Source organism: Perna viridis, chromosome 9, assembly GCF_037379345.1.
Source record: "Perna viridis isolate PV_CMFRI_1.1 ecotype Kerala chromosome 9, ASM3737934v1, whole genome shotgun sequence".
Lineage (NCBI taxonomy): Eukaryota > Metazoa > Mollusca > Bivalvia > Mytilida > Mytilidae > Perna > Perna viridis.
In genome coordinates, this window is record NC_142453.1 from 6912232 (window position 1) to 7056410 (window position 144179).

At 32.7% G+C, this 144179-nt stretch overlaps 6 protein-coding genes and 1 long non-coding RNA gene across 13 annotated transcripts in view; 4 read left to right on the forward strand and 3 right to left on the reverse strand.

Annotated features, from left to right (window-relative positions):
• Positions 1-7118: 7118 nt before the first annotated feature.
• LOC148606492 (transient receptor potential cation channel subfamily M member 8-like) lies at positions 7119-44202 on the reverse strand. 2 transcript variants are annotated; one of them, XM_088547304.1, is made up of 27 exons: positions 44107-44202; positions 40560-40963; positions 38739-38848; positions 37907-37995; positions 37342-37508; positions 36286-36468; positions 34947-35153; positions 34546-34602; positions 30525-30708; positions 29436-29595; positions 28320-28482; positions 27366-27432; positions 26219-26338; positions 24806-24936; positions 23121-23362; positions 22436-22579; positions 20974-21115; positions 18180-18257; positions 17587-17727; positions 17147-17278; positions 16321-16566; positions 15377-15551; positions 14636-14789; positions 13235-13410; positions 9258-9390; positions 8465-8630; positions 7119-7732 (listed from the first exon to the last, which is right to left on the reverse strand). In XM_088547304.1, exons 2-27 carry the CDS (start codon positions 40845-40847, stop codon positions 7265-7267), a joined length of 4323 nt encoding a protein of 1440 aa, XP_088403430.1. In that variant the 5' UTR covers positions 40848-40963; positions 44107-44202; the 3' UTR covers positions 7119-7264. The 2 variants fall into 2 exon arrangements, with proteins under 2 accessions (XP_088403430.1, XP_088403432.1); XM_088547306.1 differs by lacking the exon at positions 34546-34602.
• A 1-nt stretch (position 44203) lies between these two features.
• Positions 44204-72672, forward strand: LOC148606493 (uncharacterized). 3 transcript variants are annotated; one of them, XM_088547307.1, is made up of 19 exons: positions 44204-44282; positions 45477-46426; positions 47236-47341; positions 49444-49565; positions 50007-50202; positions 50335-50471; positions 51169-51304; positions 53422-53580; positions 54516-54650; positions 55159-55268; positions 56578-56789; positions 58111-58251; positions 60957-61175; positions 62413-62561; positions 63203-63343; positions 65553-65732; positions 66703-66870; positions 67489-67565; positions 69815-72672. In XM_088547307.1, the coding sequence occupies exons 2-19, from the start codon at positions 45481-45483 to the stop codon at positions 70057-70059; spliced, it is 3579 nt and encodes a 1192-aa protein (XP_088403433.1). In that variant the 5' UTR covers positions 44204-44282; positions 45477-45480; the 3' UTR covers positions 70060-72672. The 3 variants fall into 3 exon arrangements, with proteins under 3 accessions (XP_088403433.1, XP_088403434.1, XP_088403435.1); XM_088547308.1 differs by lacking the exon at positions 63203-63343; XM_088547309.1 differs by lacking the exons at positions 67489-67565; positions 69815-72672 and having other exon boundaries at positions 65553-65619; positions 66703-66857.
• Positions 72673-77936: 5264 nt separating this feature from the next.
• LOC148606494 (uncharacterized) lies at positions 77937-81703 on the reverse strand. The gene is made up of 3 exons (XM_088547129.1): positions 81526-81703; positions 78690-78720; positions 77937-78229 (listed from the first exon to the last, which is right to left on the reverse strand). Exons 1-3 carry the CDS (start codon positions 81586-81588, stop codon positions 78021-78023), a joined length of 303 nt encoding a protein of 100 aa, XP_088403255.1. The 5' UTR covers positions 81589-81703; the 3' UTR covers positions 77937-78020.
• Positions 81704-92401: 10698 nt separating this feature from the next.
• Positions 92402-106642, forward strand: LOC148606495 (degenerin-like protein asic-2). The gene is made up of 12 exons (XM_088545815.1): positions 92402-92744; positions 93824-94022; positions 94572-94605; positions 95337-95493; positions 96570-96661; positions 97161-97324; positions 98862-98927; positions 101335-101446; positions 102430-102493; positions 103879-103989; positions 104563-104638; positions 106484-106642. The coding sequence occupies exons 1-12, from the start codon at positions 92545-92547 to the stop codon at positions 106640-106642; spliced, it is 1434 nt and encodes a 477-aa protein (XP_088401941.1). The 5' UTR covers positions 92402-92544.
• A 267-nt stretch (positions 106643-106909) lies between these two features.
• LOC148606496 (uncharacterized) lies at positions 106910-109406 on the reverse strand. The gene is made up of 2 exons (XR_015915288.1): positions 109064-109406; positions 106910-108470 (listed from the first exon to the last, which is right to left on the reverse strand). It is a non-coding gene; the product is annotated as an uncharacterized LOC148606496 (long non-coding RNA).
• A 608-nt stretch (positions 109407-110014) lies between these two features.
• LOC148606497 (uncharacterized) lies at positions 110015-126745 on the forward strand. Its single transcript, XM_088545832.1, has 11 exons — positions 110015-110144; positions 111194-111334; positions 112283-112362; positions 112888-112959; positions 114962-115235; positions 116010-116086; positions 117764-117841; positions 118623-118770; positions 123675-123781; positions 124752-124860; positions 126414-126745. Exons 1-11 carry the CDS (start codon positions 110102-110104, stop codon positions 126686-126688), a joined length of 1404 nt encoding a protein of 467 aa, XP_088401958.1. The 5' UTR covers positions 110015-110101; the 3' UTR covers positions 126689-126745.
• Positions 126746-129447: 2702 nt separating this feature from the next.
• Positions 129448-144179, forward strand: part of LOC148606498 (uncharacterized) — a 15377-nt gene continuing 645 nt past the window's right edge. Inside the window, exons 1-5 of one of the 4 annotated variants that reach the window (XM_088546477.1) lie at positions 130361-132155; positions 133630-133757; positions 135897-135970; positions 141435-141923; positions 144134-144179. The exon at positions 144134-144179 is cut by the window's right edge and continues 645 nt beyond it. In XM_088546477.1, coding sequence (XP_088402603.1) covers positions 135955-135970; positions 141435-141923; positions 144134-144179 — 551 coding nt within the window. In that variant the 5' untranslated portion in view covers positions 130361-132155; positions 133630-133757; positions 135897-135954. The other 3 variants (XR_015915414.1, XM_088546476.1, XR_015915413.1) reach the window with 3 other exon arrangements.

Consider the following 144179-nt stretch of genomic DNA (forward strand, 5'->3'; position numbering starts at 1 on the left):
ATGCCAATTATGTAACTTTTACGTGATGTTAAAACAGTTTTCAATAAAGAGAAAGACCAAAACATTTGATTAGTTTCATCGTTTAAACAATATACCCACCTAATTTCAACAGTCGGACATTTTGTTTACCATAATACGTCCCGTCAAAATTTTGACGGGCGTATGAAAATCAAACGAATATACTATCCCTTGTTGTTAACTTCCATGGTAACTCCAAACAGTCCTTGAAATTGCAATGATGTCACAAACAGTTGAAAATTTTCTGGTGCTGAGTCTCAATCTCTACGAGACAACCATTTACTTCAGGAAGGGGGACGGGGGCTGGCAAAGTTATCTTATTTCAGTCACTTCAGGACAGAATACTTATTTTCAAGTGATTGCATGACATATTATTTATTTCCTTTTAATAACAATAAAAACAGGTTTGTAAAGAATGGGGGGGGGGGGGTCAGAATTAAAAAAATCATTAGCTGTTAGGCAGTTATTTATAACTAAATGGAGGCCAGAATATTTATTTTCAAAAACTTGCCAGCTCTTTCCCCTTCAGAATCAAATGGTAATCCCTTATATCATGTATATACTTGGTGGAGAACCAGTGACAGCCATTTTTGAAGACTTTGGTATGAACATGCAACATTCTGCACTTGGAATAAATTAGAGATGAAATCATAAAACACAAAACAAGTGATATTATTTTTGAATAAGTTTTAATTATCTATATCGCAATTAACAATATGTTAAGAAAATGAAGCACTGGGACGACATTTATGTTCCTTCTGGAATGTAACATTAACATAATGTAATAAACACTTTACATCAATGTAAGTGATATTAACACATCACACTGGAATGGAACATTAACATTAGAACATCACATTGGAATGGGACATTAACATTAGAACATCACATGGGAATGTTATATATGTATTAACATTATCATGTTTAACACTTAAAAATGGAATGTAATGTTAACATAAACATTTCACATTTAAAAGTAATATTAATTATGTAACACTTCACAGTGGAATATAATTCTAACATTAAACATTCACCTTGGAATGTAATTTTAACATTAACACTTCACATTAACATTAGCAATTCACACTGGAATGTAATATATATATATATATATATATATGCCGAGTGGTCTAGGGCGCTGGACTTAGTGCAGGCGGTGTTGCCATAGATGTCACAGCGGTACGAGTTCGAGTCCCGCGGAGGGAACAACCAAAAATTTGCGAAGGGCTTCGCAAATTTGACAGTTCTAACATTGTTGGGAATTTTTCAGACCCTTCTATATATATATATATACTTTACAATGGTATGTTTATAACGACTACATACGGTTTCTAAATTTTTTGTCTCATCAATGTGGTCTAAAATGCATACAAAATTGTTAAAAAATATTACAAATGTTGTAAAGGAGCTTGTGGTCAATTTCATAAAAAATTGTCAGTGTTAAACAAGTCACAAATAATGATGTCATAATAGAAAATTGCACTGTGACTTCATGATTAATGTTTCAATTTTCTACATTTTTTTGGTGAAATTGACTACTGGTATTTAAAATTTTGGTAGAAGATTAATTTTATGATGTGACAACCATATCTGATAATCTTTAAAATTTCGATTGGAGGCTCCCACAAAATCAAAGGAAAATTTAGAATCTCCCAGGTAGAATTTGAGATTTGTGGGATGCTTTTGGTTAAAATTATTTCATTTTTTCAGTGAAAATGACAAAATACGAATTTTTACACCAAAAATTTGCTTTTATGTAAAAACTGCCTTCATGAGACTGTCAATGGGGGAGTATTGCCAACATGAGCTGTTCTAAAGGTTAAAATGTATGGAAAACTGACTTGAAACTATGTATAAAAAATATGAATAAAAAATCATGTATTATTAAAATCATACAACATGTGATATAAACGATAAACAGAGCTGGACAAAGAATGTAAAGAATAAGTTATAAATAATATGTAATGTACAAAAAGAGCATTGGTTTCAAAAGGACAGACATACATTTAGTCACTAAAGTTATAGTTAAAAAAGTTAAAATACATGTATTAGTCACATAAATCAGATCTAGTATCATGTTTACAATAAGTGTAAGTCTTCGTAAGAATCAATCGGAACGCCTCAGCCTTTCTAGTTACACAAAAGAGAAAATCTTGGGGCGCTAGGCAAAAGAATCCGACTGGAAGTTGACCAGTCCAATTCTAAAATTATAGAATTACTGGTTGAAATTTTTATCATTACTTTTTTTCCAAGCTCCTCGCTCCACTCCAAAATTCTTGACAGTTATTGTTCTTTTTTTCTAGTGATATCTAAACAAAATTTTTAGCGCTACCTGGTAGACAGAATTACCTTGAGTCGCTTTTGACTACAATGCCGGCAAATTTTTCAAGAAGAAATTCTCGTTTGTGCATACGAGGTTATTTTCTTAGTGAAGTGGAAATGGCCGAGTAGTTCAGAGTGTGTAAGAACCAGACCAAACAGGAAAAATCAGAAACATGCATATTATAAACACACTGGTTTCACAATAGAATCAATAACTCTTTTTTGAATAGACCATTATTTGGTCTCTTCATCACTGGATTTGTTCAAAAATTTGTCAATAAAATGTTAGAAAAATTAGGTTTTTTAACAGAGTAATCTACACTTAATATGTTCATTTTCCTTAAATTTCAATGAAATTAATAACTCAATTAATCAAAATAGTATGGAAAATCCTGTCTCTTTTTCCTGTATATCTGATGGTGCATAAAGTCAAACTACACATTCAAAATGTTTTTTTTTCTTTCATACCATGTAAAATTACTTTATTTTCATGTTCCATCCACTGTCTAATTTTTACAGAGACTGACACTTCAATAACAAGAGTCTAATGACAATTTCACATTAATGGTATTTAAAAATTTGGAGGCATCAATAAGGAATTTTTTTGTTGAAAAATTGAGTTAACTTGCAAATGTCAGCAAAGACAATATAAAAATGGTAATTTAATCAAATCAAATCAAGTTTGATGATAACTATTTTTTTTTCAAATAAAATACACCTACATTTATATCCATTCTAATGTAACTGTTCAATACATAAGTTAAAGTTCGAAATTAAAATATATTAAAAAAGTATTCAAATTTGCATAATTTAAAACAAGTACTAAATTTAAAACAAAGATAGCCTAGGCAGTAAAATCTGTTTTTTTTTTAAATTAATATTTTTCTACATTTCATTCAGGAAATAACACATGGCATGCAATTTCAGTTTTCAATAGTTTTTTTTCAAAAGCCACTTTGTTATCAGTATTTGGCCACTCAGGAAACAGAATTGTGATCAGGTGACTTGTGTTTCCATAGAAGAGCATCTTTAAGGTCAAAGGGTAAAAAGCAAAACTATACTGACTGCATCGGAAAAATGAGGTACAGTGTATTAACCGCAGAATATACCCTGATACAATATTACCCAGAAATATTCATCCTCACAGCCAAAGTAGAAATAAAATTAGAATTGTATAGCATCAGAAATAATTTGGTTCATGCATTTTTTTATTTTTGTAAATTGAAATTTATTCTTTTGATCATATTCAACTGTGTTCATGCATAATCTCATACGAAACTATTGTCAATATAATACCATGGTACCTAACAGATCTGAGAAAAATAGTTACACTCAACTGCAATGTAAAGGTAAGTACCCTATGTATATATAAACCTGTGATGATGATTCTTATTAATATCTTTCAACATGCCATTTAAAGGTAAATACCCTATATTTATATGATGATGATTCTAATGGATTCGTAATATCTTTCGACACACCATTTTGATTATTAAAAATAAATGCATCCTACAAACATGGTCAAACTTTATAGAATGTTAAAAGAAATAAAGAGCTGCCCTCAAGCACATATGTTCATCCCCCCTAATTTTGCATACTGTGAAAAGAAAATCTTAAAATATCACAAAACATAAAGATATTCCCTCTGCTATGATAATCATAGTTCATAACACTGCTGAAATCCTTAAAAAATATTTTATGCATGTTATTGGGGAGAGATAGACAGACAGACAGCAGTGTACTATAGAAGGTTCATTTATCAATAAATGACTAATATCACAAAAAGTATCACTCAAAACAAATAAGGATTTTAAACAAGTTGTTTAGACATGATAAATAAATATAAAAAAAAAAAATAAAAAGGAAGAAATACAAAATATCATTTCAATGTACATTAATTAGTTATTTATAAACAAAATGAATTCTGGGACTGGCTTTTCAAAATCACAAAATGTATATGGTTAAGGGAAATCTAAAAACTTTGCAATGATAAATAAAAACACTGAAATGTCATGTGATGTGATAAAAGAATAAGTTACTTCTTCCTTAAGAGCACTTAGAATGCATCAGTGTAACAATTATTGAGGAAAAAGATGAAATGAATAAACCCATGGAAATCTTTGCAAATTGTTCATTGATGATTCAATGGAATGTCATAATAAAATAAAAAGATTTAAAAAAAAAAACAATCTTCGTTCAGTTGAAGTACAAGATCACAGACTAATATCACAAATTTATGGAAATGATAAATTACTTTGGCACTACAAGACATAGGTTACAATCATTTATACACAAGTTGAATTATTCAGTACTGAAATGGTGTAAAGTTTTAACTTATACAACTTCTGATCCACCTTTTAGCATTTACCATTACAACATACCATTCCTCATTTATGTACATTCCAAAACTTCTCTTTTTTTCAGTTCAGCATACATTATTTACCCATGGACTTTTACACTGTTTCAATGAATAGAAAACATAGATCTAAATTTCAAATCATATTTCAATCATCCGTACCATATTTACCATTAAAATATACTACAAGTATTTCCCATAATACATGTACACATTTCACTATTTACAATAAATTATACACAATTTACAATTTAAACGGACAATAAATCATTCACCTTACACCATAGAAAGAAAAGTTTATACCAAATCAGTACTGTAATATACCACTCCTTATAAAAATCAGTCAAAGTTCTTAAGTGTTCATAGACAAATAAAACATTTTGTGGTTAAATTATTTTCTAAAAAGTGTATTTATACCAAACCTCAAGTATAACATCAAACATTTACAACAGATACACTATAAACTATTAAAAATCAAACGGACCAAATAAGTCATTCATCAAATTTCTGCTGTATTCTTACATGGACTCGTATAAAATTCAAGAACACACATTTTTAGCATGGACAGAATACACACATGAGAAATATTTACAGTGAAACCTGTTTAAACCAAACCCTGAATAATCTGAAAATCTCTCTAAACACTTTTCCATGTCCTGTCATATCTTTTAAAAGTATTTTGCTCCTTAGTTAATCAAACATCTGTCTAAGCCAGGCCAATTTTAAAATTTTAAAATTTTGAAGGTTTGGTTTAGCCAGATTTTACTATATTCATCAACAGTCAAAATAAATCTTTGTATAAAATGGATAAAAAATTGCTGTAGATTTCTACCATTATCAACTGCATATAATCATACTATTAGTATACTGTATATACTCGCATATAAGTCGATCCACATACAAGTCAAAACCCCCTTCTTAGCCCAAAAATTCTGGAATCTAGCCTTGACCCCCTTATAAGTCGGACTGAATTTTTACAGGTACAACAATAAAGAGGCAAATATATGTCATATTTGTAATGTATGTTATCAAAACATAATCCTAAAAAATAGGGCTTTAATGGACATAGTAAGTTTAAGGGGGGTGGATCCAGGGGTGGATTTCTGGTTTGCAGGGTAGCGAAATATTTTATTTTATTTTTGTTTGTTTGTTTGTTTGTTTGTTTGTTTTTTTTTGTTTTTTTTTGGGGGGGGGTTAGAACTTGTGAAAATTCAAGATTTCATGATGTAAATAAATGACTGCCCAATTTTAGGAAGGATCCCCTCTGTGCTCTTCTGCATTCACCACTGCTTAATGAATTTTTAAGTTATTATGTATCTCTAAAAAGGGTAGGTTCCATAACAATTAAATACATGTTGAAAATTTTAAGTTACAAATGGACAGACAGCAGCATGTGTTTCTATATCCCTTTACAACTTTTGAAAGTACAATACCTGAACAAATCTGTGTAATTATGTTTGTGATAAGTCAAAGATCAGTCATTAGACTGTCAAACATCAATACAACTGATGACCATTAGCTCTTAACATCACATTTATCTAATTCATGCAATATTTTGTTTCTTTCATTATATATGCAATAAATTATATTTGAGACATGATTCTATTGTATAAACTAATTTGTTAATTATAAATTTGAAATTTTTAATCAAAAGAACAGAATTTTTGAACAATCATTGGTCATGGATTCATCACCAATCAATCAGTAATTGGTAATTGATATGTCCTATAAATGCAGAGATAAGCTCAGGGATAGGAAGAAAATGCACCTGATATGACAAATACTTACCATGTATTTCTACATTTTTGTTACTTCTAATAAATGATAATATACAATTTCAGACAGTTTTCTAATATTACAAAATCTACTTACACTATCATTAAAAAAATTTCATTTCTTTCTGTATTACAAGAAACGTTGTCAAATTGATTATAAATAAATTTACGTATAAAAAAAATTTATAATTATAACTTAATTTAATATAAAATAACAAAATAGATAAAATAAATAGTTCATTACAAAGTTTATCACATGTAAATTCATTAACCTGAGAAGACATGCACATGTAAAAAACATGCACAATTAAAAACAATTACTTAAAGGTAGCAAATATTTTGTTACAAAAAAAAGAAAGCAGATTGAGAAATTTTATGCTTGAATCCATTGGGTGGAAATTGAAATAAGTTTTTGCGAAAACTGACCGAAAACTGACCGAAAAGATTAAAATGTTAGTAATGATACCTACCAGTATGGAGGTGGTTACAGTCAAACCTGTTAACAAAGCACTTAATGAACTGGAAACCAGTCTAAACCAGATTCCTTCTGATGTCCATACATTTAAATTTCAATACATTTTCCACCTGTATTAAGCAAATACCTTGTTTAATCAACCAAATCCTTCAGTACCAAAAGTGTTTTAATTCAGGCAGATTCTACTGTAATTTTCATGGACAAATATAAAGATAAAAGTACACCAACCACATCATTCCCTCTAAACAGTAAATAATATGCTCAACTTGTTTTTTTTTTTTATAATAACTTTTGGCTTAAATTCAATGATTATTTAAGTTACGAGTCACTATCATGAACATTTGTTGATCGCTTCTTTCTTAATTTTTGTCGTATTCTGGAGCTTCTATGGTGATATTCTTCTTCAGAAATGGAGTCTTGATGCAGAGCCTTACTCCTTCGATGTTTTTTACGATCGAAATTGTTCAAATCTGAATTTTCTGAGTCATTTCTGATATTATACATCAATGAGGGTTGTTGTCTATTGTCATCCTCGTCACTGTCAGAATCATCATTCCACATTGGCAATGTAGGTTTACGTCTTGACGATAACGGGGTACCAGTTGGGGGTAAACCAGCCAATGTCTCAACATGAGGGTCGCTGGTCCAGGTCGGTACCTTCTTTTCCATTTCTGGTTTCTTTGTGTCTTTGTCAATATTGATTTCTTTTTCAACATTTTCTCTATCTTTCTTCTTTTTCTTCTTTTTTCTGTGTTTCTTTTCTTTCTTTTCTTCTTTATCAGAAGCCTGTAAAAAAAGAAGAAAATTTTACAAATTCAAAACAGTCAGAAACAGCCAAAACAGGTTTTCCAAAGCTAAAAGTGCTACATATGATAATCATATGGTAACTTACAAATGATAGTCACATGATTTAACTGATTCTCATATTTAAATATTGGAATGCAAACACATGATTATCATGTGATAATCAAAGGATAATAATAATCATATGCAGCATATGATACATGTGATTGTCATATACGGCACTTCTGACTGTGTACTCCGAGTTTTATCCAAATTAATACTCAGAACCCCGTACAGACAATTCTGAGAAATCCATTTTAGACATTTCAGATCAACTAATACTATTGGTTGAATTTTTATGAAACATCTAAAACTTCAAATTTTCTTCAAGTATACTTAAAATTACCAAGAATTTCGAAAATGCTGTGCATGGCAAAACATTTGACTATTTACAACTGCAAAATTGTCAAAAAAAAAAAACAATTATATCCACATTGGATTGAAAAGAAAAGGCCTTATATAACTTTTAAAAAAAAAGTATCTGAATATTTGTGATATACTGGAATCCTTTTTTAAAAATTTATCTAGATTCGACTATCAATCAAAAAAATTAAAGTTGAAACAACTGAATAATGTAAAATGACAGACAAACTGATGAGAATGAAATAATCTTCAGTCCACTTCACCATTCACCCATAGGGACTCACACTAATTAAAAAATTAAAGAAATCAAACCTCATCTTTCGTTCCAGCTGAAGGATCTGCTGGTTTTAATGTTGCTTGGAAACCTGTTGTAGAATATACAGTGTCTTCTCGAACCTTCCCAGCAACCACTGCTTCTTCCTGACCCTGTTCTTCCTCTAACATGTCTTCCTTAATCATCTTGTACAACTCATCAACCCTGTAAAGAATTAAACATTGTAGAACTGAAAAAAAATCATTTAAGTAAATGCTAAATATTTGTCCGGTTGAACTTCACTTACTAGTTATTTACAACTTGAATAAGACAAAAACTTAAGTTTGTTGAATACAAACAGCCTACATGAACATACTAATTTCAAATTATGAAGAGTTAATTAAACATGCTAAATTTAATACAAAAATAACCTAAAATTGATCAATTATGGGTTACGTTAAAAATGAAATATCCATCCTTTTAAAATTCATATCATATTTGGACTGCCTACAATAGTGGGTGTGACAATTATGGGTTACGTAAAAGATGAAATATCCATCCTTTTAAAATTCATATCATATTTGGACTGCCTACAATAGTGGGTGTGACAATTATGGGTTACGTTAAAAATGAAATATCCATCCTTTTAAAATTCATATTATATTTGGACTGCCTACAGTAGTGGGTGTGACACAGATAATTGTATCTGAGACACAGTCGAGGGCAATAGTCCATGATTCACCGTTGTGTAGGGGATAAGAAAGAAAGGAATGCACTAAAATAACAAATGCTAACTCACAAAAAGAAATTCTAGATTTTTGTATGAAGTATAATTTTCCCAAATATCTATACCTCTTTTGCATAGCCAGTATATTTATATCAGTAGCACTTCTCTCGTCAGCTTTCTTTTTTCTAAGATAATTAGATAACTGTTCCTTCTCAAACAGCTGTAGATATTCCAGATGTCTGGAACCATACTGGCGACCTGTAACAAATACAATCTTAACTATACAAAAATCTTCCAATCTGAGCAACAGATGATTATTAATGTAGGGTTGGACCCTACATAATCAATTCCCTCCCCCTAGTCCAAATAATTATACTGTCTTGGGAGACTAATTTTTATTCAATTTGGTTGCCTCCCTAAGGCAAAGAGTAAAAAAAAAAGCTTCAGCAAACATAATGATTATCTGGACTAAACAACAGTTTTCTTGCATTATATCTAGATCCTACACAAACTGTACCCCAATCAATTTTTTTTGCCTTGCTTCACTAGACCTCCAATACTATTTTCACCCTCCTCTTAACCTGTAATCCTGGACCTGCCCCTGAGACAGATGGTACAATTACACCCATTAATTGGTCTCATTCATACTGCAAGCTTATTCAAATTAATGTTTACACAATAAATTAAAGAAATAAAATACAGAACTTGCATTAATACTTCATGTAATATAGGTCGATCTATTACAGAAAGTTCTACGGATTGTCATCAAGTATCGCTTACTTAAGTAATTGCTGGCAAAAATTAATAAAATCTAACTGCAATGCAAAATATTCAAACAGCAAAAATATATGTATTCAAAGTATACGTTCCAAATTTTATGGAGGTCAAAATCCCATAGCTCTGTCACAAACTATCAGAAAACAAAGAAAAACTGAGATTAAAATTTCTGTCAAAAGAAAATAATACATAATCTGCCTTTAGAATCCTCTTACAATTTTTACATTCCTCCATGCACATCTATATGTCATGCCCAACCGTCCTAATATGGTGTAGGTATATACATTGCCTATAGGAGCAAACACCAAGAAATTCAACATATTTTAACCCTCACTATTAACTTAACGAGCACCTATGGCTATATTATTTTAAGATTCAGTGGGTCCAATTCAAAATATGTATAGTCTGGAATGATAACAATTCTCCAGAGAATATTTTACACATAACCTGAGACATAAATACAATAGACAGCTTTACAGAAATTCTAAAATATGATTACCTTCCCTATCTTGGAAAAGCTATACTTCCATAAGAACAATACAGTCATGGCTATATTTTTTTCAAGGTGGGTTAGGTTCTTGAACAGCAAGTAGAACAGCAAAGAGAGACACGTAAGTACACTTGTTAGTACATGTAACCATTCCCTACGTTTTCCATGAATATTTCATGAAGCAAGAATAAATTAAAGTAATGCATTGAAATTGACTGTATGTCTTCAATTGTAAAAATTAATTCTTATCTATTTTTGTTTATTGATCCAGGTGAGTGATTTTCTTGTTGAGGAACATCCATTTTATGGCTGTTTCTGCACACCACCTAATATATTCTGGTTAGGCTTATAGCTATCACTGGGGACAATATCAAGAATGTTATTTTCACATACACACATATCTGCCGTTGAACTAACTTTGTGCTCGCTATAAAATTTTATCAAAATCCCTTGAGGGATTAAGGTTGAGTTGCACTTACCAGGTTTTAAAAAGTCAAATCTTTAATTCTAATTATCTCCCTTCGGTGTCTGCCAACAGTATTTATATTCCTTCAAGCACATTTATAAATTATACTCCCTCAAGCACATCTATATATGTTACCCAAACTTTCCATAAAATTTTATAAAAATCACTTGAGCAGTTTAGGAGGAGTTGCGTTAAGGAATGTGGACAGATGGATGGATGGACGGACAGATGGGGTGATTCCTATAAACCGAAAACTTTTTGTTTGCAGGTGGTACAGAAATAGATTAAAGTAAATGAATACCATAGTTAATTGATTTCCTCCTTGAAAAGAATTAAAAATTACAATAGAAACTAGAAAGCTGCAAAAACTTCAGGAAATACTATTAAGTACCATCGTTACATTGACTTTACTCAGAGCCATATTTTCTATTCACACTAGCATCAACACAACAAATAATCAAATAAAATCAAGCCACTATGCTCACACATCCATGTGCCACAACTGATAATCCTTGACCATGAAATAGCAAAAGCAATGATGAAATTACCAAAGTCACAACTAAAACTATGGGCAGAAAAGGCATCAATATACAAACTGACAGACAGGATATATAATTCATAAAAACCCCTTCAAACCTTTGTTTCATGAAAGCATAAATTTTCAGTGATAATCTCTTTGTTCTTCTGTCTAATGATCTCAAATTTAAAAGGTTCAAACATAATTTAAGATCAGTGAAACAACCAACTTTGGGGTTGGGGGTAGTTTTACAAGATATTGAACACAAACCTTAGTACAATGGACAGACAGACAAAATAAAGAATTACTACATTTAAGTTTTTAATGCTTTGATTGTTACGAAACTCAATCATCAGCATAAAGTCATGTTTAATCATCTAAATAACTAATAAAGCATTATTTACTATTTCAAATTTAGGCATTAAGTGTAGGTGTTTGTAAGAATCAGGCAAAATGGGAAAAATCAGAATCATGCATGGCAAAACCCCACTGATCTGATGATGTGATATCACTCAAGGATACTTTCTCTATTTGAAAAGACCATTTTTTGATTTCTGCATCAATAGCTTTGTGTAAAAAATAGAAACTTAGAAAAATGAGGTTTTTGACAGAGTTAATGTTCATCATGTTCATTTTCAGTGCATTTCACTGAAATTGTAACTCAATGTCCAGCATGATACCGAAAATCTTGTCTGTTTTCCTTGATTCTGGTGGTACAAATAGTCAAATTAAGTACCGTCATCAAAATGATAGTTTTTTTTTAATATCATGTTTTACCTAATGCCTGTTACTTACACGGACTGACACTTAATAAGGAATGGGTTTTGCCTCAAAATATATACAAAAAGACAGAAGTTTTAGAATAGCAAACCATTCTATAACTTCCAAGAGCAAATAACTACCCTATATATATCTGAGTTAAAATTGAGTACATGAAGATATAGAATATTACCCTCAGCTTACCGTCTGAAAATAAAGGATTTCCAATATAAACCGTTGAATGAAATATATATTAATAATAATAACCAGTGTGAGAGTATTGCATGGAAATATCAAGTCCCATACCAGGACAAAATTTTTGGCAACATCATAGATGGAGGATGGCAAGATTTTCTGCCATGAATAGATGCAAATTGTTAATGGGCCAAAATAATTCAAAGGAATCATGGAGAAAAAGGTTTATAACTCATAAAAGTTGAATATAGCAAAATATCAACTCTCTTCATTTACTTTCATCACCATAACAAACTCATCAAGGGTCCTTTGTCATGATGTAGAAATTGATATTTTGTAATATTAAACTTTCACTCAATATGAAACGAATTAAGGGGTTGACAGGTTTATCCTATGGAGGAGTTAGACATTTTTTTTTAACAGCATACATAAACTAATACTAAAACCAAGTACTAAAGACTATATTACTTCATATGTTAAAGCATCTATTGTGTTCCTACAGCAATCCATCAAAACAGTATGTTGATTTCAGACAGAATTTGATAGAATATACTTGTTTTTGAGAGGTGTTAGATTATCCAGTTTAAAAATACATTAAAACAGCTATACTGTGAAAGTACTATTGTTCGTGGGGTACCAATTTTCGTGGTTTTTGTGGGTAGATCAAACCACAAAATTTGGGTCCCAACAAATAATTGATTCCCATTAGTGTGTATACTGATAACTTTAAAACAACAAGTTAAAGAATCCAAGAACTTGAGTTCTTCCACAAAAATTGGTAACCACGTAAAAAAGTACTTCCACAGTAAACAAACTTAACTAAGTGCCAAGTTAAAACAGATTTCATTGTATATTCTAAAATTGGCTGTAATTATATATATATTTAAAAAAAACAAACCTTCAGATTTTTTACAGCAAGTGTTCCTGAAAATCCATTTTATGATAAGATAGATGTGTATAAATATACTAAATGGTGGGACCAAGGCTCCTTTGGTATCAAACTCCATGACAAGTAAATACATCTGGAATTTCCAAATTAAATTGGAATTGACTTGAACCTCCTGGAACACATTACTGAAATAATACAAAACAGTGAGTCATATAGTAACATATTAAATAAACTTAACATATACTGCTGTACTAGGTATACCATACTTGTTCCAATAAGAGGCTGTCCACATGAAAATCAGGCAGATCCTATGATATGGTTGGCACAGGGTAAATTTTATCCAACTGACTTTTTTATTCCTACGTAATGTATATATCATATGCATGTCAAAAAGGATAAAGTTCGTTTTAAGTTGACAATGGATGGCTCAGAAAATGATTCTAAAGCTTCCTTATAAATCAACCAAATTTTGCTAAAATCGGTGAAAAAAATAGAGTTATCTTTCTCCTTCCTTCAATGCATTTCAATGCTTTCTTTGTAATTTATATTCTTGTTGTTGAAGTAAATAAAAAAAAAAAAAAAATTTCAACATCGAGAAAGGATGCATTTGTGATAAGAAATGGGTAATTTTTTTTGGAAAATGAAATTTGCCATAAGCCACCCACTGCCTGGTTTTTGCATGGACTCTCTCTTAAATGAAAAATTGGAACATATCATTAAGTAGATATCTTAGAGCAACAAATTACCTGAACAGCAAATGTTTTGTTTATATAAAGCCACATACCACATTTAAAATCAATCCATCCAATGGAAGCAGACAGTTTTGTAACTAAAACTTTCTCTACCTTTCCATAAAGTGAAAAAACAGTTTATATTTGACAGCAACTAAACTGTTTACATTATACGTCCCATCATTGTAAAAGCCACATACTACATTTGAAATCAAGCAATCCAAGATACACTGTATTGCTTCAAGAAACTTGTGTATCATTTTTCAGTAATATTATCATGTAATTTTATTTTGTTTAATGTCAATTTTTTAATTTATACTGTAAATATGTATACAGTGCAGGACCATATTGTAAACTAGTTACTGTAAAAGTACTTTAATTCATGGATACCAATTTTCGTGGATTAGAGAAGAAACACAAGTTTGTGAGTTCATGAATTCATGGTTTTGAGGCTTTCAGTGTAAAAAAAACAATGGAAGTCTCCGTTATGTTTGGAATCAAATTTCGTGATTTGGTCTAACCTGTGAGGAAAACCACAAAAATTGGTACCCCACAAACAATAGTACTTTCACAGTATGTAACTAAATGTCATCCTGTTTAAATATACCAAAAATATGGATTCAAAGTAAGACACTGCACAAGCTCCAAAATTATACAAATTAAAAAAGTTTTTATTTACCTAAAAATAGCAATGAGCAGATTAAGTAACAGTACATTTCCAATTAAAAGGTATGCAGCCAGAAAGATTGGAACCAGCCAATGGAAAGTTCTACAGTAAGTCTGACCTGGCATAGAGGGGTCAGTACCATTCATATCCAAACAATTGCTGTCATCTGCAAATAAATAAGTTTGAAAAACTTGATGTTATAATTGAAAAGACAATCTAGATCTTCTTCATGCAAAGTTGAAAGTGACGCATATAAATATTTAATGTATAGTAATAAATACTCCCATGTTACTTGAAATAGAAAGCTAGAAAAAAACCAATTGTGCAATATGTCCTCATATTTGCACAGAATCAATATAATCATTTTCAGAAAAGAACTGAAGTGTTTCAAAATGAACTCCAAAATTGCAGATGCTACCAGAACTTTAAAATAATGCATTTTATTTGTTATTGAAACTTCTAGATGATAATTCATGCATGCCAACTAACAGTAATTCTATAATTAAAGGCTGAGTGGGAAAAAAATTGGCTACTATAGGGTTACTGCATGAATATGAAGAAATTACTCATGAAAATTTTTTTGAATGTTCATGTTTTAACCCCATTTAATATTTGTACTTCTTTAAATTGAGAAATCATAAACCTCTTTGTCATCAAAGAGGGTGTATATACAAAGTTTCCTAAAATATATCTTGGAACCATTTCCACATATTATTTATTTGTTATATGCATCTTCCCATCATGTATCATTACCATCAATTTCTTCTAAAAAGAGCTCCCCATAAAACTGCCAATAAGGATAGTATATAACGTCCTTCAATATTGTCCATGATGCCCGTCTCTCAACATACAATAGTCCCTGGCTCACAACTCCATAGGCCAGTAAAAATATCATCAGCACCAAGATAAACATTACCAACTCTAACATCTTAAACGGAATGTAAAACATTTAGGCATTAAGTATAATTGTTTGTAAGAATCAGGCAAATGAAAAATCAGAATCATGCATGGCAAAACCCCACTGATCTGATGATGTGATATCACTCAAGGATACTTTCTCTTTTTGAAAAGACCGTTTTTTTATTTCTGCATCAATGGCTTTGTGCAAAAAATTTTCAATAGAAACTTAGAATAATGAGGTTTTTGACAGAGTTAATGTTCATTTTCAGTGAATTTCACTGAAATTGTAACTCCTGATAAAAATCATGCAAATTGTGTAAAATGTAATATAACTCAAAAAAGACTACACATTTTTATTTTTGTTATTAAGTTGCATTATAGGTCTATATGATGAAATGTATAATTATTCATTCCAACCTGTCTGCTCTTAGGAGATAATTATGTAATTCATATGTAAAATCCAATAGTTTCTATTGAATTTTAGTATGATTTACTGAGTTTTCTCCCATAGTTCTGAATTCTACAGTTAATTCTATGTATTTTTTATCTCATTATCTCTTTCTATAAAACACCACATGTAACTTTCTGTAAACCACGACATTTTAAACAAAACAGCAAAAATAAAAATATGTACGCTTTCAAACCATGAATCACATTTTGCATGATTTTTATTTCTAATTCCCCCTCCACATAGCAGTTGGAACAATATATAAATTGGGGATTTTATAAACTCACTATGTTATTTCAGTGCAATATGACATTTATACAATGTGTTTAATACGTTAACTAAAACCTACCATTCTTTTTATCATGACCATTTTAGGACCCAGACGGCTGTTGACTGTGTACACTTCCAGCAGTCGGATATAAAACACCACACAGTTAATACAAAAGATGGCTTTGGCTTCTTTATAGTAAGTCCCCTCAAAATGAATGAAGAATGCAATCACAGCCAGTATACAGTTAAACTGGTCTAAAAACTTAAGTAAGCCAAACCAGTCTCTTAAAGTTCCTTTGAGTGTAGGTGATGGGAATGCAAGACACTGAAATAAAAAAAAAAAAAATTAAAAAACTACTGTGAAAGTTCTTATGTCATGTACATGATGTACACAGATTTAAACTCTTGTGATAAATTTGTGCCAAGTTCACTGATATGTTTGACATAAAACCTTTTGGAATATTTAGTGTCCACATGAAAGTTTATTATAAATTATAAGCTTTCCAACCATCCTCCAAAACTTCGTGAGGCTCTTTAATCACAAGTGGGATAAGCAGTATCCATTTACACTAGCAAGAGCAAACTTGGCTTAATACCTTGTCTAATCATTGTCTGCATGATACTTTGGTGAGCCTGTATCTTAATTAAATACAAACAGGTGACTTCAGTAAATCACAAATCATCAAAATAATGTTTACAGAAGACAAAATAATATAATTCACTCTTAAAAAGCTAATAAGAACTTACCATGTGGACATTGTCAACAATGGCCGTCGGAATGCACACCATACACAACTTACCGTGTGGACATTGTCAACAATGACTATCAGAATCCACACCATACACAACTTACCGTGGGACATTGTCAACAATGACTATCAGAATCCACACCATACACAACTTACCGTGTGGACATTGTCAACAATGACTGTCAGGATCCATATGATACAAACAACCTCAATAGGTGTAACATAATCCTTCCGGAATTCAACCAGAACAAAATAGGTAAACAGGATCAAAAATGCTAAATACATCATCTGAAAGTATAAAAAAAGTGTTCACTTCAACTGGCCATTTATGCCAATATTTAATCTCTAGCTATTGCTTGGAGTAAAACAGTGCAACATAAATTGCCAGACTTCTGTAAATACTGATAATTATTAAATAGAGTTTTTTTGCGATTTACTTCTAATATTAAAATAAATTGAATAATTAACTGAAGCTAGACTTAAAAAGAGTCTAAGAGGGACAGGTACCGTGATCACTATTCACATCCAGCTTCAAAGCAGGGATAAAAAAAAAAGCACTGGATTTAAAGAACTTAGCATATCAGATTAAAACTTACAGAATGATATGTGAACTTTGCTATAGGTGATGTTAGGAAGGTGAGGAATTTATTACATGGCGATATTCTCTGGTCTCCAAGTTTGTCAACTTCAAGGAATGGTGTAACTGCCATAAAGGGGAAGAGACTCACAAAAAACACCTGTAATGAAAAAAAATTATATTCTCATGAATAAATAAAAATTTGAAGTACAACAGTTTTGAAATCATTCTTAAAATTCTGGTGCTAGGCACGCTGTAAATATGTTAGTATTATATAGCAGTTGCATTTTTTCATGGATTCTGTCAAGTGAACATATTTGTGGGTATCAATTTTCACAGATTAAAAAAAAATCAGTGTTGGGGATACTATTTTTCAAGCTTTTATTTTTCACCACAAAAATTAATACATTAACAGTATTGAGAAGAATCAATACTGGGGGTATGAAGGAGTGTGGATCAGTGACAAAAATAATGCCAGAAACACCAAAACAATTACTAGTAAAAGGGGATAACAAGTCACACAAAATAAAAGAAGTAAAAGAAGTACTAGTGCCTTGAAATGTAATTTCCAACAGTTGAGGAGTCATTGACCAATATAATTGGAATACATACCCTTTGCCATGGTGATGCTATACCCCTCTTCCATATCGTACTAATAGAATTCTGACAGACAACTGATGCCAAGAAAATCTGAAAACAGAAAGTGTGTTTATGAGAGCAGTAATTTTAGAACTCTATTTTCTATAAATTCTTGCAAATTTAGCCAACTCTTGACCCATATCTAGCTACTCCAACAAAGATTTATGTAGAGAAGATTTAATTATGTATCAATTTTTGCTGAACAAATATAAAATGATTGTCTGGTACATGAATGTCTGTTGTCATGGTGCCTGGCATTTGTCTTTTAAAATTTATAACCTACACTTCCTTCATTCAAAGTTGCAAGTGAACTCATGAATGCATGTAGGTTCATGACAATTTAAAATTTTGTGAGAAAGAGTTATTACCTTTGCTTATGTATGTAATCATTATGTATACCTCTCATGAACTTTGACCGGGACAGACACTAAATTCTAACCAATACTTGGATATCATACAAACATAATGGTTACATTAATTACTCAGAATGAAGTGTATTAGACTTTAAAATCGTATAAAAAATATATATACTCAAAAGAATTATTTTAGATGCAAACCAAGTGCCAGTTTCAAGGATAATTTTATTATTTTGGTGTTCAGGAGGACATTTAGGCATTAACTCAGGGATTGGAGATAAGCTGAAAAATAAATCAAACTTCATCCCCTGATATTTCAACTGGAGTGTCCTATGCATATACCAGTCGATTTGAGTGGTCCCTTATATCCAAATGTATGGTATGGTCCAAGCTACAGCCAAAAATATCAATGCAAAAATGTATGGAATCTTATTGAATCAATAATTAAAGGGCTGTGGCCAACTCTTAATGCTAATTTGTTTGATTTTTTCCCTTTACTCTCAATGCGCATTTTCCATTGGAATAGTGAAAAAAAAAAAAATCACAATATATGAAAAATAATTCAATTATAAATTTAATTAATTTTCCTTTAACATGAAGAAACAGAAGGAAATAAAATTGTGATCTTACTCTTTATACTGATAACTTATAGCTCTTGATGATTTATTTCTTTCTATTGGATTACCTACCATATGTAAATACTGAAAACCTCAGATGTGAGTTTTTTGTTCTCAGCAGAACAATCATGATTAGTTTCAGGAGGTAGACCTAGGGTAAGGGACACAACTCATACAAATCATGTATGTTTTGCATTCAGCATTTTACATCAATCTCATGTAAGCATCAAAGTAACTTGGTCTGATTTCATTCAGTTTCAAATGAAAGCTTGAAAGACTTTAGTAAAATTGAATATGATACAAACATATCACTGACTTCATGAGTTATGTCCCTTCCCCTAGGTTTACCTCCTTAAATCCTGCTGTAGCATCATCAAGATAAGTTGTTTCCCTTTAAGACATTGCAATAAAAAATTTGGAAGCTTTGAACTTAAATACATGAATTGTAGGTTTCATGTATTGATGAAGTTTAGAGAAAAAACATCATACACTATAACTTGTAGACTTTTCAATTTAATTGAAATTGTAATTCACGCAAAAAGAAAATTAACAGATGCCCTAATGCACATGATACAAATGTTGACTTTGACTTCGGTGTAAAAGCTGTATTAAGTAGTTATTAAATAGTCAGGCAGATGATATGACTTCGGTGTAAAAGCCATATTAAGTAGTTATTGAATAGTCAGGCAGATGATAAGTGGTGTACCATGATTAATTGTCAAAAGATGGGCATTTACGTACTTTCCATCTATGAATTGGGCAAAATGTGTATAAGGTGTGGCACATGAAGGGAAAAAACAGAGATTTTATTGCATTTTCCAAGTGTTTATACCCGATAACCTCCAGAAATAACCATCGAAGTGTTTATACCCGATAACCTCCAGAAATAACCATCGAAGTATTTGTACCCGATAACCACCAGAAATTACCATCAAAGTGTTTATACCTGATAACCTCCAGAAATAACCATCGAAGTGTTTGTACCCGATAACCTCCAGAAATAACCATCGAAGTGTTTGTACCTGATAATCTCCAGAAATAACCATCGAAGTGTTTGTACCTGGTAACCTCCAGAAATAACCATCGATGTGTTTATACCTGATAACCTCCAGAAATAACCATCAAAGTGTTTGTACCCGATAACCTCCAGAAATAACCATCCAAGTGTTTGTACCTGATAACCACCAGAAATAACCATCAAAGTATTTGTAAAATTTTCCTTTTTAAGATATTGATAGATCAAATTCAGTTGAAATGCACTATGGAAAAATGGCGGGAAAATTTTCCAGTAATTTTTCTTTATATAAACAGTCAAAAAATATATAAATTCAAATTGCTTTTCAGTTGTTTTCTGAATGAAATATACTTGAGACGAAAAAGACCAAATTGAGAATTATGATGTGCCACTCACTGCCTGATTCTTACACAGAATGGTACTTAAAAACAATTAACTACCTACAGGACATTTGAAGTTTAGTTCCCATGGTGGCATGGAAACAAAAACCAGAGTACCAAGTAATCACTGGGGGAAAAAAAACAAAATCACAAGGGTTTTAAAAGTTGGGATATTCTATGAAAAAAATCAGGAAAAAATCAAATACATGAGAAATTAGAAAAGCAGGAGTTGCCTGACACACTGCTAATAAATAAGGACTACTACATCTGACAAGATTTTACTCATATGACCAAAAAAAAAACTTCATCAGAAGTGTTGAGCACACTACATAAAAACATGTCTCAATGATTAAAGCCTGAATGAAAAAAATGGAATTTTATCATGTCTGATATACAAACCTGATTGTCTGCTGATGCTGCCATTTGCATACTGGTCATATCACTCCACATTGGAGATCGTCTCTCTGCTATCATCATAGCCTTGTTAGGATCATGGTTGTGACACTCATCGATCACTTCTGTGGCCAGGTTATCAAACTCACTGTAATATCAAGAAATAACAGATAAAACCATACCAGGCTAAGTCTATGACAGATGTTTTTATATTTGAACCCAATAAAGACTTTCTTGCTGACAACATTGCCATGTTGTTACATGGTTGTGGTTTTGACCAATGAGAATATGCATGAATTCCTAGAACATCCATTCCACACTTGTGTGAAAAACAATCACTTCTAAATTATGCATGTATTTCCAACAAAACAATTTTGAGCCATTCATGTTACAGACTCCCTACATATATAGGACATTGCTAATGCTTTATCTCTATCATTCATTCTGTCATTTTACATTATAAAGGCATTTTAAGTACTTAGGTGTAAACTTTTAAGTAGCAGTCTTTGTAAGGATCAAGCAAATTCTGTAATAGGTGATATACCCCCAAAAAAGGCTACAAAATTTTATTTTCATTATTAAGTTGTATTATAGGTCTATATGATGAAATGTATAAATATGCATTCCAATATGTCTGCTCTTAGGAGATAATCAGATTGAAGATCAAACAGTTCCTATTGAATGTTAGTGCCACATATGATAAACCATGTGTTACTTTCTGTTTACTTTTAACATTTTAAACAAAATATCAAAAATATTATGTAGGCTTCCTAACCATGAATTACATTTTACATAATTCTTATCTGGACTGCTACTTAACAGATTCTCACATAAGTATATAAATGTACAGTGAATCCTGTCTAATCCAATACAAACTTTAAAATTGGTTTGGTTTAGACAGGTGTAAGGTGTATAAATGCTCACATCAGATTTAAATTGATATAAAGAGACTTTATGCAGTGTTTGGTTTAGACAGGTACTCAGATTATTCAGGGTTTGGTTTAGACAGGTATTTAGATTATTCAGGGTTTGGTCTAGACAAGTATTTAAATTATTCAGGGTTTGGTTTAGACAGGTACTCAGATAATTCAGGGTCTGTTTTTAGACAGGTTCTGAGATTTAGCATTTGGTTTAGACAGGTATTTAGATTATTCAGGGTTTGGTTTAGACAGGTATTTATATTACTCAAGGTCTGGTTGAGACAGGTATTCAGGTTATTCAGGGTCTGGTTTAGACAGGTATTCAGATTATTCAGGGTTGGTTTTGACAGGTATTCAGATTATTCAGGGTCTGATTTAGACAAGTATTTAGGTTATTCAGTGTCTGGTTTAGACAGGTATTCAGATTATTTGGGGTTTGGTTTTGACAGGTATTCAGATTATTCAGGGTCTGATTTAGACAGCTATTCAGATTATTCAGGATTGAGTTTGGACAGGTTTCACTGTATTGAAAAGGTGACAGTACTTACGCTTTATTGTTTAGAACTTTATCTTTGATTGCCTGCTCATTACGATGTATATACTGAGCAAGAGAGTAGTTCAGCCTAGAAGCTGCTACTGAGCTTGTAACTGGTTCTCCTCCCATCTTTACAGCAAAGTTTGCCATGTTCTGCCTGAAATAGAATGATATTTGGAACAATGACACATGGCTTATTTGTACATATATTAATTGGTGTATACTAATTATTGTCATGGATCTTATAAACAAATGGAATTCATGAGTTCCTTAAAGCATTAATTTCTACACTTCCACACCTTAGCAACAAGACAGAAAAGAACTGGAAATATTTACATGAATAATTAAAGTGGCTAGGTTCATTCTTAGCAAACAATTAGAATAATCCTAGCATTTATATATCTACACTTGACTATTACATATATATCCAATACCTTAGTAACAAGCTTACCATAGCAACCCTGTTTGTGCTACTTGATATCAAAACATATGTTTGACCCTGTTTTTTTAAAAATGATCCAAAAAATCCTGAACTTTCTGTATGATTTTAACATAGGTACTGTGGGAGGGTTTCATCTGTAGATCATAAATTGAGGCTAAATTTGTAAAAGAAAATGACTCTGCTGCAGCAACAAGATTAACTTAGCAATAAGAGTACCATAGCAACAAGAATATATGTCCCATAGCAACACTATTACCTTAGCAACAGGACGGACCAGATCAATAGATGTTTGTAAGGGTATTTGAACTGGCCAGGTTCTACGGGAACTTCGTCAATATCCATGTCCTGTTCATCAAGGTCATCCACCATATCAAACTCATATTTGTCCATCAGACTGACTACAATTTTTATCAATGTTTCTCGGTTTATCTTATCGATACCCAACTTTGCCATAACCTTCTTCAGAGGCATGTTGTTGATATCTTTTTCACTAACCGACTTAAAAAAGAGAGAAAGAAAAATTTTGAAATAATTCTTTTCAACATATCTTTAGCATGTAAGCACGCATACAATGGACTGAAACTGTCAAAGTTTTATACCCTTTTGTTTTATGATACAAATTTAAAAACACAAAAAACTATCATGAAACTTTTAAATATATGAATTGATCCACACAATGATTTGACGGATCGATGACCATTGACTGATTGGTCGCTAACAGATCGATGACCGATGACCGGTGACCGATCTGATCGCAGTTAGTTTTGTTATATAAAATGACGTAAGATCTGTTTTAATAAAAGAAATGTAAAATAAAAGTATAAATTGAAGTTTGAATCTATTACATTATATAAATATGTGTAAAATTGACAACGGAAACAACAAAAACCGTAAAAATACATTGACCACTGTGTGGTCACGTGATGCAATCACCAGTTGGGTGGATCGGTTTGACGGATCGATGACTGACCGGAAACTGATTGGCGATCGATGCATACATTGTTGTTGCACAGATCGGTTCAGGAACTGTATATGTATATAAAATTGTTTAATTATTTCATTTTATTCTTTTTACCAAATCATGAACAATTAAACAATTAACTTTAATTTTTACTCAGCCCTGAAAACTATCAGATAACTCAATTGGCATTAATTTCCTTTAATTTTCACTTTCCAAGTTATTAGTGGAGTATGAGTTGCTCATTTGTTTTTGTTACTTTGTATATATTATATTGGTTTTTTTATGTTCATTGTTGTGTATGTCTGTTTTCTATGTCTGGTCTTTGTCCCTGGATTACATTCTTTTGATATACGTTAGAATCTTGGTTCCCTTAATTACTCTTTCCATAACAGCCACTTCAACTTGCACATCATGTTAAAAGCCCCTTTTTGTACAATTTACAGTCGTTCACTTTATCTGCTGATTTATAAAACCTTAACTTCACTTTTTGTCAATTATTTAATTGACTTTGGTTCTTTTTCTCTTTTTTTTTTGTTCTTTTTGGTTTTTTTTTGTTTTTTGTTTTTATTTGTTTTAAGTGTCCTAATTCTCCTATGCTCGAAAGATAGGCAATGTACTTTTTCACCATTTTATTTTTCATTTTACCGGACGACAAGTGTGCATTATGAAAATCAACATTCACAAAATCTCCATATTTTTCCAAGAATATATATAAAAAAATTAGAAAGAAAAGGAGTAAAATACAAGAAAATATTGAACGATATTTTTTCATAGATTAAACATGAGAAAAGTTGTTACTACACGTAATACAATTAAGAGACTAATCTGTGAATGGTTTTCTTGTTTTTTTCTTGCTTGCAAAACTAGTGAAAGTAACTTGCTTGCAAATATGAGATGCTTTACAGTTTCTGACATTAAATCTACATGTACATGAGAGGATAGTGAAAGGTTTTAGCATGGATTTTACAGTAAATATATACCATGTTATATAAATCCATCAGTCTCTTTTCTGTCATGTATTCTCTCATGACAACACCCTGGTTCAGTATTATCTGTACAAACTTTACATTGTCATTCATTATTGCTGTCTTTAATGCCTCATCAAAACAGTCTAGAAATAAAAGAAACTCAGGAGTTATTGAAGCCAAGAAAAAATTTATCACCCATATTTCAAGGAATTTTACAGTTTTGTTACATATGGAACAAACATAAAGTTTCTTTGTGGTGCTATGCATATCCCACTTGTAAAGGAAGTTACACTCCTTGAAACATTCACGTTTCCCTTTTTAGCATTCATGCATCGTTTATCGTGTGTTTACACATTGTTTTGCTTTCGTTTAAACGCACGATGAACACATGATAGAAGCGTTTGTTTAAACACACGATATGAGTGTTTGTTTAAATGCACGATAGAAGCCTTCGTTTATTTTTGTACTTTGATTATTTTCTCGATTCAACTGTTATTTTTATATTATTTGCTATTTTTAATTTATATATTTTCATGAATTAAATTTTCTATTGTTCCTTTGTTAATATAATTTTTTTTTCATCTTTTGTCTATCGTTCGTTTAAACACATGCTAGGAGCGTTCGTTTATCAGCATTTAAATGCACCATAAGAGTGTTTGTTTATCATGTGTTTGGTGAGCGTTTAGCATGCATTTATGTATCATACATGCAAGAAACCTAAATATCTCAAGAAGTGTAATATCAGAGAGCAACCAAAATTACCAATAACATATGCCCCATCTATAAGAAGCAGCACCAAATTTGAGGGCCACGACTTTTGTGATGAAAGTTTCATATAGTGAAAAATGGCAACGTCCCAGGAAACAGAAAGTTGATATTGGCGAGCAACCAAAATTTCTTACAAGACATGCTCAATCTGTATCAAGCCACACATTAATTTAAAATAAATCTGTCCATTGGAAGTTGACATAATTGTGGTGAAAATTTGGACGAATAAAAAAAGTGATTCCAATATACTTGCAGAGTGGGGTATTAAAGTTATATTTTTATTGTCTGTTATGTGTCCCATTAAAAAGTCTTTATTGTATATTTAGTTCAGCCATTATTTGCCTTATAATGACATTTCAGGTATTTGGATGCTAGGCACATGAGGCAATGAGGATAAAATTGGACAGATCTTCTGCAATTCCTTAAATGATTGAATAATTTTATTTTTCTCAGCTCCTCCCTGAAGATTTCCTACTGCAATTTATCAGCTCTGTCCAAGGCAAAATGATTCACCTATACTCCATAAATCATCCTCTGTGAAGATTTCCTCCTGAGCAGTATCAGCCCAATCCAAGGCATAGGGACTTACCTCTACTCAATTAAACAACCTGCTTCATGATATCAGCCTCAGAAATATCAACCCTGTTAAAGACTTACTTCTACTCCATAATGCATCCTCTCTAAAGATTTCCTCCTGAGCTATATCAGCCCTATCCCACTTTAAAGCTAGCTTTAGCCTTTCCAGTCTTTGTTGTTCTGTCGCTTCACCAGTCTTTGCTGAAAAATAAACCAATTTCTTGTAAATATATACAAAAAAAAAAACAAAGTTTATGAAATAAAAAAACATAAAGCTGTGTAAATACAGAAATTATTGCCATGTTTCTTTTCTGTCACTGCAACTACCTATCAATTGCATTAAATTAGCTATTTCTTAATATTGCAAAAATTGACACCATATTATGTTCTCAATGATTAAATTGCAATACTAAATATATATGTATGCAATAATTCCTAAACCTAAGATATCTAACACTGAAATGACATGTTAAGTGGGAAACTTTAGTAAAGCTGACACTACCAATTTACTCAGTTTTACTGAGTCATTTGATACACCAGACCAGTAGTCAGACTTGTCTGACCTGAATTCCATTATACATGTACATTAAATAAAATCGTTCATGTAGATCAAATTTTACAAAAATTTGAAACCTTTGAAATAATGAGCCCACATTCTTTGCATTACCTATGGAAGTACTTTTCAATGCTGGATTTGGCTTCCTATTTCGATAGTTTTGGTTTGGAGTACTACTTGTACATATATACACTGTATATTTGGATCTTGAATTTTGAAGTATTTGGGTTCTAATGCTGCAGACGAGGATGAAAGGTAACTTCTTGTGTTTCTAGAAAAGCAGAGGACGCTTACCCTACAGGTGCACCTGGTCCTTGCTCCCAGGTTTCAATGGAGTCCGGGTTGCTCATTTGCTTTTGTTACTTTGTTTGTATGATTTTAGTTACTTTATGTTCTTTGTTGTGTATGTCTGTTTTCCATGTCTGGTCTTTGTCCCTGGATTACATTCTTTTGATTACCACTATAACCTTGGTTCTCGATTACTCTTGAAACATGTGCACAGCATACTTGAATTTACAATATTTACATGTACATCATTGGCACTATCGTATTTAATTATAGTTTTTTTATGTTTTTGCTTTCAGCTGAATAACATTGCTTGTCTATTCTGACACAGTTTCCTCAAATCTTAGAATTTTTGTTAAAATTCAATGATATTCTAATTTTATTTACCTTTTAATAGAATCTTAAGGATTTCATTGTCCAGTTCTTCATGCTTGTTGATGTGGAAAATACTTATCTAAAAAGTAACAAGAAATTATGAAACTAAAACTGAAAAACTCCAATACAAAAAACACAAGTACATAGTAAATTGGTAAAAAGAAAATCTTTCACTAAAATAAAGATAACACAAGACTGTAATAATTTAAATTTCATCATGCACAAGATATATACTGCATAAGTATTGTATTTATAGCAAACAAAACAGATAACGGGGAACAATTTTAAAATAGACAAGAAGATTTGAACTTTTTTCCAACATAGATTCAAATACTTATGAAAAAATAAAAAAAAAAATTTTCAAGTGAAGTGACCAGTTAATTATTTAGGGCTGCACCAGTAAAACATAAAAGGATGTGTGGAAGGGACTTTTAATTTTAGCATATGGGTGGGTTTTTAGGCCTCTTGATAAAATATATTAAGTTAAATACAAAACATCAATAGAACTTCTATAGGTGGCTCCCCTGGTGAAAATGTGCCTTTCCCTGGTACCCTTTATCTTTTAATGGAACAGCCCTTAAGGCAGTTCAACAGGTAAAGGTCATTCAATCAAATAACAAAAATCTCTATCCCCTGAAGTTTATCAATTTACTTGCTATAATAAAAATCATAGATTCAATCAAAAACACAGGCAATGTGAAATAAATAATGTCTGTGGTTGGTGTTCGTAATTCTATCAAACTAAATGTACAAGTTCACATTCTAAATGAAATGTACAATTTTCATTTAAAATGAAGATGCTTTAATATGAATTTAATGTCAGTCTCTACAGCTCCTAAAAAAGATAATTCATTGTATGAGAAATGTATTTATATTTAGACAGTACATTTCTTAAGCAAAGAACAATAGTAGGCTAATAGTAGCTCAGAAAAACAAGTAATTTATGGCATAAAGACTGATACTCACTAAGTGTTTCTTCTCCATACATTTCTTGACACTTTCAAACACCAGGTCAGTTCCTTCGTGTGCTTTCTTAATAGCTTTAGGGTTATCTCTCTCTGCAGGCTTCAACTCAAAGTAGGCCTTTTTTATGGCCTTTCTTATCTTGGACTTGAAGTTTCTGGATTCACTGAAAAATACGTGACAAGACTGGTAAATGAAATGAAATACTAATTGATGTAGGATTACGGTGCAATTTGTCTATACAGAACCCGAAACTAGAAAAAAACTGTGAGCAATACTTACTAACTTGCAACCCCACACTCTTCCATTTGATAACATGCTCCTTCAAACTGATTTCAATCAAAATCTAAAATAGGAGGTACACAATGGAAACATGAAATAAAGATTCTGCAAAAGTTTCATACAATTCCACTCAGTGGGATTAGAGGAGTAATGGATAAAAGATGGGTACCCCTTATGTAAAGGAAGGAAGGAAGGAAGGACGGAAGGACAGACACCCCTATCATTATATACCACCACTTTGCACTTTGTATGTTGCGGGTACAATAAATCTTAAACCTGTCCAAACCAATAACTTTTTTCATTTAATTTTTATGGATTTTGAACCTGTATAAACTGAAACCTGTCTAAACTGTCTTCCTTACACAAAATTAAGTTAAATAATGTGATTTTTAGCTTTGTTTATGACGGACAGAGTTACATGTAATTGTAATCAAATTACATATATCTTAATAATGCACTGTTGTGCTGTTACATCTCCACCTGAGCAGGAGACTTCCTATAATGTGCATCTATGTTAAAATGTCAAACAATCACAACTGAATTCCTATGTCACTTCTGAAAAACGTCACTCCCTACAGAAAGATTTGGAGCCATTTATGTTTTGATAGACGATGTACATGTGTAGTACGTCACTGACGTTCCTGTAAAATCACTATTAACATTTTCACTTTTTCCAAATTGAAAATCTAAGATAAGGCCAGGATATAACATGTTTAACACAACACCAACAGCAAATGAAACTCTTACATCAAATAAGTTCAATAGCATTCAATGCTATTGAATATAAGAGTTTCATTACTTTTTTTAAATTATGATTTTGTCCAACGTTTCACTTACACATCCCCCAGGTTATAGGCTGTGACTAGGATATCAGCAGCCCTTCCTGTTCCTTCACACAGTATAACAGGGATGTTCTGACCCAGGGAGGTCTTGGCATCTTCTATGGCATCACGTCCTCCTTCTAATACGATCAGTACAACAGGAATTCCTTCTCCACCTGCAAATAATGAAGAAAAAATTAGTATTAGACTTTTTGGAATTTCTATAAATGGTTCACTATTTTGAAAAAAAGCAACTACTACAACAAACACAATAATCTAAACACTGTATAACTACTTCAGAGAGATTTTGATGAAAAAAAAATGTAGAAACAATTTTTTTCTGAAATACATGTAAGTCAATTTTTTTTTCCTATTCCTTGGTTATTTAAGGAGACAGACCTAGCTTAAAGGACAAAACTCTAACAGATCATTAGAATGCTTGTGCAAACCATTTAACAAGAATCTCATAAAAGCATTTAAGTAACTTAGATTAATTTCATTCTATTTCAAACGAGTGATTGACAGGCTTTGATGAAATTGAATATGATAGAAACAGATCACTGATTGATGTCCCTTATCATAGGTCTACATCCATAACATCCTTAAGGCACAGCTATCACCTGTTGCTTCTTTTTTGTGCCCAGTTATAGATTGGTTGAAAAACACTGGGATGTCGACAGAATCATAGATAAGCAATTACGAATTGCTGATGACATGCATATGTAATAGATTATAAAAACTGTTGTCTTAACTACAGGATAGTCAATGAGCATGTCTGACAAACTTCCACAATGTACGGCCTTGTGTGGAATAAAATAATTTTCTGTACAAAATTATATATTGAGCATATATAAAGACAACCTTGCGGTTAAGACAAAAAAAGTCTACAAGAGAACTTGTATTTGTACATATATAGACCCCCAAATACTTGCTTCAAAGTGATGCTAAAAACACTTGAGTATTTCTTTTTTTGTTTAAATACAAACATTTTTTCCTATTCAAAATCAAATCTATTTTCTTAGTCCAAAATATGATTTTCATCCGGCGGTGTAAACTCCTGAAACATCATTGTTTAGACCACGGTAACATGGGAAATGTTCCATACCTTTCTCAACTGGATCAGACAATTTCTTCTCAAATCTGGCCCTGAATTCTGCTACCCCTTTGTAAACATTTCTGAGTCCATTATCAACAAAGATAAAGTGTGTGTGGTCAGGATTTAGCGGGACTGGCTTCAAATGTTCTATGATATTACTGGTCTTGTATTCTGCTATTTTGTCAAACTTTCCCTGAAAATACAAGAGCAACATAATCATGGGTATCTGAGCTACATATAGTCTATAACGGAGGGGGAAAAACCTCGTCCTTCTTTTTGATATCACCTCCTTTCTGTAGCAAAAAAAAACAGATAATATCTTAAGCTACATACACCTACAAATACCTGTATACACATGCATGAACATAGTTTTACTTACACTGAACTGATTTTAGAAACAAAGGAATACCATACAGTGTTCTAGGATTTTTCAAAAATTTAGGTTTCCATGGGAAAACTCTAAATGAAGATTTACTTTCCCACACTTTGAAGTTTGCTTTCCAAATTTTACAAATCCTATAAAAAACGAAAGCTTTCTACTTGAAAAAGGGAAAGTGTGGCATAATAATAAACTTTCTTCCACCAAAATTACACTTGACCTAGGTGACAGGAAAGTAGAATCCTAAAACACTACCTAACATAGTAATAATATCAACAGCAGTGCCCCAGGTCCCCCAACTCGCAACAAAAGTAAAATTTCATGGAACATTATTGTGGAATGAGTAATTGTATTAGATTATGATAATGTTTAGCCTATGACCTTGACCTTTAACCTACTGACCTCAAAATCAATAGGTGTCTTCCTTACCCAGTAAGCCTTCAACTGTCCATGTTAGGTGAAATAATTTATCTTATTGGGGATAAGTTTTGAGCCATTTTTTGGAAAAGTTTCATTAGGGAAAACAGCCTTATTTCGGATATAATTTATGACAAAAAATATCTCTCTCCCAAATCAATATAGCACTGTTTATCTTGAATGAATTAATATTCAGAAACACTATGGACTCCATGCTATAAATTCAGGGAAAGCCCTAATGAGCTGTGCTACATGTATGCCCAAACGTTTTGTGATACCTCAAATTATGGGCAGAACACTAAGTATCTTATAACATTTCAAACAGACAACTACATAATAAACACAAAGGCAGAATAATATTAGTTACATAGTGATTTAGTGGCCGTGTACAAAATTTACCCTGGTCAGTATATTTCATACCCGACGAGGCGCAGCTGAGCCAGGTATGAATCTACTGACCAGGGTAAATTCTGTACACAGCCACTCAATCACTACGTAACAAATTTACCCCATCGGTGATTTTGTTTTTGTTTTTGTTTTTTTTTGGGTTTTTTAAGAAAAAAAATAGTTTATACCCGATATTTAGATAGCAATAATTTTCTTTAATGCGGCCTTTTGATTACTTTTAATGGTTTCCGTTGAATTCACCATCATTTTCTTCTTTTGTATATCGTCTGCTGTAAGCGATGCAAAACATTTGGTTGCCATTTTGGTTGTCATAAACAAAAAAAAACTATTACTGACCGGGTATTGCTAAAATATATAGTGACCATGTATCGGAAATACACCGTCTTCACATGATCAAAATAGAGAGCGCCGATTAGTTAATTTCAAATGATAATTATCAGAGGTGGGGTAATGTTCAAATCACACCTTACCATTTACATTGGTAACTACCTAGGTGTCTTGAGGTATGGTGTGCTTATCTCAAGAGCGGGAAGCGGGTATTGATCCCCAATCAAAACACATCTAAGAATTCACTGCTTCTCTGCGAATCATGTAAGAGATAGAGCCATTACTGATTGGCTGAGAAACTTAAAAGTACGAGCATGAACTAGGTGCACCGGCAGGGTAAGCAGCCTCTGCTTGTCTAGTTCAAACATGCACAACCTCTCCAAAAAGAGGCTTTACATGATGCCACACTTCACTTAACATCAATCATATCTGCAATATCAAGGGGTGCACTCTTTAACAAAGCATTTCAAGGAGACATGCATAGTATTTGTACATGTTGTATGCTAATGCAGATATGACAAGCCATCCTAAAGATGTGAATTAAAGAGTATGTGGGAATACCAGGTTACATTTCCATTCTGCTTTGGTACCATACTTTTTTTTAATAATCACTCAATTATTCAGGAGCAGATTCTGATATTTTGAAAAGGTGGTCCCATAAAAAAGTGGGATTCCAGAGTCCAGACTATCATTTGCTTATTTTAACTAAGTCTTGCACAAAATTTACAAAAAATGTTAACAAATTGTGGGGGGAGGGGATTCTAATAAAAAAAATCACTGGATCTGCTACATATTAATAGAGTTAGGTTTAAAGTGAGACATATATATTTTAAGACAGGAAGGTAACAGATTTTGAAATGTTTGTAAAAGAATGCAATACAAGTAAAGTTCTAAATTATGGATATACAATTTGTAGGTATCAGAAAACTTTCTTCAATAATATTTTCTTAACCTTAAATGGAAAGAGGATTTTAGAATAAATCACTATTTGAAGAAAAATCTCACATGAAAAAATCTAAATTAAATTTGAGGGTGTGGAAATTATTCATTAAATACAATTATTTTAATTTCACCATATCAGGTCCATTTTTTTATTGACAGAAATTTTGGGATGCAAAAGTGCTAATAAGCCTAGCCAAGTCAAACAGCAACACCATCAGTTCAATTTTTCTTCTTCCACTTCGTAATCTGTCCCATTGCAAAGCAAATCCACTCTAAAGTTATCAAAAAATACACTGTACAGTGCATATAATAAAGTTTATGCTTATATATCTAGTTTCTACCCTTTTTAATTAACGGTACATGTACATGCTTGCACATGCAGTTACCTTTATCAATAGGAATTTTGCAGGTTCTTTATTGTGCTTTTCATGACACAGTGAAACAATAGAACAATAAATATATAATGAACATGCCAATCATAGATAAAGTTTTATAATTTTTGAATCTCTCATTGGGATCAATTACTGTGTTTTACCTGTGTTTCTGCATACCCTACCAACTCTATTTTTTTGTGCAAACCCTGAAGTGTTTTTGCCATTTCCTTACAAGCACTATTGACACAACAAAACACTTCCTTGTGTACTAACTATATATACATAAGAATTGATTGAAGAGCAAGTACTGTATATAGCAGCTAATTCTCATGATTTCCTCTTTGAATAGGGGTATTAAATTTTTGCTGTCTTTATTTTTGGTATCTATTGATATTGTCTATGGGAGATTACTGAGAAATATCTTAATTTAAAATGTGATATGTTTTTTTTTTTTCATGATTCCTCAAACCTAACAAATAGTGAAAATTAGAACCTCATGAAAATGTTCTGCTATATGGTACATACAGAACAAAAACACCAATGTTGAGTAATAAATTCAGTGGATTTATATATCATACATGTGTTTCAGGTTCTTTATTTTGCTTTCTTTTTCAAAATGTTTCATACAATAACATAATAAACCTTGTTACAATATTTAAGAAAAAGGACACATTAATTTTTATATTAAAAATCAAGGTAGCTGCAAATGCATGGATTGTAAAGAAATCTTATTATCTGATTTGAAAAAAATATTGTAATGTATTTTTTTTTCACTTCTTACAATACAACTATTGAAAATATTAGTATTAAAATTATCAGAACAGCTAGAATTCCAATCATTTTCTGTTTGATAAGTTTTTTGCTTGAAGGTATAAAGGGGTATAATTCATCTAAACCAGACAATCCACTGAATTAAGGAGGTAGACTTAGAGTAAGGGAAATAATTCTTACAACTCAATTGTAAGTTTGTATAAACTATTTTATATAGATATCATGTAAGCATCTAAGTAACTTAGACCGATTTCATTCAGTTTCAATTGAATGCTTGATAGGCAATTATAATGCAAACATATCACAGATTTCAAGAGTTACTTCCCCTCCCATAGGTCTACCTCCTTAAACAGACAATAAATATGATTATTGTAAGAAGAATATGTAGATAAAAAGACATAAAGGGAAATACCTGGCAAACCAATGCATTTCTACGTCCTAAGAAATGACTGTCATACTTGTGGAACCCCTACATTAAGTTATAATTTAGTTTTTATTTTAAAGGCTTTAGACATGCAATTAAATTCATGATGTCAATTGAAGAGGAAGTAATATTTTTATTGATTACATTTGCAACATGCATACATGTATGTGGTAGGCAAATATTTTGAAATACATTTTTAAAGTATGGAATTCCTAGGATTCCACAACTGGTTGCTGCAACAGGCAGATAATTCTACAAAAAAAAAAACAAACAAAATGCAAAAAATATGGTCAAATAATTTAATAACATACCCTCACTTTTAAAAATCAAAAATTTAATTTATTCCAATTATGATAAATTATCAAAAATACTTTTATCCTGAAATATACCTGAACATATTGAGTGTTGTTGTCTGTCAGGACATGCCTATTTTTAACATATCCCCAAGGTGCAATGCCAATACACCTTAAGACATGGGCAAATCTGTCTTTGTACCATTCAAAAGATTGGCCCTCTCTTACTGCTAATCCAACTTCCTTCATACAACCCATGTTAAACCCTGAAGTAATCAGCCAAGCATTTGTAGTCTTGGATGCCTGAAAGTAATGATAATACAACATGTTAAACCCTGATGTGATCAGCCAAGCGTTTGTAGTTTTGGATTCCTGAAATGAATGATATTAAACCCTGATGTGATCAGCCAAGCATTTGTAGTCTTGAATTCCTGAAAGGAATGATATTAAACCCTGATGTGATCAGCCAAGCATTTGTAGTCTTGGATTCCTCAAAGGAATGATATTAAACCCTGATGTGATCAGCCAAGCATCTGTAGTACTGGATTCCTGAAATGAATGATATTAAACCCTGATGTGATCAGCCAAGTGTTTGTAGTCTTGGATTCCTGAAAGGAATGATATTAAACCCTGATGTGATCCGCCAAGCGTTTGTAGTACTGGATTCCTGAAATGAATGATATTAAACCATGATGTGATCAGCCAAGCGTTTGTAGTCTTGGATTCCTGAAAGGAATGATATTAAACCCTGATGTGATCAGCCAAGCGTTTGTAGTACTGGATTCCTGAAAGGAATGATATTAAACTCTGACGTGATCAGCCAAGCGTTTGTAGTACTGGATTCCTGAAATGAATGATATTAAACCCTGACGTGATCAGCCAAACGTTTGTAGTACTGGATTCCTGAAAGGAATGATATTAAACCCTGATGTGATCAGCCAAGCGTTTGTAGTACTGGATTCCTGAAAGGAATGATATTAAACCCTGACGTGATCAGCCAAGCGTTTGTAGTACTGGATTCCTGAAAGGAATGATATTAAACCCTGACGTGTTCAGCCAAGCGTCTGTAGTACTGGATTCCTGAAATGAATGATATTAAACCCTGATGTGATCAGCCAAGTGTATTCAGTCAGTGAAACAATCAAACATTACTAAAACTTCTAAAACATTTGCTGATGTGAAGATGCTCATGATGCTAGAATAAATACATTGTCTGTTTACAATGAACAAGAATAATAATACAGTTTTCATTTTAATCTGGCTTCATTGTAATAATGAATCCTAATTTTTGCTATCTTTACAGAGGAAAAATGTGCAATCAATGAAATATGCTAATCATTATTTTTAAATCTGCGAAAACTGATACCATGAAATAGGTTGACTTCACAAAATCATCAAAAATTAGTAACTGCAAAATTTAATCTGTTTATAATACCTTGATAAGTCCAGACTGGAAAGTCTCTCTCATTTTCCCACTCAATTTGAAGTTTTTAGCACCTCCTACAACAGATATGATCAGGCTAGGAGTTTTAGGTTCCATAATTCTCCAGTGATCTTTCATTAGTTTTATAACTTTATCAACTACATCAGGACTTTCCTCATCTTTGAGTCGAAGATACTATAAGAAAGATAACAGATCTCAGTGTAATTCAAATAACACAGTTTCATTAAATAAGTCTATGCATGTTATCTTTGTTAAACTTGTTACAGCAGTATAGGTTCTCCTTTAGAAACATGTTTATATTTCTTTTTCACTTGAGATGTCCAAAAGGCTATGGGTGTCAAAAGAATAGGCCATCAGCAGCACTAAGCTTGTCGTAAAAGGCAACTAAATAGTGCTCAGAATCCTGGCCGGGGGCTACGGCACTCTGCCTACAGAGCAACTAGGTTGTGTGCCCCAGGTAGTGGAATGGGATATTCATGCTAGGGTCGTCAGGCCATAATACGGAAAACCTGACTGCAAACCATAGTGGTGCACCGCGTTGGGATAGATGCCACATTCTTTGCAGGTTATAGAACCCTACTGTGGTATTCAACAGGAGTAGGAACCATTTCATCATAATTTCATCTTCATCGCCTGGATATAGCTGAAATATTGCTGTCCCAACAATCAATCAATCACTCAAGATTGAAAAATTAAAAATTTACAACATGCAAGCATTAGCATAAGGAGTAGAGAAATAATTCAAATCAAGAATAGGCTTAAAGAGAATGGTTTCACCCTTGAATTATGTAGAAACCTTGGAAAATGTAAATGTAAACGGCAGGAAAACCATCACAGAAATTTAATCACTGCCCGGCAAGTAAAAAGTCACACAGATTTTTAAATTACCAGCTCAGAAAGGCAGAAAAGATGTTCCCCATGAACACATAAGAAAAAAACAAGTTGTTAAGTTTTGGATTTTTCTTTCAGGCAAAAAAACCTGTCAACAACAATTATGCCATTTCTTGGATTTTACTTCCATTTATTACTTCTAATCAAACGTGATACCTTTGCTGGTTTCATTCCACCAACTTGTTCTATTCCAGTAAATTTGATTTTACCAAAAGAAGTAGTATGCTTCTCTTTAAGTGCTTCATTCGCCTTCCATGGTAATTCAGGAAACTTCTCTTCAGGTTTTGCCTTTAAATTGTTTGGATCAATGTACATCTTCAAACCTAGAATAAGAGAAAAATAAATTTACCTAGACAAATAAAACACTTGTGTTAGTGAATGTAATTGTACCAGTCTTTGTAAACAGTTGGCGGGTATAAAACATGGGTGAAGAAGCAATAGTGTGAGCAAGGTCACAAAGAGACTACTTCTTCTTCAAATGGACTTAATGTAAAACCTTAATAAAGATTATCTCCCTTTCATCAAATTTCAATTTCAAAGAAGAAAAAAATCTGCCAAAAACAACAAAATAAAGAAAAACACCACTTTTCAATGCTATATTTTTAATTTTCACAGGTCTCCGCCTACCTGACTCGGGAATATCTTAACTGATTTAGGACTTTAACAAAGACGCTTTTAGAAATCATTAACAAAGAAAGTTCAAGTTTGAATAATAACTTACCGTCAGGAATAAGACGACCATAGTTACGCTTCCAAGCTGGTGTCAGGTCATAAGGAACGTGATTTTTCAGTATTTCTCCACAATGACATCTGAAATTATCGATTTTGTTTAATTTTTTTATCATTATGAAATTACTTATAAATATTTTTTTGTTTGTTTGAGAGTTTGTGGTCAACTATCATTTTTTGTAATGTTGTGGGCTAACCAGTGGCTTAGCTGTAATTATTGTTTCGCAACTTTATTTACTAGGTTACTAGTGGCAGCTGGAAGCTGCATTACTATTCAAAGACTATAACCAAATTATGTTCTTTTGCAATACAACAGGTGTCACTAGCAGAGCAGGACATGCTTACCCCTTCCAAAACACCTTATGTCACTTCAAGTTTTTACCTTGTCCTTTAGGGTTTTTTTTTAAGTTAATCTTGTTTTTTAATATGTACAGATGTAATCTATTCTATATGGTTTGATATGTACAGATGTAATCTACATGACCTATTCTATATGGTTTGATATGTACAGATGTAATCTACATGACCTATTCTATATGGTTTGATATGTACAGATGTTGCTCATTTGCTTTTGTTACTTTGTATGTATGATTTTAGTAACTTTATGTTCTTTGTTGTATATGTCTGTTTTCCATATCTGGTCTTTGTACCTGGACTACATTATTTTGATTACCGCTATAACCTTGGTTCCCTAGATTACTCTTTCATGATCATGCCATATTCAATGTACTTGGATTTTGATGAATCTGAATTATCCAATATGAAAGAGCCATAGATGTTTATGGTAGGTAGGGTATCACAAGAAACAAACATTTATAACTTACTTAATCGCTTCCATTTTTTCTATTGTGGACTGATTTGGTGCAGGAATAAATTTCTGGCACTCCAGCTGTTTGAAGTTTTGTATAATATAGGTGATATGCTCCTCCTTTTGCTAAAAAATAGATGATACATAATTAAAAATCAAATGAAAACATTCATTTACAAATTTAAATACAAAATAAATGTAGACAGTTTGTAAGATTTTTCTTGAAAGTTTTTGTTTACAGAAGCAGGCGTTTCTTTATTTTTTGCAATTGAGGTTCTTTAAGAAATACATAAACTTTCTATCATCTTTTATAAAAATATATGATATTGTAAGTACCATTCTGTGTAAGAATCAGGAAATGGGTGGCAAACCATTTTTTGCCTAAAATATATTCAACACATATATACAAAACAACCAAAAAGCTATTTAAGTTTATCCTGAAGCATCTGTGATGCAGACATTTTTTCACTGCTTATATAGGGAAAAAGTACAGGAAAATTTTACCGCGATTTTGCATAGTGAATAACTAAACTTGACAAATCAATATCTTAAGAGAGCAAACTTTACAGACAGTTATATTGTTATTTCTGGGGATTATGTGGTAAAAGCAGGAACTTCTACCAATGTCCTTTGTTTTCTTATCATTATTCCAAATATTTCTTTAACAAACAGTCAACTAAAAGCATAGAAATATGTAGGGATGAGTAGACTAATACTGAGAAAGTGATATTGTTTATTTTTGTGGTTTTTCATTGGGTTGGCCAAACCACGAAATTTGGTTTCCAAAAAAAAGGAGATTTCAATTGATTTGTATACTGAAAACATAAAAACCACAGATTCCAGAATCCTCGAACTTGTGTTTCTTCCTTAATCCATAAAATTGGTATACGCGAACTTGCACAGTATATATATGGTATAGACAAAAATATCTAATGTTCAAATCTACATTCACACATTCTAATTCAGATTTTATAAAGAACGATTTATATCTTATTTAGAAAGGAAAGTTCCATACACAGTCAAGATTTTCAACAACTTAAGTGTCAGTCTCTGTAACGATCAGGCAAATTGGGAAAAATCAGAAACCTGCATGTCAAAACTCCAATAAATCTGACAATAAAATATCACTCAAGGATGCTTTCTCTATTTAAAAAGACCATTATTTGATCTTTGCATGGCTGGCTTTGCATAGAAATTTTTCAACAAAATCTTTAACTGGAATAATTCAAGCCCTCATCGTCCTTGATTCTATCTGACTCACTATGTTAATGTAGCGATCAATAGTGAGTGGAATTTAACAACTGAATTATTTGGTTTACAAAATCTTAGAAAAATGAGGTTTTTGACAGAGTTATCTACCCTTGAAATGTTGATTTTTCAGTGCATTTCAATGAAATTGTAACTCAATGGTCCAGCATGATAAGGAAAATCTTATCTGTTTTCCTTGATTCTAATAGTGCATATAGTCAAATTACACTATCAAACATGGGTTTTTTCATAGCATTTTTCCATAACTGCCTGATTCTTATAGACTGACACTTAATGTATGACATCCTAAAAATATACTGCTGTGACACTTAGGATGATTAGTTTAGTCTACATGTAATATAAAATCCACACATTTTTTAACTATTAAAAGTACATGTATGTACATACATGTATATATGTACATCTTTTTTTTTTCAAATTTCCACAAAAATGAAAAAAAAAAATAGGAAATGAAAAAATGGTATATGATGTTCTATTTTCACTTTGATCTTTAAGTAAAATGTAAAATATAATTTCCTGAAATCCATGTCAAACCTACATAAAAGAATGCCTTAGCATTACAACTTACCTTCTGAAAAACTTTTTCTTCCTCAATTTCCATGATCTTACTCTGTGGCACTCTTCCCATCCCAGGGACTTTCTTCCTCATATCAGACCATCTGACATCATCAAGTGTTAGCCTCTCCTGGGTTCTAAACCTCTGTCTTGCTATTTCCTCAGATGACTTAAATCTTGATAGACCTGCTCCACCCTGGTCATAGGATGGTGATGTTATATCTTCATGAGTAAATAGTTCTCTATGTCCAAAGGTTCCTTTAGGGTAAATTTTGTTTTCTGTAATTCCTACTCCAGCCATTCTTACATGTATGTCTTTCTATTTAACAATAAAAATGCATAGCACCATGAATTCCATGTGGATGATGAAGAAATTTAACCTTGCAATATGCTGTCCTAAGTCTGATCCATTGTCTTCTGTAACAGAAAAACTCTGTGATTTAATGAATTGTTTGAAATATCAAATATATCCAATACAAAATTTATGTCTTTTTCCAAAAGATGCCCAGTTATGTGATGCATGATATACATGTACGTAAATTTGTTCAGGAACTTGCATTCCATGTATTCAGAAATGACCATCGAGTTCGATTAGCAACAAGAAAGTTGAAATAGGGTAAAATCTCTTGTACATAATTTTTTGTACAAGTCAAAATAAAGAAGTGCAATGTTGAAATCTTGATTAAAAAATTAAAAAAACAGAAATCCTCTAGAATTTGAGCAAAGAAAATTATCCCAGTTGCATGTACAAAATGTACAGTACTAGTATGGGGAAAGCTTCTCATTCCTTGGTATATGGGTGGAGGAGGGAATGGGGAATGGGGTAGTGTATGGGGGAATGGGGATTTTGAATGGGGAGGGTGGGGAAATTAGTCTTAAAATATTTATATACGAAAAATGTGTAAAAAAGGAAATTAAAATAACAGCTAAAATGTTGAAGAATTATACAGAATAATGAAAGGCCTCTGAGCTTCTGGTATTATTGTCTTAAGAAGGGACAGAAACTATTGTATAACCTGTGGGAGTGACAAGTCTGTCAAGTTATGGAATATACAGTTTGTTTGTTTGTTGGGGTTTAACGCCCAAGCAACAATATTTCAGCTATATTCAGGCGATGAACATGAAGTGGATGATAAAATGAACATGAAATGATGATGAAATGAAAAATGGGATGGGACACAAGGATAATGGGGTCAAGAAATTTTGATTGCCACTGGAAATAGGGAGAGGTGGGTAGGGTTGGGCAATTTAGCCTCCTGTAGCAGAGCCCTATGGTTCCAACTCCAGGAGAATACCATAGTAGGGTTCTTTAACCTGCGAGGAACATGGCATCTTTCCCAACATGGTGCACCATTATGGTTTGCGGTCAGGTTTTCCGTATTGTAGGCTGACAACCCCAGCATGTAATATGCCAGGACTATCCCATTCCACCACCTGGGGCACACAACCCAGTTGAAAATCATTGGTTAATAATTAATTTCTACTGCACAACTAATTTTTGCAAGGTAACAGGTCTAAATTTTGTAGAACTACCAGTGTAAACACTTGCAAGTTGCACGTTTGTTTATTCAAGATATCAGTTACCTCCCTTATAATTTCAATATTTTAAAAATTTTCTATATCTTCAACAGTAAAGGACATTTTCTGTATTCTCAGTTGTAATTGCAATAGTTATAGGAAATAATGTTTCTTTTACGTACTGAAGATTTTGATATTTAATTGGAGCAATTTTGAATATTTATAACATTTCATGCAACATTTCACCTCACAATATGTCACAAATGTAAAGAATCACTTGCCCTTATCACTTCCAATAGTTGAGTTGCTGCCTCACTGCAAGAGCAAAGACAAAGCTTGTTCAAAAATCAAAACCAATTTCCTAACTCTATATATTCAACGATCGGGTCATAGTTTTTCTTTCCTTGATTGTCTACCATGGAAATGAATTTTTATGAGCAACTCAACAGGTGTTTCTAGAGAAGCAGAGGACGCTTACCCTACCGGTGCACCTGGTCCATGCTCCCAGTTTTTAGTGGAGTCCGAGTTGCTCATTTACTTTTGTTACTTTGTATGTATGATTTTAGTTACTTTATGTTCTTTGTTGTGTATGTCTGTTTTCCATGTCTGGTCTTTGTCCCTGGATTACATTCTTTTGATTACCGGTATAACCTTGGTTCCCTTGATTGCTCTTTCATAGGGGATCTAGTCAATTCTAAATATATATATGTTAAAATTCTAAAAGCATTTGGTCATCTGAGAAAGGTCTTTCAATACAGTAAGGGTGTCATGCATATATTAAGCATGCAGTCAAATTTACTCAGTTTGCAAATTATGATACGACCTTCATTTTCAAAAATTTGCAGGTAAGCAATAAGTATACAAATTACCAACTTAACACAAACATACAAAATAAGTCCCTTTTTTGTTGAAAAAAAACATGCCACACGTTAAAGTGCCCTCTTCCCTGCACCCCCTCTATTTTCAAATCCTAGCTAGAACACCGATATATGAAATAAAGATGGCACATATTTCCAAAAATGTTATTTTTATATCATGATACAATATACATATATACATGTACATATTTAATTTACTTCCTTCTATTCTGTCTTTTTTACTGCTTGAGTTTATAAAAAAAACAAAATAATTATTATTGTTGTTAACAAACATCTTTTAAGTATTCAAACTGAATGATTTGTAATTAATGTTTCCCTTAATTATCATGATTGGGGAGACATAAAAACATCAATTAAATATTAATTACATTTTATTTTATTCTTTTTGTGAACATTTCACATGATTTGTTTGTCTTCAAAAATTCATTTTTTTATTAAGAATACAAAAATTTAATTTAAGATATATGACATATAATATCTTAAAAAGTAGGTGCCAAATTAAGCAAAGACTGGTGCTGATTTAACCAGGTCCCGATTTGACTACATGTATTTGTGTAAGTGCTGAAATGACCAGATGTCAATTTGACTTGTTTCCAAATAATCCCCAAGTATACGTAAGTCAAATGTAAATCTTATAGGCTTTAAGTTTAACCAGTAAAAAGACTGGGGAGGCACAGTAATTTTTACACATTATACAGACATTGTTAGGGGTGACCAGTCCTAGTAAATTAAAGTCCCTGAGTGGCCTGACTAGACTAATCTCTTTTGGGATTTGGTGTCCGGAGCTATTTTCTGATTTGGCTGCCCAAATCAGAAAATAGCTCCGGACACTGAATCCAAAAACTAAAAGGGATTACTGACTAGACCAATACTGGCAAAAGGCTGTACATGTAGCTCACAGAAGCAACAGCCCACACTGCCACAGATAGGCATGTCACTCCATTCAGACACATTATTGTGCACGGGCTTTATTATCAATACGAACAATGTACCCCCCAAAAAAACCATTTTTATTGGCATTGGCATTGGTAATGGTAGCTACGTAACTAGGATTGTCGAATTTGTTCAGTGGCAGTGATTTTACTCGGTCTCTGAAGACGGAACAACACATATCTGCAAAAATGTGTATAAAAAACAGATGAAGTATTGCCAAGTAAAGTTTACCTCGATTAGGATAGAATCAAGGGCAAAATTATCATGTCTACACAATCAGCAAGCAGGTTCGAAGACCGGAAGTTTACGTTGCTGCTAGGCGCCACTACATCAATATTGGAAGGGAGATAACTCTAATTAAAAGTAGAGCAATCTTATAATTTCTTCTAATGTTCTATTATCAGAAAGTGAGTAAAGCTAAACTGCGCAGATAGAAAATACAGAAAACATTATAATAACTGCAAAATGTAAAAAAGCTCTACAAAGCTGATGTTTGAACAATAAAGTATTAGTATTACTTTTATTTTAATTGCTGATATTTTTTTCTGTATCCTGGCAGTAGTCTGGGATAGAAATTATTAGACAGTAAGAACAACAGAAAAACAATTGATTTGCCACTTTACATAAATTTTCATACATAGTGATTCCCTTTATATATATGGGTGATTTGTGATTCGTACATAATTCCTTACATTCAAATTTACTCTGACGGTGACATACATATATGTTATGCATGATGCACATATTTAAAGCTTAATTTATGCAAGCCACAGCACAGACACAAGTTAAGATGGAATTACTTATGATTTTTTTTTCTGATAATTAATTTGACATTTATGGAATGTTTCTAATTTTTAGCCCATTTGGCTGAAGCCAGTGAAGGCTACCATTACTAAAAATAGAACAAAGGGTTTTTTGCATACATTTCCAGAACAATTAGGTTTAGCCAAATTCTAATAAAAATGTTTAGCATGATGAGATCTATCTGTGGTCCAATTTTTGTGTTAATCTGTCAAGCCATGTGGAAGTTATAGCCCTTTTTGATGTTTTTTTAGCAGTTTTATTGTTATTACTTAAAAAAAGTTTTCTCTTCATATACTGCCAGACAGAATGTAATGAAAAATGATATGATTGTTCCTTAGGTATGACTGTAAGAAATTTTATCTAAGAAAAATCATGGCCATTTTTACAAAAATAGAATGTTGCTTATCAAACCAGGTGGTGATTCAGGCTATTTAGAGCCCCCTAGTTTATAAAGTTATACGAAATAACACAGTTTTTAAAAAAGTGTAAACTGTATGACCAAAACCAGGTTACTGATGGTAGTATGACATATTTAACCTGTTAAAAATTTGAAACATTGATTTAATTTCTAAATGATTTCTTTCCAAAAATTGATAATTAGTCATCTTATAAGACATCATCTTGTTTTGAATTATTGGAATTGTGGAGTTCTGACAAATCAATGTTGAAGAAGATGTCACAGTACCAAGCCAAGTTATACAAAATGACTTGGTTTGATCAAAGAGAACAAACCATTCAGAAAGCTTGTTACAAATCAAGTTAAATATTTTAACTTATCTACATGTATGTGTTTTTAGAAACATGGAGGAAGATGCATGCCTTAGAAGTCTTGTTCAACAGCAAAAGGAAAGACCACAGTACTCCAGAGTGTTATCATGGGAAATAAGACCACTCAAACCAAAAAGAAAGAAAAAGAATAAATTGAAACAAGACATAGATAGAACTGATGAAATCTTGAAATCAAAAAAAGAATGCTCCGGTTCAGAAAAGTCAGATCATTTTTTTACGGATTCAGCCGATGATAATTCAGATAATAGTGGTTATATTTCTGTTGATGAATATGATATAGAGAATGATTCAACTTCCGAAACTTACCACTCACACTCTTCATTAGATCATTCATCTAAGGGAATAAGTGCATGTAACCTTGGTAACAACATAGGCGAAATCCTTCCAGAAACATCCATTAAAAATCCTTGCTTTTGTTACCCATCCAAAAGAAAACTCACAAAAAGACAAAAGCGTAGGAGACGAGACAATAACAAGGCAGATGACATGTACAGTGATGAAATTTCTGTCTTAAAAATATGGGATGAAAATAGGTTAGAAGCAGAAGATGCAGAACTGAGTGTAATGAAAAGGGATTTTGATGTGGATAAAGTTGTGCCATCACTGGTTGAGTTGTGTCTAAAGTGTTCCAAATCTGTAGTATCTGGCAATGATTTAGTTTCAAAATCTCTGAGGACTATTTATAGTAACATCCATGAAGACATGACTTCAACAAAAAAACAGTTGTCCTGGTTTTTCTGCATATTGTCTTGGTGTTTTGATCCAGAACCAAATTCTTGCTATATGTTTCGTAATGTGTGGATAGCAGATGTTTATAGCAAGGATTCATTACTACCAAAATATAACTTTTCTTCTCTTACTGCCTGCTTTGGACAATTTGACTTTATGTTTTTAGTTGATAGTTCAAAAAACTATTTTATGTATGAAGAGTTTTTGGAACACTCTCTCAAACTTCCAGGTAAATTAACTGTAGTAGGAAAGAAATACTTCATATAATTGTAAAAGATTTTTTTATCTAAATTTAAACAAGCAAGGACTGGTACAGTTCGACTATTTTCACTTTTTGTTTTATTGCACTGAAAGACTTTAAAAAAATCTATCAGCAGCTATATGCTTTCCTCACAGGCAAAACTAAATCAAAACTTGAAATAATAATTTGGAGTTAAGTATCAGTCTTTGTAAAATTATGTAAATTCTTCAATATGTGATACACCCTAAAAAAGGCTATATATTTTCAGTTTTGTTAATGAGTTGCTTTATAGGTCAATATGATTAAATGTATAATTTGTCTGCTTTTAGGAGAAAGTTCACAAATCCAACAGTTTCTGTTGTATTTTAGTGTCATTTACAGAGTTATCTCCCTTAATTTTTAATTTTTACATTACATTTTATATCATTCATATCTCTTAAGAACAAGGGATATATGAAAAGCCATATGTCACTGTTTCAGTTTACTTTAGCATTTTAAATAAAATATCAAAAATAAAAATATGTAGGCTTTCTAACCATGAATCACATTTTGCATGATTCTTAGATGGAGTGCTTCTTTCAAATTCTTGCAGCTGTTTGCTCTGCCTTATCTTTTTCTTGCCAGCTGTCTGTCCTTCTATTTAGGATTTTTACATGTTGATGGATGTAAGTTGCATTGCATTGTCATTATAAACATTTACCTATAACAAATGAACTTATTTTTGCATCTCAGGATGTAAATTGAAATTTGCTGCTTTTATTTTTGCAACTTACACTCAGTTTACTATTTCATTTCAGTGTATGCAGCCACAGTAGACCTGATGCTTCCTTGCTATATAAACAATAAATCTTGGCAGGTATCAACGGCAGCAAAAGACAGGCTTAAGCAGGCCTTGACAAAAAGGTAATTTTTTTGTCTCCTCAGTTTTTTCAACGGGTCATTGTTTTCCTTTCCTCGTTTGTCTACCAAGGACTTGACTTTTATGAGCAACTTGGCAGGTGTTTCTAGAAAAGCAGAGGACGCTTACCTTACCAGTGTACCTGGTCCATGCTCCCAGTTTTTAGTAAAGTCTGAGTTGCTCATTTGCTTTTGTTACTTTGTATGTATAATTTTAGTTACTTTATGTTCTTTGTTGTGTATGTCTGTTTTCCATGTCTGGTCTTTGTCCCTGGATTACATTCTTTTGATTACCGGTATAACCTTGGTTACCTTGATTACTCTCTCAGTTAAAATCTCATTTCACAAATTCATGATATTTGTTAAAAATAAATTAATTTATCAGTGGCACATTTTAAATGGCCCTATAATTTCTGCTCAAAGAAGAGCTATCAACAGTTTGTTTCAGATGTCATAATTGATACTAACTGACTCAACAAGTACTGAATTCAACTTGTCTGTCTGTCTGTTCACATGTTTTGTCACAAAAATCTTGACTACTACTGGATGGACTGGTTTTAAATATGGTATTTAAATGACTTTTTCTAGATGGGGCATAGGTTTTTAGTAGTAGTCCTTGTAAGAATCATGTAAATTCTGTAATATGTGATACACCCCAAATAATGCTACAAAAAAGGCTGAAAAGCCACATGTTCATTTCTATTTACTACAACATTTTAAATAAAATATCAAAAATAAAAATATACAAATGTATAGGCTTTCCAACCATGAATCACATTTTGCATGATTCTTATCTGGAGTGCTATTGAAATGACTTTTGTTGCTATCTGTAGAGCTTTGATATAAGCTTCCTGTTTGAGTGGGATTTGCCATTTTTCTCTACATTGATTGATTAAGAAAGTTTTCATCACAAAAATCTTGGTCCGCACTACATGGATCGATTTTAAATATGCAATCTGCAAGGTTCTTATTCAAATGCGATCTGCATTGTACATGCAGTTTTGGTTATTTTTTAGAGCTTTTATACATTTATTTGCAGTATGCAATGATTTTAATTCTAATACAATCACAAGTCATGTTGTTTAATTAATAGATGGTGCATATGTTGTATTGGAGTATACCTAGCATGACAACTTGTGTAACTTCATGTTAGGAAATAGGACTTAATAAATAATGATATTTTTTGTGCATGGTTATACTCCTTACAACATCCTCATACATTTAGTGGAGTAACATTTGGAGAAGTAAATTTGAACTAAATTGCTTTTTATTCCAGGAGTTCTAATTTAGTTTCTTTTTAGAGCAAATATCCTGGAATTTTCCCAATTTCAAATCAATGTCATTGAAAAAGGATAACATACAGGACCTAGGAAATAAAACTTTCAAAAGTCCTAGTTCAGAACTTTAGGACCCTAGACCTCAGACCCCCTTTATTTTGAACTACTTATGCCCATGCTGATGCCTTCTTTTGTTTTTGTTTGTACTGATGATGTGACATTGGGATTGAATACAATGTATTTGTTTCCCTTAGTTCTACTTCATAACACTGTGAAACCTGTCTGTACCAAACCTTGGATAATCTAAAAACCTGTCGAAACCAGACACTTTGAAAAGTCCCTTAATATCAATGTAAATGTATTTAAAACCATAGGTAAACTGAACACCTAAACCAATTCAGTTTCAAAATCCAAAAGAGGTTCAGTTAATACTGGTTTCACTGTAATATGCAAATAGTATACATGTTTTAATACTGGTGTAGTTGTAATTGGTTTTACATCAATAGACTGTGAGCTAGAGTCAAGGAGTAATTAAGGGAACCACAATTCTGGCAGAAATAAAAAAAATGCAAACCAAGGACAAAGACCAGACATGGAAAACAGACACTGACAATATAGAACATAAAGTAACAAATAATTTAGAGTATCAATTTTTTTTTTTTTAATTTAAATTTTAATTTTAATCCAAATTTTGAATTTGAATTAACCAAACAATGAAATACCACACAAATTGACCTGGCAATAAAGTTTTCATCAGTAATATGGTTCAATGCTTGTATGTCAGACCTTTTAGATCATATTATAACTGTATTACTGTCTATATCATTGCAGATTTCCCTGTGCCACAGATCACTTGTTTGATAGAGCACTTCCATATGTATACTGGGCTAGGGGCCAAGTGCAGCTAGCCACACATCATTTCATAGAACTCTCTAAGAGGACAGATCAGAGTGGTGAGTTAGATCAATTTTAACTTTTATCTACCTTTTTATATGCTTTCTATTAACGGACATACGATTTATGGAATACTGCTGCCCATATCTCTATGTTTCTGTCTGTCTGACTGTGCATATGTGATACGAGAATTCAAAAAGGCTGGATGGGGTTTGAATAAATTTTGTGAAATGTCTTTATGCAAGGAAGCTCTCAATTACTACACCACCTGGTTTGAAAGTTGGTAATAAGTATTTATCATGGTACCCATCAATTTGTTCATCATTACACATTGCTCTGCAATTACTTCATGTTCTTATCACAACTACTTATCACAGCCACACAATTCTTGTTTCCAGTTTTTGATTTTACTACCAATGTTTACAACATAAAAATCATATTTCAGTACATGGAAATCTAAAATAAAACTATGTAGGTTTTTTTCTTTGTCTCTCTTCTAGAATTAGAAAAACAGACAAAAGCCTTTTATTTGAATGAGGTAGCAAGGATGCACAGACATATAGGAGAAACAGAACTGGCAGCCAGGTTCTATAGAATGGCCAGTGATGTTTTACTAGGGGGAGGAAGAGTGGAGAAAGTAACCAGGGAGGTGCAAGGACAAATCCAGATGTTACTGGCCAACCTCAATGACACAGGGTAAGTCAAGGTCAAAGATCAAGGTCATGATTACTTTAATTAACCCTAATTTTCCATTATCCAAAAATATTCAATTACTTTACATATAAATGTATAAATAAATATATATATCAGATGTTTATTATTTTTTAGGGTATTGACTAAAGAAAAAGCCAACAAGTCTGTAGCCCATTGGAAGCACATTATAAACTCTTCAGATTTATTCAAAGAAGGATGTTATCGAGAGGCTGTAGAGGCGTTCCTTTGTTACCATGGCAGTAACATTTCTGGTGAATCTAGAACTTTTTTCTGTTTTCTTTCACTAATGTATTGCTATGATATTGATGTATAACACTGTTTAAAGAAAATGTGGCTACAGTGTTAGATTTAAGTACCAGTCCATATAAAATTCAGGCACTGCCTATGGTAAAGTGATTCATGGTGTAGAAAAACCTATGGATTAGACAATGCTTTTTTGGTCTATATATGCTACATTTTTATGTGACAGTAGTCCTTACTGTATTTAGATCTGTACTTTGAGAAAACTACACTTTAACCTCCCACTAAAACCAACCAAATCAAATCAAATCAAGAACAATAACTCTTGTAAAGTGCTAATTTCATGTACAATCTGTATGAATTTTATCTCAAAAGCACAAAACCTAAATGAAAAACTAAGACTTGTTATGTGATCTATAGCGGTTTCAGAACAAGAAATAAAACGGACTTTGGTGGGATTTTGACATGCATGAATCACTTCTTGTCTGATTTTTATAAACACTGATACTTAACTTCTTAGCAGAGGTGATTGTCCTGATTTGGCAAATTTAAATGTTTTTGAGATTGCCTCTTATTTGTAAATATACTCATATGCTTGTGATTAATTTGTCAATCAATGGATTGAAATAGCTAGCTAGAAATAACAACATGCGATTGATTAAGAGAAATTTTTATCAATAATTCAGACTGTTTATTTTTTCACAAAAGGGCCAAGTTGGTTACAGCAAGCAGCTGATTGGTTAGAAGACCTCACCAAGGGAGATAACTCACTACTTTACCATACAGCATGTGTTCATGCATTTATGGGTGATTATTCAAAAGCTAGACGAATTATGAAAGAAAGGTAATCTTTTAAAGTACCTGTATAGTAGTATGCTTTTCACAGTCTCAACAATTAAGGTTTGTTGGACTAAATGAAATGCAATGACTAGTACAGGAAAATTTGTCTAAACCAACCCTGAATAATCCTAAAACCTGTCTATGCCAGACCTTGAATAATCCTAAAACCTGTCTAAGCCAGACCCTAAATAGTCCTAAAACTTGTCGAAGAGTAATCAAGGGAACCAAGGTTGTAGTGGTAATCAAAAGAATGCAATCCAGGGACAAAGACCAGACATGGAAAACAGACATACACAACGAAGAACATAAAGTAACTAAAATCATACATACAAAGCAACAAAAGCAAATGAGCAACTCAGACTCCACTAAAAATTGGGAGCGTGGACCAGGTGCACCAGTATGGTCAGTGTCCTCTGCTTTTCTAGAAACACCTGCCGAGTTGCTCATGAAAAGTCAAGTCTTGTGTAGACAAAAGATGAAAGAGGAAAACTATGACACGTTGAACAAATCAGTTTTCATGGCGCAGATGGATACACCGTAATGATCCACAAGCTTATGATAAATACGACCATAAAACTTCTGTAATGATCCACAAGTTTATGATAAATACGACCATAAAACTTCTGTAATGATGACTTCAATCTTAAAGCAACATAACCCTTTTCCAGAAGCCTATTTGTTAGAATTCTAGCGCAATACAAACAGTCTGCATAGTTACGGCAAGCTCTGGCATACTCTGGTTTACCTCTAACCCATTACATTGCGACATTTTTTTTCTATCAGATTTGAATGATTGAATCTTTTGGGCTCAAATTTTGCCTGGTCAAAAATTTATGCATCAATTAACTGACATCTCAACAACACTTATAAATGATTAAGTGTAAGAATCAGATGTGGCAATCTCTAAACCAGATCCTGAATAATCCTAAAACCTCTCTAAACCAGACCCTGAATAATCCTAAAAACTGTCTAACCCAAATCCTGAATAATTCTGATGCATCTCTCATACAGTTTTGTTTAAGTCCCTTCATATCAGTTTACATGTATACTTGCCTAGTGACCTGTAGTTTTTGGGTCATACCAGCAAAAATGCTCCTTCACCCCCAGCAATGATGACCCATTGCCGCAAAATTGATCGTCACCAAAGAAATGCCTGACAATGACTGAATTGTTCTCCCTAGGCCATCATAGCATCTCAGGGCTGAGACACTATATGAAAGAACCAAGATGCTTAAAAAATAATACTTTTAAATTTTATCTGATTCCTACAGATTTCAGCATTTAATCATTTATAAGTGTTGTTGAGATGTCAGTTAATTGATGCACAAATTTTCAACCAGTTAAAATTTGAGCCCGAAAATTCAATCATTCAAATCTGATGGAAAAAAAATGTTGCAATGTAATGGATTACAGGTACACATGGCACAATGACATGTGGAATTCATGTTTATATTGTTTTTTACATGATACCTCAGTGGATAAATATATGACTTGTATCCATCAGGTAGTGAACTAGAAAAATGGAAAGAAAAATAGCATAACTAATTGATAAGAGTGAATAACCAAAATGTTATCACGGGTGCAAAAGAACGTCTAGATTTAACGAGTGTGTGGAACAAGTTAAATTTTAATGTGTTCTACGCAGGAATGATCATATTTTGGTTATTTATGATAACCAATGGATTATTCTATTTATTATTTATTCTTAAGATTTTCTCCCTTATTTGTTGCTATTTTTTCTACATAAAATTCAAATTTTATAAACGACTGGTATACATATTGCAATGTTTGGTGACGTTTTGGCAGGAGAAAGTCCCGAGAGTAACATGTCAAAATTTATTTCACAGTGTGAATGATCGAAATTTTTTACACTGGGAACATTTGGTAAATCACTGCTATTTATGTAATAACTATTGAAAACTTATACAGAGGATGAATATGGGAAATATGTCAAAGAGACAACTTCACCCGGATGAAATATGCCAGCTCAAGGCCACATGTGGGTCTTCAATGAACGACGAGGAAACCCTCACACCACTGGACAGGCTGCAGCTGGCCCTTGTATGGTTTACAATTTCAAGGAGCTGCAGATCTATTACCATATATGTTATTGCCTTCCAGAGGTCTTAAATTTCCACCTAAAACTACATTACCAGACCATTTGAGTTCTTTGAAGGCTTCAAAAGAGTGGGGATGTCTGACATGTGATCAAAGTGAAAAAAGTCACATGAGAGTCATTTGGAGAACCCAGCTGCTGCCTCCTCTTTTTAACAGTCCGAGGTATTAAATTTCTTAATAGTATTTTTTTCCTCATAGGCACAGGCTAACTTCATATTAAACTGGCATAACAGACTTATTGTCTTCATATATACAAATACATGGTGTTGAAATATATAATTGTGCTGTATTTTGTCTACATATACTTTTTAGCCTGTAATTTTTAAGCCACACCTGTGATTATTTGAGATTCCTATGAAGACAGGGATTTCCTGAAACTTGATATCAAAGTTTGGGATAATATAGAAATCACTCACCCTATCGATATGCCTTTCTGTCTATTCGTCTGTCCACGTTTCTTTTAAGTGAAACTCTTTCTTAACCACCAAAGGATTTTTAATGAAATTTAATAGAAAGTTTGGGCATCATATGTAGATGTGCATGACAGAATGTAATTACTGCTGCAGGACTTAAAAAAAAAGAGATAATTCAACATAATAATTTTACATGTTTAAAAACTTCATAAGCACAACTCCCAAACCTTTCCAAGGATTTCAATGAAATTTAATAGGGAGTCGGGGCATTTCAGAGGACTTCTAAGGGAGATAATTCAACCTAATGTTTTTTTTTACATTTTTAAACATTTAACTCCATTTAAAGTGGGGGTATTTTCTTTGTGAACTCTCTGACACTATTTTTAGTTTATAATAAAACAATTTTTTACTTATTTTGAAAAAAAAATTATCAGTTTATGCATTGAAGGATATAATCAGTATATATATTGGGATATTGTATATATCTTAAGTTCTAATATAAAAACTACAGGGAAGTATTTAGAAATCTCATTTCTTTTAAGTCAAAAATAAAATTTCTAACCTTTAATTAAACTAGAATTCTAGTACGTCATTTTGTACCTTTAATCGTTTTTTTATATTTTAGATACATTTTATATATATATTTTTATATTATATTTTATATTTTTATATTTTATATTTTAGTAAAAAGAAAGCATCAGTAGGAGATATTAGTAACCCAGATCTCAATCTACGCTTGAGTAATCATGGCTATATCACAGGGGATTTTCAGCTATACTTACCTCCTGTGAGAGGAGTGTATCTAAACCCATATACTGGGTAAGAAGTACTACATTCTTCAGATTTTTAGTGAAGTTCCTCATTTTCTTTGTTTCTATGTACTAGTTAATTTTTTTTTCCATTGTTGTATGTGTCTATTTTCTTTGCATTGTCATTATCACTGGGTTATGTTCTTTTTGAATACCTTTTCCAATATTACTTCTAGTTCTCTTGATTTTTTTCTCTTTGTTAAATGAGGGTATTTTCAGCATGGTTTTAGCCAATGCCATTACTTATCTATTGAGACTGTAGAAATGTTGCAATATTTACTAATGGAAAGATTATTTCTTTTGTGTATCACTTAAATTTTGCATGTTGACTTGCATTGGTAAGCATACCTTTCCTGTCTACTTTACAATTATGAGTTATTTATTATGCTTACTTAATTCAAGATTGAGTAAGACTTAGCCCAACAACATGTAACCTCAGATGTAAGTATTTTATTTCAATCACATGTTGTTTATTTATTTTTTTTGTGATAAACGTTGACTGACTTCTTTACTTGTAGATATCTGGCATTTCCAAGTGTCCCAGGCCATACAGAGAGCTGGAGCTATAATCAAACCTTCTTTGATTTTAGTGTTTCCTACAACCGTGGTAATCAGTATGGCTACTCAGGTATACTTGATATCATCAATGATTTGATTGGTTCTCATACTGTATGCTGAAATTAGTGGTACAAAGTTTCTCTCTCATCTTTTTTTAGTGTTCATCACTAATCCATTATTGCCATATCATTCCATTTACGTTCTCAAATCTCTTTATATGTAATGTATAAGGCTCCAATCAATTTTATACTGGGGCTGGGATTTTTTTGAAAAAAATTAAATTATTTCAAATTTGAGCAAAACCATTTTTTTACTCAGCCATGGACAAAAACAAATTATGATTTAATATTCCCTCGTTACTTATCCATGTAGTTTTTTAAATAAAAAGTTTCAACTCTGGCTGCTTTTGAAAAAATAATATTTTCCCACTTGCCAGAAAAAATTTCTCAAACTCAACATAAAATCCCATGCCCCCTGGAGACGAAAGTGGTCTGTGTATAATTAAGATCTGCCATAAAAGTAATGAGTGCCCTATTGTGATTATTCTGTAGGTCTGTGTGGGTTACAAAAAGTTGTTGACCTTTGACTTTTATTTATGACCTTAAGATCAAAATGGTGTTTTTAGGTATTTCCACAACTTTTTTCAAATATTTAAATATATATGCAAATGAATGGCATATTTAGACAGAATACTTTTTGAAAGAAAAGTCAATCATTTAACAAGTAATGGTAATAGTTTATGTATTGGTAATTCTTAATAATAAGGTGGAAAGCAAAGGATGGCTTATATGGGTGAGATCAGTTCTAGCCTCTCACAAAACTGTCCTTGAACTGTCATAGTAACAGTTCTATGACAGATGTAGAACAGTTCTCGGACAGTTTTAGAGCCAGCTCTTCTGACGGTTCTAGCAAAGATGGCTCTACTAGTGGAACTGTCTCATGGAGCTGGTTACTACTAGAACAGTTTTCGTAAAGCCAGCTCTGCTAGAACTGTCAGAAAAGCTGGCTCTATTAGCAGATATGTTATCATAGGGCCGGCTCTGCTAGAACTGTCAGAAGAGCTGGCTCTAGTAGCAGAACTGTTATTGTAGGGCCGACTCTGCTAGAACTGTCAGAAGAGCTGGCTCTAGTAGCAGAACTGTTCTCGTAGAGCTGGTTTTGTTAGGAGAACTATCAGCTGGCTCTAGAACTGTTCTGTGACACTTTTAGAACTGTCCTAGAGCTGGCTCTTCTGACAGTTCCCCTGAGAGGTTAGAACTGATCTCTCATCTGTATGTCCAATCCACAAACCAAACAATTGCACAAGGTATGGGCGTATTTATTGTCTTGTAAAATGTATATATATATATATATATATGTCATAAACATATTTTTTACAGCATTACTTCATGTTCTTACTCCAGTGGAGGTGTATAGTGACAATGAAGGGGTCAAAGTTCATATCATTCTGCCGGGTGTAAAATGGATGAAATTACGAATTAACAACTTTGTAAATACTGAAACACACTCTATGAAGCTGATTAGGAAAGATGTTCATGGGAAGCCTACTAAGCTGAACTTATTTCAGAAGATACAACAGTTTTTATACAAGGTTAGGCCAGAGAATTAAAAAAACTTGTCTATTTAAGGTTACCCTTTCTATAAATATATTCTCCTCCTATAAGTGTCTATATATATTAGGTTATGTAATAAATGAAATGGTTTTACCTACTTACCATACTTTTTATCCAGTGTTTCCTTAAACAGACGTATTTTTCTTGGCCTCATTTATGAAAGAAGAATGCCAATTAAAACATGTACTATCTTAAAAAAAAGGTAGCTGACGCAGTAAAATTTTGCTCTTTTTTACTTCTGAGTTTCTACATTTCTTTCAAGAAATGAACACATGGCACGCAATTTATAAAATTTTCAATGCAGTTTTTTAGCTCACCTGGCCGTAGGCCATGTGAGCTATTGCCATCACTTGCATCGTTTGAAAATTTTTTCAAACTTCTTCTTCTCTGAAACTTCTGAATAGATTTGCATGAAACTTATAATGACTGTTCCTTAGAGTATCCTGCACAAAATGGCTGTTTGGATTTATGATTGGTTAAAAAAATGGCTGCCATTACTAAAAATAGAATATAGGGGTCAGACAGCAAATTTTTGCATATATCTCCAAAACCGTTAGGTTTAGCCAAATTCTGACATGGGTGAAAGTATTCTGCATGACGAGATCTATCTGTGGTCAAATTTCAATAGAAGAGCGTCCTTAAGGTCAAAGGGTAAAAAGCGAAGCTATACCAACGGCGTCAAAAAATAATTCATACTACCAAATACCTAAGTTGGAATAAAAAATGAAGCAGCCAAACAGAATATCTTATGGGATTAAACACCATACAGGTGTTTTCAAAATTTATCAGTGTGTAAAATTTGACCATTCACTTACAAGGACTTTAATGGCCAGTTTGTGGGTGAATGAATAAATGAATGAAAAACTACTATTTTGAAATATATAAAGCAATTATAGTAATATTACTGAAAGTAAGAAATCTCCTATTTTCTTTAAAAAAAACATTATCAAAAGACAGTGTTTGTGCTGAATTTAAATATTTCTACAGCATGCTTTTTTATGTACATATGCTATATTTTTATGAAACAATAATCCTTTCTGTATTCAGATTTTACTTTCATCTCCCACCAAAATCAACTAAATCAACCCAAAGTAAGGACAATGATAACTCTTTGATAATTTGGTGCACGATCTATATAACCTTTATCTCGAAAGACTGGTTATGTAGTCTGTAACCGTTTCTGAATTGGAAATAAAATTTAATTTGGTTATTTTTGTTAAGCGTGATTCAACTCCTGTCTGACTTTTATAAAGACTGGTACTTAAAAATCTAATTTACAATTTTTATCTCCTATTTCAGGAAGTTAAGAAAGAAATCGAGGATTTAGAATTTATAGAGGGGAAAATAAGTAAACATTTTAGTGACGTTGAGCAGTACAGAAGAGAACTGATTAGTTGCCTTGATATGTGTTTTAGAAATAGATGGTACTTGAATTTGAAGGTATTGATATTACTGGTAGGGGTATCATTTAATGTCCCATTAGAACTTTTTTTTAGCTTTGACCTGTCGTAACGTATTGGACTTATTTTTGAAGATTTAGAAAACATACCCTACCTGAAGTGTTCCATGCAACTATAATTAAGATATTTATATATTTGTGGTGAGGGAGGTTGGGGGAGGGGTTCTGGCCTTAATTGTAAAGGAATTAGGGAGCAAAAGAGGCTGAAAACTAACATGCTCCTGCATACATTCCAGGCATTAACTTGAACCAAAATGTATGGATCCTTTTGAGTCAAAAATAAGTATGAGATCTGCTTACTTTTTTTTGGCAAATTGCAAATTTTAAAGTTCTTTGATCACTGTTCAGTAGCTTATGCTATTTAGGGCTGTATCAAGCTTGAATGTGCTGTCTATAATTTTCCATACTGTTTTGGGTTGGAACACTGCAGTCATATCTAGCCAGGCCCTGCAGAGCATTTTTGTCGTTCTGTAAAGACACTAATAATGCCTTGGCTTGCTGAGTCTTGCTTATTTCTGAGTCACCTCTGTATGAATATAAGAGCTTTCTAGTTATCTTAGAAAGTGTTGCGTAAGTTTTCTGAAATAATTTAAAAATTAGATGTTATAAATTTCAAGGCATATAAGTCTATTTCCAGGTATTTCTTAATCAATATTTTGACCTCTTGTCTATAGAGGAACCACATTTTGTCGATATGGTCAAAAACATACTGAATGCTACTCATAAGCCTCATAAATCTTGAGAAAGTGGTAGTTATATTTCAGAGTGTATCCCCCAACCATAAAAATTATAAAAAAACAAATACAAATACTATTATAAGAAGACAAAAGACACTGAGCTAAAATACCAACCAATGCAAATGTATTTTACACCGAAGTCTTTACCCTTTACCTCCTCAATGTAACCCTTTACCTTCTCAATGTTACCCTTTATCTCCTCAATGTTACCTGCTCATTAGGGAGAGTAAACCTCCTTGTTAGGTCACTTGCGTTAGAAGGAGAATTATCTGTCCTTCCTGTAAGTTAACTTTCTTTAGAGGGAGAAAATTGCTCAGTTACGATGTAGGTCACTTGCTAGATATAGAGAATTACCTCCCTTTTGGGACACATTCCTTAGAGAGAAAAAAAATTTAGGACACTTGCTTAATGGGTAGGTTTACCTCCATATTAGGACACATTCCTTATAGAGAAAAAAAAATCCTATAAGGACACTTGCTAATTATGGGGAGAGTTACTTCCCTGTTAGGACACTTTCCTTAGAAAGAAAAAAAGCATCCTATTAGGACACTTGCTAATCATGGGGTGAGTATATACTGGCGTATAAGTCGATCTGCATATGAGTCGGAACCCCCTTCTCAGCCCAAAAATTCTGGAATCTAGCCTTGACCCGCTTATAAGTTGGACTGAACTCGAACTGAATTTTTACAGGTACAACAGTCGGTGAAATTGTAAGGAAGGGTACAATTTTTGATGGACAGTGATCATGGGTTAGTTGGTTTTTTTTTTGTGCTGCGGAAGTATTTACATCCAGGGCGTACGATGTGTCCGATCAACATAATAAACATGTGTATGTTTTTTTTTTTTTTTCTTTTTTTTTTTTTTTTATCAAATTGCTCTGTACATATTTGAAATGATTTACATACTAAATATAACAAGCCATTGAAGTTGTCATCATTCAGTGTTTACCTGTGACCCAAGTGAGACTGCCGTTTTACCTTAATTTGTTTATACAACTAATGACCAGATTAGAATATGTAAAAACTAAGAACTGTGAAGAACAATTTGTGAACGGAAACTTGGACACTTATTGAGATCAAAGTATTAAATTAATTACCCATTAATGTGGTCAAAGGATTGATTGCTCATTAATGTTATAACACCTTTTTACCCGGTAATCATCTTTTATTGTTTTCTTTTCAATCAAGTCCATCAAGATGGGTCTCTTTGATAAATACACCATACCTATTATTGTTATATTGTTCCCTGATTAGGTCTCACTAACCACTTCTAACGTTTTGCATTACTTTACATGTTAAAAAAGAAATTTTCAAAGTTTCACTGTGAATTCCCTGGACAATTGACCTCTTAAAGTTGCATACCATTGCTTAACTTGGAAAATAAGACTTTCAAAATCATTAAATGTTAATCAGGTACGACGGTTGTAGAAATTCCTCACAAAATTTACATGAATAAATAATTCTGAAAATCCACATTTTTACCTTTTCTGCTAACTGACAGCATGGAGGCAAATTACTCACACATGTAAACAATATTCATTCACTTTTGTAGTAAATTACAAAGGTATTTGGGGGGGGGGGGCATTTGACCCGGAAGTGGTTAGTGAGACCTTAATAGGGACAATAATCTCCCTTTAGGACACTTTCTTTAGATAGAGAATACTATACATATAATAGAAAGAGATCTGTTCTTTACCTGTTTGGTTACTTGCTAAAAAGGAGGAAAACTGTCCTGTTAGAACACTTGTAATAAAGGGAGGATTAATTACCTGTTAGTTCACTTTCTTTGGAGAGAATTTTATCACCTATGTTTTCTGTCGCCTGGATATAGCTGAAATATTGCTGCTCGGGCGTTAAACCCCAACAATTAATCATAGGTTTTCTGAGATTGACATATTTGAAATGTCGAGAATTATTCTGCATAGAAACTAGTGTTTTCAATCTTTTCAGGCCCTTCAAACTACATTAGAATATGTAAAGAATGACTTGAAGAAATCTTTCCATAAAGACAAACCAAGGTACTTGCGATATTTGCATGAGAAGCGTTGTGCTAAGCCAGTTATAGTTCCTCAAGAGAATCCTGTAAACTTTGGAAAGAGTCTTGTACTTATTTTTCATTACTTCAGGGATGGAAACCAAGGAACTACTTTTTACAATACAATCAGAGTGGTGAGTATCTCCAAAGTGAGTAATTTGCATCATACATAGCTCCCTAAATAAGTCTCACTGTGGTGAGCAATGAATTTTCTTTTGTATTTTTTTGTGAATATTTTTTTTCAGGAGTTTAACAAAATAATTTCTTCAGAATTTTTCAAACAAGAGAAACAGAATTATTCTATTCAAAGAGTTTATTATTTCATTTCTCATTTCAAGGTATTTATTAAAACTAAAAATATAATATATGGCAAGCTTAAGTGAAAAAAAATCTATATTTTGTAATATAAGAAAAATATAGAAAAGATTTTGTGATATTAAAAATTCCTTTTCTGATATTGCAAATTCCAGATTTAGTAATATTATAAAATATCACACATTTTGTAATATCATTTTTTTGTAATAATTTTTTAATACTATGAAATGATTTTCTAATATTAAAAAAACTGAATCCGACAAATCTATTTATTTATATTGGAAAATCAATTTCTAATATTAAAAAATCGTTTTTCAATATTAGAAATTCAATTGAATTTTTAATATTAAAATATGTTTTTTTTTTATATTAAAAAAGTGTTTTCTGATATTAGAAATCTAATTTGTAATATTAGAAAATGAATTTGTAACATTAGAAAATCATTTTTTAATATTAGAAAACACTTAATTTGTAATATTAGAAAACACTTATTTTATAATATCAGAAAACACACTTTTTAATATTAGCAAACCATTTTGTAATATTAACAAATAATTACAAATCATTTTCTAATATTGCAAATTCCTGATTTAGTAATATAAAATATCACACATTTTGTAATATTACAGACTGAATTTGTAATATCAGAAAATGAATTTGTAATATTAGAAAATGAATTTGTAATATTAGAAAAGGAATTTGTAAAATTAGAAAAACATTTTTGATATTGCAAAATGATTTTCAAATATTTAAAAATCGTAATTGAATATCACAAATCCATTTTTGATATAAATCTAATTTGTAATATTAAAAAAATCTGTTTTTTATATTAGAAAATGCTCATTTTTGTCCACTTTGGCTTGCCATAATAATAATTATTAGCAGTTCTTTACAGTTAGTAAATTAAATTGAAAAATAACAATCATTTAAAAAATGGCGTTTTGTGTGCTGTTCATACACGTTGCCTCTTAAAAGCAGCATTAGAACCAAAGAGGAAGTTCAGGATCAAGATCCAAAGAGAAATTTATCAGTACGTCTGCACTTAATTTTCTGTAGATTATCAACTGTTCTGATGAAGAGACATTCAAGAATCCTGTAATAGAGATGTTCCCACCATATTTGGCAGGGTGTGGTAGAACAGTTACAATAGATTCTGAGTCAAGAAGGGTGCCTGGAGCTAAAATTGTTTGTTGTAAAGAAATAGGGTATGTTCAACTTATAACCCTGACCTAGGTTTATAAAAAAAAAAAAACTCAAATTGAGATTGTCTTCAATCCTTCGGGTTTTCATCAAATTTTTAATTTCATGTGATTTGATTGATGCAAATATAATTGTGATTGGTCAATGATCAGTTTCTGATCAGTCATCGATCCATTGAAGCAATCCATTTAACCAGTAATTATATCACTTGACCACTGAGGGGTAAATATATTTTACCAATTCCATTGTTTATTTCAGCATTTTGTACACATATTTACTGCATGCAATAGATTTGAACATCTATCAATTACTTTTATATCACATTTGTTTTATTTTTAACAAAAAATGTGGATTAAAAAACTTAAATTCAAGATAAATGGTTTTATATTGGTTCTTCAAATGGAAATTCTAAAAAGGAGAAGGGTCATTAAGGGCCATTTTTTGCCCAATCTTAGAAGTAAATGATTTTATGGTTTTCTCTTTGTTGCAACTTGTTTGTTACCATATTGGATTCTTCAAATGGAAATTCTAAAAATTTAAGAACTGTCGCTGGTCATAGGGTATCAATCTGTCTAGTATTTGTGCAGATCAGTTCAGGGACTGTAGTTCTACCTAATGTAAAACCTATTTTATTATTATATTTCAGAAAAGAAAAAGATTTTAAGAAGCTATTAAATGAGGATGGACATGAATTTGATATTATACCATCAGATTATATAAAACAAACCACGCCATTATTTCATGTGATGGGGGACACCACAATTTACATTCATGAATCTAGGGAGAGGTTTGTTTTACTTTTCATCCTGTAAAAGGTAAAGTTTCTGAAGTTCAGTTAAAGACGACCCATACAAAAATAAGCATTTGGAATGTATGTAAAAATAGCCCTACTGAAAAAATACAACTTGTTCCTTTAAGCCAGTTGTAAATCATTGCGTGAATTTGTGTAAAATTGAAAAACAAAACAACCCATCCTGTAAAAAATAAAAACCTTCAATTACGGTCTCAAGTCATGTAAAATAGAAACAATTATTGCTTCTATGGAAGGATTGATGACAATCTGATATTAAGGTGGTAGACCTAGGGTAAAGGATGCAACTCTTACAAATCATTGGAATGTTTGTATTCAGTATTTTACATCAATCTCGTGTAAGCATCAAAGTAACTTGGACTGATTTCATTCTTTTTCAAAGGAAAGCTTGAAAGGCGTTAGTGTAATTGAGTATGATACAAACACATCACTGATTTCAAGAGTTATATCCCTTACTCTAGGTGTACCTCCTTAATTGGTTATTGATGATCAATTGTAATTATAGATGCATCAATCTCATACCTTTTAGTCTTTGGAACAGTTAATATGAGAGATAGACACACCCCATAGAGACTATATGATGTGGGAGATTTTTACATTATAGGAATTTTTTTACCCTAAAAATCAGTAATTTGGTTTTTTTTTTCACAGAAAGTAAAATAATTTTAACTAGAAACCTCCCACAACATTCATTTGGAGATTCTAAATTTTTTCAGTTATTTTGTGGAACTCTCTTTAAATGTTGAAAAGTTAACTGATATGCAATCTGTGCAGGCACTTTAACAGGGAATACAAGTTACATGATAATTGGTTAAAAAAAATAATGTAAATAAATAAAGTATTTGCATTTTAACCAATTTTTAGCTAACCTGGCCAAAGGCCATCACTTGGTGTCCATCGTCATCGTCATCCAAACTAAGTTGTTGTCGTCCGTCGTAGTTTTTGTCATTAACAATTTTTTCAAAACTCTTCTCCTCTGACACTACTTGACCAATTGGAACCAAACTTGGTATGAATGTTTCTTTGGATATCCTGCATAGAACTGTTTTGTGGATCCATCTAAAAATATGGCAGCCATTACTAAAAATAGAACATAGGGGTCAGACAGTAGTTTATCACACATATCTCCAAACCGTTTAGGCAAACTAATTCAGTTGCTGAAATTATTCTTATTATCAGGCCTTCAAAAGTCTTCAGGGATCAAAGTTGTCAGGTGACACCTTGTAAGACTTATTGCCCTTGAAGGATGAAAAAAAGATGTTTCTTTTTTTTTTTTTAGTTTTCAGCCAATATCTTGAAAACTATGATAGTTTGAAAGAAACTTTTTATTGCTGAAATGATCCTTATGAGAAGTCCTACCAAAGTCTTCTTGAGTCCAAATCAGTGGATAAATTCTTGTTTCATTTATTGCCCTTGAAAGACAAAAAATAACCAGGTCCTGGCAGCCTTTTGTTTGCATGTGTCTCCAAAACCATTAGTTTTAGCCAAATTCTTTCATTTGCTGATATGATCCTTATTGTAAGATACAAAAGTATCTAAAGGGTCGAAGTTGTCAGATGACTTCTTGTAAGAGTTGTTGCCCTTAAAGACGAAAAATGACAGTTTCTATTAACAGGTTTCAGCCAATATCTTGAAAACTATGATAGATAGAAAGCAATTCTCAATTGCTTTAATGATTCTTATGATAAATCCTACCAAAGTTTTCTTGACTCAAATTTTTGGACGACTCTTTGTTAAATTTATTACCCTTGAAGGACAAAATTTAACCAAGTGAGCGATTCAGGCTCCTGGGAACCTCATGTTAGATGAGTAAATTATATATGAAAAAGTATTTTCTTAAGATGTGATGGATGTATTTCAGGTTAAAATTGTCCCTCCCCCTTTTCCACTTACATATACTACTGTTTCTTTGTGGTCTGCCTGACTCTTACATTTGTAATTTGACTTACAAAGCTCACTTAAACCTTACAAATTTGACTTACCAAGCACACTAAAACCTTACCAAATTTGATTACAAGCACAATAAAACCATACAAAATTTAATTACCAAGCACATTAAAACATTATATAATATTACTTATGGAGCACCCTTAAAATAGGGAGAGCAAAATCACAGTTGTATAAGATAGGTGGTAGACACCAGAGAAGGAGGTTCATTTTAAAATGATTGGACTTACTATTTCAGGATATGTATGAGGAAGAATGGAGCCACAACTGAGCTGCCTAATTTCAAAGGAGTCAAGAAGATTCAGGTTATTAATGCTACTGTTTGTATAGTGCAGGAATTTAGTGGGATCTGCCTTTATAATATGCACAATCAGAAATGTCTGAAATTTATTGTACACATACCTAATAGTATGGAAAGGTTAGTCAAACTAGATTTATTCCCTTTAAAGTGTAAAGTTTAAAGGGCATAGTCACTGTATGTTCAGGGCTCCAGAACATTAATTTCTGTTATCTGTGTCAAGTTGATAGTAATTTAAATTTTCAAATTTGATTTCTTTAATTGGAACATTAACCAACAAAGTTCAAGGATAAATACATGAAATAAGAATCTGTCTGTATGTACTGCTTCCATCAGTCTCACCAAAAACAATTTGGTGGTCTTCCAACTAATTTTTTTGGGGGCAGCCATTATATTAGTCTATATATTGGCGTTTCTAATTTGGCAGATGCTTAGTGGTGCACAAATTACTTAAATCCTGAGTAGATATTTTAGGGAATGTAACTCTGGCATTTTAAGACAGACAGCTAAAATACACCATAATTAGCACCCTGCAAAAGAGTAATCAAGGGAACCAAAGTTAAGCGGTAATTAAAAGAATGTAATCCAGGGACAAAGACCAGACATGGAAAACAGACACACACAACAAAGAACATAGAGTAACTAAAATCATACATGCAAAGTAACAAAAGCAAATGAGCAACTCGGACTCCACTAAAAACAGGGAGCGTGGACCAGGTGCACCGGTACGGTAAGCATGCTCTACTTTTCTAGAAACACCCGCCGAGTTGCTCATAAAAAGTAAAGTCTGGGGTAGACAAAGAGGAAAGGAAAACTATGACATGTGGAACAAATCAGCTTTCATGGTGCAGATGGAAACACAGTAGCAAACTAAAAAATAACCACTAAAATGATATTTAGAATTGGTTTATTTATTTATGTTCTGGATTATGTGAATTTTGGCGTAAGGAAAGATTGACATTAGTATGTCGCAGTATCAAATCAGGTTATGAAAAACAACTTCATGGTTTGCTTAATGTGAACCAACTAGATCTGAAAGTGGAATTGTCACATATTTATTCTTATGTAGTAAACATACGTTGTTTTACAGGGAAATGCTAGAAACTGATGAACATGTTATTAGATTAAATGGACATAAGGAGTTTAAAATTCTTCATACCAAGAGACAAATTAGAGAGAAAAGGGGGATAATTAATAAAATAGCACTGGTTCTGGAGACTTTATTTATTGTTATAGAGGTACCAGATGAACCATCAGAGTAAGTTTATGTACAAAAAGCTGATATGTCTCTTTTTTAGGTTGTGGTTTGGTGTATTAGTATATAATGAATATACATTGTACATGGATTTCAATGCCAACAAAGTTTGATGGGATATAATCATTATTCTATTTTTTACTTCATTCTCCCAACAGTCTATTACATAGACCGATAAACAGTTTACAATCAACATCAATAGCCTTAGACTATGTTCTTGGAATGAGTTTTAGATATACCTTAAGACTAAGTATGGGCCAATTTCTATGCAATGTATTTTACACTGCAAGGGGATGCTATTCTATGCCTGGGATTCTATCCACTGCCAAGGTATTTTTTGTATTTGGTCTCATGACCTTTCCGATCAACAAATCAGATTTCAGCTTTCATTATTTTGGAAGTGACATTTAAAGGGAAGCACCACAGTGTTCTGTAAAAGTTATCTGACAGAAAATTCAAATAGATTTTTTTTACAATACAGATAAAATGTAATAAGCAGGAAGAGAGGCTCAATATAGCTACTGGTTGTTTCTTGTTCAAAAACTGCCTGTGTTGTTTTCCTGAGATATTATTTAGAATTTCATTTTCATGAGATTAATTTTATTTTACTGTACATTTCAGTATAGATGAAGCTACCATCACAGCTGCAGTACATTTACCAGGGTATCCTACTGACTGTTGTTTTATCAGTGTGGATGGTAAGAAAAGCTACAGAAATCTAACTTACTTTTACAGATACTTTGTTTCATTAGAGAAAGGAACATATACGGTAAAATGTGACAAATGCACCTTCATATAAACTTAATAAAAATATTTAATACTTACAGAGGTCACCAAAAGGTCTTCAATAAGTGTAAACATACCTTCAAGTAAGCTCTAAAAGGCCCGGCATTTAAAGTAATAAAATCCGTGGTAATTGAATGATGACATTTCTTCAACTTGACTATTTATGAGCAACTCGGCGGGTGTTTCTAGAAAAGCAGAGGACGCTTACTCTACTGGTGCACCTGGTCCATGCTCCCAGTTTTTAGTGAAGTCAGAGTTGCTCATTTGCTTTTGTTACTTTGTATGTATGATTTTAGTTACTTTATGTTCTTTGTTGTGTATGTCTGTTTTCCATGTCTGGTCTTTGTCCCTGGATTACATTCTTTTGATTACCACTGTAACCTTAATTCTCTTGAATACTTTTCAAAATAAACTAAAAAGTCAAATAACAAAACAAAGACATATTGATGACCAACATCTCTTGTCTGTGGACATGCACAAGTCTGCAGTGGGTTTAAACTAGTTTTATAAGGCCTTAATCATCCTTGTTTAATTTCAGGTCAAAATTGAACTAAAAAAACAAATAAACACACCATAAAATTCACTCAGTAATATATCCAATTCTCCTTCATGGAATATTTCAACATACAACATATGGACAAAATGAGATATCCAATAAAAGAATGCTCAACTGAACCATGTCGGGAATAAACTGGAAAACTGTTTAGTTTAACTTGTTCTGAAGTCCTGGCTTATCATTTTTTGTGCATTTAGAACAAAACACAAGCCCAAATTGAATATCCCCTTTTATTCCTTGAGAGGGTTAATTTAGAAAGATTCCTTTGGTTTGGTTTCGATGTTTTATTGTTAAGCATAAGTTCATTGCGATTTTTTTTCTGGCAATAAAAAATTTAGTGTTTTAAAAATGTACTGGGTGCATGAACATTTTTGCTTAGGTTAAAATATCATTTAATTTACTGGAATGAAATTTTGGAGAAAATACCTCTGTGCAAAAATTTGTATGATTGGTTCAGACTTTGTAATAATCATGTAAAATCTGAAAAATGTGATGCACCCAAATAAAGGCTACATATTTTTATTTTTGTAATTAAGTTGTTTTATGGGTCTATTTGATGAAATTTGAAATTATTCACTCCAAACTGTCTGCTCTTAGAAATTAATCAACATTGAAAATCTAACAGATTCTATTGTATTTGAGTGTCATTTACAGAGTTATCTCCCTTAATTTTGAAATCTACAGAGCATCCTATATAATTTTTATCTCCTAAGAACAAGGGCTATATGAAAAACTGAATGTTAATTTCTGTTAACTCAAACAAAATATAAAAAATAAAATTATGTTGGCTTTTCAGCCATGAATCACATTTTGCATGATTCTTAGATGGGGTGCTACTTAACATGTCTGACTGCAAAATTTATCCTCATAGGAAATAATTGACCTTCGAAATTTTTCACATTGATAGCCAATTTACAGTATTATTTCAACTTACTAAAGTAACTTTTATTATTTTCACAAATTCACCCGAAGTAGATTTACAGTATAATATGCAGGAAGCAAAAACTTTCCTTTCAAGCATAGAACTACATATTATTTTTGATTGAGCAGAGTTATTTGTGTAGCATTATCATTTTTGAAATATGCATCATAATTAACATCTAAAGAAACCACAAAATTTTTACCATACAAATTGTACAATACATGTACTGGTATTTTAAGTAGTTGTCTTTGTAAGAATCATGCAAAATCTGAAAAAAATGTGATACACCTCAAAAAGGCTACATATTTTTATTTTTGTAATTAAGTTGTTTTATGGGTCTATATTATGAAATATGTAATTATTCATTCAAATCTGCCTGCTCTTAGGAGATAATCAACATTGAAAATTCAGTAGATTCTATTGTATTTGATTGCCATTTACAGGGTTATCTCCCTTAATTTAGAAATCTACAGTGCATTCTATATAATTTTTATCTCCTAAGAGCACAGGTTATATGAAAAACCACACGTTTATTTCTGTTTACTATGACATTTCAAACAAAATATCAAAAATAAAAATATGTAGGCTTTTTACCCATGTATCACATTTTTCATGATACTTGGCGGGAGTGCTACTTAAAAATTCTTGTTTTGTTAAAATTTCTCTCATTTATATCTTTGTAGCTGGGTTTGTAGTTTCATGGACACACAACAAGGAAACAGAACATCTATTTTATTTCTCCAGTGATGGAAAACTTCAATCCATTCTCCCTTTTCTGGGAGCAGGACCTTTCTCATTCTTTTCGGTGTTTCTAGAAGGTGATTCAAAGTTGGAGGAGAAATACACAGGACACTGTACAAGAGGCTGGTACCTTTATCTCAAGGATGGTCGTGGAGGAATACTTGGAGTTAAACTAATGGACTGTTGATTTTTTTAAAATCTCAAATTTATAGCAGTGGTCAAAAACAGTTTAAAATATACCTTTTATTTGATTGAAGCACTGTATACATGTACATGTACCTTATTTTTAACATTTCACATGGTAACTTTTATGCCCATTGTTTTTGAAGATGGGCGGTATGGCATACAGGGATCATCCTGTTAGTCTATCAGTCTGTTTATCCATCCACACTGTTGTTTTCTCATTGCAATTGTTTATTACAGCCACTTGATATTTTGACAACTACTTTTTATTTCTAAAAAGTACTTAGTAGGTTAATAGTCATGAAAGAAACACATTATCAACCCACTATTTGATTGAAGAAACTGCATTTTTTTAAAGCTCCAGATGAAAATTTATTTCAATCAGTATTGGAATGTTTCTCACCATTTTTTTTAATAATAAGATTTTTGGAAGGAACAAAAAAGTAAATTATGTCCTAGCCACCTTATTCTGAGGAACCCTAGCTGGTACACCTCCTTTTCAAAGTTTCTGGATCTGCCACTAGTTTTCATTAAGAATTCAACAAATATCTGATGCTCCCCCTCATATAGATGAAATGAGGCTGGTGTTTAATCCAAGTATCATATTGATGTATCAATGATGCAATATGAATCTGTTCAGTTTAAAAAAAAACCTGCAAGACAATAGTGTGTTATGTAGCCATATGTCAATCGGTAGTATTATGTAGTGTCACTAGGTACTAAAAAAAGATAGAGAGTGCCTCTCAGCACATTCACATTTTCACTTATCGGGTTTGTTCATGGGTTTGACCCCTGGCTGATTTACATCAAAATGTTTTTTTTTCTGAAAGCATGAAGTATGTACCATTGGATGGTAAACCATAATCAATCAATCAATCAATCCACTTTCCTAAGTACATGTCAACAATGAAGTAGCAATGGCACCTAATTTTTATGTCTGGATGGATGATAAACTCACGATAGAAGTGTTCGTTTATCGTGCTTTGGTGGTCGTTTAGTGTTTAGTGTGTGCTTAGGTATTGTGCGTGCGGGAACCTAAACGTCTCAAGGAGTTTATGTGGTATGATGGCAAATGAGAAAGCCATTCATCAAATGCCCAGCAGTGCACAATTTATCTTCTACAGGTCACCACAAAGCCTTTTATGATGGCATTTTCATAAAGCAAGCTGTCAAGGCCCCCAAAATAAAGTGAAACTATTCATAAAAGAGGAAAATCGACCTAATCTATACAAAAAAAGAAAGTGAAACAAAAAACCATGAACATTAAACATGTTTATGAGCTTACAACCCTCCTCCTAACCTTGGGCAGTGGTGGGAAAAAACCAACAATAAAAATCTTTCTAATTCGGATGGATACAGATATACAAACACCTTAACGAACCTGACAAAGGACAAAAAGTTGTAACTTTTGCAAATCATCAAATATTCAGCATTTTACATCAATATTATGTTAGTGTCAAAGTAACTTGGATTGATTTCATTCTGTTTCAAAACAAACCTGGACAGGCTTTAGTAAAATTGAATATGATTCAAACATATCACTGATTTCAAAAGTTATGTCCCTTATCCTATGTCTACCTCCTTAAGCCCACAAAATAATTTTGTGATGCTTATTTTAGCAATACTAATGTCGTACAAGTCTTTTAATTTGTTACTATTTATAGTGTGTTAGACAATTGTGAACTAACCTAATAATTGTTAAAGATGTGTATTTATTAAAGATGTTTATTACATCTTTTATATACAATTTATTTTTATATGATCTCAAAATAACTTGCATTGTTTGATGTTATAACATATGTCAAAATTTACTAACACTTTGAATGTTATTTCTGGAGGTTATTAGGTACAACATATCTGCATTTTTCCTTCATGTGCCACACCTTATGCACATTTTGCCTGATTCTTAGACAGAGAAGTACTTAAGTGCATAGATTTGTTATAGTTGATACCACAAGGTTCCATACCACGAAAGTTAACGCAGTCAATAACTCAAGTTTAAGTGAATTTTATCTCCAAATAAAGTAGTAGGGATTTATTATGGGGGTTGAAGATAAGCTCAAGGAAGCAACCATGCAATAAGTTCATGGGTTTGCACTAAAGTTATATTGTCATTTTCGGAAATAAACAAGAGCATTATTTGCAAAATTGACTCTAATAATATTACAAAGCTGCCAAGTGTCAATACGAATTGACAGATGCCAATCATTCTAAAAGGCATTTTATTTATTAATGATACTGCCAGTTGGACATTAGATGGATGAGGTTAATGTCAATTGACAGTAATTTTATAATAATGGAGGAGTGGGGAAAAAGATCTTGAATTCGTTCAAATCGGTACTTGTTTGGTGATAAATAAGTTTGTGAATGACTGCATTGTATCTATACAACCACATAAAGATGTTTGAACTATGCATTACTATGTAAAAAAAGATTTAGTGCATTTATATTGGTAAATGTTATCCTTCACAGAGCAATCTATTGCATAGGCATGTGCAGTATAATTTCTGCTCGGGACAATATTTACCATTATAAATGCAATAACTATAACAACGCAAGTTTAATTTCACAACCAAAAATGCTGTGATGTTTTGTTATTAAATATATCTGTTACCTTTTTCATTTGTTTTCATACTTTTAATATGAAGCCGAATGAACGGCAAAACTTTACATGACCATCCATAGCAATTCTACTTTGAAATGGAAGGAAGGGAAATTAAGAGTAGGCAAAACCTAAAAGTTATAGACGACATACTATTTATCATGAATCTTGGTCTTGTAGAAGCTTGTTTGGTTGGTGCGAGTTTTTCAGATCCCTATCGGACGGAAACAGGACGTCCGGCAACATACGACATAGGAGAAAACGTATAAATTTACGCATCCTACCAATATTGTCCACTGATATGAATTATTTTGCTCATATTTTTAGCACTGTTTTGCAAATATACATTTGGTAATAAGCAACATTGTATTGACAAATTTGACACAAATTCAAATGAGATTAAATTATTAAATTCTGGTTTAGAAAATGTCACCCATGCCATAGAATATCATAGAATATCAAATGTAAGGTTTTATTTCATAACCTGTTTGTGATATAATATGATTAAGGCACAGTTTACAACTGAGGATCACACTTACATGTACACATTTCCTTTCATTTGTCGGTTGCATTGAAAAAGGGGCGAGATAGGATGGGTAAACGATCCCGTTGATACTGTTCCCGACAAAAATGCGGTAGTCACTGCTTTCTCCACAAATCAGAGGGAGATTAGAGAAATGGTTATTGTTAACATAAGGAGCCTCGGAAATTACCTTTTCATGCAAATGTAAAAACGTTGGTCACATTAACGATAACACCAACGATACTTAAGTACCATTCTTTCTGGGAATCAGGCAATCATTTTTTTATTCGGTTATTTTGTCCCATATGCATTCGATACATCTAGAAAGCAACTTAAAAGCTATTTAGATATGTCCTGAAGCATCTGAGACTTTGATATTTTTGACGGTTTGTATACTGTAAAAGTGGGGAAATTTTCCCGCCATTTTTCCATAGTACTTATCGACTAAATTCGACTTATCAATATCTTAAAAAGAAACAAACTTCATTAACACTTTGATAGTTATTTCTAGGGGTTATGAGGTATATATACTGGTATGATACAGTAAAATCTCTGCGGTTTTTTTTCTTCATGTGCCACACTGTGCATATTATGCCTGATTCTTAGACAAAGAATAAATTATGTACTTCTAAGATTAAGGTATGGATTGACTTGACTGGCTATCTGTTCGGAAGATGATTAAATCAACAAATCAATTGCTTCGTATTAGATGTATTGTTTTCAATTGCTTTAACTTAGTTTATTATTAATTTGAACTGAGGTTTACAGTTTAAATTTTAAGGTTTTACTCTGAATTCTTAAACATTCCCAATACAGTTTGCTAAGATTTTAGCGACATGCAAAGTTGAACACATTAAGGAAAGTTACATGCCGATTACGTTTCATTGCGATTAATTATAAGACGTATACACGTACTGAATGTCCTTTTAGGTGTTTAAATTGATACCCCGATGTCTGAAGGTGGGACATGAAAAGGCCCACATAAATTGCCCTGTTCTTCATTAAAATAACTCGAGCATTTACATCTGAATCTCCACGCAAATATTGAAAATAATATTTTGTCGTACTATTGCGTTTTTCATGTAAAACAGCAAACGAAGAAAAAAAGGTAACACAGAAATGCCTTCCTATATCGTTGGTTGTCGGGGAAACTGACCAGAGAACAAAGATGTTTATATCTGTTTTTATAACTGCGGTCTCCTTGTGGGCCTTACTTGTCAAACATGTCATATTTTTATACAATTCTAATGTTAACCACAATCGTTCACAAGTACTCATCAAAGTAACAAACATATGACAATTAAAAACATTTTTTATTGACAACACAAAAAAGTTCATAAAATTAAATCGAGTTATTCAACTAAATGTAACACGTCATGACGACCCTGTTAGGACGTCAATTCTGACATTCTTAAAATGGTTTTGAGACATCACAATCGTATAGTCTAAGAATAATCAAGGGAACAAGGACCCTAGCGGAAAACAAAAGAATGTCATCCAGGGACATTATTATCACGCATAAAGAAAAAATATAGATTGAAAGTACGACGGAAAGAAACACCCGCCGAGTTGCTCATAAAAAGTCAAGTCCAGGGTAGACGAAACGGGAAACGACATTAAAGCCTAATGTTAATATAAACATTAACGGATGTAAATCAGTTGATATATAAAAGAATATCGATCAGCATACGAGACAGAATATCATATTTTTAGCAAGTGGACGTAGGAGTAATCAAGGGAACCAAGGTTATAGCGGTAATCAAAAGAATGTAATCCAGGGACAAAGACTAGACATGGAAAACAGACATATACAACAAAGAACATAAAGTAACTAAAATCATACATACAAAGTAACAAAAGTAAATGAGCAACTCGGACTCCACTAAAAACTGGGAGCATGGACCAGGTGCACCGGTAGGGTAAGCGTCCTCTGCTTTTCTAGAAACACCCGCCAAGTTGCTCATAAAAAGTCAAGTCCGGGGTAGACAAACGAGGAAAGGAAAACCATGACCCGTTGAATAAATCAGTTTTCATGGTGCTGATGGATACATCAGTGTACAGAGTGTACAGAGTACAGAGTGTACAAGAGTGTACAGAATGATAATAATATGGTTTGTTGCCAGTACCTAGTATAATTTGAGCTTTTTTTGTGAGAGAGAAAAAGATAAGTTAAAGGCACATATGTTTATCATGTGTCCTGTATAATTATTGAAAAATCCTGTTCAGATATGTGAAAGCGTTATTTTTAACATAACGATAAAGAGCCGTGCAGGCGTGTAGACGATTTTCTTTCTCGGTAATTGGACCCCTTTCCCTCCAACAACCTACTGTAGTTCTTTGTTCAAAACCAAACATACTAAATGCATTTATAAAAAAAAAAGTAATTACCAAAAGCTATTCACTTTTTTGCTGCATTTTCATGACACACATTTGTGTAGCTGAATGATTAATTGTAACAATAAAACCGAATAACTATATTTGTATATCAAGATAGCAATATATACATAGTCGATGTGAAATTTTGAAAATCAAAAACAAGCCTTTTATCCCTATATTCTAATATAAAAACAAATAGTAACCCGGAGCGTTCAGTTGGTTGAAGCACTGTGTGTTAACTACATAGTATTGTTGATAAGAATTACACAAATGTATACTACTTATGTAATTAGAAAAGATCATTAACTCTTAGGGGCATATATAAAATCAATGTCTATATCATTTAAAGGATAATAAACATGTCACCTATTGATAATTGCACTCACAATATTATCAGGTATGCCTAGTATTTTTCTGTATTTACATCAAGGTAACATATACTATTACCAAATCTATGAGAAAAAATATTGTCATTATTGCAAAAACAAAGCGAACCGACTCTTTCTCTGAAATAAACGACTCCATCTGTTATGATATCTTTATAAGTGGCATCTTGGCCCGTCGTACTTTCAATCTATATTTTTTCTTTATGCGTGATAATAATGTCCCTGGATGACATTCTTTTGTTTTCCGCTAGAGTCCTTGTTCCCTTGATTATTCTTAGACTGTATGATTGTGATGTCTCAAAACATTGACCATTTTAAGAATGTCAGAATTGACGTCCTAACAGGGTCGTCATGACGTGTTACATTTAGTTGAATAACTCGATTTAATTTTGTGAACTTTTTTGTGTTGTCAATAAAAAATATGTTTTAATTGTCGTATGTTTGTTACTTTGATAAGTTCGTGTGAACGATTGTGGTTAACATTAGAATTGTATAAAAAATATGACATGTTTGACAAGTAAGGCCCACAAGGAGACCGCAGTTATAAAAACAGATTTAAACATCTTTGTTCTCTGGTCAGTTTCCCCGACAACCAACGATATAGGAAGGCATTTCTTTGTTACCTTATTTTTTTTCGTCTGCTGTTTTACAAGAAAAACGCAATAGTACGACAAAATATTTTTTTTCAATATTTACGTGGAGATTCAAAGTAAATGTTTAATACGAGTTAATTTAATGAAAAGCAGGACAATTTATGTGGGCCTTTTCATGTCCCGCCTTCAGACATCGGGGTATCAATTTAAACACCTAAAAGGACATTCAGTACGTGTATACGTCTTATAAATAATCGTAATGAAAAGTAATTGGCATGTAACTTTCCTTAATGTGTTCAACTTTGCATGTCGCTAAAATCTTAGCAAACTGTATTGGGAATGTTTAAGAATTCAGAGTAAAACCTTAAAATTTAAACTGTAAACCTCAGTTCAAATTAATAATAAACTAAGTTAAAGCAATTGAAAACAATACATCTAATACGAAGCAATTGATTTGTTGATTTAATCATCTTCCGAACAGATAGCCAGTCAAGTCAATCCATACCTTAATCTTAGAAGTACATAATTTATTCTTTGTCTAAGAATCAGGCAAAATGTGCACAGTGTGGCACATGAAGAAAAAAAAAACGCAGAGATTTTACTGTATCATACCAGTATATATACCTCATAACCCCTAGAAATAACCATCAAAGTGTTAATGAAGTTTGTTTCTTTTTAAGATATTGTTAAATCGAATTTAGTCGATAAGTACTATGGAAAAATGGCGGGAAAATTTTCCCACACTTTTACATTATATAAACAATCAAAAATATCAAAGTCTCAGATGTTTCAGAACACACTTAAATAGCTTTTTAGTTGCTTTCTAGATGTATCGAATGCATATGGGACAAAATAACCGAATAAAAAAATGATGTGCCACCCATTGCCTAATTCTTAGAAAGAATGGTACTAAAGTATCGTTGGTGTTATCATTAATGTGACCAACGTTTTTACATTTGCATGCAAAGGTAATTTTCAAGGCTCCTTATGTTAACAATAACCATTTCTCTAATCTCCCTGATCCATCATGATGTAGATAAAAAAAATTGATTCCAATCATTAGTGATATGTTTTTGAATTTGATTAGAATTGATAACAATGAATAACTTAACGTTATGTCAAGAACGATTGGTGACAATTGACCTGAACATACCTCCGACACAATGTTCGTTGCATCTGAGCAAAAGCATATGACACAGATTACAATCACCATCAAAGTCGATTTTTTAGTGTTTTGGCTCTTTGTGAGCAAAGGATTTTTTGACTTGTTCTTAGACTGGTGAGTTTAAAACTCATGACCACTGTACTGGTAACAATAGATAATGTTAAGGCAAGGTAAAGGATATCAGCGAAGTAAATATTATTCGAAAACTTAAAACAGATAAGCCCACCACAGTTATATACAGTTGAAGTAAAATTCCACAAATAAGTAACTGTAGAACACATTGATGTAATGACTGAAAATAAAACTGTTCCAACTGAACATTACCCTGTCAAGTATATCTTACTCCATAGTGGGAACAGCATTGCAAGCAATTTCTGTACACATAACCTGCATGTAATGCAGACAGATATCAGATGGAACATTTTCGTAGATGCCTCCACAATGTATAAAGTGTAGATCATGTTATTGTATCTAGCTGGTACTGCTCCTACTATCCCAAAGTCTAGGTCAATTTGAGCTTCTTTCTGATCTATAAATGATCCTAATGTTATGAATATAGCAGTGCATGATTCGGAGAAAGCTTGAACTGACAGTAATATCATGACAGGTTTTTGGCTTCTTAAATTGTTGAAATAGATATAACATAAATAAGTTAATTGTTACAATAAGAATAATGTACGTCCGCAAATTCTTGAGCCCGTCTTAATTTAGGAATTTCTGGGTTCTGTATATATCTTTTTTTTCGTTATCACCTTTAATTTATTTTTTGTGTTACCTGAGTATATACATTTTATCGGCAATTCTTTCGCTCCACCTGTGTATAATGATGTTTGGGGGCCAGCTGCAGCCTGCCCTGTTGTATAAGGATTTCCTCGTCGTTCATTGAAGACCAATGGGTTGCCTTGGGCTACCTAATTCTACTTGGCTGGGATTTGTCTCTTTGACATATACACCATACCTATTCTCGTTATATTGTAAATTCTACAAACCTTTGTCAAAAGTTATTCTTCTACCTGTCATCTGAAAAAAAGCACAAACGTATCACAATAAGTTTATAATATTTCATAAAATATGTGCTCAAGTATAATCTAGTTTTGACACTTCCCTACCGGTGCACCTGGTCCATGCTCCCAGTTTTTACTGGAGTCCGAGTTGCTCATTTGCTTTTATTACTTTGTATTATGTTTTATGTTACTTTATGTTCTTTGTTGTGTATGTCTGTTTTACATGTCTGGTCTTTGTCCCTGAATTACATTGTTTTGATTACCACTATAACCTTGGTTCCCTTGATTACTCTTTCATTGTATGTATATATACATTTCTTTAACGAGTGTTTTCACTGGGGTAAAGCAGGTGACGGTTATCCAAAGATGGAGGACGGAAATTCCGGTAAGATTTTTTTCTTTAATAAAGTTGTCTATTAAGTTTTTCAACAAAATAAATATGACAAATAGTTAATCATTCATCAATGCTTGATATTTGAAGCGGGGAGTATATGGGTAAAATGTATGATTAATGAAAAATTACAACGTAAATACATCGGTGGGATGACCGTTACGAAGAATGTGGGATGACCGTAACATAATAAGTGAGACTGGCAAACGGGATGACCGTAACGGATTTATTTGGCACAAAATACAAAGTATTGACCATAATATTGTAAAGGATATTGATATGTGTTAAATACTTACTTAATTGATCTATTATTTTGGGTTTTTATTCATAACTGTAAATAGACTGGGAAAACAGGAGAACCTACACCTTTCTAATACTTGTTGAAGTTAATATTTGAGAGTTTTTGTGTTTAAATTTGTTATTTAAAAAAAATGTCTACCTTTTTTCTGTTTTGTCCCCTGCATGTTTATTTCAGTATCAAATTAAGTGAAGTATTAAAGGTGCATATTATATTTTTTTAATAATTTATGTTATGTAATAAAGAAGGTATATAACAATAATATATATGCTTAAACTGAAGCAAATATATCTAACGTAGTTGGCAGCTTAGTTAAGTAAATGGTCCACGCTTCATGCAAGCCTTAACTGCCCCCTTCTCGATCATTGTACATTGTAGTATTATTCTATTTTATGGCCAAGAAAAAAAAAACAAGTCTATTTAAGATTTCAAAGGATGAAAAAATGGTACAATGTATGTGGGTAAAATCCTTTCATTTCTGAAAATTATTTTATATTGACACTTACGGGAGGTTTTTTTTTACTTTAATAGTGCTCAACTAAGAAATGATAGTTTGGCTGCATTTTATCAAAAATACCATAATAATTGTGCTGGTTTAGGCAAAAAAATATTGGGACGGTAATGTAACCTTTGACAGGCATATTTTTTTTTCGCTGAACATGAGATGCCATCATAGTAAATGAATGTTTGCAATATATAATATCAGTCATTGGTAGAAAGTGAGCTATTTCAAATGTTTTATTGTATTTTGTAACATGACATTATTTTATACAACTAGACTAGCTTGAACCAATAGATTTGTACCAAATAAATTTACATTATGGATCTATTGACTCATCAAACACTCTACAACTTAATATTCTCATGTCATTTGATATGAACAAACGTTTACGTCTTGTGTCTATTTTCTTATCATAGCTGTTTTTCATTTCTCTTATATGATCATAATTAAGATCTCAAATAAAATTGCAGTATGAAATTAGAAATTGTATGCCACACATACACTCCGTGCCATATCCAAGCCAACAATATTGCCTACCACACGCGCACAGCCATGCATGTACAATATCACGATGTTTCTGCATTACACGGGGGTACTTCAAATTATTCAAAGATGGATCTACGAAACCAATAATTCTACGTGCTAATTTTTTTTATTTTATTTTGAACTAAACACCGCTTGTAGTAAAACCCACTAAGAAATAATAATGTATTAAATATATCAATTTTCACATAATTCAGTGAAATCTTTCGTAATTTATCGTTTATCATTATGGTAAAGTCGAAATATTTTTGTTTCTCATGTTTCGAACATCTCGTGCCGCATGTTAAGATTTTTCGTTTCGGTCATCCCGCCGTTATTTTTACCTTGTAATTTGCAATTGTCAGTATGAGGTTTATTACAAAATCCATGAATAGTTATTGTAGACTTAGTAATTTTATCACAACTTAATAATGGAAAAGGGCTATTTTCCTTTATGGTATCCAGTTTCCTAAGAATCTAACAGTGATTAGATTATATTGTTTGACTGGTCTTGTAACAAAGAATGATGTAAATGGTCAGGTCAGTTATATTCATTTATGTCCTAGTGCACTCATTCTTATTGTAACCTTGATTGGAAGCACATCAGAATTTCTGTATCATAACTAAGATGAGTAGTTGTTCCCAACCTGTTAAAAACCCTATCTTAAAACTATGTTTCCCTGATTCCGGATCAGCCCTTTTATCAATCATCGGTGAAATTTATTTGAAAAATAAATTGAATTATTCAAAAGGCCATACAGGATGTCCGAAAGAGTGAGTGTTGCTTGTTGACAATTAAACCTGAAAATAATGTTTGTTTTAACCGGTGAACTGTTCGAACCATACAATAACCGAATTTGTCGGAAGACATTCCAGCAGTTATTTTAATACGATATGATTTTTTGTTTTCAAACGACACAATGTTATCAGTATTTTCCAGAGGAGAATAACAAAAGAAACTGTACCGACTGCCAAAAAAAAAGCAAAATCATTACAGTAATTCCCTTTTAGGAAAATTGTTATGACAAGATGAGAGTGCACTAAAACTGAATACAAAGTATTGATTCAATTAATTTCTTAAAATTGTTAAATACAACTTCATACGAACCTTTGCTGTCTTTCTTGAATTTTTTCTGTTCCTTCTCTTATGGAACTTCTTTATGTCCGCCATAACACCTTGAATGTTATACGAAAAGATTTCTCCGAGAGATTTTATTGGATTCAAATTGCAGAAGGTCACATCCGGAAAACGAGTTGCTCCATGTATGAAGGAAATTTTAGTGTTGACTTTGCCGCTGTAACTGTAACAAAATGAAATTGTGTAACAAACTAACGTGAATTATTATAAAACAGAAGTAAAACATGATTATGACAAAAGCTGTCACTTCATACAGAAGACAACTTGATTTTTTGTCTTACATGTGTTGTTGATACCGCGATATACTTATTATTGAACAGAGAAAACATCTTGTCCCATATCCTTTGCATTCATTGTTGTTATCTTAAGGGAACGAAAATTCAATTATCGGATGTAAAATTTGAAGTTTACAAGACTTATGCCCTCAACTAAAATAAGAACAGCAGTCTTCATAATACTTTAACAATCAATTAATAACTGTACTCTTTATCATTTTACAGATCAACATAATGTATTAGAAAACTAGGTGTATAATGGAATTAAAGTCCAGGCGATCGGACTACATATACCAACGTTTTAACTTGGAAACAAGACATGAATTAGTTAATTATATTTGATGAGAACATACCAGTAATAGTTATGTAGCAAAACGTTCTGAACAATAACCATTATCATATGTACAAGTTTCTTAAAAATAAAATCGATAACAAGGTATATAACAATGTGTTTGTGAATGTAAATAAAATAAGTAAATTAAATGTGAGTGGTACAGCATCAATGACATTTTGAAATGGTCTTGTCATTTGCTTTAGGGAATTTAAGGAGGTAGACCAAGGATAACTCTTGAAATCAGTGATATGTTTGTATCATATTCAATTTTACCAAAGCCTATTGATTAAGGTCTCGTTTGAAACAGAATGAAATCAGTTCAAGTTACTTTGTACTTACATGAGATTGGGATCGGTGTAAATACTGAATACGAATACAAACGTTCCAACGATTTGTAGGAGGTATGCCCTTACCTAAGGTCTATTTTTTTTAACTAAATCAATGAAGGATCAATCAAAATGTACAAATAGTTCAGAAAATATTTAAACGTAAACATGTAGGGACTATTTGATATCAGAAAACACATGATATATTAGTATGCAAATGTGTTCATGAACAGCGAGGCTGACGATTGTTTTTACTATAAACAGTAATTCCAAGCTTCACGCAGCGCGAGACGATTGTTTGACATTCCGATAATGTCGTGCAAAATTATTCACATTTTCAGACCTCTGCAAGAGTTTTGCGTTTTCGCAGAGCTTCCAGATGCGTAAATAATACTTGAATGTCATACGCATATTTCCCATGGCCGCACCGGCCACTGGGGCAAGTGAGGCACTAAAATTTTACCACCTGTGATATTCAGTTTTCATTAGAATAATTTTATGACTATAGATAGGACTATACTTTATAAAAACTGTCTGAGTTTAAACGGATAAAAAAAGAACAATGCAATTTAGTTATTTCTCTATTGACTTTCCATCATCTGCTTACAAAATGTTAAGTTTTAAAAGGCGAATAAAAATTTATGTAGGCGTTGGAAATGCAAATCATTCATCTTCGGATTGTTACAAACTAAAGAAATATACATCTCTTGAATGGTTTAAACTTTCTACTTACACCATATACATATTATCCATTGTCCGTATCCCCATTCCCCACTGAGAATTTTCTATTCACAATCGAAAAATCCCAATTCCCCCCATGGAATCTCCATTGCAAATTTCTTTTCAAATATTTACATTACTAAATTAAAATTCATATTTATAAATTCTTTAACCTTTAAACTGATATATTAATTCTAATTTAAGATATTTTTCACGTCAATAAATATTTTTAGAACAATTTTGTCGACCCCCCCCCTCCCCCATTTCAAAATCCCCATTCCCCATACCATTTCCTAATTCCCCATCCCCGATTCCCTATTGATTGGGAAGTTTTCCCCATACAAGTACTGCTCTCCCTTTAAATCTTGGGTATTTTCCTACCCTTTTTTCTTAGCCGTTTGCATGCGTGATACCCCGGCGAACGCCCCCTACCCCAATAAGTTAATTATTTTTTACCTCTTGACTTTTGCCTTTAAAACTGTACTATAAGTTTGCACATTTGCATTTGTACACCATTCCCATGACTTTATTTTGATAGAGTGGGAGGAGTTTGTTAGTTTATGTGCAATGTGGACATCCCACTTAACTATTTTCTTACAATGGATACTGTCTAAGAAAAGGTTTCAGCTGCCATTTGCACGTGTAATTTTACCTCTGATACTGTGCTATAAGTCTGCATTGTGGACATCCCGCTCTCAAATTATCTTTACATTAAAACTGTGCTGGAATGCTGCTTGTCATGAGAAATCCTGCTCATATTATGCTCGTAGTTTGAACATCTGGTATAAGGACATTCCTCCACATGTTATCTTACTCTTGCTACTGTTCTAGACAATCTAACAAAGGTACATCCCACTCATCTATCATCTTACCATTTATACTGTGCTTACAGTTTGTTTATCTACCATGTTATCTGCCATGTGGATATCCTGTCTATGTATACTCTTACCACTGAAAAAATACTTGAAGTTTGCTTAACCAAATGGACATCCTGCCTATCTACTCTCATACCATTGATATTGTGATAGAAGTTTGTACTAACTGTCATGTAGACATTATACTACATGTGTATTTTTACCTTAAATACTGTACGCACTATCCGTATGCTTATCTGCATTTGTGCATCCCTCTCCATGCATAATCTTTCCTATAATATCTATGCTAGAAGTTGGTATATCTGTCATGTTGCCATTCCTCTATATAAATATTCTTACCTTTATTGTTACCCTTGTCATGTAAAATCTCACTTCATCTGTGTGTTTATCTTTGATACTGTAGTATAAATTTGTAGATCTGCCTTGTTGACATGCAGCAACAACAAAGTATTATACAGCACCATATTAGCTTTCCAATAATAACTTTCGCGGACGCTAATCTAATAAAGTCCATGTAAAGTGGTGTAGTTAGCAAACTCTTTCAAGTAGTTTTTTGTAATTTTATCGACACATTCTTCTTCATCGCTTGACATATTTTTAGATGATCGTTTTACCTGATACGAACACATCCTATAGCACGAGTTACCAGTATACTGTCTTTGGTTCTTGTATTATGTTATAAACTTATGCAAAATATATGATGATTGCGTAATGTCACATTTAATTGACATTCAGAGATAAAAATGTTAATTATTTCTAGCCTCTTGTCAATAGTACCCCGTTACAATGCATGATAACCTTTAGTGAAGTACAAAGACATGTTTCAGTTGATAATGATGTTCTAGTAATGAGTCTGTATATTGATCTATTTTCCCAAAAAGTAAAGGCATGTTTCGAAGTCAAGATGTTTGTTATACCATAATTTTGGATTAAAGTATACATTTTGTGTATATGCATTATGGGCGATATATCATTTAAGTAGCTGTCTTTGTAAGAACCATGAAAACTAGGTAATATGTGATACACATAAAAAAAAAAGGCAACATATTTTTATTTTTGTTATTGAGTAGTTTTATATGTCTATATGATGAAATGTATTATTATTTATTTCAATCTGCCTGCTCATAGGAGATAGATAATTCACATTGAAAATCCAGTAGTTTCTATCGTATTTTCGTATCATTTACAGAGTTATCTTAATTCTAAATTCTATAGTACATTCTATATCATTTATATCTCCAAAAAACAAGGATTATATGAAAAGCCACATGTTAATTTATGTTTACTATAATATGTAAGTTTTAAATTCACTCTGTTCAAACGAGTTGTGTATGTGCTAAGTGCTAATAATTATGATTATAACCCAAGTAACTCAGCACATGAAGTTATGTGCATACAGAAGACAAAGAAAATTAACCAACAATACTTTGGATACTGTCCGACGCAGTGACAATTTTTATACAGAAAACAACCCTAAATGAATATAATCCGCAATTGTCCAGTGGCACCATTATCTACTTAATACCAAAAAAATCGCATTACAAATCTGTACAGAAATTTCGAAAATTCCCCTTTGAAATAGTCATTATTATCACATTGAAACTGAAAAATACGCGGCTGAAATGAGAAGGTATGTTGGATACAACGATATACAAGACAACAGTACCAAACATGACTATTGTACACCGTTTATATGCCAAAAAATAACATTTTAGTTAAAGTTGAAGTATTTTTTTCAAGGGTAGGGGTGGCAATTTTCCATCTAACTTGACTTGGAAAATTTCAAATATTGATTACTTAGGCTCATTTGGAAGCTAAGACATTAAACCAATGTACCGTATCATACAAATGCTTGTTTAAACTAGGATATTCTGACAAAAAGGAAATAACTGGTGATATAGAAGACAATCTTAAATTCTGAAAGTTTCCATTTTTTCGGTTTTATAGTAATTGTCATCCAAAAGGAAATTCTAAGCGCCTGAGTTTATCAGATATGATTGGTACATAATTATCTAAATTATAAATGCCTAAAATATGTGATCTACAGTATCGGTTTAATGTGAATGAGAATTCTGTTTGATACTATGACCAGCTTTCTAGGAGTAGGGGTAATACTTTATATTTACCATATTTTGAAAATTCTTTCTTTAAAATTAGTTTTTCGTTATTTATCTATGTAGAAAATTAAATCATTTATCGTATGATACCAAATTTGAGACGTTTAAATAAGCAATAAGACTTTTAAGGAAAAATCGCAAATTTCTTGCAGTTTTTGATAAATTCTGAGTTCGAAAAAATCACCAAAAATTCAACAGAAGAACCCGAGAAGTGTTAATGGTGATAATATTAAACAGAAAATACCAAATAAGCCATTTTGTACTAAAGCAAAAATACTCTAGGTGTTTTGGCATTGAAAAATATGTCAATTTAAGCGATTTTTCGGTGGAATGTATTTTTTATTATTTTACGCCATAACTCTACTTGTTACCGCAGCATACTTGGTACCATTGTAAAGCTGAGGCATCGGGCAACATGATACCAAATAAACAAACAAACACTTTACATGTATTTATCCTCAGACACAGAGGTGTACAAGAGGTCAATCAGTTTTTTTATATAATCTTGTACATGTAAATAGCAACATAGGCAAGGTAAGGTGATATGATAGTATTTGGTAGTTAATGAATTAATTTGTGTATATCTATAACCTTGGTTCCCTTGATTACTCTTACTCTCCCAAGCTTAGTATACCACGTGACTTCATTCACAGACTTCTGCACGTGGGTTTTTTTAAAAAAAATAATGTGAATGGATTAAAATCGGTTCAAATGTGTAAGAACATTACTATATATTATTTAAAAATTAATATACATATTCTTTAATCAATCTACGTAGATGATTTTTTGATAATGTTTTTGATGAAATATGAAAGATTGCACTATACACGATCACCACAATATGTTAGTAGTCCATTCAGTTTGTTCACATTAGGATTACGAGTATAATATTGTGGAATAAATTTGTTTCTAGCTTCCACAATTTCGTATTGGTTACAAACAAATAGGTAATGGTATTCATTTCCCAGAATGTTATAAAATTTGCATATTCGCTGGGGTATTGGTATGCCGGTCCATCTCCCAGTCTCAACAGGAAGTTTTGTATTAGACATCTAAATTTTGCCATAAAAATGCGATCAGCCTTGTTCAGCTTAATTAGATACGGCTCTAACTTAAACTCAGTCTTAAAAGATCCATAAAAGCTTTCCCGTGAAGAACCTAGTTGTGAGAACAAATCCTGAATAATTTGATCAACCAATTTTTGTTTTACAATTGATTTTAACATATTTTTCTTAACACTCAACTGGTCATTCCATATAAAACTCAACCCAGTTCCATGACATATGGATTTAACAAAAGTAATCCATTTAAATGAAAAATTAGTATTCATTTGCAGCTTTAAAAAATAATTCCAAAACTAACCATTCTCAATTTAATATTAATTATTTCGTATCTTTAATATCTTTTTGCAAAATTGTAAGTGAATCTTCTCAACAATTTTTATGTTTTCAAAACCCCAAATCTGATCAAAGAATCGAATAATTTTAACTCTAAATCCACCGGAAAACATTAATTTTGCAAATTTCTATACAAGGCATACAAAGCCTTGGTAGCTTGATCAATCATCTTCTTTTTTGTTGCACAAAAATTTCCGTTATAATTAAATAACACACCTTTGTAAGAGTATGAATCTACAACATACATCTATGTTATTAACATACAATTTAAAAGTCGTTCGAGGATTGTGCTTCCTCTTGCTAAAAATTCTGGCTTTTTTAGTATTGACCTTTAACTTCCAAGCATTACAATATTCTTTAACTTTTTTTCTAATACATGTTTCATACCTTCTACTGATTCACACATAATAACTGTATCGTCAGCATACAAAATGAAAAATAGTTTAATTAATATTCCCAACTGATCTACACACATATTATATATACTTTCTAGACAATCAACATCATTATTTTGTTAAAAAGGATTCTAAATCGTTGAGAAAAAGAGAAAATAGGAAAAGTGATATTTTTCTCCTGTTTCACGCCAATATCACAGCCAAAAAAGTCCGAGCAATCTTCCCCTTTTCTCACACAGGATTTCATATTTTGATACATATTATAAATGACCTTAAATATCTTTCCCTGTATGATGGATCTATGCATCTTTTGCCATATACCTACTCTCCATACTTTGTCAAAACGCTCTTTAAGTCCACAAAAGTACAGTATAACTTTTAACAAGTGAAAAATAAATAGATAAAAGAGGGTGTAAAATGAAAATGTTATCAATGGTTGAAACCCTTTCCTAAATCCTGCTTGTCCATTGTTATAAGATCAAAAGTGTTCAATCTATTATGCAGTATCGCCGAAAAAAGTTTACTCAAACATGAATTCAATGTAACACCTCTATAACATGCCCGATCAAATGTAGACCCTCTGTTCTTAAAAATAGGGATAATAATACCTTTACCCCAACTCTCCGGTATCACCCCTGAATCCAAAACCAAATTGAATAAAGAAACATAAATGGGCATCATATCGTCAATGGAATATTTAATATATTTATTTAGCACTTCATCTGTTCCTTTTGACTTCCCATTCTTCAAACATTTTTAAATTACCATTTTTTGAATTTCAACTTCAGTAATCGGAGAGTTGAGAATCTCATCCATTTCTGGAGTTATATCATTTACATTAATATCCACATCAACAAACATCATCATGTACATTTTGATTTAATTTCATAAAATGTTCAGTCGACACTTTTAAATTAATATCGATAGGTTTATGTTTTCAGACACTTGTTAGGTATCTTTCAAAATTCTTTACTGTTTGATTTTGCAGTTTTCCTGATGTTTGTCTCAAATGTCAATTGAAAGTCATTATATGCCTTGCTTGTGACTTTTTTTATACAGTTTACTGCACTGAATCATACTCAGCCGATTTGGCTCACTCTTGTGTTCGTTATATCGCTTCCTAGCCATGGTTTCGAATTGGGCTTAAACCTATTTGTTCAGGGTTTATTTTTATTGAATAGTTGTTGTCTAGTTGAATGAAACACTCCACAAATCCTACCAATGATATTATTCATGTCATTTTGATCAATGTAATTGTTCATGTGTAAAATATAAATATCTTTTAAAATATCTGTCAAATCATTTTGTTTACCGTGTAAACATTGAGTGAACTCGACCTGTTTTTTGTCTCTCCAATTGATTTTTGGTACCGAGTGGGTTGTTATCTTCTTGATTCACCCTACGTGAATTAATGCGAAGAGAAATGTATATTGGGTTATGTACATCAGACAATATAACCTTGGTTCCCTTGATTACTCTTTGACCAATACTGCATAACGTATATCACAAACCTCCTCGGAAGTCACTAAAGATAGTGATATGTCATGATATAACATAATATTACAGTCCACTTCAATCTTTAACAGTACCTTTTGTAACAACATGAAACACATGCCGGTTTATTTTACAGTCCACTTCAATCTTTAACAGTACCTTTTGTAACAACATGAAACACATGCCGGTTTATTTTTAATAATGTTATGCTTTTAAGATTTTCTTCTCTAAGAGGTAACTGCCGATGTATATAACGCCATATGAATCGGTAGGAAATAATATAGACCGTGTCGATTTGAAAGTTGAAAAGTGACGTCATAATTTAATAAGTTGTAAATATTTTTTTCATCTCTTTTCAGAGCAAACTACATTACAATATGATATATCAAGTAGTTCTTTGTACTTTGGGTCAAATTGCAATATATAAATCGGTTGGTTGCCCCAACAAATTTAATAGACCTCAACTACGCTTCGGATCATCTATTGTTTTGGAGCAACCAACCGGTTCATATATTTCCATATGACTCTAGCATTATGAACTATTTAATATTTACAAAATAAAAACCCCTTACTTATTTGGCCATGCTGAATCTATCACATGACTTATCAACCCTCGATCTATATCATACCTCGGGAAGATACCCCTTGAGTAATATTTAAGTCTCGGCTGATGTTGCATATGTTAATGTTTACATTTAATATTCAGTTTTAAGTACGCGTCAATTTAAATATACAACGAAAGACTTTAAAACATTCCAATATTGTCAAAAAATATCATCAAATACACGTATAAGTCAGGAAGCGTTTCGTGTTTTGTTCAAGAATCCACAGTCGATTGTAACTTTATAACAAGGCGATAATTAGATTTTTAAGTTTCCATTGAACGGAAAGGAATGAGAAATAAAAGAGCATATGAATGTGTTTTGTGTTGTTGATATATATTTATCATAATTAGTTAATGAACAAGGATATTCACATTCAGGGTTCAAAAATAAGACCAAAACACAACAGACCCCCGCCCTAAAAACAAACAAAAATCAAAAACGACAACAACAACAAATGACACAAAAAAAAACAGATCACTGATTAAGGAATTTTCTCTGTAAGAATTAGACTGAGGGTGAAAAAAATCACAGTATCTTTTCTATAAAACTGATTCAAAATGTTATGTGAATAACAGAAATATCATTCATTTCTTTGTTAATTGTCATTAAATTACAGGAAATGCACTGAGATTTCGTCAAAAAAGGAGATAACTAACTTTCCATCAAGTTACAGTCGAACCTCGATGTGTCGAACTCGGATTAGTCGAAATTTCGGATAACTCGAACTAATTACAAACTCCCAGCAAAACTCCCCTTACTCAAATACAATTTTACCTCGGATGAATCGAAACCTCGGATAACTCGAGGTATTCAATCAGTCCCCTCAATAGGACTTCGAGGTTAATTAACCCTGATGTTTCGAAGTCGGAAAACTGATTGCATTATTACAAACCATGATTGAAGTGTGTTTTAACAACAATTAGCAAAGCTTTTAAAATTAATTTGTTGACACTCTTTATGGTATGATTTGTTTATTTAATTAATTTAAAATTGCGGTGTTCTTAAAAGAAACGAATTTTATTAATAACACATCGGAATTTACACTAACAGTGATATCGAATATTTTGATATTTTGAAAATTAAAAAAAAATACAGATGAATTGTAATGGCATCTGACTATTTACCGAAACATAAAACAGACGATAGTAAGGGCATTTCAATATTGTAGAGCACATGGTTTGACGATATTCCTGATTATGAATCAAACAAAGTAGCATGTTATGGACTATGACGTTTTTTGATATAGAAAAAATAAAAAGGAAATTTCACTAAAACACTCGGTGGTGTTCAGTATTTCATACATGATATACAACATACAAAACAAACAAATAATTTCCGACATGAAACGCATGACATTACGAAGTATCGTGTAAAGTGAAGTTCATGTACCAACATAACAAATGATGTAAATACAGAAACAATCATGGACGAAACAACTAGTATTTCCGGTTAACCCTCGACCTCGGATTACTCGAACCTCGAATAACTCGAACATTTTTGCATGGTCCCTTCGACTTCGACTTAACGAGGTTCGACTGTATTCTATGTTTACTTCTGTGAGATCCTTTCTTCATCCACTGACACTTCTTACATGTAGCTGAGCAAACTATCAGCTTTTAACGATTAAGTGAAATCATGTTATAAAGTATTAATAATTATTCTTTGTTATAAATTATCAAATATTATTCTTGAACTTAATACTATCTTTAATTGCACTACTTACTGTTATTGCATTAATATAATAGTATAGTATTAAAGGCATACCGTTTAAACAATCACAAAAACTATTATCTAGAAATACACTTTTTGTAAGGTAATCTCCGCCTAATTCCCCATAACCTATTCCTTATTGTTACATGCAAAACTCCCCATCCCGATCTGCCCCGTAAACCATTGCCATTTCACTACACCCATCCGTACTTCCCATTACGCCATGTCCAATTCCCAATGTCTCTATTCATCATTGATTTCAAGATAGACCCATAATTAATCAACCCAAATTTTGCATTTTCTAAAATTCATTTGTTATTTACATTTATTAAATACAGTAGTTTACATTGGTAAAAATATCTTTATTAACCATGCTAACTATATTAATATGGATTCCCTTTACCCCTTCCTCATATCTCATTCCCCGTTTTGCCACACTCCAATCAATTGTATATTTATCCCATACGAAAAATCCTTTAACATTTCTTCGGTTCAAATGCATCATATACCCTAATCAAAATGATAAATATCGAAGTTTCGAATACAATTCCCAGTACAGGTTGATTAAATAATTGATGTCACTACAAAATACAATCAAATAGATACGATTGAGACATTGAATAATTCATCAGGAATTTTCGATTAATTGTAGTGCATTTAAGTGTGTTGTTGAATGCTGAATAATTTATTCTATCATTAAATCAGTCCCATTATTATTTGACTAAAAGATGCACGTTAAATATGTCAAACAGCAAAAAGAACATTGTCAAAAGTACTAATGACTATTTGATAGACTTTGCTAGTTACACAACTTTGCACGGATTAAATCGGTTTTCTTCTTCTAAAGGTATATTTGGAAAGATTGTTTGGTTGTGTGTTCTATTAACATGTAGTGGAATGTCAACGTGGCAAATATACAAACTTATTGCACAATACCAAAGGTAAGAATGACTTCTTATTAATTATGTACTGAACAATATTACCTTAATTGCGATATATCTACAGTCAAGTAGTTCCTTAGTGTCATAATGTTATTCGGAAAATATGTGACAGTTGATTTTTATTTTCTGTAGAGGTCTTATCGCGAAAAAATAGCGACCAACAAATTATAAGAATTATAAAAAGAACTTCGACGAATTTGGGGTAAACGGTAATTTGAAACATATTATTATGATCCGATACGGAAATCTTACATGATTTGTAAAAACGTTAACAAAGCATTAGTGGATATTTTCTTCCTTTTTATTTTGGCATTATACATTTTATGTTGGTCTTGCGTCTTATTAATTATGTACTGAACAATATTACCTTAATTGCGATATATCTGCAGTCAAGTAGTTCCTTAGTGTCATAATGTTATTCGGAAAATATGTTTGACTAGTTAAGCGATCAAGACGCTATTTAACAGTAAAGAATAATACAAAAAATCAGGTATCATACTAACAGTAAAGAATAATACAAAAAATCAGGTATCATACTTAATACAACAAAATGTGACTGAACCGAACACAGATCAATCCGACCATACTAGTATTAAGTTTGAATTATATCAAATACATTGGAAACCTTGGTAAACCGAACAATATTTAAAGTCCGAAGGCTTTTGCACGTTTTGGGAAAGTCAAGTTTCAATGTACATGTCAATTCTCCCTCATCTGTACCGTTAGAACTGATTTGTTGAACGCGTCATGTTTTTTCCTTTTCTCTCTCGTCTATCCAGGAATTATTTTATGAGCTACTCGATGGTTGCTTCTAGAAAAGTAGAGGACATTTATCCTACAAAGTTCCTAGATCAAGATCCCAGTTTTCAGCGGATTCCGGGTTTACTTTATTTCTTTATTCGTGTTATTTAATTAGCTAATATTCTTGTTGTGCGTGTCTGTTTTCCCTGTGTTGTTTTTATCCCTGGATTGTATTCTTTTAATTTCCGCTAATATCGTGGTACCCATGCTTACTCTGTTTGACTAGTTAAGCGATTAAGACGCTATTTAACAGTAAAATATTTTGATGTTCTTTTCAGTGGCAAAGTAAATACAAAGTTGTCAATAAGACATGGAACGATCCAGTATCCCGACGTCACTTTCTGCAACTTGAACCCAATAAAATATAGCTCAATTAAAGGCGCCTTCTTCATTACTGGATCACAATTAAATTCTGACATTGAACATATTCAGACGCAACATCAGTTATTGAACAATCACAAAGCCCAAATGCTCATGGTACGTGTTATTTCAATACTAATCAGATTAAGAGTCAGGAGGCATCTACTAGAAATAACAGTGATATATATTTATAAATGTGGTACCTTTAATCAAATATTAGAAACAACTCCTATTCTCCTTTAAGTGATGGGATACGAAAAAAATATATTCTTTTACTGTAATTGTATAATTAATAATAAAAAAAACATTTAACACATGTTATCGAGCAAGTTAACTGAATTAACTACTAACATTTAAAGATACATGTACTATTTCATTGCCTTCAAATATGAACTGTCCTTTACACCATTCATCAGTTCTTCTGCATTATGTGTAGCTTTATATGAGCAATTCGGTGGCGGATGTTATATGAATTATAATTCTAAGAACAACTTCAAACCTGCTATTCTACCTTTCAGATTCATGTTATGCAAAGGACTCATACACTGAACGAAACACATTTATAGTTCCATCTAAATGACAATCAAGTGAACATATACTGCTTGTATTTTCGATTGAATTGAGTTTGAATATTATATTATATGCATTGGAAACTTTCGATTTCAGAAGAATGGATACGTTGATGCAACATATGATGAGGGCAAGTAATTTTTTTACATCTAATTGTTTTGATTATTTAAAATTTGTATTACATAATTATGTACTCACTTATTTACTTAGTGCCAAATATGCCGGCTGGCATTTAAGTCAACAACAAACTAAAAAAAAAAAATAAGACCTATCAATTTTTCCATTCAGTCACTGCATGTAGGATCTAACAACATGCACTTCATTCTACTTTCTGTCCAGATAATCTTTCTCATCAGCAAACCAGATTTCATCTTTCAAGATTTTGAAAGCATTATCCAAAGGGGATTTAAAAAAAAATTATATTAGATAAATATTTTACTAATAGAATGCACCGTGGACATCTGGAATGTTGGACAATTAACTAACTTGTATTATATCTTATAGTTATGTATGATATGTCAGATTGCTGTAAGTCAAAATTATTTTGTCAATTTTGTTCTAGTAAGAAGAAAGCGTAAAAAATATGACCGCAAATAAGCCAATTTAGTATACAAATATGTATATAGAAGTTGTATAAAGTGTATGGCGCAAAAATAAATAGTAAATTGAAATCCTTTAACACGAAAATCAATTACCAAACACACAAAAAAGTTAATTTATAACACTTTCAAAAGCACTGTCTAAACGACCAAGTGAACATAGAGCTGTTATAATTTATTTTTCTGTATGCTTTTTGTAATGATGTCTATTATGTCTTATATTTTTCTGCGATAATGAATGTTTCAATAAAACTTTACACAGATTTTGACGCTTTATTTAAATCGAAAATGGAATTCCGTCAGAGCATGTATTTAGCCGGTGGATACTTTTCGGACAAGGGTGTTGTTGACGCGTATGGATCGACTCTTAATAATATTTTGTTAGCGTGTTCTTATGACGGAAACCCTTGGAATAGAAGGTACGCACGTATATAAAAATTTAATTCTACTGCATGATAGAAAAAAAACAAGAATGATATTTCGCGCATAAATTGGTGTATTACACTATAATGTTATACAAATTATTTAAAGTATAAATGTTGCACGTACGATAACTTATATAAAAATATAAGTCCAGAGTATTTCTAAGAAAAACATGTTGAATGGCAAATTGAAGGATTAGATGATTTTTTCTAGCCCAAAGAAAACAGTCAGATATTGATTTTACAATAAAAGAATGGGATATTGGTTTGTGGGGTTTGAGATTGTGTATTAAAATGATATTCCCATACAAAATATACTCAAATACGTGATTTTCACTGGGTATTTCACTTGACTTTAATAAATTCAACAAATGCTCTATAAACACAGGAGGTTATTCTACTAAATAACTTATGTAACTTGGACATTACCTTTAACATGAAAATCGTTCAGAGAATTCCGAAGTTAGCTATATAATGTTAAGAATTTCTACAACTCGATGGGAAAAATAATGATAGGATGGGTCTTTTGTCATAGCCTGATTCTTATGAAGAATATCACTGAACCACTTCTTTAATTATGATGATCAAGAATACAATTCGTTTCTTCTACTACATGTATTAGTGAATCAAATCCTTTATCTTCGTTTCAAATACCACATTGATACATTATTCGCGAACGTTACGAATTTATCACAGTACTTAAATTATGGTCATTCGTGACATCATTATCTAACCAGGCGGATGTTGACAGTTCAAGTTCCTTCTGTTCATACTAGAAAACTCTATTTTTTGTCTGTGTTTAGAAAGTTAAGCTATTAGCAATGTCAAAAGAAGGCACTTTTGTTGGAAATGGAAGGACAAATTGATTAATCACAACAGTTTAAATCGGGATTTGGCTTTATTTTAAACTGAATATTGACCAACGACAAAAACAATTAAGTAATACATCAATATTTTACCTAAATAAAAAATCGGAAACAGTAATTGATCAATGAAAACACACATATTGTATTATGGCCCATCTAGTAGTTATGTTCGAAGAGAAAATTGATTTATGCAAGTTTTTTTTTCAGCTTGATTGACGAATTATATGATGAAGTATATGGCAAGTGTTACAGGTTTACTGCTCATGGATTAAAGAACACACATGCTGGCCCATTATACGGTAACGTAAATAGATTGGGTTAACTTTCTTTAAGTAATGGGGCTAATGTGGATGAAGCATGGACTTTGTTTAGCTGAAGCAATAGGAAAGGATACATATGGCTCGAAAAAATAAAAATAACGATCGAAATTAATATAAAAAAAACACACATCAACGTTTACCCTACTGGTGTACCTGGTCCATGCTCCCAGGAGGAGTCCGAGTTACTCATTTACTTTTGTTGCTTTGAACGTTGTATTTTGGTTATTTTATATTCTTTGTTGTGTGTGTCTGTCTTCCATGCCTGGTCTTTTCCATGGATTACATTCGTATGATCTCCACTAGAATATTGGTTCCCTTGATTATTCATTGACAAAACAAAACAAAGTTTTACTTTATTTCTAAATGAAAGGATAACGATGATATGTACAAAACCGCCCACCTTATTCAATGACGTAGAGTAGTGGTGCACCAAAAATAAGCAACCATAAATACACCTAACAACTATTTTTTTCTTTAGGGTTACAGTTAATCTTGAATATCAACCAGTCTGATTATCTCCCTTATGTAGCTGATGAGGCTGGCATTCGATTGGCCATTCAATTTCCGGGGTCTAAGGCATATCTGCAGAATTCAGGCATTTCATTGGCACCCGGATTTAAAACCGACATCTCATTGAGACAGGTACATTTTATGTATGTCAAAACTGCTTCGATATTACATACAAAGGCATATAACTCAATAAAACACATAACCAATGAAATAAAATCATATTGAAGTCATACAAGAACAAAAGAGTGCAGAGCAAACAAAGCAGTTTCATTGAAATTTTAGAGGTAGGAGGAGTGTCTTGATTTACTGTCATTCAATAAATAGCGTTATGTTAGCGTCAGTGGTTTTTCTTAAAAAGTTAAACATACATATCAGAGAACACATTTCAATGATATTTCACTCGAACAGTCTGTGTCCGTACTTCAGTAGCAGCCCTTCTGAAAAAAAAAACCGGACAGAAGGTGATTTATGCATCTCAAAAACCCACTAAATTCAGTTTTATTTCATGTTCAGAAACAGTTACTGATCACATATCCAGTCATAGGTTTTACTTGATTGTTGCACTTCCGAGATAAAAATTATATAGATTGTATATGAAATTGGCACCTCGTTCTTGATTGGGTTGCATTCTGTTGGTTTTAGTGGGAGATGAATGTATGATTTTCTCAAAAACTGCAGATCTGACTTCAGAAATGAGTATTGTTATGTGAGCGTTTGTCGTATGAAGAATGAAAAAGCATCGTTTGTTGGTGGGTTTTTCTTCAAAGTGAATCATCTCAATACTGGCAAAGTCTGAATTTTGTGTTAACTGGTACTTAAGAACAGGCGTCGAATTCACAAAACGTCGTAAGAGTAAAGTTCATCGTAAGTAATGACATCACAATCCAAAATAGCATTTATTATTTAACAAAGCAGCTCCAATAACAATAATGATTCACCAAAAAGTGTATTACTCTTATTTAACCCTTTTGGAGCTCTTTTGAAAAAGGTAAGTAATTTTTGGAAAATAAAGAGAGACAACAGATTGTTTAGTTATTTTTGTTATATTTGTTATATCTACCTTCATAATGCATTCTATATATATAATTTTCCAGATCAATATTTAAAAAGGACATCTGTGTCATTATATTTGTGCTTATCACAAATTTAAGTATATCCACAAAGGATCACTCCTGCTTGGTTCATATGATTACTCAAATAAAACTAGCAAAGGTCTATTGATAGAGTCATGAAGTACGATATTAACCTTAAGTGTAAATTTTTGAAGGAATCAGGCAAAATTAGTAGAATCAGAATTCTGTTTGTCAAAACATAATTTCACTGAAAGATGCTTCCTGTATTTGAAGAGATCATTATTTGCTCTCTGCATCACTGGATTTGCTCAGAATTTTTTGATAGAATGTGGGTAAAATGGAGTTTTTGACATAGTTACCTGCCCTTAAATGTTTATTTTTAATGCATTGCAATGAAATTATAACTCCATTTACCAAACTGATATAGAAAATCTTGCCTTTTTCCTTGATTCTGGTGTTTTTGTTGTTTGATTTGTTTTTGGTTTTTTTTCTGTTTTTGTTTTTGTTTTTTGGGTTTTTTTTTCATTCTTCATACCATGTTTCACCCGCTGCCTGATTTAGCGACTGACATTAATAGATGGCTTTATTTTTTACAGAAATCCCTCATTTTATTACCAAGGAGTTCAAACTGTGACTTTAAAGGGAAGTTTGTAAGCAAACAGGTTTGTTTGTTTTTGATTTTGTATAGGTTTATTATAAATTATGTAGGTATTTGATGAAATCGTCATTCACAGGAACTTAACATTACAGGCACAAAATCATTTCATGTTGCTAGAAATGAATTCACTAAAATATATCTATATGTGCAAATAACATATGAAAATCTACGGAAGTCAAAATGTTTTAATATGTAAAATGAAAATCATACTATAGAAAGATGAAAATCATATTATAGAAAGATGAAAACTTTTTTGAAGCGCCCCGTGCAGGTCCGGGTGTTAAAAGAATAGGCCTGCAGCAGCGCTAAGCTTGTCGTAAAAGGCGACTAAATAGTGCTCAGAAACCTAGCCGGGGGCTAGGCGCTCTGCCCACAGAGCAACTGGGATGTGTGCCCCAGGCGGTGGAATGGGGTACCCCTGGCGTGTTACATGCTGGGGTTGTCAGGCTATAATACGGAAAACCTGACCGCAAACCATAGTGGTGCACCGTGTTGGGAAAGATGCCACGTCCCTCGCACGTTAAAGAACCCTGCTGGGGTATTCGATAGGAGTAGGAACCTTTGCGCTCCGCCACAGGAGGCTAAATTGCCCGACCTTGCCCATCCCCCTTTTTCCAGTGGCAATCAAAATTTGTCGACCCTATTATCCTTGTGACCCATCCTTTTTTTTTCATTTCATGTTCATTTTATCATCCATTTCATGTTCATTGTTTGAATATAGCTGAAATATTGCTGCTCGGACGTTAAACCCCAACAAACAAACAAACAAACAAACTTTTTGAAGTACTTTGGAACTATAGAAATGTGAATACTATTGTGGGCATGGGTATATTTCAGGAGGTAGACGTAGGGTAAGAGACATAACTTTTGAAATCAGTGATATGGTTGAATCATATTTAATTTTACCAAAGCTTATCAAGCTTTCATTTGAAACAGAATGAAATCAGTTCATGTTACTTTAATGCTTGATGTAAAATACTGAATACATACGTTTCCATGATTTGTAAGAGGTGTGTCTCTTACCCTAAGTCTACCTCCTTCAGTTTATTTTCACACGAGATGAAGTAGTTCTATATCCTTAAATGTATATTTTGAACACGTTTATTTGTGATTGTTTTGTTATGTCGAACCAGAGAGTTCAAAATAGTAGTTTAAAGAGAGTCGTGCAGGATAGGATGCAAAATATCTCAGTCTAGACGTATACTTAAATCAACAGTTTGTTGTTTTTATTTTTTTTTATGATTTTTCGAAATTCTTGAAGTATTTAGTGTCTTTTTGTAAATTTAAACGATGTTTGTAAATCATTTTATATATTAGAACTTCGCAATTCGTTATAGACATCCTGAATCGAATTATCATTAATATGAATTCGTTATCGTGGTCCTCTGAAAGTCCTACGTTCTATGTTTTCAAAGATTATTTATGTAAGTAGCAGTCTGTCTACAAAGCAGGCAGGTGCTGATTCCTATACGCCAAAAACCCATTAAATTAACATTAATCGCAATGTGTTTGAAAAAGTGCACATAACCAGTTTTTGTTTTGTTTTTGTTATTGTTTTTGTTTTGATTTTTTTTTTTTGCACTTTTGAGATACAAATTATGCCAGTAATAACATTTTGCAAGAAGTTGGCTCTTAAATTCACAATAGTTCTCGTTCTTAATTTGGTTAATTTTAGTGGGTCATGAACGTTTGATTTTTTTCAAAATGCAGATCTGAATGCCTACAAATTGTTTTGTTCCATGAAAAAAGGTATATGTAGATCTTAAGTACAAGTCCATATACAATTCAGGCACTGTCCATATCAAAATGATTCATGGTGAAGAAAAACCCACCGAATAAACAATGCTTTTTCAATCTACATATGCCATATGTTTATATAACAGCTGTCTTCTCAATATTTAGATCTGTACTTTTTAGAAAATCATGCATTCATCTCCCATTAAAATCAACCAAATCAAACAAAATCATGAACGATAACTCTTGCAAAGTGCTAATTTTATGTACAATCTATATAAATTTTATCTCAAAAGTGCAACATCCAAATGAAAATCTATGAATGACTATGGGGTCTGTCTGTAACTAATTCTAAATAAGAAATAAAAGTGAATTAGGTGGGTTTTTGACATGCATGAATCACCCCATGTCTGATCATTATAAAGACTGATACTTAAATCCTCGTATGTTGGGTAAGTGTTTTACACTGCAATAACCTCTACCTATACTAAAATCGCTGTGCCTGAATTTTATATTGACTTGGAATATTTATAACATGTTAAAAAAAGATCACCAAGGACGCAGTACAACAAATAATGCTTACAGAAAACAATTTTCTACCGTATGTGTAATTCTATCAATGAATTAAACGGGACTGGCTGTATCAAGTTATAAATACGCATATGTTTAATCTGCAGGCTTGCCTAGAAGATTGTCTTGAAAAATCAATAGAGGACATCTGTAACTGCACAGTTCCACTAAAAAAGATGTCAAAGGAAAGCAAGAATTATCAATGCTATGCTAACCACGGTATGACAATGAATAAATAATACAAAATTAACTAAAAGTGATAACCCCACATATTTATTTATATTTGTACACTTGTATGCCATTTTATTATATATATCGGCAAAAACATACCGACGCGTGAAGAATGGAATTTTTCGAACCACCAGAAATGGTGATGGAGTCTGGAAAGAAAAGACAACATAGTGCATGTATATACATATAAATTTATCTGTCGTGAGGGATATAGTTGAACAGTTCAAAATTCATTTGGTAAGTCATTGTACTAGTGCTTAAATTCGATGTGCAGATTAATGTAGGACGTCGTTGCTTCAACCCATGTCCACATTTGTGTAATTCATATGAATAAGATGCAATCTATCGATTACCGTTGAAAGAAATTTCGAATCAAAGGAGAAATGGTGTTCGAATAGTTAAGTAGTACTCCAGCTGAGAATTATGCAGAAAACCTACACATTTCATCATATAGACCTATATAGCAACTTAATAACAAAAATAAAAATATGTAGCCTATTTTGGGGTTTATCACATATTACAGAATTTACATGATTCTTAACAGGAGTACTACTTGAGTACATATCCAAGGATGGGTATATACATCAAATACCCAATGATATAATATATATAAGACGTCTCAGAATGTGACGACCCTATTCGCTACACTGCTCCATCGGATCAAATTGATACAGGGAAGATAGGTAAACGTATAGAAAGGTCTGAAAAATTCCCAACGATGTTCGAACTGTCAAATTTGCGATGCAAATTTTTGGTCGTTTCCTCCGCGGGACTCGAACTCGTACCGCTGTGACATGCATCATTAATTTGATCCTCTTACCTACATAATAACATCTAAATGAGCTGTCTCGTACTACCATACATCGTTGGAAATTTTTCAGACCTTTCTATATATATATATATATATATATATATATAGTATTTTATTTTTCAATATTGTTGCGATTTTAGTCAAATCATTTCAATTTTAGAAATAGAATGTATATGGAAAGTTCGGAAATCCAACATTGACTGTGGATGTAAAACACCTTGCAGGTAAGTTTACATGGTGGAAGGCTGTCGTTTTAACTTCCTGTTTTATGGGAAAGGGGAACAGGAAACTTAATAACACCCTCCAAAAAAATGCTGTTCACTCACATAAGCAGCAATGAAAATCGATTTAACATATAACGTCAGTGGAAAGGTAAATAACAGGAGATAATGGACAACCCGATATAGTAACTGATACTTGTAAGATGTCACAAATGATTCAATATGAGCAAACATGATAATTGTATATTATATTTAGAGTCTTTAACAAAAAATAGACGTTATATGTAGCCATTTCGTAAGAGTTTCTATTACAAGTGATTTGATAGGATGTTGGATCCGGGTTAAATTACCTCACTAGATGGCGCTGGACGATATCTGCTAAATTTGAATGAGTGTTGGCATGGGTTTGAGGGAGCGGAGGTGAGCTCAAAACCCTGACTTGGAATGGGGATTGATCAGGTGATAGATAAAATAAAAACGACGGCATCTTTTCTAATATGAAAATGGTCATATTAAATTATTCGCAGGTACAAAAAATGCCTTAATCATTTTCGTTGGATCTTTTTTCCGATCTTTTCTGTCCACCACGATAATAGGAAAAATTAGTACATCGCGAAAACTAGTACGTTTATAATAAGATGGAAGTTGCTCTGCACTAGTCCACATTAAATCCAGACACTGGCAATGGTTAAGAAAAAAACCACCAAACAAACAATACATTTTCAGTCTACATATTTCATACTTTCACAGAAAGATAACATTTCTGCATTTGGATCTGCCCTTTTAAGAAAATCATACATTCATATCCCACTAAAATCAACCAAATGAAACCAAATCAAGAACGATAACTCTTACAAAGTGCCAATTTTATGTTCAATCTATACATTTTTTTTCTCAAAAGCTCAACCACCAACTGAAAAACTAAAACTGGCAATGTGATCAGTAAGTGTTCCTGAACAAGAGAATAAAATTGAATTCGGTGGGTTTTTGACATGAATGAATCTTCTGTCTCATTTTTATAATGACTGGTACTTCACTGTATTAACTTCCGTATTTACACCATATATCATCCCCATTCCTAATTGTCCCCTGCGCCATTCAAAAAATTCCTATGGCATTTTTCGCTACAATATATTACACTATAAACTTGAATATTTAATTTATATCTATATATTTTCATAAATATTTAAAAGATATTTTAAGGTATAAAATTGCCTATATTTTCATAAATTTCAATCCTAAAATTGATCTCCCCATTTATATAAAATCCCAACTGTGACCAACTAACTTTTATAATAAAAGTATGTTTAAAAATACACGAAATATTCTGAACAATTGTCACAAATGATTCAACATTTAAAACTTTGAAAATTGTATGTTTTTGCCAGAGAAACAATATATGAGAAGACTGTAACAATTTCCCAGTGGCCATCAAAGATGTACCATTCAGCTCTGAAAAACCTATTTGAAAGTAGGGGTATGAATTATGAACTTTATAGGTAGGTTCACTATTGAAATCTTTTTCCACTTCGAAATATTATTTGACTTTCGAAATAGATTCCAAATTAAAGTTTTAGCTGAAAATTCCAAATTGATACGTACATGTATGACAGGACTGACAAAACTTTCAGTGCACTTCACCACCCACATTTTCCCCTTTCTTGATGTTTTTTGCACTGAGCGTTTCTGAAAGACTGTTTGTTGTTTCCTTTGCTCGTTTCTATTTTATATCATCTTCTTTCGCACAGATTACCTTTAATTGACATTTTGGTATCCTTCCTCTCCATAGAAATAGTTGTCCAACTTGAATACCCAATTTTAATGATCATTATGTTTTGTTTTGTTTTGTTTTTTTTTTGTTTTGTGTGTGTGTGTGTGTGTGTAAATTCTGTTACGTAAAGCCTAATGTATATGTTTTATGGCACATGCGGTGATTTCGAGGTGTCTTTTTTTAAAGACAATTTTCTTACTTTCGTGAAAGCTTAAGGTTTTATTGAGCAAATAATTGCAAGAACCTCTTTTTATATATCAACCCAATTGTTATGTATTTTGTTTCGCATCTTTTTTCACAGGGACAGTTTACTGATGGTAAATATATACTTCTCTGATTTATCTGAGGAGCTGACAGAGGAAGAGCCTGCAATAACGGTGCGTACCGTATTTTTTCCCCCAAAATTATTGGCATGTAGAGTATTTAACTAAAGCAACTTTTACGATCGCTTTCTTTTTACCATACCTCCTAACCTTTGAAATGTGTATGTATATTAAGATTCTCCCCCATTGCCACTATCTCGTGTGGGGGATTTTTACTTAAAGGCAAATTGTTTACGTAAAAATTCATTTAATAATTTTTACGGCAAATGTGGTAATTTTAATAAAAAAAATCTCCAAGAAATCTCTTACTTTCATGTGCAGGTTCTATATATTTTTTTTTTCATTGATATTGTGGAAGTCTCCCATCAAAAGTGGGAAGTTTAACAGGTTTGTTTTACTAATATCACGTTCACATACAATTAAAAATCGAGCAAAAAATATTCAACATTGTGCTCTTTTGTTATAGACTATACGCGTCTTAGAATGTGATACATGCACTCGTGAAATTTAATAATTTAATAAGAAAGGATTGACATTACCGAGACAAACTTCCTTGTTACCTTTAAACTGTTACTGTTACATGTACATCAGTTTCTTTTCGAATGTTTCGGGATACAACGTGTGTTTTTACGTGAATTCCTCCTTAAAAGGGGTGTTATTAACTAAGCGTTTCCAGTTACTTTTTTTTCATATAAGGAATCTAAATAGCGGAAATGAAAAAGAAATTTACCGTTAAAAATACGAAAGATTTTCAAAATACCATGAGATTTGAAACTTTCAGCGCCCCGTGCAGGTAAGGGTGTTAAAAGAATAGGCCTGCAGCAGCGCTAAGCTTGTCGTATAAGGCGACTAAATAGTGCTCAGAAACCTAGCCGGGGGCTAGGCGCTCTGCCCACAGAGCAACTGGGATGTGTGCCCCAGGTGGTGGAATGGGGTACCCCTGGCGTGTTACTTGCTGAGGTTGTCAGGCTATAATACGGAAAACCTGACCGCAAACCATAGTGGTGCACCGTGTTGGGAAAGATGCCACGTTCCTCGCACGTTAAAGAACACTGCTGGGGTATTCGATAGGAGTAGGAACCTTTGCGCTCCGCCACAGGAGGCTAAATTACCCGACCTTACCCATCCCCCCTTTTTCCAGTGGCAATCAAAATTTGTCGACCCTATTATCCTTGTGACACATCCTTTTTTTTTCATTTCATGTTCATTTTATCATCCATTTCATGTTCATTGTTTGAATATAGCTGAAATATTGCTGCTCGGACGTTAAACCCCAACAAACAAACAAACAAGAAACTTTTAGCTAAGGGTTTATTTTATTTCATCACCATAAATGTCGTTGTTTTCATGTACGAAATTGGTTAAATTCACCGATTTATTTTGTGACAATCCGCCGCGCAGTCACAAATTTTGTATTTTTTTTTATATTTTTATTTTTTTTACCACAGTTTTTACAAAAGATCAAAAGGTTCACTTATCAAGAATTTTGTATTTCAAAATTAAGCTTCAATTCCTGTTAGAATCAGGTAGTGGGTGCAACATGGTATGAAAAAAAACATCATGTTGGTAGTGTAATTTAACTATTTGCACCACCAGAATCAAGGAAAACAGACAAAATATTCCATATCATGCTGGACCATTGAGTTACAATTTCATTGAAATGCACTGAAAATGAACATTTCAAAGGGAGATAACTCAGTCAAAAACTTCATTTTTCTTAGTTTCTATTGAAAATTTTCTGAGCAAAGTCAATGATGCAGAGATCAAAGAATGGTCTTTTTAAAATAGAAAAGGTACCCTTGAGTGAAATTACATTGTCAGATCGGTTTTGTTTTTTGACATGCATGATTCTGATTTTTCCCATTTTGTCTGATTCTTACAAATATTTACACTTAATAGATAGAAACCCTGCTGTCTAATATTGGTGGAACTTTAGGCTTATGGATCGGAATGTCAGTCATAAGTTTAGGGGAACTGATCGAACTTATAATACTAATATGTCATACTACAACCAAGACCAAACTAATGCTTAGTAAAGATGAAGAGAAACCCACGTGACGTATAGCTGTGTACTTGACAGTGGCTATGCGCTTGCGTGAGGAATCTGGAACTGATTGACATTGAAAAAGCCAGTGGAAACCGATGTGATATGTGACCTAATGGTTCTGATAATGGTTTTACCTGTCTGATACGATGAGGTCTTTGAGACACGTGTCGTGTTTTTCGAATAGAATATATATAATGTAAATTTTTGTAATTTAAAACTGTAAACAAATTAAAGTGTTTTTCCCCAATTTTCCGTTTTCTCGGTACTTTAAGATAAGATTTTCACTTCTGTTTTTTTTTTTTTTTTTTTTTTTTTTTTTTTCACAGTAATTCTTTGCCGTTTTGAGTTGAAAGATATCAAGTTATCATATGGCAATTCATTAGCTTGGGTTATCTGGAGATCATTGGTTGAATGGTAGACTAACAATTACCACAATAAAGCTAAATATCTCTGTCACTTCATGTTCAAGGGCATCAAAATAGTAATTTAAAAAAATATATATATAGGATATGTTGCATCATTATAAAATAAATAGTTCATAACTATGTTACCAAATCTATTTCATTAATCAGAGAGTATTTATTCGTATTGTCAGGAGAGCAAAGTCTAACAAATGGAAGTATTAAAATTGTATAAAAAACCTATGCATCACAGTCATTGACTTCATTTCAAATAGACCGAAAACATATAAAAGTCATTCTTTAATTAAAATAATTTTGCTATATCACGGCATATCTAAATACATGCATATTAACACAAACTGGATGTAAGGAGAGGTAAGTTATCGTTTGAAATGCTAACCAATAGAATTATAAAAATTGTTTTAATTAAGGAATGACTGTTATATTACCTGCTTGGTCTCACTGAAAAAAGTATGAAGAAATACCATATATCACGTGGTGTACACTAAATACATATACATATACGTAGCGGGTTATTTACTTGTGTATAAGTGTGCATCACAGGTAATGAGGTTATTACAAATAGACCAAATACATTTAAAAGTGATTTCTCATATTAATTTAATAATTCTGCCATATCACGGCATATCTGAATGCATGCGTATTAACGCAAACCTGCTATATACATTTATATTTATCAATGTACATGTAATGGCTTTGAAGGCAAAGATGGCATTCATCTATAAATAATACATTGATTAAGGGGTAATAAATGTGTATCAACCATAAGGTACAAAAAACGCTGGGCAAAACAAAACAAGGAACACCAAAATTATACCTAAGAGGTACTATGATATAAAATGTAAAAAAAAATTATAAACATAAGTATTTCAAAAATAAAAATGGTGTTGCTCTTAACTATACATAATATTGGCTTGGGATTTTTCTTTATTTATTAGGATATTTTTAAATTCGGCGTCAATTTATTGTGGCATTGAAATGAATTAACGTTCTTATATATTTTTGCCCACTGTTCATGAACGGTGAGCATTTAAATAGAACAACAACTTCCGGTGAATAGAATTACCAGTATACATATTAAACAGTTTGTTCGTTAGGTTGCCCTTATCATACACACGATAATGTCTATACATGTACGAATGGGAACCAAACTACATGTATAATTAAAGATCCCATGTCTTTGAGATAAAATACATAATTTGTTACACTGTAGATGGGAAGAATATATTGATTTCCCATAAATATTACGGTAACCGTTGTATGCCAATACTCGTTTTGAATTACAAAGTTCTTCCCCATTTTTTAAAAAGTTCATACAAGTACACTAATTATAACTACATTAGTTCTAAGCGACACAGTTTAACGATGCATGTGCATATCTTACATGTTGATGGCAGTGCTTCACTTCACTTTACTCCTAAAATGATTCAAGGAAAAAACACAAATTAATGATCAAGAATTAAAAAAAAAAATCTGCAGTATCAGTCTTTGTAAGAATCATGCAAATTATGTAAAATGTGCACCTAAAAAAAGGCTACATATTATTATTTATGTTTTGAAGTTGTTTCATAGATCTATATGATGAAATGTTTAATTATTCATTCCAGTCTCTCTGCTCTTAGGAGATAATCCACATGGAAAATTCAATTGTTTCTATGGTATTTTCGTGTCATTTACAAAGTTATATCCCCTAATTTTAAATTCTACAGTGCATATTTTATAATTATTATCTCTTATGAACAAGGGTTATGTGAACAGCTACATGTTACTTTCTGTTTACTATGACAAAATATCAAAAATTAAAATATGTAGGCTTTCAAACTATGAATCACATTTTGAATGATTCTTATGTGTAGTGCTACTTAATTTTAATATGAAAATGGGCCTTAATGTCTCGATCAGCGCCTACCAATGACTAAAACAAATCTTGTCAAGACATAACAAGTTTGGAATGCACAACAACAGACACATGTATACGGTTTTAATAAATGATAAATAAAATATATATACCTGCTTGTCGACTCTTTGACCTTTTAATTCACCTGGAGCGTTATTTCTTGAACTACCCGAATCTAGCAGACCCATGCGTTCGAGATATGACTCGAACTCATCATCGGAAATGTCTCTGATTTGGTACAGGAGTCTTTCGAATTCAACAAGATATCTCTTTCCTATAGCAGTAGATTCAGAGTTAGGTTGTGTTCCTTGTAAGGTATGATGATCATTCCTGGTCTGTTGTGTATTTAAATTAAGGCTTTCGGTCTGGTTCTCTGACGACCGGTTTGCATTACTATTGGTTTCCATTTATTTTGTTGGAATGCGGAAATTCAAACTTAATCTTATCGCTTAACTATTACGTCACGGACATACAACGCTTCGCGCTTTTAATCAAAGACGGCATTTATTCAGCCAGCCCAAATATGAATTTATATATGTTTAACGTCTAAGCGAGGGATATTTGTACCGTGATAAACTTCTTAAAAATAAGAATAAGCCATTGGAACATGAGTTTGAGCCAACAGAACAAACGTAATCACTTCAAAACTGTTAAACATGTAGTCGATATTATGAACTTATCTCTACAAATACAATCGAGTTTGCTTACAACATCATAATTTACTTCTTTCTTGTGTATCCGGATTTGAAAATCGTATGACCAACTCGGCGAGCAGAGAAGGCTTACCCTACCGATGCATCTGGTCCGTACTGCAAGTTTTCAATGGAATCCAAGTTGCTTATTTGGTTATATTTTAAAGTGTGAGTGTATACGTTTTAGGTAATGTGAGCTATATCTGTATTGCGTTTGTAATATTTGTGTAATGCGTAACCAGATCATAAATATTACATTCCTTACTCGTATGGTGCTTTCTTTGTATTACTTCGTTGAATTCCCCTGTAACAGGAATGTCTTTAAATAAGTAAGGGTGTTACAATGTGGTCCACTAATTGACAATGTTTTGCAAATTTTGCAGAAATTTATATAATTTAAGAAAGATAAGTGGAGTTCGTCTAGTTCATGATAAGTTCCTGTCACACTCAAGGCTGACAATGTCGGTCATACATGTACATGTACTGATTCTCACCACTTTCGGTAAGTTTAAAATCATATCTATAATAACATCAAACAAGCTGGATGTATTTGTAAAATGCTTGTATTTATACATTCGTATATGTACCAACCAAATATACTGCCACTGCTAAATGGTTGTACAGTGTATATATATCCTACTTTTTCTGAGGCGAATCCAGAGTCAAGGCTTTGGTAAAATTTTACGGATGGGTAATTTTATATTGATTTTGCGCCATTGGAAGACAAAGAACGAATGAAGTACAATCTGTGGTGTTTCATACATGTACGTGTATGTAGGTACCAGGTCATTCGATATACATAGTATAACAAGATTCAAGATTAAGGTATTAAGGTAAACTATTGAGGTCTAATGGTCAATTAACACGTTATCATTGAAAGTAATGAAAGATTTGAAAGTAAGGGTCGATGATCACATACAATATCATAAACAAGTTTGCCAGGTTTTCCTAAACTGTGCGAACAACAAATCACCAATTAGTAAGGTGTTGATGGAAGTTGTTCAGTACTCTTAGTGTTGCATATCTACACAGGCTGCTTGTTTCCATCTCGAGCCATGCACAAAATTCGAAATGTAAACGTTCGATTATGTCTACACATATGATATTGAAACACGTTTGATATGAAACGTAGTCTTCGTTAAGCACGGCGGGTTCTTTGCAAGAAGCAGAAACTATTTTTTTTTTCAAGGCACATGATTAACCCCTTCTAGCTTTCTAGTTCGTTTCGTTTCGTTACTTTATTTGATTGATTGGTGTTTAATGCCCCAGCAACGCAATCACGGTTATATTCAGGCGATGAACATAAAATGGATGATAAAATAAACATGAATTGATGATAAACTAAAAATAGGATGGGACAGACAGATAATAGAGCCGACGAATTTTGATTTTCACTGGAAATATGGAGAGGTGGATGGGGTCGGGCATTAGATTTTTTGTGTTGAACGATTTGTTATTCGTTCGTTGTCCATTTTAGTGTTCCCGGCATTTTTTTTATACGTGGATTACGTCTTGCTATGTCTTCTTTTTTTCATATACTTATTTTACTAGTTAGTGTAAGCGAAGTTCACTCGTTGGCATGTGAAGACCAATCTCCAAAAGCATGTCAGAGAATAGCTGCTGTTGATCCCAGTCAGTGTAAAACCAGTCGACATGTCTATAACCTGTGTAGGAGAACATGTGGAAGCTGCCGTAAGTTTATTTTAGCCAGTTTCACTATGAATGGTAATTACTTTTACTCATTAGAGTAAGCAGTTCATGTAAATAATCAGGCGAACTCTATGGTATGGGTGGCACAGCATAATTTTGTTTCCTCTTCTTTTTTTTTTTTGTTCTTGTTCCTAGTGAAATATCCTACGAAATGTATGTATGACAAAGATTGTCTTTTAATCGACAATGGATGGCTCGGAAAATAATTTCAAAGCAACCAAATTTTCCAAAATAGAATTCAAAGTGTTATTTAAATTTTTCAATGAATTTCAATGACAATATTCTTGACTAACGGAAATCAAAAGAATGTAATACAGGTACGAAGACAAAGCAGGGAAAACAGCCACATTCAACCAAGAACATAAAACAACCAAAATAATACGTACACAATATACAAAGCAACAACATTAAAGGAGATACTCGAACCCAACTAAAAACTGGGAGCCTGGACCAGTTGTGACCGGTAGCGTAAGCGTCTTCTGCTTTTCTATACACACATACCGAGTTGCTAATAGAAAGATAAGTCCAGGGTAGGCAAAAGGGGAAAGGAAAACTTGACATGTTGAATAAATCAATGCAGATGGATGTAATTTATTTTCTTTATTCGTTGCAATCAATAAGAAACCAACTTTCAAATTTCAGAAAGGGTGCGTTTGTGATATGAAATGCATGAATTTCTTTTTATAACAAAATTTGGTTCATGAACAACATTGTCTCGACCTTATTTAGTTAAGAATCTTAACCCAGTTTTTTAGTCTATTACTTCCTAAATAGTGGTCTGTCGTCTTCACCTCCACTACTCTCCACCCTTGTTTTAAACATGATTACTATAACTTAGAGGCCACACTAGGTATTTGATTATATGCCGAATGAAGTTCACGGTTAAAGGTAAATTAGGTCCTGTTATTAACCAGTAAGTGTTATTTTCAGCTCTGAAGTGTTTTTCTTGCGATGCAGTAAACCACCCATCAGAATGTCACCAAATTATAGAGTGTGCTGATGAGAATATGGTGAGTATACACACGCGGAAGCTAATATCTTTAAAAATGGGCTCAAGAAAAAACGGTGAATTCCCGGCTATGATTGATAATATTCCCGCAAAAAATAGCCAAATTTTTTTCCCGAAAGATTTTCGACATCAAACCACCAGAACACAACTGGATGCGCTAATAGTAAAGTACAATTCATTTTTTTTTAATGCGGTACATCTGTATGAAACTTCATGTGCGAAAAGCTTTTCAGTAGTCATGGCAAAAAAATCGTCGACTGAGCATAAATAAAATCCGGACCTAAATCTGTCACAGCTGTATTTTTGCTAATGCAAAGTCTCAACCAAATCGAAACTGTCAGTGCACATACATGAATATAAAAGTTATTATAGGTTAGTGTAGAACATCGTTAAGAGCTTTGCGTGTATTAAATGAGTTACATGCACGCCAATAAATCGTGAATTTATTACAAAAACCAGGGTTTCGTAATAAAACAGGACATGTTTATGAAATGCGATAATTTTTGACATGGTAATACTGTTTCAGAATTGTATTGCTACACAGACAATTACTCATTCGCTTGAGAAGAAGTTTCGCTTAGGCTGTGTAAGCAACGTGGTAAGTACTTGTTTACATGAACTGGAAATATATTGACATAGCAGCAATTAAAGAGGCTGATCCAGAGAATCACCTTATTGAGGGCACCAGGGGATTAAAAATAAATCCTTTATAAATATGTTTGATTACATTTACAACAAAAATACGCTAATTTCATAGATTTTGAAAAAAAATTATGAGTGTGGCAGGGCACCCGCCCCTTTGGACCCACCTTTGAATCGCCTTGCTGAATCCCCTGTAATTCATGTACTGTAGCGAATTTTTTTCTGGAAAAGCAGAGGACGCGTACCCTACCGATGCACCTGGTCTATGCTCCAAGTTTTTAGTGGAGTCCGGGTTGCTCATTTGCTTTTGTTACTTTGTATGTATGATTTTAGTTACTTTATGTTCTTTGTTGTGTATGTCTGTTTTCTATGTCTGGTCTTTGTCCCTGGATTACATTCTTTTGATTACTGCTTTAACCTTTGTTCCCTTGATTACTCTTTGAATACAGGCAGGGATTTGTAGCAGGAATCCAATTCTTTTATTTTAAAGTCAGAACGAAAAAAAAATCGATTTTTTTCCAGATGAAATCTCTTTGGCCCCTTATCACTTGAAAACCTTAAGAGATATCTGAAATCTGATTGATATATCCAGACAAGTATTTTTATTAGGAATCAAATAAAAAAGGATTTTAAAATCGGAAAAAAAATTTAAAAAGTTGAATTTGTTGGCGTTTGTCATAATTTGACCCCCTACTATAACTTGAAAATGGTCCAAAACACATGGAATCAGCTGAAACATTTGTTTACAATAATTCAATAAGGAGCACCACAAAAAAAAATCGAAAATCGAAATAAAACAAACATCCTATAAGGGTTTTCTTTAAAAACCTTTTTCAAAAATGGTAGGGGCCACAAAGTCCACATTAAATAGGAACCTTTCATTAGTCTGATCTAGTTTGATTTTTCACGTACATTGTAAAAAAAAAACTCGGGAAATTAAGAAATAACGGAATTTTTTTGCAATTTCCTAACACCACACAAGGGATTAAAACGTCACTTGCATAATCCCATTTTTTGTATAAAGCACTAATACAATTTACATGTACACTGTATACTTCTATGAATATCAATATGAATTCCTAATTTGGTAAATTTATTACACTATCGGAAAGCAAGGAAGGATTAATTAAAAAAATTACTAAAAACTAATTCTAAACAATTTGATCACATACTTGGATATTTGATTCTAAACAGAACTATGCTAATTCACTAAATTTGTATTATGGCGAGTTACCAAAACAAGGAAAACCGAATCTTATAGTCAGTGGTACATGTTGATCCACGGGGCGGGGTCGGATTCCTCTTTGTTTATTCCTGCACAATTTTGCCAAAAATGAGCAAATAGTCTGGACCCCCCTTTTTTCGGGAAACCATCTAGAAAAACTTTTTTTTAAAAAATTCTGGGCCCGTTTCCGCCCTTGATAATATTATTGAAGACAAAAAAAAAATAACAATATTAAAATCTAATTATTTTTATTCCTATTTAACGATTTTATTATATACAATGTCAATAACTTAATTCAAATTTTTAATGCACCGTTCATGAATATTATTGACAGCTAGCTTCCATGCAGGCTGGTATTGACGACTAGATTGACTTTAATCCGTTATCCTACTTAAAATTGGTAGTCATTAGCTTTTTTCTCGGTAAGCATGTGGCATAGCTATTAGTAGGAGAAAGAGTAACGACTGGTTGGCTTGATGTCATAATACTGTGTTCATGTTAGGGTACATGCCTTCCTGCATGTCGTTACTTCTGTATGCTAGCACAATAAAAAAAAACCAAAAAAAAAAACAAATCAACGAGACAAACTAGTAATAAGCAGGTACTGTTCGATTGGTCAAGCTTCTTTGTCCTGAAATGCATCTAATGCATGCAATCAATCCATAACACATTCTAAAATATAATGAGTCTATCTTCAAAATAAATTCTTATGATTTACATTTTAACACTATAGACATGCGGAGTCTTGTATGGTACACAAAAAGGGCGCCGAGATGTCGATTTGATAGGTGGATGCTGTAATTCCGATCTGTGTAATAAGTATGACGAGCCCGACAAAGTTTCGCCTCCTGCAGTGTCAACAGTGCACTCCCCGCTGCCTACAAGCCAAGGATACAGTCAAGCGTGTCAAGAAGTAGACCACGAGTTTTGCAAGCTTTTGGTACATGATAAAGGGTGTACAGATGGAGATGTCACTGCTCTTTGTCCCAAGACCTGTGGCAAATGTAGTATGTACAATAAAGTTATTTATTTCAACCAGAAAATCAAAAACTGAGATTCTTAAAAGTCGGTATAAATGCCAACGATTTGCACAAATTCAAAATATAGCTGTCAGTAGCACATCTACATGTATATCTAGGCTTTATTGGTTCTCTACCGAAAACGTTCACATTGTAAAGATGTGAAAAATGCCTGCATGATCATTACAAACGTCTTATTTACATATATCGATTTTATATTTTAAAAAATGTTGGTAAAATACCGAGGACAATATATAGAGACTTCAAAATCCATGTCGATGAACAGGTAAATGTAAGCCTAGTTCACGAATTTAATCATTTATGGCTCAGATTCATTGAATATACATTCAAACCTGCTTTAGTGACCACCTGTATTTAAGAATTGAATATGTTCGTTTTTGATGTTTCATCGGCATGTAAAACCGTTGACCGAAGCAGATTTTCAGTGCAGCGCGCGCTAGCAGGCACAGTAAATGTAATTGTTAAGCAATAACCCGTGATTAAAATATCCCTCTGTTGCTATATTAAACTGTATAAAAAGACCACCTGTTTCATGTAACCAAAATATTTATCTCCCTTTAAACCTCATTTAAGACATTTTAAACTGTAAATATAATACATCTATACAATTACCATCGTGACATTTCCGACCAATTCACGAAGAGATGCCAATCACCATCTGCTATAGATGTTGTTATTTCACCCGACCTGACCACAATTACTAACATTTATTGCTTGTTCTATATACCTTTAAAATTGTAGCTCTTATATGTCAAGAATGCCCTTTAACTGAGACGCCAAATCAATGCAGAGGTCGAATTATATGCAATGCAGAAAAAGTAAGTAAGTGGGCTTGTAAGTCGCGTTATATGACCGTGAAATCAGGAGACTGACTGTTCCAAACATATATGAAAGAAGTACTTGCTAATACATATTGAAAAGGACTATATTTTTGTATAGAAAACATCCTGAGTGTATACGTGATGGCGAATATGATGTTTAACTAAATATATTTAAAAACTATCATTAAGAAGCTTCTACGAAGTTCTAATCTTGCTTACAATGTTCTGTTTTACAATGTTCTGTTAGTGGCAGCGCAACAGGAAAGAAGTAACAAAGACTATAAAACTGCCTTTGTTCAATCGTTCCCGGGTCATTTATATATGTATTCTAAGTAGTCTCGTTCCCAATTCATCATTTTTATACGGAACTTCTACTTTTGGAAGAATTCAACATCAAACACAGTTTTGCAGTTTATTATCTACTTTTGGATATACATGTACATATATCAATATTAATTAATTATATACATAATTATCAAAATTTTGCCTCCTTATGTGTTACGCGTATTACCAAACTTATGAAAGTGTAGAAATAGTTAAACGTCATATATCATCTGTATGCATACAGCTTTCGTTGATAAGAATGTCACTATAAGCAACCACTTCCTATGCTAGGGACCAATTCTCGTGAATTCACAAGGTCACGTGACGAGATTTACAACCCCTATTTTAAATTGTTCCATGTTTATGGTAGAATGAATAATCGTTCTGGAAACGCTTTGCCGCTTGACAACCTCGCTGTAGATATTCTATCCATAAAAATCAGGTTTTTCAATAATGTACCTTTTCAATGAAAATCAAGGGAACCATGTTTCAACTGGTTATTAAAAATATTAACAGAGATCATGGATAACGACGTCTAAACAAAGCAACAAAGAGCGTGAACTAGGAAAAAAATAACATGCACATAGAAACAGAAGTAAATAAACAACCCGGACTAAATATGGGAGCATGGACCAGGTGCACCGGCAGAGTAAGCGTTCTCTGCTTTTCTTGAAACATCTGCTGAGCTGCTCGATAATGAAATATCACGTTCGGTGTAAAGAAAAGAGGAACATTTTGACACGATGAACAAGTCGGTTCTCCTTATGTAAATGTCTACAATGTGCATCATGAAACATACGAAACGCTATTCGGGTAGTTCAAACAATAAACATGAATTAATACATTTTAAGACATTTTGGGTAAATTATATTCCAGCTGATGTCATAAATTCGTAATAAAATTTTATATAGATAGCAGTGATTTACCAAAATTTTCCTGTGTAAATATTTTCGATATTTCACACCGTGATATAAATTCGGTAATTTCACTTTGGAAACGTCACAAAACGTCCCAACACAAATATCAATCCACCGTTCACAAAATTTAGAATTCAAGTTGAAAATAACAAACGTAATGGAGAAAATCTATACAGGAAATATGACAACCAATATAGGTTAACGAGAAAATCCAAAATATAATCACTCGTTACAAGAAAGCATTATTTTTTAACTTGTGCGATGAACAAGATGCGCATACTTGTTAAATCTAGGCATTCATCGGCACTCGTGATCATATTTTAGTTATTTACCTTTTCCAATTTAATTATCCTATAATGTTACCAATTTTATCATATCCCAAACATTATAAAGTGCACCATTTTCTTTGTCCGATTGATTTTTACTTCTGTAGGAAAGCTGTGCTGTAGTACAGAATAGATTTGGTGCAAACATTTATTTCGGATACAGGTTATCATGTTACGAAAAGCAGGTGACTATTTCATTTTTCTCCCTTTCCAAGCTTTACTCCTTATTTGTTTCCTTTTCCAAATTTTTATAGATGCTTCTTCAGCTTACTCTTGATTAAGGAGGTAGACCTAGGGTAAGGGACACAACTGTTACACATCATTGGAACGTTTGTATTCACCATTTTACATCAATCGCATGTAAGCATCAAAGTAACTTGGACTGATTTCATTCTGACTCAAAGGAAAGCTTTAAAGGCTTTCGTGAAATTTAATATGACACAAACATATCATTGATTTCAAGAGTTATGTCCCTTACCCTAGGTCTACCTCCTTAATCTACTGTATTTTGTCCACTCTCTATAACAACACGAAGATTTTAAAATGCTCATAAAAGTTCACTTGTTGAATATCTTAATTTTACCATAACGAGTGAAAAAAACAGTTTAGTAACCTCTCATTCTTGAAGAAGAATATATATGTATCGACCAATCTAAATTGATGCACAATACATGTATTAAAAATAGACATTCATATGCATGATGCTTACTAAAAGCTTTATACTATCCTTTTGTGGAACCGTACGTATTATATTACAAACGTGAATAGCCTCACGTTATAGTGTTTTCAGCCATACTTGAGCTCAAAAACGTTTGCAATATACATATACCACACCAGGAGGGTGGTCTTTTCCCATATTACACGTTTTAAATTTTATTTGTTTCTTTTTGTTTTCTGTAATTGTTTTAATCGATATGATTGCAATCTTATGTCTGGAACAATACTTCTTAAGGGTCCTTTTTGTAGAGTTGCCGTGGATTATTAGGTTTAGCAGTCCACGGGAAATGCTGTGACAATAATTTTTGCAACGGACAGTATGTTGTTCCGACTTCAACTCCTCGTCCAACTCACCACACCACTCACGCACCTCAACCTCATTTAGGACTTCCAACAGGTAAACATAAGTTACATACATCACAACAATTAATGTCATACACTCCTTGAAACGTTTCGGTTCCCCCATGTTCCGGACACTTAATTGGTTTTAAAAATTCCTTACAGTGGCAACTTAATAATACAAAATGCAGACAGCTGCAACTACAATTTGATTTTTACGCGGAGACTAAGATGAATGTTAAAACCAATCGTTTCCTGAAAATTAACTCTGCAATGATTAGGATGAATAAAAAATGAAGACAAACTGTGTCATAAAATGTAAAAACTATTATATTCTTTGGACCAAACTGGAACAATTGTCAAATATTTGCTAGACGATATTGGTCTCAGTTATGTATGGAATAGCCAATGTGTTATAGATGAAAATAATATAAATCATATGTCAAACAACTATTATGTGACCAATTTGTACAAAAGTGGCATAGTGATGCCGAGCAAACCTCTAGAGGTCAATTCTATCTATCATTCAAAGGTGAATTTTGGATTGAAAAATATCTGGTAAAACTTAAAAGGGATATAAGATTATTCATTTGTAAATTACGCACATCGAACCTGAAATTTACTATTGAGACAAGTCGCTGGAATAGAATTCCTCGCGACGAACGTATATGTCATCTCTGTGAATCTAGATATAATGACGAATTTCATTACATATGTGTACAGTGTATGTCAGAATCCAGAAATCAGGAGATTCAGACTTACGTACATTCCAAACTACTATTTACAAATCCCTTTAAATTTTCCTTTAAAAGATATCTAAGTTACTTTAAAACTATCTTATTAAATATATAAAATATCCACCAGATATAAACTATATCCCTTCGCCGTTTTACTATGTGTTGATTGATCCATAATGAACACGTGACTATTAAAATAATATGTATTTACCTGTATGTATCGTGTCTCGTTCATCTAACCCAGTTCACTAACGCTTTGTATATGTTATTGTCTGCCTCTTGTGCAGCATGTGTTGTGTGTAAATTAAAATCTTGAGTAAGTTTTGGAATTGAGAATATATAATTGAAGAAAATTAAATCATATAAAATTGTTCTAAAAGTTTTGCCTGTAGTAAAGTCATTGTTTTTAAATTTTATTTCTCGTATTCTATATTACATACAAATATTTATCATAATTCAAATTCTAATTGATTTTAGATAAAATATTATAGATAGTAAATAATATTGATTCTTTTTCAAAACAACACTAGCTGCTATTTTTTTCCATATTTTCTAACGTTTTACAGTTTCTAAGTTTCAAAGTTTTAAAAGAAGGCAAAGTAAATTTAAATCATTTTACGTGTTTAGTAAAATCGGAATAAAACAAATTGTTGGAGGTACATTATGTGTAACAAAAATAGCATACTCATTCAGAAATTATGTACGTTTTTATGAGAATATTTAAGTGTATATGTACGCCAATTAAAAAAAATCCGCGAGGGATCTTTTTTGTACCTTGATTGCACACTGCCCTTTAAACCTTTATAGTAAATCATGTACTTTTCATTCCGAAATAAAAACTCACGGAATTAACATTTTCTGTTTCTGAACATATTTATTGATATAAAACAGTGTCTTTTAATACCATGATCATCTGTGGTAAAGGTATTGTATTATCAACTGGATCATGTAGGTACCAGTATCGTATTGCATATCCCTGAGCAGGTGTACGTCAAAACATGGATGCTATAAAAATATAGTGCATTTTCTTTTTGCCTCTCTACAAATTAATAATTAATAATACAATAATATTTTGTCAAAAGATATGAACAATGACTTATAAAATAGAGCAAACATCACACTGTACGATGAAGAACTTTTTTAAAAGAAAATCTAACATAATATCATAAAAATGTTCCACTGAAAAGGTTGGTTTGGTGAGTGCAAAACGAAAGTGAAAGTAGGGAAAATGGCTATTTATAGTTCCGGACTACTTTTCTGTCCGATCTTCGTGGACTCACCCTATTTTCTTTGCGGGAAATTTTTTTTTCACATTTCCTTAGAAATGCTACATAAGTGAAAGTTTTATTGAATCAATTTACATATTTTTTTAAAAATCCTAAAAATATGCACTTCACTATAGAAGTCTATGGGAAAATTAATACGATACTGAGACCTGTATACTTATGGGCAGAAAAGGCATCAATATCCGGTTTGTGCATTTAAATTCGGGAACTTAAAACCAGTATAATGGCAGCTTCATTTTCGTACTTTTCGAAAAATGTGACGAGAACAAAACCAATCTCAGTAGCATTTTTGATTAAGTTCAAAACATATCATATTTTTTCCAAGATGTGGATTGTCAAAACAGTCAACAGAAGGTCCTCAAATGTTTACGAAATTACTATTACCCTAAATTCCATACGATTGCCAAGACGACCCCAAGACATTTCGGACCACAACAATCGAACCAATAACGTATATCCGTTTTTGACTTAGTTTATACTTGTATTATCAACTTGGTTCTGTATACTTATGGCAACAAAAAGCATCAATATCCGGTTTGTATCTGCATTTTCAGGAGCTGAAAAACAGCATCATTTGCGTTTATTTGTATGTGTGCGACTGAGAACCAAACCAGTCTCGGAAAATATTTGCCAGTTTCGATAATTAAATACAAATCGAGTCATAGCTTTTCCAAGATAGGGTTGGCCTTATAGTATGCAGTATGGTGCCTAAATGTTTACGAAAATTACGTAATCAATATTACCCATAATTCTTGGGTCATAAAAATTGCGAAACGAGAACGAATTAAAACGAAACGAAATTAATCGATAAAAGAAAGAATCGAAACGAATCAATTAGATGAAATGAATTAAATCGTTATAAAAACAAAATTTAACTATACAAAATTAATCAGAATGAATGCGAAAGTAAATGCAATAAAAGAAATCTTTTAAGAAGTTTCTCAAATTATAAGAAACATAATGTTAACCAGTGCTGGACGATTCGACCAAAAGACATTTCGGACTATGACAACCAATAATTCCTTATGAATGCTAGACATTTCGGCCAATAGACATATCAGACCATGACAATTAGTAAAATGCTTTAGGACAAATATGTATCATTACAAAATTTACCATACTTGAAGGTTATAAGTGTAATATATCAAATCAGAGCTTGAGGAATGAAGCAAGCAATCTTCATCAAAATGTGTTTCTTCATCAATTGACTGATAACCAAAACTGGCCGCACTGTAGGGACCACATTGAAGATAATCATCATTTCTTGTCATCTTGCAATTATTATGCTCTCCACAGGAGGTCACTGCAGTCTGTCTGCTTAGACCTTAACATCATAATGCTGACAGACATTAAACTCTTCATAAAATATAATAATATTGATTTTATAAAAAAAATTAACTATCTATTCATCAGCATTATTAATGATATATTTATCATGCACTTTAATTTAATTATTGCTAAATATTAAAAATAATTTCAAACCAATTCAATCTTCCTTAATGAAGGGATCGGTGCATGATGCCTAGTCAACATGAAATATGCAGAAAATACTTCTTTTGTCAAGATCGAGTTAATAATTTTCAATCTTTGAACTTTATCCATCAATGTTTACAAAAAATGTAAATTAATAAAATATACTAAAATAAAAAAAAATAGTTTAATTTAAAGATAATGGAAAAGTTGTGCATTTGTAATTTAAATTGCACATAGAATTACTATTATTATTTTTCAGAGTAAATTGTTAATTTAAATTTAAAGTGCTTGAATATAATCATTATCAATCAATGTACTCTTACATATATATATATGTGTGTGTGTGTGTGTGTTTTCAAGTCATGTGAATATCTTCTATCTGACTGTTGTATATGTTACTTTGTATGGGGAGGCCTTGCTATCTAATTCCATTCAATTTTTTTTATTGAATAAAATATGTTTAAATCATCAAATCAGAGCTGACAACAATTATCAAAGTTGTTTTTTTATTAATGTTATTAGTTCTTTGAACTCAATTTCAGATTCTGCTGTATCACCCTCTGTCTGATTCTTACAGACACTAAGTTGACAATGAAGTATTTGTATTGTATTTGTTCAGAAGAGATTTTTTTCTTTTTTTTTCTTTTTTCATTTCCTTTCTTTCTTTTTTTTTTTTGGTTTCGTTTTTATGTTTTGTTTTTTTTTTCCTCCCAGCTGCGATTTCTTTTTGTGTTCAAGTATTCCCTCATTGCACCTTTGGTATTGTTCCTGTTCTTCTTTCTGCTTGGATAAAAAAGACAAATAACACGTTTAGGCGTTTCACAATTTAGTTAGCAGATTGTTACTATGGTAATGGGTTAATTTTATATAGATTCCTTTGATTTTCTAACTTTATTATATTTTGATATTGCTTGATTAAGGAGGTAGACCTAGTGTAAGGGACACAACTCTTACAAATCATTTTTGTTGAAATTAAATATGATACAAATATATCACTGACTTCATAAATTATGTCCCTTACCCTAGGTCTACCTCCTTAAATCGTTTACGATACTTCTCATATCTATCATTAAACTTTTATCACGTTTTTTCGGTATATATTTTCTCTAAACTCCAAAGGTCTTTACCTGAACCAACGAGCACTTGACTGCGATCATTAAAAATAGAGTCTATATCAGCATGTGTCACCAATTCAGGCGATAAATTAGTTATTTTATCAAAAACATCGCTTGTATTTTCAAACCAAACCTATACAGTCATTTTCAAAATCTGATTTTCATTTTACAAAACCAGAATTATTGACTGCTGAACGTTATATTTCGACGTTAATGACGTCACAGTACAAAACCAGATAATACAAAATAACTAATTGGTTTGTTCAGGCGAGAAAAAAACAATCGAAGGCTTGTTGTACAATGTAAGTTAGATTAAATTAAAGAGATATCTTTCCTTATTTTACAAATAAGGATGCCATCCCAAATTAACGGATAACGGGTGTCCCAATGGATTTTTCCGGTATGGTGTAAGCTGTTATCACATAGGCGAACAAATGCTCACCCGTACACATGCTGAGGTATGATAATATAATGTTTTTTTTCTGATTGGTAGTTCATACGGTCTCGCCTATCCTTTCCGATTTCGCACGACGGCTCATTGCGGGGATTGTGTTAGTAGATGTATGTTAGTGGTTGGAGGTAGCGAAGCCCAGCCTTCGGTATACCTGAATATTGTTATATTTGTACGAGACAATCTAATTTAAATTATACCTACCATGGACTGAACAACAGATTGTTCTAAATAAATTCTAATTTGATTGGTACCGAAATTGGTTGTATTACAGCTAGGCATATTATTTACCATATTTATTTAAAATATTTGGAAGCTTTTTTTTTTATACACAAATTGCAATTTGTTTAACGCTTACAATAATAGAAAAAATTTGCCTAATACCAGTAACATACTAGATCTGATGAAAACATGGACTAAAATACAAGTTATTCACAATCAGTTTTATAAAACATAGTTTAACCGTTTACAGTTAATAAGTCACATGACATTCTCGGTTCGTCTAATATACAAACCTGGTTTTCTGTCAATCGGTACATCCTCGGCCAATTCCGGCTATGCTCGGAATCAACGATCCCGAGATTGACCGAGAGAAGTTGGGATTGGTTTTCAGTGTAATAACTAATTGTACAAAGTTTTACTGTATCATAAATCAATCGTAAAATAACATAATTAGTATTCAATATGTTCAAAATGTCCAATGAATACACAGTAATATCAAACACAAACAGTAAAAGATTTGATTTTGGTTACTAATTCTGATAATAGCACAAACAAATGACACTGTTCAAGACGGATCCAGTGATTTTAAAGGGGGGGGGGGTTCCAGGCTATTATTTTCTCATTTTAGCCCAGCTTTTGCGGCGTAAATTGCTATGATAGATAATTTTCTCAGTGAAACATTTTTTTTAAATAAAAACCCTTTCGACTGCAAAACCTTGTACATTCACTTAATTTCGTTGACATTTTATATGCAGGCCGAATGTCGAAGACTTTGCAGCCGTCTTGTGATCATCAGCAATGCACAGGAAAACGCAAATGTCACATATATAATTTCGCACGTGAGGGAGTTCCATAGGCACGAACGTATGTATTGTTTTCAAGCTTAATGTATATACGTAGATAAACCGACAAGGTTCGACGACACTTTAAAAATCAGAAAAATAATTTAAAAAAAAATAGAAATATTTACGTGCGTTAAGCAATCGATAATAATGCAATTTTAATTTTTGTGAAAGATCTTTAAGGAAAATCCCGATTCAGACAGGTATCAAGTTCCAGAATGCAAATATTCATCATTGTGACCTTTATCTACAAAAACAAAACACCAGTTAATAATAAAATAATCACAATGTGTTCTACATTGTAAGTACATGACTGTACAATGTTAACCTTAAAATAACGTCATTGACATGGCGGAAAAAATCCTTTATCTGTCATTGCTAACAGTAAATGTTTAAAAAAAAAATAAATAAGAAATAAATTAACAAAAAAAAAATAAGATTTACCTAAATTTGTAGATTTTACTGTTTGGTATAACCTTCTTTCTTGGCTTTGTATCTGTTAATTATATACTCCAATTCGCAAAATGGAAAGAGTAATCAAGAAAAACCAATGTTATAGCGATAATCAAAAGAATGTAATCCAAGGACAAAGACCAGACATGGAAAACAGACCACAACAAAGAACATAAAGTAACTAAAATAATACATACATACAAAGTAACAAACACAAATGAGCAACTCGGACTCCACTTAAAACTGGGAGCATGGACCAGGTGCATCGGTAGGGTAAGCGTCCTCTGCTTTTCTAGAACACCCGCCGAGTTGCTCATAAAAAGTCAAATCGAAAGAAGAAAGGAAAACTGATACATCTTTAGACATGTCAAAAAGTTTCAAAATTATATGCAGCTGTCAAAAATAATCAAAAAAGATATTTTATTAGCCTCATCTCCAGACTAGTACTTTAAACATTTCCAGATCATTTTATTGACCCTCTTTTAACAAATTTACATATACTAATCTCATTATGCTGGCTCAAATAGAACTTTTCTTGTACAAATTACTCCGCTAAAACTGCCAGAAAAACTAGCTGTACTAGAGCTTTCAAAGAACCAGTTACAACTAGAACTGTAAGAATACACCAAGCTCCTGTGACAACTCTAATAAAATATGTAGCAGAACAAGCTCTACAAGAGCAGTTTTATTATGGATAACTATTTGAGAATAGTTTAATAGCCAGCTCGCCAATAGAACCGGTTCTGTTAAAACTATCATAATACAAGCTGGTTCTAGAACTGCTCTGAATTTGTCATAGAACTGTTCATTAGTTTGTTGAGGTTATAACAGATGTCATCTATAATGTACTTATTCATAATTGAAGATTTGAGGAAAAACTAAGGATGAGAAGAAATTTTTAACTAGAGGGCCCGGTTTCATGAAGATTCTCAAATTTAGATTTTCCTAAAATCTTTCCTCAACTCAAATTAGGACCAACCAAACCACTTTAAATTGAAGACTTGAGGAAAAATCAAGGATTTAAGGAAAATCTTAATTAGAGATTTTTTTTATGAAACCAAGGCCTGATCTATTGTGTATGATCACATGTGCATTGTACCAATCTATTATGTCTCCATATAGAGAACCATTACTGGATTGATGCCGAAATATTACATCACAAGTGGCATTGGAAAAGCACAAATACGCCGTTAAATCAACACTATACAAACTGGAGCCCAACGGATGATGGCCATGGACTTTGCGGCAACATTGAATTGATTCGTATTCATAAGAGAAAAGCTGGGGACCATAACCATCACCATGACAACCACCAAGAAAATTATTATTGGCTTGCTAGACCATGCGTTTCAACAGCAGTACCGATATGCGAAATACCAAAAACTAATGTTCCTTGAATTTAGATCGAATCGTTTGTAAATCTTATATAAAAATATAGAAATTTAAGAATTTAATGCGTTATATTTAATATTTAAACGTCTGTTTAACCCACTCGCAGTTCATCCTGCAACTGAAAAATAAAAATAGAATGTATCAACAATCTAATAAATAAATATAAAGTCAATAGAGGAGTTTACTTAGCTTGACTGGTATTTACCCTGAGCTATTCCAGTTCAAAAAGGTTCGACCTTGCTTAATATCAAACATAATTACAAACTGACAAAGAAACCTGATCACATTACGATAAAAAAATACTACTGATTGACCACTTGTGGTAATAAAAACTTTGGACAAATAATTATGGCCTGGTAATATGTATTGTCATGCTGAAGACATGTCAGCGAACTTGAACAAATAACGCTGAAAAAAATAATGCAAGTCAAACACACCAAATCATGCTGAACAAATACATGTATGTATACAAGCTAAAACAAATCATGCACTGAAAATAAATTTGGATAATTAAACAACCACAACAAGATATCGAGTATTGCATTGTGCTAAGAAAACCAAACTCGAAAATTCTTGCATTAAAACAATATACCAAAATATCTAAGCATTATCTCTAATAGAAGTTGAGAAAACCGTTTCAAAAATTTTAATTATGCATACTCCCCACCTCCTCCTCCAAAAAAAAGTACAATGAAGTGTTAACAGGAAGTAGATAGGCGAGGAGTTGAGACACGGTACAAGGTATCATGTTTAAGCAATATTTATAGTGAACCTTGTCTTAATGGAGCCTATTTTGGACTGTAGAATTTGTTTGGTTTAGACTGGTTTTAATGTAGTTGGTTGGTTGTTGAGGGTTAATGTCCGAGCAGCAATATCTCAGCTATATTCAGACGATAAACATGATATGGATGATAAAATAAACATGAAATGGTCGACAAAGGAGTATGTTCAGAAAATGTTAAAATCAGCCCCCAAAACTAAAGTGTTTCAAATAAATTTGATAATTGCAAAATTTATTATTTGAATGTATGCCTTCGTTAAAAATAAAGTTTCATTGCTGTTAATGACAGTGTTTCATTAAAATTGCAGATGAAAATAAAGCAAAATCAGAAAATAAAGCCGAATTGTGTTAAAACAGCTTATTTAATGAGACATTTTTATATAGAAAATATAGAACGCATTTGTCGAACTCTTTGATATTAATGCAAAAATAGCCTTCTATACTATCACAACTTCTGACAAAAGATTTTGTTGTTCATAGCTTGCGCTCTATATTTTTGGATTAAAACATTACCCCTAATCCTCTCATTTTTTGTGAAAATTCTTTGAAAACTGTGTGGAAGTAGCATTTTGTGCCTTCCTTGTGACTAAATTATGACACAATAGCTTGTATTTTCTGTATATTAGTATTCAGATAATATTTCAACTTTAAAAAGACAAATAGAAAATTTCAAATAGTAAGTTGAAACTTTGGGAAAATAATAGGCCTGAAACTAAGTAAATTTACTCCTTTTGATTGCCACTAGAAAAAGGGAAGGATGGGTAAGTTCGGGCAATTTAGCCTCCTGTGGCGGCGCGCAAAGGTTCCTACACCTATCGAATACCACAGCAGAGTTGTTAAACGTGCGAGGAACGTGGCACCACTATGGTTTGCGGTCAAGTTTTCCGTATTATAGCCTGACAACCCCAGCATGTAACATGCCAGGGGTACCCCATTCCACCACCTGGGTCACACATCCCAGTTGCTCTGTGGGCAGAGCGCCTAGCCCCCGGCTAGGTCTCTGAGCACTATTTAGTCGCCTTTTACGACAAGCTTAGCGCTGCTGCAGGCCTATTCTTTTGACACCCGGACCTGCACAGGCGGTCAATGTAGTAGACCTAGGGTAAAGAAAACAACCCTTACATATCATAGGAACGTTTGTATTCGCCATTTTACGTCGATCTCATGTAAGCATCAAAGTAATTTGGACTGATTTCATTCTGTTTCAAAAAAAAGCTTGAAAAGCTTTGGTTAAATTGATTATGATACAAACATACATGTATCACTGATTTCAAAAGCTCTGTCCCTTACCCTAGGTATACCTCCATAAGGTTCAAAATTTTTAATCAAAAAGAAAAGATTTAAAAACTTTTTGTTTTTTGTTTGTTTTGTTTTGTTTTGTTTTGTTTTGTTTTGTTTTTTGTTTTTGTTTTTGTTATTTTTTTAATTCATATGCTTACTATAACAAATTATGCTTAAAAAACTGAGACATTGCATCGTAAAACGTCAGATGAACTCATGGTACGTGTATATTTTTTTATATTATGCAAATGTTAGAACAATTACGTATTTTGGATGACAAATTCCGATATTTTGCATTTTTTTACTTTCGAGTTGGTTTTTATCGAACCAAAAAGCAGAAACACATATTAATTTTTTTTTATTCAATATCTACTGCGTTACGTAATTTGTTTAGTCCTTATATTACTAAACCATCAGATGTCAATTGCAAAAAAGACAGTAAACTATTCTTTTTCAAACAAATTTGATACAAGAAATAAAAACTTGTTTGAGGTTATTTTGAATAATGTGTTATTATCATGAAAAATAGACAGACGGAATTTACAGTAAGTGTTTTGTAATTTTCTTTCGCAGCCATTATATAAATTTATCAACGATGAAATTTTATTGTTTATGACATAACTTGCCCTGAAAGCAACATTTTGTGTCAGATAAAACCTGGATGTGAACAAGTGCGCGATAAGTTCCTGTCACACTCAAGGTCAAGAATGTTCGTCATGCATGTATTTCCTATCGCCATTCTGTGTAAGTGTATATGAGATTAATTACATGTTCCATGGTGATTTGTTTCAAGATAAAACATAATACTTTCTTAAAACAGGAAAACTGTATAAAATGAGCTTGTTGAGTTAAATTCATTCGGAATAACACTGCCACTGACCCATTAAAGCGTTGTCAAAAGACCTTGGTTTTATTCTCAGTCTACATTATTTATTTATAATGATGTATATATATTATTTTAGATCATACATGTACGAGCATGTGTTATGGGGCAAGTCTTAATGAAATGTGTAATGGGGAAGAGTATACAACATTCTCGCAGTATTTTCACATACCTCCAAGATTGTGTTTCTGTTAAGTAGCACTCCAGCTAAGAATCATGCAAAATGTGATTCATGGCTGGAAAGCCTGTATATTTTTATTTTTTATATATTTCTTAAAATGTTGTAGTTAACAGAAATTAACATATGAGTTTCCATATAACCCATGTTCTTAAGAAATAAAAAATGTATAGGATGTACTAGAATTAAGGGAGATAACTCTGTAAATGACACTAAAATACAATAGAACCTCTTGGATTTTCAATGTGGTTTATATCCTAAGAGTAGACAGATTGGAATGAATGATAATACATTTTTTTTAGATAAACTATCAAATAAACGTTGTTCAACAGAAGCGCACATCTTAAATTTGCTTGCATGTATTCTTGTGTACATGTACTTTCGCTTTGTATATCTTTTTCAGTAGTTAATGTAAGCTGAGTCCTCTCAGTAGGATGCGAAGACCAGTCTCCAAAAGCATGTCAGAGAATTGTTGTTGTGGATCCCAGCCAGTGCAAAACAAGCAGATATGTAGCTAACCTGTGCACAAGAACGTGCGGCCAATGTCGTAATTTTGATTTTTTTTTTTGATTTTTAGATTTATTTATTTTTTTTTTGTTAATTTAAGAACTTCCAAACCCCGCCTCACTTAATATCAAACCATCACAATGGTAAAATTTTCAGGAGAATCTGCAATGACATGGCTAATATTCTGAAATGTTTACTACATGTTTGTTAAAAACTGCTAGATCATTAATTTAGATTCCACATATATGAGAACGTTGCCAAAATGAATACTAATTTTGAATAGTAGTTTGTTTTCTATAACTCAGTGCTGGTCCTACAGAATCTAGTTGGTAGTTCAAAGAATGGCGAACTCTTAGCCAGAACCTTACTTTTTTTTACCAAAGACACCCTCTCAAAGATTGCAAGAGTCTTGCTATGTCGCAAAGTGAACAATTTTACCTCACGGTATCCGACTAGCAGACGACGTTTGATTCGAATACATGTATATCCTGTGAGTTTGCAAGCTCCGAAACAACTCTAACATTTGAAATTCATTCTGCATGCTGTCAAGCTCCACACAGCGGTAGTCGTTCGTTTCCATTCCTACGTGTATAGTGCATTTCGAACGTCAGACGCTGTTGTGGTGCTTAAGACGCTGCATGCAACCAACCTATTCAGAATATTAGGATGACCAATTGGAAAAAGTAAATAATCAAAATATGATCACGAGTGCCGATGAACGCCTAGATTTAATGAGTGCACGGAACATGTTCCGCGTACGAGTTAAATCTTGATGTATTCTTTGCACGAGTGATCATATTTTGGTTATTCACGATAACCATGTTGCTTATTTATTATGTAGATTTCATCCATTAACCATTGGTATTTTCAACATAAATATCAAATTTTGTGAACGGAGGGTGTGGATTAATATTCGTGTTGTGACGTTTTGCGACTTTTTGGCGGGAGACATTTCGAGAATTACATTCCCTAATTTATTTCACAGTGTGAGTTATCGAAAAATTTTACACTGGAAACATTCCGTAAATCACTGCTACATGTATCTATAATAATAATAATAATAATAATAATTTATATAATATAATGCAAGAAACTTGCAAAGGAATAAATGAATGATTATGACTCGACGTTTTCCGATTGTCAAAAGCCATTTGATTTGAATAATGTCCAATAGTTTCAAAAAGCCTTTCTGCAGTGGTAAGAAATTGAGGAAACGAACGACTGCCGTTGGGTGGATATGGGTCTGTATAAGAGAATACGAACGTTTGTCACTTCTTGGTAAAAGAAATGACTGTCAAAAGCGTTCGTTTATCGTGCGTATGTTGAGCGTTTACCGTGCGTTTAGGTATCGTGCGTGCGGGAAACCTAAACATCTCAAGGAGGGTATCATAAACTATGCCATTGGCAATTAAAGTAAGTGAGTAATCACATAGTTATTGCTTAACTTTCCATGTAAGGGGTACTTATAAAGTATACCAAAATAGTGCTTATTATGTATGGTGAGTACTCACACAATATCTATTTCTACACAGTGCTTACAACGACCTGTTGAGTACTCGCACAGTATTGCTATATTGAATTGAACACTCACATTAATGTAGTTATTCGCTTTTGATCACATCTATCTGAAACTTGACAAACACGTTGTTTATGTTATTACGTCATAAACATGTATGCCGACTGGGCTGTGCATCAGTTGCATGGCGACATGTAATGTTTCAGAATTGCATTGCTACACAGACAATTACTCATTCACATGTATTGTTTCAGAATTGCATTGCTACACAGACAATTACTCATTCGCTTGAGAAGAAGTTCCGCTTAGGCTGTGTAAGCAACGTGGTAAGTTACTTGGTTACGTAATTTATTTTTTGTGGCACATCATATGTTTTTGTTACAAGTACTATAAATAGTTAAATTCCCTTGCAGTGTACATGTACATGTAGTAATACTATGATCACCGTACCATTTTCCAAAAATGAAATCATATTATATTTACCGTCAATATTTCTGACACTTTCAGGGGTCAGTTTTACACAGAAAATGACAAACTTTTACCTACTTACGTGTGAATTGATCGATCCAATAAAGATAAAACTTGTAAGGTTGATATTGCGTATGATCCGAAAAAGACAATTAAATTTATAATGAGTACTTCAAATATGTCTGTAAACCTGTGGAATGTTATATTCTAATTCAAATTTAAACGGACGCCGAGATGTAGATTTGATAGGAGGATGTTGTGATTCAGATCTATGTAATGCATTTGATGAGCCCGACAAAGTCTCGCCTCCTACAATACCAACAGTACACTCCCCTTCAAATACAAATCAAGGATACAGTCAAAACTGTCAGGAAGTAGACTCAGAATTTTGCAGACTCTTGGTACATGATTACGGATGTCATGACAGTAATGTTACAGCCATGTGTCCCCGGACGTGTGGCAAATGTAGTTAGTATCACAATTCTAGATACAATAGAAATATATTTTGAGTACCGAAACCCATTTTTTCGCAGTTGACATTATATAATGCCATTATATACGGGTAGCTTGTTGATTAACTTAATAACTGTAGAAGAAACATTAATGTCTTTCTAGTAAAACAATTTTTTGGTGGCCAAATCTTTCTCTTGAATGAAAATTTTATTTGTGTGACGACATGTATTAATCAGAGACTGATTCGAGCTGGTGTCGAGAAGATGAAACACCCCCCGCCCCTTTTCGGGCAAAATGAACAAATCTAGCATTTGTTCCCTAATTTTTTTCCATTTCATTATTGGAAACGCCTGGTACATTTTTTGAATTCACGCCTGCACATGTACTAATATGATAGCGAGAGAAATGTATGGGTAAACTTACCACGTGTACAATGACTTAAACGAACATGGTATACACGTAAATGATATATTACACTATTAACTCATAGTCTGTCAGTATGTTTTGATAGGGTTGACAGATAACATTTCCTTCCAAAAAGCAATATATGGTCTTTATTATGAAGATCAGGGGTGGATCCAGGATTTTATGACGGGGAGGCGTAATTAGGAGAATCAGTATAAAAGGAAACCAGATTGTGACGTGTTTAATGAATTGATATGATAAATTGTCATATTCAGCACAATATTAAGCAGATAACGATAGTTTTTTTTTTCTTTAAAAAAAGGGGGTACGCCCATTACTCCCTCACCTGGGCCCTCCCCAGAAGGTCGACATATTTTGGTCTTTGTAAATGTCGATTAGTTTTACTACTCCTCTGCCATTTATCATTGATCTGGATATGAATTCAGTATTTTTTACTTTTATTTCATTTTCCAGCTCTAACTTGTCATGAATGTTCAGCCTCGACTTCGCCAAATCAATGCAGAAATCGACAGAATTGCAATGCAGAAATGATAGGTTGCTAATATACATTTGAATGAATGACTTCTATCTCCTGCGTAGAGGTATATTCGCAACTTTGAAGCTTAAACATCTCTTTATGCAAATAAGTACAAAATGTATTGCACTGCTTTTGATTGTGGAAATTTTCACATCCTGTTTATATTGTAGGTTACAATAGCGCAAGTTTGTCTTTTCGGTTTTCAATCAAAGCTTTACCCCAACAACAATCCCAGGAGAAAATACAGAAACGTGTACGATTGATGGATATTAAAAAGATATTTACATAAGAAAAATAAGTTGTACGAACAACAAAGAACCGAAAATATCGAGGATCTCCTGTACTTGGCGATTGCAAAAGTGGTATAAAAATTGTTCCAGTATTGTGATTTGTTTTCAAAATTTTGTACAATACTGGTAAACCAGTAATGTAATTAATATTGTATACTAGTATATATTGTAATTAAGATATTGGTATTGTAAATATGAAAATATGATATCGCATAGGTTTTATAGTGTATTAGATTGGTTTCATGCCATCATTTGTTGAAAAATAAAAGAGATGAAGAACAGCAATAAAAGCACTCTCCTTTTACTTTTAGGGATTTTGTGTCAATTTTTATGCCAGTTGCCATATCCCGTCTTTACTATTAAAAAGTAAAAGTTCATTGTGTATTAATTAATTACTGTAACATCATATCAATATATCAGGTTATTTTATAGTAATAAATATTTTCCTATTCAAATCAATAGAAAACAAAGATTGCAATATATCCCGGTATTTGCCCACAAACTTTCATTCGTATCTGGAAAAATTCGGAGACGTTCCGAATACGTTTTTAAATTTATTGCACTGTTGTCGTCAGCTAAAAAAATGTCTGAAAGGGATACTGACAGGTTGTTATAAAAATGGCAATGACCTCTTTATATGGGTCATATTTCCGTGTTTGGTGACAGTTATCGTGATTCCATTTTTCTTTTAAATAATACAAACAAAAGATGCATTCCTTTCAATTTTTCAAACATTCATAAATTCATATTGCACTAGTTTTTGAACTAGTGCAATAAAACACATACAACGTTGTCAAATGCATTATATCCAACATATTAGTATAATGTTAACTGAAATTTTTATACTATATAATAAAAGGGTTATTGCATGAATACTGGTGAATATTGTCCCTCGCAGAATATTATATTGCAGTCGCAAGCTCGTGCAGTATAATATTCTGCTCTGGACAATATTCACCACTATTCATGCAATAACCCTATAATACAACACAATACCACAATTGCCCCAGCAGTAGATGTGTGTCACCACCTTAATATGTAATTTTATCATAATATTTTGACTTGTTCTGAAATGTGCTTTGATTTGTGCTTTCATTAAAATAGTGCTAAATTTTCTTCTAACATGTACGAAATAAATATCATAAAACAGTTTTTGCAGTCTTTCATACCTAAGTCAATATTGCTACATCAGTCCTGTGTAGAAATTGGTAATAACAAAACAGAACTTGAGTTTTTTTTTTAAATCACAATACTGGTATACAATACTGGAACAAATTTTTATACCGGTATTGTGTACAATACTGGTATACTAGTATTGCGATCGCCATGTACAGGAGATCCAATATCGAATTAGAAAGCTAGCAGCCTATATTTGTGTGTTTTATTGGGCACTTTATGGCTAAAGGTGGCTAGTGGAAATTGATATTTGAAAAAAAGTATGACCTTTTGAGCCCCAAATTTACGGCAGAAATGCTGTATGACATGGTGGTTTTCATTTTAAAATTTTAGGATATAGGCTAACATTTAGCATATATTTTTTCACTCTCGATTATAACGTCGTTATTGACTTATTTATACTGTTGGTCCAAGGCTAATATATCAAGTCAATATGAAAATAACTACGTAACATTATCATTGTACTGTCACATTTTTAATGGAACCGTTCGAGGGTGAAAAAGTGTAAAATAATTTTTCATTTACATTAAAAAAAACAACGATAATGTACACTAGTCAGGGGCGGATCCAGGATTTGAGTTGGGGGGGGGGGGCGTAAATTGAATTAAATTCCGTGCGAAGCAAGGCAAAAAATATTATGGGGTGAAACCTGTGGTGAAAAAAAATTTTTCTTACCGATTTAGGGGGCCAGTCCTTGGATCCGCGCCTGCCTCTAATACACAGTTTTACTTTTATAGGAAAGCTGTATTGTTGTTGAGAGTCACATCATTACACAAAACATTAGATATTGTTGACATGTGTCAAAAAGCAGGTACATATGTGTTGAATTTGTCAGTAACAAGTTTATTGACTAATATTTATTATATGGCCCTTTATAACATCATTTGGTGAATTTACAAAAAGAAAATAGCGTGGTAAATTAACCAAAAACAAAACATTATAGAAAAAAACAAAATCAAATAGATTGGTGATTTTACAACCAAAAAAAACATAGATTAGTGATTTTACAACAAAAAAAAACCATAGATTGGTGATTTTACAACAAAAAACATAGCTTGGTGATATAACAAAAATAAAAGTTGATTATTGACCATACATTATGTACAAAAGCTACATTTTAACACATGCATTTGTTACATGTATTTGAGCATGGACTTTTAGAAATTGCTGGTTTACGATTGCAACACTCAACTCACCAAATGGTACACGAATTGCGTATACATGACTTTATTATATAGATAGCAGTGGTTTACCGATTGTTTCCAGTTAAATTTTTTCGATAATTTACACTGTGAAATAAATTCGGTAATTTCACTCTCGCGCTTTCTCCCGCCAAAACGTCACAACACGAACATCAATCCGCTGTTCACAAAATTTTAAATTTGTGTTGAGAATAACAATGAATTAGGGAGGAAATCTCGTGCCAAGAACGCATTAAGAATTAACTCGTGCGCGGAACAAGTTCTGCACACTCGTTAAATCTAGGCGTTCTTAGGCACTCGTGATCATATTTTGGTTATTCACTCTTTCCAATTTATTATATTATTATTTTTAACGCCCCTTTTGCCCCCCCCCTCTCTCTCTCTCTCTCTCTCTACGTCTCAGAATGTGACGACTCTATTCTCTACACTTCTTCATCGGATCAAATTGATACAGGGAAGATAACGTAAACTTATAGAAGGGTCTGAAAAATTCCCAACGATGTTAGAACTGTCAAATTTGCGAAGCAAATTTTTGTCGTTCCCTCCGCGGGACTCGAACTCGTACTGCTGTGACATCTATGGCAACACCGCCTGCACCAAGTCCATCGCCCTAGACCACTCGGCCAGCGAAAGCTATATTTTGTTCATGTTTACAAACATATCAGCCCCGTGCAGGCCCGGGTGTTAAAAGAATAGGCCTGCAGCAGCGCTAAGCTTGTTGTAAAAGGCGACTAAATAGTGCTCAGAACCGTAGCCGGGGGCTAGGGCGCTTTACCTACGGAGCAACTGGGATGTGAGCCCCAGGTGGTGGAATGGGGTACCCCTGGCGTGTTACATGCTGGGGTTGTCAGGCTATAATACGGAAAACCTGACCGCAAACCATAGTGGTGCACCGTGTTGGGAAAGATGCCACGTTCCTCGCACGTTAAAGATCCTTACTGTGGTATTCTCCTGGAGTAGAAACCATAGGGCTCCGCCACAGGGGGCTAAATTGCCAGACCTTACCAACCTCTCCCTATTTCCAGTGGCAATCAAAATTTGTCGACCCCATTGTCCTTGTGTCCCATTCCTTTCTCATATCATCATCATTTCATGTTCATTTTATCATCAATTTCAAGTTCATGGTCTGAATATAGCTGAAATATTGCTGCTCGGACGTTAAACCCCAACAAACAAACATATCAACGAGAAGTATGGCTGCAAATACTTTTATGAACAGTTGAAAAATATTTTACACCAGCCATACTTACGTCATGGACTTCATAATAAAAATTCAGCATACTCAGACAAACAATGTTTGTTTGAAGTTATGAGCCTTTCAAAATAAATTTTCCTTTGACAAAAAATACATGTTATTCTGCTCAGTGCAGGAATGTTGCCATATAGTTTGTTTGTTTGTTTGTTTGTTTTGTTTGTTTTGTTTTTTGTTTTGTTGTAATAACTGTTGTCTTATTTGTATATATGTTGTATTCACCAACGTTGACGCCATGTCTCGTAACCACGTGACTCGCCCATCTTGCTTGATGGGTGTATTCGACGAATATTTTTTTTTCAAATTTTGCACGGTGTTTACATAATACATATGAAGGATGTGCACCTCTTATTACATGGAAATGATTTTGTCGTTCATTTTTGGCATGTTGAATTTGGTCATTCTGTTCCACTTTGTATTGAAGACAGTACCTAGTTTTTTGTTTCATCCGATGTTCAGTAGACTTGTATTGTGGTTAAATCGATGTCTACATGTATACCCGCATATACGAAACTTTTAAAAAAAAATGAAAGCTTTGTATAAACCTTACATCAGCAAACAAATAGATCAAACAAGGTAGGACGGACATGCATGTCATCTGAAAAATCAGTAGAACGTCTTGAGCGTTTTGTAACGTCGGATAACTCTTATTAGAACATCGTTTATTAATCTCCCACCTTCAATCGAACGACTTAAATAATCAAAAGGTATGTAGAAATGTTAAGACCAGTCGTTTTACAACTAAATCTATAATAGCAGGTTATCTGCTATATTATATCCTTTCCTGTCCCTAATAAAACATGCATAGGAAATCGAATTTAGAAAGAAAAAATCAACTACATCTGTACATACGAATTTGACAACAAATTGGCCTGATCTCGTTCTTGCTTTTCAGAAAAAAATATTTGTACTGATATATCTCCTATCACAACGCTTCCCATATTACTCGTAATGTTTCTAATAATTCTAAATTCAACGTATTTTATTTGTCTCATTTTAATATCTGAATATATTTTATCAGAGCTAAAAGATCAAAGTGGTTGATATAGACATATCTTGGAAAATGTATAAGAATATGTTTCAAGTTTTTTTGAATATTGAAAGGCTCTACTATATGTTAATAAGTAGGACATGTTCTATCATTTTACTCCTTCACATTTTACGATATTAATATTTTTAATGGTCTGTTTCCTATTATCATATTCCTACAATATCCATTTTGTGTCGCCTCAATTTTAAATGAGTTTTTCGTTTTAATAATCATGCTCTCCGTCTACGCAAATACACCATATTCCTATATTCTCGTAGAAGTATGTCTCCATTTGTCTTGAATTCTTGATTGGTTGTATAGTTTGATAAGTTCTAAAATGTTAATTTCATTCTTGAACAGCTACATGTACTATTACTTTTCCAATTTATCGCTAACACGTGTATGTCACGTGATCCTTGTGAATGAATCAGAACTGTTTATAGAAGGGAGACACAGCTTAATAAGTATTTAAGTATAAATTGACACTATGATATACACAGCTGGTACCAAAATGGAAAAGGTGGTATATTCTTTAAGGATACTTCTACTGTTTTGTACCCTCTGTTGTCTCTGGAGCTGTAAAGGTAGGTTAATTTAAGTTTGAAAATAATTTATATAATAACCCACAAGATAAATTTATCTAAGGGTTGTCTAACGATACTTTTTTTTTGTATTATGATGTTGCAAATACAATGTCATGATCGCCATGACAACTTGTGCTCGTACACATCGACGCATTCCTTCAGCACTCACAAATGGAACTTTCACACACAACTCATATGTTATGCCAGAGCTTGCAGTAACTAAGCAATCGCGATAGACTTCTTACAATTAGGCTTCTGGAATAGGGTTATGTTGCTACAAGATTGAAGTCATTGCTACAGATTTTTTATGGTCGTTAACATAAACTCGTTACGGTGTATCCATCTGTACCGTGAAAACTGATTTGTTCAACGTGTCAATGTTTTTTTTTTCATATACCCTGGAGTTGACTTTTTATGTGCTACCAAACGGGTGTATCTTGAAAAAGCAGAGGACGCTTACCCTACCCGTGCACATGGTCCATGCGCCCAGCTTTTTAAGAAAGTCCCAGTTGCTCATTTACTTTTGTTGCTTTGTACGTTTCAGTTTGTTTACATGATGTTTTTTGTTGTGTTTGTCTGTTGTCCATGTCTGGTCTTTGATAGTCCCAAGACTTATTTCCTCTGGAATCAGCTACCATGATTACTCTTATACTGATTACAAAAATATGACAAACATGTGTGACTAAAGGCTCTTTATTATCAATTTGTTGTCGAAATTGTTTTTGTCTGTCTAACGTCCAGTAAATGTGTTGACCATTATCCGGAGTTAAACAAGAATCGATAAAAAAAATAGGGAGTACTTGACATCAAGAAACTGTTTTACTACTCTCAAAATGTAGAAGTAATAGGAAGACACAGCACATTTTCCCATCCGTGGCGTCTCCAAAGAGTCAACTCATAAAGAACATGTTTGATTGATTGTTGGGGTTTAACGTCCGAGCAGCAATATTCCAGCTATATTCAGACGATGAACATGAAAGTGATCATAAAATGAACATGAAATGATGATGATGATGAAATGAAATAAGGATGGGACCCAAAGATAATAGGGTTGAAAAATTTTGATTGCCACAAGATAAAATGGAGGGATGGGTAGGGTCGGGCAGTTTAGCCTCCTGTAGCGGAGCGCAAAGGTTCCTAATCCTATCGAGTACCACAGCAGGGTTCTTTAACGTGCAAGGAACGTGGCATCTTTCCCAACACGGTGCACCACTATGGTTTGCGGTCAGGTTTTCCGTATTATAGCCTGACAACCCCAGCATGTAACACGCCAGGGGTATCCCATTTCAACCACCTGGGGTACACGTCACAGTTGCTCTGTGAGCAGAGCGCCTAGCCCCCCGCTAGGTTTCTGAGCACTATTTAGTCGTCTTTTATGACAAGTTTAGCGCTGCTGCAGCTTTATTCTTTTGACACCCGGACCAGCACGGGGCTCATAAAGAACAAGTGCATGGAGAGTGACGTTTTCCATACGCGCTGGCACACTATGGTCGACCGCAAGGTTTTTTTTCTTTTGACACCCGATTCAAGTTGTGCCGTATTCAACAGCCTCAGATAAACACCTGAACCCATTGCTAGTTTATTGTATGACTCTTTTACAACAATAGTAGGCCTTTCAGTCAGCTTGTTCATATTTTAATTTACAAATGATACATACTGAAAAAGTTTTCATTCTAGTCTTTTTAATCTTGAGAAATTGCATTTGAAAATGTCTGTCAGCTGTACATTATACTTTACCCATTAAGGAGTTAGTGGTCTTATATTTGATATGCAGTTATTTAATCTGTATATATATATATGTGTGTGTGTGTGTGTGTAACGTCCCAGAATGTGACGACTCTATTCGCTGCACTGCTCCATCGGACCAAATTGATACAGGGAACTTATAGAAGGGTCTGAAAAATTCCCAACAATGTTAGAACTGTCAATTTTGCGAAGCAAATTTTTGTCGTTCCCTCCACGGGACTGGAACTCGTTCCACTGTGACATCTATGACAACACCGCCTGCACTTAATCCAGCGCCCTAGACCACTCGGCCAGCTAGGCTATTATATATATTATATGTGTGTGTGTGTGTGTGTGTGTGTGTTGGTGGTTTCGTACGTACTTTCAACAATTTTAGTTATAATTCTTATAACTAATTAATCCATCAAGTTTGAACGTAACACCAACTTTATTTGTTTATTTACTTTATTTATTTGTTTTAGGAGAATACCAATACGACGTCACTCTTGAAACAGGTGGTACTAGCAAGTCCTCGTTAATACGTCAACATTACCTTTCGGAAAGCAACACTTTCCCTACAAATGACAATTTCTTAAGATTCCGCTTAAAGGGTATCGGATGCCGCTTCTTTCTAGAATCTGTAGATAAGTTTGCATTGGAGCGAAAAATATTTTATTACATCTTAATATCAGGTTGGAAAAATAGTAAGTCTGCGATTCTTCTAGTTAATAAAACATTTTCGGCAGAGAACAATTTTGCTGCACATAACATGACAGAGGTTTACGCTTCCCTTCTTTCTAATTCAACATTTCGTGATTTCTGGATGAGCTGGTGCGGAGAAATTAAGTTCGGGAGTGGAACTGAACCCAACAAGAACTTGGTAATGTCATGCAGAAATCCATGTTCATTTAAGATAGTGGACATAGCAGTTGCAAGTGGCTATAATTGTTCTTGGAAATTTCAGTCCAAAGGTAATTTTTTCGTAATATATCTATTATCATAAAAGTTAGTTGAGGTAGCCTTGATCAAAGAGAATAACTTCGTTTGATTGTAACAAATAAAAACTGACGACAAATTAAAAAAAGCTGATGATTTGAATTGTTTTCCTAGATTTATTTCACTATTCCCTGAAAACATACGCTCCGATTTCGAAAATAAATCAATTTGAATGAAAGGTTACCAAGGGAACCAGGAATTGAGTGTTAGTATATATAATATAACATAAGGATGGAAACGTTACTTGAAAAAAAATCACAAAAGAACAAAGCTATGAAATAATTAAAATAACCTGTATAAAAAAACACAAAGGTTAATTAGCCACCTGGATTAGGTGTACCTACCGCATCCCATGCTTTTCTGAACACAAGTAGAAAGCAATAATTGAACAAATTGATGCATTTTTAAAACAAAAAAAAACCCAAAAACTGTAGTTTTGCATGTAAACAATTATAACCTTAAAGCCTTGTTATAGGGTTTTTAATATCTTTAAGAATGGAAGTAAAACGGGTAAACTACCTTTCAACATAAAAGACGTAGGTCCTACAGGAAATGTGTCTTCTAACATGTATGATATATAAACTGGAATGAGTTCAATTTCACATAATATACACAGGGAAAATTATTTCACATGATCTTAACATGAATTTCACACGATTTTCCGCCCGAACTGAGCAAATATAAGTTGTGAAAGAGTTCACGTGAAATTCGTGTGAATCGAGTTTTCACATGAAATTCACACGAGTACTTCGCATGCAGTACATGTTGAGTGCATTTCACGTGAAAATCAGGCTAATTTCATGTAAAATTTACGTTAATTTCATGTGAAGCTCGATTAACATGAATTTCAAGTACAAAATATCTGCCTGTGTAGTTAAAGGGATCACTTGTACTACGATACAACTTTTTTTCAAACGTGTGAAGCTTAGCGTTTTGTGGGCATATCCACTAAGTTTCTTTAACATTAATGTTAAAATTTGTTGCAATCGTTTTTAACAACCGAACACAACCATGCATCAGCTTTTCTTGGTACGATTGTAAAGCTGTGATTTCGTGGGACCTTTTTAAATTGCAAGCCAAAGAAGATGTTCCTCTCATTTTGTCTACTACTATTATTATTATTATCATTATAACAATTTTTCTATAGCGCTTAATCTAAAAAATATCACATCACGTTTAAAAATATACACACTAATAAAACTATAATATATTAACACAAAACAAAGTTCAGAACTGAACTGACTTGTCACAGTCTTATCGCCCCGTGCAGGTCCGGGTGTTAAAAAAATAGGCCTGCAGCAGCGCTAAGCTTGTCGTAAAAGGCGACTAAATAGTGCTCAGAACCCTAGCCAGGGGCTAGAGCGCTCTGCCCACAGGTGGTGGAATGGGGTACCCCTGGCGTGTTACATGCTGGGGTTGTCAGGCTATAATACGGAAAACCTGACTGCCAACCATAGTGGTGCACCGTGTTGGGAAAAATGCCACGTTCCTCGCACGTTAAAGAACCCTACTGTGGTATTCTCCCGGAGTAGGAACCATAGGGCTCCGCCACAGTAGGCTAAATTGCCCGACCCTACCCACCTCTCTCCATTTCCAGTGACAATCAAAATTTGTCGACCCTATTGTTCTTGTGTCCCATCCCTTTTTCATTTCATCATCGTTTCATGTTCATTTTATCATCAATTTCATGTTCATCGTCTGAATATAGCTGAAATATAGCTGCTCGGACGTTAAACCCCAACAAACAAACAAACAAACACAGTCTTATCAAAATGAACGCCCAGATTTTGTATACAGTCAGAACTTGTAACGATGTTTCCTTTAAACGTGAGATTACAATCCTTCAAATCCTTCCCTTGATGTTTCGGAGAAAAAAGCATCAGTTCTGTTTTGTCCTCTCTCAGTTTAAGTGAGTTCACACATATCCAGGAACTTATTTCTGACAAACAGTCCTCAATTCGTTTCGATGTATTTTTCCAGTTATCTAAAGGTTCGAATACTAAATAGATTTGCATATCATCGGCGTAACACTGCTAGGACATGGACAAGAAAAATTCAAAAAAGTGTAAAAGAATTCTCATAAAATTTCAGTGTTCATCGGGGAAATAAAGTAAATGGTTGAAGTTAGCCTTGCAGAATAAGTTAAAAGTGCTATCTAGGTATAAGATTAATCTTATTTTTATAGCTCTCAGAAGTAGTATAAAGGAATGCAACATCTGCAACACACAAAC

Bases quoted from the DNA above. Each gene is read 5' to 3' on its own strand.
- LOC148606492 (XM_088547304.1), bottom strand. From the start codon at position 40,847: ATGGCTGGAGTAGGAATTACAGAAAACAAAATTTACCCTAAAGGAACC. The intron at 36,469-37,341 runs GTATCACGTTTG...TCTTTCTTATAG, and splicing joins GTGGAATGAAACCAGCAAAG to TATCTTCGACTCAAAGATGA. The intron at 34,603-34,946 runs GTATATTTCAGG...AACTTAATGTAG, and splicing joins ACAACACTCAATATGTTCAG to GGGTTCCACAAGTATGACAG.
- LOC148606493 (XM_088547307.1), top strand. From the start codon at position 45,481: ATGGAGGAAGATGCATGCCTTAGAAGTCTTGTTCAACAGCAAAAGGAA. The intron at 50,472-51,168 runs GTGAATCTAGAA...TTTTCACAAAAG, and splicing joins CCATGGCAGTAACATTTCTG to GGCCAAGTTGGTTACAGCAA. The intron at 63,344-65,552 runs GTTTGTTTTACT...TTACTATTTCAG, and splicing joins ATTCATGAATCTAGGGAGAG to GATATGTATGAGGAAGAATG.
- LOC148606494 (XM_088547129.1), bottom strand. From the start codon at position 81,588: ATGGCGGACATAAAGAAGTTCCATAAGAGAAGGAACAGAAAAAATTCA. The intron at 78,721-81,525 runs GTTCGTATGAAG...GCTTTTTTTCAG, and splicing joins ATTCAAGAAAGACAGCAAAG to ATGACAGGTAGAAGAATAAC. The intron at 78,230-78,689 runs GTTTGTAGAATT...GATCATTTATAG, and splicing joins AAGAATAACTTTTGACAAAG to ATCAGAAAGAAGCTCAAATT.
- LOC148606495 (XM_088545815.1), top strand. From the start codon at position 92,545: ATGTCAAACAGCAAAAAGAACATTGTCAAAAGTACTAATGACTATTTG. The intron at 95,494-96,569 runs GTACGCACGTAT...TTTTTTTTTCAG, and splicing joins GGAAACCCTTGGAATAGAAG to CTTGATTGACGAATTATATG. The intron at 102,494-103,878 runs GTAAGTTTACAT...TGTTTTTGCCAG, and splicing joins GGATGTAAAACACCTTGCAG to AGAAACAATATATGAGAAGA.
- LOC148606497 (XM_088545832.1), top strand. From the start codon at position 110,102: ATGTCGGTCATACATGTACATGTACTGATTCTCACCACTTTCG. The intron at 112,363-112,887 runs GTGAGTATACAC...ATACTGTTTCAG, and splicing joins AGTGTGCTGATGAGAATATG to AATTGTATTGCTACACAGAC. The intron at 117,842-118,622 runs GTGACTATTTCA...TCCTTTTTGTAG, and splicing joins TATCATGTTACGAAAAGCAG to AGTTGCCGTGGATTATTAGG.